Source organism: Streptopelia decaocto (genome assembly GCF_964273445.1).
Source record: "Streptopelia decaocto genome assembly, chromosome: 2".
Lineage (NCBI taxonomy): Eukaryota > Metazoa > Chordata > Aves > Columbiformes > Columbidae > Streptopelia > Streptopelia decaocto.
This window is the reverse complement of record NC_138655.1, coordinates 93,669,267-93,788,724: the sequence shown is the minus strand read 5'-3', so window position 1 is coordinate 93,788,724 and position 119,458 is coordinate 93,669,267. Positions and strand designations below refer to the sequence as shown.

Sequence of the window (119,458 nt, the reverse complement as noted above, 5' to 3'; positions counted from 1 at the left end):
GTGCCCAACATTATTAGCCGAATGCTTTCATGGAACTATGGCATTGTGGAACTTCAGCGAAAACGTCGGTCCAGCTGACCAAACTGATGGTCTTACTAAGTTAACAGAAAAATTACTTTCATTTTCAGCCCTACCTAAAAAACATGGAGTTTCAGGCCCTAGGCATTCTAATAATAGTGTCAGCAAATAAAATATGTGTGTGTGTGTATGGATATAACATATAGAGAAATTCTGACTGTGTTTAATTGATGGCATACTGAATGTTTTGAAGATCACTACTATTTACTGAAATAAAGAACTAGCAAGAATGAATGCTGTGCAACATAATCAGGGGTCTTTGTTGTTTTCAGAGATGTAATGAATGAACACATGACATCCACGGGATTCTGACATGACAGGCATATGGTGCTCATAAATAAATAAAAAGCATGATGATACAGTTACGCTGATACCAGTGAGTAGTAACATTTGGGAAGCTGGCAAGTGGTCTACTCTATCTTACCTTGACAGCAAAACCACAAAATATCTGAGTAAAAACAATTAATTGTAACCAATAGCTTCTGAGGCTTCCTCCAGTTAAGTCACGCTACTAAGAAACATTAGACCAGTTTTTAACATATAGCTTCAGATACATATTTTTTAAACCATTAAAATTATACAGAAGGTAATTGTCAGCTACTACAGCCTTTAGCAACAATATTGACCTACCTGGGAGAGACTCAGAGAGATACAAGAGTGAAGCAGGACATAGGTGCCTCATTATATTTTGATTCAAAACTGAGATCCTGAAAATGCCAAAATAGCCACCTATGAGACTGATACTCCTCTCAGGTTTTTCAGTGGTCTACAGTTTGTGGTACTTACCAGGACATGTCTGACCCAGGTTCAATTTCCAAATCACTTTACGAGTTTAGGAATCCCAGTTTCACATCTTTCCCAGGAATGCCCTACCTATACACCCCTCTTTCCACATGTTCTTGCTGCTTGCCGGAACTGTCACACTTTCACCAGTGGCATCACTACTGCAAAATTTGCAGGCTATAGGAATAAATGTCTTTCCTCTACACTTGCATTCCAAAGCCACAACCAGTTTCCTTGCAGTAAGTCATCTCGGTGGCTCATCCCAAAACACAAAATACACATTATCTCAAGCAATTGGGACAATGACACTGCTGAAGTTGCCCACCAACCTTCCTGCAGCACAACAGATGCTGTACAGTCCGTGCCTTTAAACCATCAAACCCATTAGTCTGCCTGCAAACTTAGACATCCAGCATAGCCAGGTAAACACCATCCAACCAACAGCTAACTCTAGGCTCATCCTCATCTCAAAATTCATCCAGCTTCATCAGTTTCCCGTGGTACCTACAAGTTCCATAGATGAACCTCACTCTTCAGGCTTCACTGGACTGAACCCTAACCCTAGTACAAAGACACAAGCCCTAGTAAGGCCAGAATATATGCCAAATGGGTATAATCTGAAAGAACTACCCTTCTAGGGTGTTTGTGGTCACCTCCTTTGGGTTAAGGCTAGACTAAAATTTGAAGCTAACATACAGTTTAGGAAAGAAGTATATGCACAATATATTGCTGAACACTAAAGTGTTCAAATGGTCTCTAATTTATTTCCAGATGACAGAGCTCACCTCTCTTTAGATAAACCTAAAGTGATGAGTAAGACTGAGAAACAGTTGGGAAATATTTTTATTTCTGAGGGATGCTGAAGTAAGATACAGACTGGTACTGGTAGCACCAAATCAGCACTAATTTGGTCCTGAGATAGTAAAGATCATACATCCAAGAACAGGAGGCCTGTGTTTGTTTTTCATAGCGTATGCCATGCAAAAATAAAGGCTTGTGTCAACAATGGACTGAATGGACTAGAGTTAATTGCAGAATGGCAAGGTGTCACCTCTCTGGAATTTAAGTTAGAATACCTGAGGAATCCTAAGGCTGGAAAATCACATCCTAGATTCTGTCAGGACCATCAAAGTAGGAAGAGGTCTGATACTGGCAGGAATGAAAGGGTCAAACTGAGTTTTGTGGGGTTTGCCCTCAATAGCAGGGGTTGTCTTCTTGTGATAGTGTTATTGGTTGGGTTAGAAGAGAGAATGGGTTGGAGAACTGTATTTATTCCTGAATTTTATTGGGATTGCCATCTTAATTTGAGAAAGCTAATACAGTAGTAGAATGGTTGCATTAATAATAGCATAGCTTAGAGGACATATTTTGATCTCTTAATGGCCAGGGTCACTTCTAGTTTTAGAAAAGAGGATGTGCTAGCCTGCCAGAGTAAGATGAAAACTGGGCTGTAAATGCTTTAGATCATGGCAGGAACAGTTCTTGAGCTAAGGTTACAGTTAGTGTTTGATTTAGGGACAGAACTAAGGTCTGAGAACTAGATGGAGGATTGTGGGACCATCTTAATCCTCTATGGAATATCGAACAAAATGTATACATGTGTGCACATCTGTTTTCCCCAATCTTTAACCTTCCTCCTGTCCCTTCTCTCTCCTTGTGGGTCTCCCGCCCAACTCCCACAGTCCTCTGCCTGTCCATGCCACACAGACATTCTTTTCTCTCTGTTCCTCTGCACCCTTCCAGGTCCCAGCACAGAGCAGAGGCAGCAAGAGAAAAAAAAGAGAAGCAGCTTTACCATTTTTTTTTCTCATTCTGTGTCCAAGCCAATAACAAGAACCACAACCACCATCACCACCACAATAATAATAATGGAAGTGCTGCGGTACCGCAGCTTGGCTAGACTGGGGGGAGACGTAAGTGTGGGTGGCAGGGGTTTCCCCACAAGCCTTCAGGGCGGGATCGGAACATTCGAGGACTGCCAGCTCCCAGTGACCCGGCTCTTCCCTGGGGCTCTCCGGCTGGCGGAGCAGCGGTGACCCCATCGGACCCAGCCTCCCGGCGCTTCCCAATTGCACAAGCCCGGGGTAATACTGCCCGGGAGGGCACCGAGCCTCCCCGCGGGGCACTTCTGAGGCAGCCCCTTCGTCTGGCGGCTCCAAGGGCCGGCTCCCGCCGCACGGAGGGGCATCCAGCTGTTGCCAACAGCTGTGTGACAGCCCCCGCTGGGCCGCGGCCGAGCGCGGGGTCCGCCCCGCCGCCGTCCCCGCCCCTGCGAGTAGGAAGAGGGGGAGGAACCGAGAGTGCCCGACCCGGTGGCTTTTAGGAGGGGGAGGCCACTCAGTTGTTAGCGCTCAGGCCCTGTGCTCCTCTTCCAGCTGCTGCTTCTGCTCGTATCCAGCGCTACGGCCGCCAGGCTGGCTGCTGCCCGGCCTCCCCTTTTCTTTTTGACGGTACCTACCTCAAAACCTCCGGAGGCTGCGGGGCTCCGCTCTTGAAAGAGGAGGAAGCTGGGTTTGCAAAGGCACAGGGGAATTGCATTGTAACTGGGTGGCGGGGGGAGACGGGAGGGAAAGAGAGGAGAAAAAAAAAATCAAGTAGCAAAAGAGAGCGGGGCTGACTCTGGAAGCGGGTCTCGCCGCCCAGGACCCGCACGCCCCGGCGGCCACGCGTGGGTGCAGAGCGCGGCGCGGCGCTCAGGGCCGGGCGGAAGATGCACACGACGCAGAAGGACACCACTTACACCAAGATCTTCGTCGGGGGCTTGCCCTACCACACCACCGACTCCAGCCTGCGCAAGTACTTCGAGGTCTTCGGGGACATCGAGGAGGCGGTGGTCATCACCGACCGGCAGACGGGCAAGTCCCGGGGATACGGCTTTGTAAGTGCGCGGGGCGGGGGGAGCCGCGGGGGGCCAGGGAGGGAGGCCGGCGAGGGGGCAGGTGGACGGCTCCGGGGGCGTCCCGGGGAAGCTTCGGCGGGGGCCGCCGTCAGGAGTCGGGCAACCCCAGGCTCGGAGGACGGGACGGGGTGTCGGGCGTTTGACTTTTTGCCTTTTCTCCTTTTTTTTTTTCCTCTCCCTGCTGGTGAGTTTGGAGAGAGGCGGGAGGGGGGGATGCTGAAAAAGGAGATTGAGGGGGGAATTGTCCAGTTTCTCGCCAGCGCGCCTGTTGCTGCCTGATACGGCCGCGCCGGAGGTTTATCTGGCGGCGGCGGAGCTCGGCCCGCGCCCTCCGCCCAGCGCCGGCCGCGGCTCCCGGCTGCGCTCCGCTCCGCTCGGCGAGCGGGGGTCAGAGTGGGGGCCCCCTCGCCGCCCAGGTTGTCCCCCCTACCAGGGGGGCAGCCGGGTCGCTGCCGTGGGCGAGAGGCTTCTCCTTGGCCGCGGGAAGGGATCTAATGCGCCGCATTGCCCGTTAAGGTCACCATGGCTGACAGAGCTGCTGCTGAAAGGGCTTGTAAAGACCCCAACCCCATCATCGATGGCAGGAAAGCCAACGTGAACCTGGCGTACCTGGGTGCCAAGCCGCGGATAATGCAGCCAGGTGAGGAAGGGGCCCTGAACAGCTCTTCTCTCTGTACGTTAGGCTTCTGAAGAGAGTAAAACTTTGGAAAAGGTAGTGCTGTCCTGCACTTGCCCACAGTACACTCACTGTTTGGGTGTGCTTTGGGTTTGATTTTTTTAAACGCAGTATGTAGTAACTTTATGACTATTTTGTACACATGCCTTATTTAAAAACCAAAAGCAGTCAGGAATAAAATACATTAAGTTCCCCAGGAAAACTTCCACAGTTCAGACACTTCATTGGTTATTCCCACTGCTGGGAACGTGGTGGCGCTGACCATTTACAGTATCATTGCAGGGAAAGACCGGACTAGGAATTAATCGCTTCCAATGTGTGCGGTCTTATTAATACAAACAGTATCGTAATGCAAACTCCTCAAACAGATGGGAGCGATTATGCAGACTTTAAAATGAAATGGCTCTTCCTAAGACCACATCTGAGCCAATCTGATGTCCCAGCCACTTCCCAAACTCCTGCTTTGTAGCAAGAGAGACAGGAGGACAGTATGTGCACATTTGTGCTCTGAAGGAGGCTGCTCTGAATTCCCATGTCCTTGGCCTGAGGAATATTTGTGCAAGTAATTAAGAGCCCACCAAGGAAAGAACTTATATTTGGGTGCTTGAGGAACAGAAGCGAGTTAGGATTTGACCTCCATGCTAAGTCCTTGTGAGTAGAGATGGCTCAAATTTAAGTACGCAGAAAGTAGACAGATACACTGAATAGAAAATACTATATAATCCTTCAGAGGCTATAGTTAGAGAACCAGAACGGAGCACAAAATAAAATGTGAACGAAAACTTTGTGCTAGATGTTTAGAAAAAGTCGTTCTTCTAAACATCTCTAGAAAAGTGTGTGCTTAAGTCTTCAGTTCTGTGTGCATGTAGGGGGGCGTGTGTGTATATATGGATTGATACATTTTGCTTTCCAGTTTGTGGTTCTGCAGCCTTTCAGACACTGTCACTGGAGGCTGTTGGTGAAGGCTGTTACTCTGCATTTGTGTGCATGTGTATACATAGTGTAAATAAGTGGCCAAAAGAACACCCATACAGAGAATGTGATGTGTTTTTGTTGGTAGGTTTTGCCTTTGGTGTCCAGCAGCTTCATCCAGCTCTCATACAGAGGCCTTTTGGGTAAGTCTGTTCAATGGGACCTCAAACAGGGGAGGAAAAATCTTCTTTTTTTTAAAAAAAAAAAGGAAAGAAAAAGCATGATCCTTGAAGGCCTCGTGCAGTAGCAGCCTTATAAACTCATAAAGTTCTGAGACTTATAAATATATACCTGTAAATCCGCTCACCTTGTTGGTCATGTTCTAAATGCCGCAGCTGAGTCAAGTTGTGTGGGACGTGTCCCTTCCACCTAAGCAGCCCAGTCCCGTATGACCCTATGATAAAACAAGGAGGTATGACTTGATGCAAGATTGCTGTGCCCCATTTCTCTTTTTTCAGCTTGACTCAATGTTATTTATCTCTTTCTAATCTGACAGGGATCGTTTACAGTTAAGATAACTGATCAGAAGGATATGATGATAAGAGGTGGAATAGTTCTGTTTGGAATTAAACTGTAACCAGTAGACTCAAACACAAACAAGCTAAAATGGTGATTAACGATGCATGTATGTTTTTTTCATATAGTCAATAGACCTCCGTGTGCTTTTTTTTATTTATTTATTACAGTAATGAAGTGGTGTTTATAGCTAAACTGTGTGCTTTTATTTAATTGAAAAAGCTGTAGTGAAAGTTTTTTGGGGTGGTCTTTTTGATTTTGTTTCTTGTTGTTGAGGAGTGACTTTGCCATGGGGAGCAAAGGGCCTTTTTTTTTTCCTTGCTTTAAAGCTGTAGCCTGTGACTTTTTTAACCATATTTTGTAGTGAGTGCTAAATTGTGTGACTTCTTGATTTTTAAGTAAATCAATGTATTGCTTGCATGTTCATAATTTTGGGGGGGGGTTTGTTCTTGGGAGGGGTGTGGAGCTCCTTATTAACAATGTGCGTCCATTTGGGCTTTCTAATTTGAGATATTTTTTTCTTCAAGCTGTCTTTAATATGTAGCGCGTTTCTCCTTTACTTGAGTATACTGTTCCTAAGTAGATCTAACTGTTGCTTCTTATAGGCGTATAATTAGGAGGTGAAGTCTGCTTTAAACTTTCCATACAGTGTCACTTCACTAATGCACCCTGACTGAGAAACTCATTGCAAAATAATGCATTTTGCTAATTAATGAGTAAGCTAACAATAAAGTAGGGAAAATGTGTCACAAATGTATTCTGTTTATTCGCCTAGAATAGCTTTAGAATATATTCATTAAGCAATGGTAGCTTCTCAGTAGTTTGATTTGTCAAAGCAGTAGGAAACAGGTCCTGTCCTCAAAATTGCAGGAGAAAGTCTTCCTAGAAACTTTATGTACTTCTAAAAAAGAGAATGTTGATTCTTCTGAGACCTGTGGGGAGGTTGCGGAAAACTTTTTGTCTTTTTTTTTCCTTTCTTATGATTATCCTCTACTGTGTTTTTTTCTTCAATTTCTTTGAAGTGTGAGGAGAGGACAGTGTATCTGCAGTGATCAGTTTATGATGCCTGTGCTAGGGTAGGCAGGAGGAGGAGCGCGTTGTCTCCAGAGCTGCTGTAGCACTTGTTGCAGAGAGGAACCAGTGAACTGCCTGGGAATCAGCCCTGGAGAGACCGAGCATTTGCTGAGCGCTACAGAAAAGGAGAACCTGTGGCAATTGGTTGCTAAAAGGACTGTGCAGATGTAGGGCTCTTTCTTGCTTTTCTTACCTGGAGCCAACAATAGATGATGTGAATCGTGTTTAGGTCAGGGAAATTCTTGCAGCAGGCTGAATAAGGTTTATTTCTATTCCAATGTATAGAAATCTGAAGTAAAGGAATGCTGGTTGCAGGGCCATGTGTACATGAAATTAGTCATTTCTAATCCTTTGCCTTTCTTTTGCTAGCTGCAAAGGAGTTACTAATCCTCCAAATTCCTGGTGACCTGTACCTTTTCTAAAGAATGTAGTTAAGATTAAGAATAGCATACACTAGCATGAATGAACATCTTCATTCACTGTATTCCTTTACAATAAGGGGGGTTGTTTCAGTGCTTACTTGAATCTGTTTTTATTTGAGGGTTCACTCTTAGAGTATGTAACATGGATAGCTCTGAAATACATTGTCACCTTAAAGCCTTTCTTTCTCCTGTGCAGTTGCACTTTTAAAAAGCACACTTTACTAATATTCTATATAAAATGGGTTGTAGTGGTGATTCACTATCAATACTCTACTAATCCATACACAAAACATCTAAATGTTTTGTATTGTTCTTTTGGTTTTGTTTTTTTCTACCAGAATGCAAATTAGTGAGGTGCTGTCATATTCTGGTATGGTCAGCAGTGTTTGGGTATGGTTCCTCACCTATCAAACAAGAAACTGAAAACTATTTGATCATGCTACATTACTTCTACTGAGAAGATGCAGAAGTACAATGTTCTGAATTATGTACAACATTATTGTGGTGGAGGGAGCCAGAAACTAGATTAGCTTCAAAGCATGTAGCATTTAAAATGCTGGGAATTCTTCTTTATTCAGTGCCGCAGAGATCAATTCATCCACCAAATAACATTTCTCCCTGTTCTTTACATTCCGCATCTATCTTACTGTGGGTGTGTTTTGTAGAAAGCTGTTTGATCACAGGACTGGTTATGTATACAGCCCTGTTTTCAGGATTGTTTATTAAAATACTGTCTCTGAATTCAATAGGAATTTATGGAGGGTGAAGATTACTTTGCCTCCTAAGATAGATTTTCTTGTTTTGTTTATGCCATTTTTACTTTAATATTGATGGGAAAATATGGGGTTCTACAGAGGCACTGGTGCAGAATATGACTCAGTTCTGTTGGAGAGATATTTTTTTTTTCCTTTGTTTTCTGAACTTGTACCTGATCAAAATGAGAACAGACCCCCTGTTTTCAGTAAGACCTGAGTTAAATCCAAAGCCATTAAGTTCATTATCAAATGGTTAGCTGATACAACCTGCGTGGTATTATCTTCCAAGAATTAGGCAATTCTGTCTCTCTTAAGAGAGAAGGCACAAATTTAAAAGGAAGCATTTTAAGGGTTTCGTTTGATGTTTATGTAATCTATTGCTGCTATAAGGAAAGCTGTGCATTGGTGAAAATGTACTCTTTACTCTTACAAAACCAGATGATGCCATGCAAGGGCCAAAGCAAAACATTTAGTTCAAAGTCAGATATCTGCTTTCACAAGAATTTAATGTTGAGAGTCAGTGATGTGCTACTACCGCTGAATTTCTATACGCCACAGCTCTCCGCATTAGCCCACAAAATTATTTCCTTTGAAACAATGAGTTTTCACTTTATTACTGCTTATAGGATTATTTTGGGGGTCTTAGTTAAACACAAGCCTTCTGTTACAACAACAGTGAAGGTCTTATGGCACATGGCAGGAGTGTCTGTCATTCAATTTTGAATATCCCAAAGCTACAGTTACTGCTGAAGTTAAATGTGGCTTCCCTTTTTCGTTATTGCAGAAGTGTAAAACAATAAATACATGTTCCAAAATAAAAACTACTGCCAGGAAAGAAAGCATAAACTATCTATAATTATCACACTCTTACTCTCAAAAGTAAAGCAGCAGCTTTTATTTAAAATTAAGGATATGCAGCATAACTGGGAACTGATTTTTCAGCTTTTGACCTGCCAGAGCATTAAAAGCACTTGGGTTCTGAATGGCTGAGACCTGCATGTGCTGGCCTCTGCAGTAGGTAGAAATTCACTTTGGCCATATAAAGCCATTTTACTCAACTCAAAACAGTTGTAGCATGACAGATGATCAAAAATAGCCCCACTGCAGCTTATGCTGTCAATCATTATGTGAGAAATGGCATGGCGGTGAAGAGCCTGCAGAGGCTTTATGTTTATTGTAGGGTAAGATGTGGAAAACAGATAATGTTTCATAACTTCACCACCTGTTAGTTTCTTGGCTTAAATAAAACAAGTCACAAGAGTCTAAGTGGGAGCACATGTATCTTTCTGTCTTGTTCAAGGATATGGCCAAATGTCCTAATGTCTTCAGAAAATCTTAGTAACATCAGTTCAAGTCAACAAAAGCATCTAGATAAGCTTGCTTGCTGTCTCTTGTGTTAGAATGACCCTCCTTCACAAATGCTGTATGTAAAGATTCCTTCGATGTCGTGTTAAATGGACTCTTAGTGATGCAGAAGAAGCTCTCTTGGTTTTATACCTCTTTCTTTACACTTAAAAATTGTGATATATTTATTAGGATTGTACTTGATTGTTTATGCTCATCCATTTTGTATGGAGAGCTCAGGTAATGATGTGTATTTAAATGCACAGAGCCAGGTTAAGTATGCTTCAAATGCACTTCTGGCTAATCACTTCGTAAACTAGGTGAGTGTTTAAAAACCCAACTTACAGTTTTGTTTTATGTTTTCTTTCCCTTCCCAATCCCTATTTGTCACTTTTTTTTTTCTTATTTCTTCTTTTATACAGTAGGAAATGTATTTCATTGACATGTTGGGTTTTTATGATTGTGGTGTTCACGTCTTAAACATGGCAACTGAACATTTCTCTCTGCTAATATTCCTATTCAATCAACTGAGCTCTTTTTTTCTTAAAAAGAAACCTAGGCTGTTCCAAAGCCTGACTATCACTTATTTTAAACTATGTTTTGCTATTAATCTAGTTGACAGTGTCCCTTCTGATTGAAATGTTTACTTGTTGACCACTTAAGTAAATCTTGAAGTTATTTTAAAAACGAAACAAACAAAAAAAGTCCCCTTTCCATTAAATCTTGAATTTGGAGAGAAGAGACCGTTTTTACCGTTGCAATTTGCATCTGTGCTTACAGTGCGCTGAAACGTTGGCCTGCGCCTCTTTAGAGCTGTCTGTAAAAGTAAAGTTCAGTATGAAATAGTAGAAAATCTGCATGAGCAGTTTTTTCTGGATTTATAAAGACTGACTGACCGGAAAAGAGTTGCGGATGTAAAGGACTTCTCTGAGAAATCCAGATGAAAGACAAGGTTATGAAACAATAATTATATTGAGTATATTATTTTAAAAATAATATTATATGATAAAATACGAGATGAACTTGTGTGTACACTTGTGTGCTAAGACAATGATATGACCAATTTTCAAAACTGAAGGACTAAGTAAAAAAGCCAAGGAGGCAAGTTTGGTGACTTGTAGAAGATGGGAAAGCGTGTACTGATCTGTTCAGAATGGTTATTTCTTAAGCTGTAAATTTGCTTTTTTGCTTTTGTTCAGCACCAGATCTGTTTAGACTTAATCCTATGCCCATCTCCCAAAAAACTCTATGCTGTATGTCTTGCATAGAAATAAACAAGCTGGCACAAAACAAGACATCAGTGGCCTCATAATCAAACAGGTTTGACCCTTGTGTCCTTACAAACTTTACAAAAGTGTGATGCACATGTACTTAGGAGTCACTGTTATGGATTTTAATAGCATCTATGTAGCTTCCCCTCAATGGCCTCTTGTGACGGAGTGAGCTGCACTATCGTTCGTTTGGAAAGTGTGATTCTTGCTGTGTTTACCACACTTGTGAACTTTATTTAAACTTCTTTGTCGCCTGTGTTGGTTTTTTTTTCCTTATTTTTAATAAGGGTGACTGAGGTTGCAGAGAAATTAATGTGTGCTGAGTCTGCATAGCAACTTAAGTAGGGTTGCCACAATACACACTTTCCCTCCCTGGCCCAAGAAGACTTTACATGAAGTCAGGGTTCAACCATTTTGTTACCTTATTGGCTATTGTCAAACTCATTATAGTGGTGCTGTCAAACTGCTCAGTTACTAATAATAGAAGTATTGCAGGAAATAATTTTACTAAGAGTCGAGTAGTTGAGCGAGAAGCGGAGTAATAAAAATTGCTTACAGGTGTTTTGAAAAACAGACACCGCGGCTTTCCAGATGGAATAATCAAGTTTACTCCTTTAGAGTTGTCTTAAAACTGACATCAGTAATCCTGGTCCTTCTGAAGATTTTAATAGCATTAAACGTAATATCTTCAAGCAACATTAAGCACTCCAATTTAACTCGGCTATAACGCTGTGCTTTGGAGTGATGCTTCTCTTTGGGCCAGCGAGCTGACTAATTGGTGTGTTCAGCCTAGTTATTGTGGCAACCCTATGCACATAACAACAACTAAATTCGTTTTAGTTTGGAGTATGAATATGACGCTTAGGCGCCCGACTCGTGTCCCGACTGTAACTCCCTCTCCCATCTTTCAACAGGATACCCGCTCACTATGTCTATCCACAGGCTTTTGTCCAGCCCGGAGTGGTCATTCCCCACGTTCAGCCCGCAGCAGCCGCTGCTTCCACCACTCCCTACATTGATTACACCGGAGCTGCCTACGCCCAATACTCGGCCGCTGCCGCCGCCGCCGCCTACGAGCAGTACCCGTACGCCGCCTCACCGGCTGCCGCTGCCGGCTACGTGGCGGCAGGGGGCTACGGCTATGCGGTGCAGCAGCCCATTGCCGCAGCCGCCCCGGGGACGGCCGCCGCCGCTGCCGCCGCCGCCGCCTTCGGCCAGTACCAGCCCCAGCAGCTGCAGACGGACCGAATGCAATAGCAGATGGACGGACTCCCGAGGGAAGAAGCCCTTTCTTCCTCTTCCTCTTTTCAGCCTTCCAGTTATAAGTAGTTGATCAGAGACAATTGATATTCACTAAGGAGCTTTAAGGAAAGCGATGCTATTGCAAAACTAAAGATTTTTTTTGTTTTATTCCACTGTCTTCATACAGTATGCATCCAAATCGTGTCAGTAGAGGGGAGGGGTAGTGCAGCATGTCTAGTTTCAAGTATCAAGCCAGAAGAAAATGGGTTAAAAAATACTGTACTGTCATGAAAGAGTGGCAGCAGCAGCAATGGGACTTCATATTTTCAAGCAAGCAAACAAGAACCAAAAAAAGCAAAGGTGTCCTTTTTACAGTATCAGGGAAGCAAAACTGCCTTTTATAAGTAAGAAAATGGTATTTTGAAAAGTTTGAACCAGGGAAAAAAACTGAGTGAGCAATATGTAATCTTGATCCATGTTAAGAGGAAACAAGCTTAAAGCACTGATTGTCCTTTCTAGCTCTCAGAAGTTGTCTCTGTGAGATAGTACCTTCTCACTGTCTCGCTGACGGGCATCGAACAACCCAAGGAAGATGGTCGGCTAGTAAGATGGCGGACAGGCACCAAAGTTATTTTCTTCTCTGTCCTCTGGATGAGTGGAACTATGGAGCAAGTGATGTGGAAGTAAGGGGTGCAACAGCTGTAGAGACAATAACACAGACAGTTCTGGACAGAACACATCACTCGTGCTCATGTGATGAGCTTGTCACATCCTAATCCCTCGCCCCATCCTGTTTCACTTTTGGGAAACTTTAACTGCTGGTGTCAGCTATTCTGATTCTAAAATAGGATCAGCCCTTTACTACAACAGCCTTCTCTTTCTATTTATTGCATCTATTCGTAACTTGTGAATAAAGGCAGGAAGAAGCTTAATGAATTAAAACCTTTAAGAACTGTTTTAAGGGAATTTTCTTTTCTGAAAGCATTTGTACAATTTTAATATCTATTTCAGGATTGTATTTAAAATATTTATTAGCAAACATACAGTACATGAGGCGACTTTTGTTACCAAGACTGCAGTTCTTGAAGGGTTAATGGTCTGTGATTTATACTGTGCCTTAATTGTTATGCTATTTAAAAAGAAATATTTATTTTGAAAGTTTTACTATGCTGCGCTCTAAAGAAAGCGACTTTAGATGTGACACTGTAAAATTATGTATTCATCTCATGGCATAAATTATTTAGTAGGCTTAGATGTAGCATATTAAATATTAACCTAATTAACTAAGGATGTTGACTTGGATTTATTTAAATTCAGTATGTGCACTGTATGAGGGTACTCTTAAATTAACACTTTTTTAGGTTTTTACATAAAATATTGCTAGTTCATTCTTTTTCCCTCTACTAGTTTTTCCTATAGAGCTCTCAAATACATTAGTGCCGTTTTCTCACTCTTCTGTATGCAGACTGACTATTTTTCCCTTTGCTAGAAAATGCTGCTTTACATTGTCCTGTGAAACTACAATACTTGCAATTTTTATTCTTGACCGAAATGGAATTTAATATTTTACACTGTATTGGATTTTTTTATACTTGAACAATTTCATACAAGGGAAGACAGGATAGCATTTTTATGGACTTTATCTAATGTCACTGGATTTATTTTAAGTATTCGGAATACTAGCCAGTGTTATAATGTAGACATGACTCTCCTGTGCATATTATTTATTCAGTATGTATATTGCTTTACAACATTTCAGATCTCCTAATCTATTCACTTGTATTAAAACAATAAAAAATATTGTCTCATCGTGTCTACTGATGTTCTTGCTCAAATTGTGTTAGATCTTGTTTAGATAAAACTAGGGGGGCAACTTCTTTTGGGATTTTCTTTGTCTGTGGGGTGAATAGCAGCATATGCACTGACTTTAAATACATAGACTGATATGAACTGTATTACACGGAGGAACATCTTAAAATCCTCCATGTACAGGTTGCACAACCCCTCTGAGTAATCCACTCCACTAACTAATTATACCCATAGTGTCTTTTCCCGTCCCCCCCGCCCCCATTCAGCCAGAGCCTCCACTGTTCATTTATCACCTTCGTTTCTCATTGTTTGGCAAAAAGCCCAGCCCTATCTTCTCACTAACCTCCTCTTAAGAACTGGAAAGTTGCTGTTCTCTTCCATAGGCTCAACAAACCCAGTGCCTCAGTCTCTCCTCACAAGTCTTGTGCTTCAACCTCCAGCCATGCTGCTGGCCCTCCAGTGCAGACATCCAAGTTTATAAACAGCTTTCATGCACTGGGAGACTCCAGACTGGATCCACTATGCCAGCTGTGGTCTAATGAGTGCTGAGTGAAAGGGAATAATCAGTTCCCTTGATCTGCCATCTGTACTTCTGTTGATACAGTCTGATGGACTTCAACTGCTGCCAGAGTTCACCACTGACTCCTCTTCAGCCCCAGACCTCCCCATGTCCTTTTCAGCAGAGCTGCTACCAAGCCACTCATGTATGAAGGGGGTTAGTTCATCTCAGATGAAGCACTCTCTATTTGTCCTCACTGCTTTTCATGAGGTTCCTGTTGGCCTAGTCCTCCAGCAAGTGTAAATCTCTCAGAGTGGCAGGCCTTATCTCAAGCACATAAACTACACCACCTGTTTAGAATCATCAGTCCACAGACCTGATAGTACTGCATCCTCTCTCTTCCTCCAGGTCATTGATAAAGGTATCAGACAGGACAGACTCCCAAGGGACTCCACTGTAAGCAGCCTCCAAACAGAGCAGGAACCCTTTTGACCAATGATCCAGTCATTTTTTTGCTTATCTAGACTGGACCATCTGAAATTGCATACAAGGATTCTGTGGGAGATGACATGGAAAGCCTTGCTAAACTCAAGGTAGACAGCATTCCCTGCTTTCCTGTCACCAACAGATGAAGTCATCTCAGCACAGGAGACAATTAGGTTGATCCGGCGCGATTTACCCTTGAAAATCCATTCTGGCTCTTCCAAATCACCACCTTCTCTTTCTTGTGCCTAGAAATTACTTCCAAGATTGTTCACTCCATGATTGTCTGTATTTCCCTAGACTACCCTTCTTGCCCTTTCTGAAGATGAGTGTACCATCTGCCTTTTTCCAGTCATGGAAGACCTCCCCTATGTCCATTACCTTTCAAAGATGATAGTGAGCAGCCTCACAATGACAACAGCCAGCTCTCTTGGTACTCTTGGATGCAGCCCATCTGGTCCCATGGACTTACGTGGACTGATATTCCTCAAGAGCTCCCTGAATCAATTGCCTTCCACATCTGGGGTCTTCTTTTGTCCTTGAGCCCTTCCTATAAGTACAAAGTATTGTTATAAAAAACCTAAAGGCCAGGGCACCTTTTTGCATACAGTACTTGAACTGGGAAGCATTGATGTAGCTGTTCAGATCTAGCTGATGATGGATTTGCAATCTTTAGAAATACTCAACATTTCAATATCAGTCCAAGCCACTAATGACCAAAACCAGTTGCTGCCTGATGCCTGAAAGAAACTGGTGTGAAAGGCATCACAGTCTTGGCCAGTTCTTTGAGGAATGGGGAGAATGTTCATATAAGCTTCATATTGAAAGTCATTACTGCAGCTGTCACTCTTACAGTGACTTCGGCAGAAGCACAGGCTTGACTGCAGAATTTGAGCTGTTCTTTCATCCACAAAAGTGGTCTTTTTCATCTGCAAGAGGAAAGAAGTGAAACTCGAGCGATAGAAAAGACTCTTCCTGGTCTTGGGGTCAGACTTCATTTCACCATGGAGGATTATGAGCCTCAGTTTTCCAGAAATGGTACACTCACTCACATCCTGATCTAGTTGAAGATGTCCCTGCTTGCTGCAGGGGGGGTTGGACTAGATGACCTTTGAAGGTCCCTTCCAACCCAAACTATTCTATGATTCTGTGTTCCTGGGCTGATGCTGCCATGTTCTGTTCTCAACAAGTGCTTGCAGCCTGGCTGCTGAGAAGTGTTGCCAAACTGCCTTTTGCAATCTGACCTTAAGATCTGCGACCTTGGAGAGCGCAATGGAGTGTTCATTCTGCTCAGAAGCACGTGAACACCCTCCAGGAAAGTGAGTAGAAAACAGTAAGTGCCATTTTCTACTCTGTTCTCTCATTTCCCCACCCTGGTATTCCCCCAAGAGGGTCTGCCTACGAGACAGGGTATCAAGCAGGAATTAAACCAAAAGTCCCTCTGAGTGGAAAATGGAGGATGCTGATGGCTCAAGAAACCGTGTGGCACAGTAACCTATTATTTGATATAGGATGAAGAAAGCATCTTACCCCTGACAATGTCCTTGGGCCTTCCCCAGCTTCCATTTGTGGGTGATGGACACCCCAGGGTGGGACATGAAGGGGAATGCTTGCTGCCCTGGAGGGGGACTGTGTTGTGGGAAGCCACACGAGGAATAGAGGAAAAGTTTGAGATTCATTTTATAAAGGTCAACCACATGCTGGCTCTGTGACTTGACCAATTAAATAACCTCAGCAAAAATGTAAATGTTCAATTTCCACTAGCAAGCCTAGCTTTGAGCATGCAACATGAACACTAACTCTTCTTTTTGCTAAGTAATTATCTGAACGGACCTTTGTACATAAAATACACCTCAATGACATCTCCTATACTTGAAACACCAAGAGTGCATATTACCAGGACCAAAATAAAATAACTGAGAAATAGCTGCACTTAATTGTGAAATATGTGAATACTCGGCAGAAATGTTAGCATCTTACTTGAGAGATGGCATATACGTAAGCGGCAAGGAATTGCACACAATACAATTTCCAGTTGTGTTTCCAAAACCTTCAAAAGGTATTTTACACTGAGAAATGATCAGTGCCAAGTTCCTTGCAGAGGGAAGGGAGAAGGGAGAAGCTGAAACCAAGAACCATTGCTAAGGAATGTGTAGAATAAAAAAGGTGTAACACCTGGAAGGGTTACACTGATGACCTGGCTGCTAGAATTGTAATTTTTCCTAATATTTGTATTTTCCTATTAAATAATGAGCATAACTTGGTATGGCTAGAGTTCATTGTCTCTAATTTTTATTAGATCTTCAAACACATGAAACGACTACGTTAGGATTAAAATAACAATGCAATCATTCACAGCACCTCTTAGTCTTCTTCGTCAGATGCTGAGCCATTTCAAACTGAGCAATTCCCTCGTTATGCTCAAAAATTCATGAGAAAACGCATTCTAGTCTGAACCTACATTTCACTTCCAAAGAGCCTACACACGTTTTCAATTGGCTGTTATTTGTATATCCCTGAAAACAATGAGGGAATGCTCTTTTAAGCTAGTTCATGCCTTCATGCCTTCATAAGCCTCCATGCCTTCATGCCACCATATTATTGGCCATAAGGATCCCAAGGAATGGATTCATTATATTGTTATATACTACATTTAACAAAACCAATAAAACACCTGACAGTAGCAGCAACTAAAGATTTTTAAGGACTTTGAAAATAGCATGGTTATGTCTGAATTTACAAAATGCTTACTATGACCAATGATTTTTTCCTCCAAAACCCAGTCTAAAATTAGGAGAAAAAATAAGCTTGACAGAGCATCAAAGAACAAGTAGAACACTACAACTATGACTATGTTCAAACATGCAGATATGCACAGAAAAACAATTACCAGCTTTTCTCAACATGAAGAAAATTAGCTCTGGAACGTTTCTGAGTTCCATGTGCCAACTTTACTGAGATAAGCCATGAATTTGGGCTAGCTTACACTATCATTATTTTTGACCTAAACAGTCTGGGAATAGGGAGGAACCCACAGTAGCCTGTTCCATCACCAAGCACCTGAAAGTCAAAAGATGCTATCCAAATTAATTGGTGAGAGGTCTCTTGAGATGTGTATACTTTTTAGCTCAGTACCCTCTTGTACTTGAATCAATCTCTACCACATACTTGAACAGAACACTTTTTTTACCAGCACTGCAAATAAGGGCTTTTGCCACCCTCTGAAAAACTTTTACTGTTTTTTTTGTTTGGTTGGTTGTGGGGCTTTTGGTTTGGTTTGGTTTGGTTTTTCATTTGTTTGGTGGTTTTGTTTGTTTGTTTTGTCTGGATTTGTAGCAATGACAAAAATTAGCAGATAAAATTTAAAACACTGTATTAAACAAAACTCCCTCCCAGAAAAATAAAGGTATATTTTTTAACATTTTGTGTTTTGATCATTTTAAAAAAATCATAAATGGTTTAAAAACAAAATACCTCTGCATTCAAAAAGTACCAGAGTAGAATGTTCTGACTTTTTCCTGACACAAATAACTACGATTGAATGGTTTTCAACAGAAACACATCAGCATATTTTCCAGCTGCTTCAAAGGGAGGACTGATTACTTGCTCAAGGCTGTGGATACCATACTGTTGCCAAAAAATTGGGGTTCCCTGGCTATTTGTTCTAACCGCTGGAATTCATCTCCTAATTTGTTCGCTAGTAATATTTCTGAATGACGAAAGAAATAAAGAAAGGCGAGAAGCAAATTTTGTTTTCACTGAAGATAGTTGGACAATTTTGGAATGTTTTATGCAGACAAGTAAACATGGCCAATATGAACAACCCAAGCATAACCAAGTTGAAGCACAAGCTTTTTTTCAAGGTATGTCCAGAGCATGGTCAGTTTCAATTATAATGAAATTTCTTCATCACACTAGGGACAAAGGACCTTAAAAGTGGGCTGCTGTCTTTGTCTGGTATGATCTCTTCCACAAGGATCATTGAGTCCAACTCCTGTCCCTGCACAGGACAACCCCACAGGTCACACCATGTGTCTAAGGGCATTGTCCAGTCTCTTCTTGAACACTGTCAGGCTTGGGGCCATGACACCTCCCTGGGGAGCCTGTTCCAGTGCTCCACCACCCTCTGGGAGAAGAACCTAATGTCCAACCTGAACCTCCCTGGCACATCTTCCTGACATTCCCTCGGGTTCTGTCATTGCTCACCTGAGAGAAGAGACCAGTGCCTGCCCCTCTTCCTCCCCTTGTGAGGAAGCTGTAGCCCCATGAGGTCTCCCCTCAGTCTCCTCTTCTCCAGGCTGAACAAACCCAGTGACTTTAGCCGCTCCTCATACGGCTTCCCCTCCAAAACCCTTCACCAACTCCATGTCCCTCCTCTGGACACTCTCCAGTAGCTTTATACCCTTTTTATCCTGTGGCACCAGAACTGCATACAGTGCTCCAGGTGAGGCCACACCAGCACAGAGTAGAGTGGGATTACAGTATGCAAGTTTATGCATTGTTCTTTCCTGATTTTCATCAATATTGGCTTTTTTTCTATTAGCGAACTTATTTATCAAGGAAACTCTTTTTCCCATTTTCTGTAAAGTGCATCCTTTCGCTAACCTGAGTGCCACCATAATTTATACTGTTTTTCATGTGAGAGAGATTACAAAGATCTCCAGGCTTTATTCTGCTGCAAATGTCACCAGTTCCACATACACTACTGTATCTTGAAACTGGTCTTCCTCTGACCTTATCAAGAACAGTGATTTTCCCGCCTGCTCTAACAACACCTGGGATCTTGCCAAAAGAAATCAGAATCCAACGTAAAGCTCCGAGAGCAGCAGCTGAGTGTGAAAACAGAAGTGTGCCCATCAGCCTTCAGAGAGTTTCTGTCAGAAGGGAGCTGCCCTGGTGTGGCTGCAGCAGCTCAGCTGATTGAGCTCCTGAGAAGGCCACACCGCCATTGAAAGGCTTTCTTGTGTGAATGCATCCGTTTAGCTCCATAAAGATTGGCCAAAGTGCAAACCAAGCAGCAACATAGTGTCTTCCTGGGCAAGAAAGTCTTAGTCTGGAACTTCAAAGAATGAAGCTGTCTTCAAAGATCTAGTATATTGTCTTCAGTATAATGCAAACTGTTCGGAGTGCCTTGGCCTGATCCCGACAATGGCAGCGGTGCTTGCCAGCAGTTCTCAAAGAACACAATTCGGCAAAGATACAAACGGTGAGTGGAGAAGCCTCAAGGAATCTGGGTTTCCTAAACTCAGGGAATGGCGGTGTTAGGGAGAACTGGGCACTGCCTGTACTCTCCCTTCTGGGACAGAGTCTAGTTGGAGACTTGTATCTAGTGGAGTTCCTCAAGGGTCGGTACTGGGACCAGTACTATATATATACAATATACTATACAGTACTATACTATATACAATATATTCATCAACTAATTAGATGAGGGAATAGAGTGCACTGTCAGCAAGTTTGCTGATGCCACGAAGCTGGCAGGAGTGGCTGACACGCCAGAAGGCTGTGCTGCCATCCAGCGAGACCTGGACAGGCAGGAGAGTTGGGCGGGGAAAAATTTAATGAAATATAACAAGGGCAAGTGTAGAGTCTTGCATCTGGGCAGGAACAACCCCAGGTTCCAGTATAAGTTGGGGAATGACCTGTTGGAGACCAGTGTAGGGGAAAGGGACCTGGGGGTCCTGGTGGACAGCAGGATGGCCATGAGCCAGCACTGTGCCCTTGTGGCCAGGAAGGCCAATGGCATCCTGGGGTGTATTAGAAGGGGGGTGGTTAGTAGGTCGAGAGAGGTCCTCCTTCCCCTCTACTCTGCCCTGGTGAGACCACATCTGGAATATTGTGTCCAGTTCTGGGCCCCTCAGTTCAAGAAGGACAGGGAACTGCTGGAGAGGGTTCAGTGCAGAGCCACCAAGATGATTAAGGGAGTGGAGCATCACCCGTATGAGGAAAGGCTGAGGGAGATGGGGCTCTTTAGCGTGGAGGAGACTGAGGGGTGACCTTATTAATGTTTACAAATATATAAAAGGTGAGTGTCATGAGGATGGAGCCAGGCTCTTCTCAGTGACAAACAATGGTAGGACAAGGAGCAATTGGTACAAACTGGAACACAGGAGGTTCCACTTAAATATGGGAAGAAACTTCTTCACAGTGAGGGTGACAGAGCACTGGAACAGGCTGCCCAGGGAAGTTGTGGAGTCTCCTTCTCCGGAGACATTCAAAACCTGCCTGGACACCTTCCTGTGTAACCTCATCTAGGCGTTCCTGCTCCGGCAGGGGGATTGGACTAGATGATCTTTTGAGGTCCCTTCCAATCCCTAACATTCTGTGATTCTATGATTCCATTGCTCTTAAGATATGGTTCATTTGAAATGCGGCTGCACTGTATTAATGATATTCCATTTCAGTAGGACAGCTTGGTTGCTGACTGTCACAGCCCTTGCTGCAGGGAAAACTGAACAGCAAAGCTTTGGGCACAACTGAGATGAGCTTGATACCCAGGGCAAGGGGATTGGACTAGATGATCTTTTGAGGTCCCTTCCAATCCCTAACGTTGTGTGATTCTGTGATTCTGTGATTCTGTGATTCTGTGACTGGAGCCAGGGCACAGACTGAAAACAGAAGATAGGCATGAACATAACCTGACAGAACTGCTGGAGGTCAGAGAGGTCTGCTCCAAAGGGGTCAGAAGTGCAGTCTGCTCAGTGGTGGTGAAAGTGCTATTACTTGCAAACATCAAAAGATTTTCATGGATTCTTGACATTTACTGTGGTATTTAATGTGCTTAGGATGGTAGGATTGTTTGGAGTTTAAAAACTAAGAGCAGATCTTCCAGGTCTTAACTGGCTGACAACAAGGGGAATTATTGCCCATTTGATGACTCCTGAAGACAAAGTCATAAATATGCCAACAAGAAAACAAATTGCTTCTCAGTGGGGTGTTATTAAATCTAGGCAGGGTTACCTGCAAAGTCTCAGGTTCTGTCAGTCATACAGGTAGAAGTTTTAATGATACTAACTGGTTTTTAATTCCTAAATCAGCAAAGATCTCAACAAAATATCTATTTTACTGCACTATTCACAGATCCTGGTATTTAGAGGGTTACCTGTGTTTGCAAAACAATGGCTATCCCATTGAACAACTCATGAAGGCCTTGCTGTTGAGCAGAGCAAGCTGCCTGCAGACCTTCCAAACGGTACTTTGCCCTACCTTGCCCTACCGTCTTGCTCCGAAATTTGTGGTATGGGAACACACTCCAACACCTGTGTGTGTTTAGTGGAAAGATAATTCTGCTGTTCAGTGTGATGTGCTAGAAAGAAGATAAGTGTAGGTACATGTTAATATTTGTGATGAACTTCGGCTCCTCTTCTGATAATGGCTTGGTGTTGAGGAGAGGAAAAAGAAATACCAAAGTGATGCTCTGCTTACTCCCCAGAGTCTGGAAAAATTATCAGTGGTGAAATCTCTCATGGTGTTCTCATTCTTGAGAAGTGGCAGAAAGCGCCCCACCTTGGGATTTTTTGAGAAACAATATGGAGTAATATCATTCAAAGAGCTGCATGTGGGGGAACCATGCCAACTCTGAAACTGAATTATTGCACTCCATTTAAATGAAGCCACCTGGGCGCATCTCTAGTTTGTAGACTTCATAACAGCTTGACTTGATTTACAGGTTCACGCTCCGGCAAATTCAGTCTCTCTACCACTGCCTCATTTTAATTAAAAACATAACTGACCAAACCGTACTTCCTTCTGCAACTGAAATCCTCTTTTCTTGAGGGCTAAGACATGAACCCAGACAGCCTTCTTGGGGGGGAGAACTCTCCTAAGTCACAAGGTGGTGCAAAGCCAGTGGCAAAGATCTTCTTATCCTACAGGCTGGGAAGCAGGACATGTAGCAGGCAGGGAGGGCTCTTTCAACTATCAAAGGCAATGCATTGAAAAAACGGTTGGTCAGGGCCTTCCCCATTTTTTCTCAAATCCACTATCTCACTTCTTTTCAGATAAGTGCACCTGCACTCATTTCTTACAAACTCATTTTTTCATAAAACAGAGGCCATCTATATTTACAGTAGAATGTAGAATAATAAATTGCCTAGTCTGCTGCTAATCATGGACAAAACGAGGAAGCTGAAATTCCAAGAGAGAAATTTACTTAAGCATAAGAAGTGCAAAACTAGGTCTTACATGTAAAATTTCTTGTTAGTTTATGCTTCTGGTTAATTGTTCCTGTTAGGGGAATATAGTGTCAAGGGCTTCCAAAACAAAAGATCTTCTTTTAAAATACACAGTCAAAGGCTTTCAGGTATCTGAAAACTTAAAGTACACGCTTTCTTTAAAAACAATTAATCTGCATCATGAACATTTCTTCTCACTGATTCCACGTATTTTTCCCTATGCCAAACATGCATAACGTTGCCTGGCAAACGTTCTAGCTCTCTGTTTCATTTCACATTTTATCAGACTGGACTGTAAATCTTTTGACCTGGCCCTATTATTTTATTTATTTAAAATATTTAGTATATGCTACATAATGAGTTACATTTTACCAATAATAACTGGTAATCATTCAGATGTCTTTCAGAAAATGCTCAGTCTAATATATTTTAATCTGCATTTTTATACCTTCTCGTCCTTTACATTCGCTCTATTCTTTATTATTCTGTAAGTCTGCTTTCCTGTCCTCCAGAACTGCTTCTGCTTTTCTTGTTGGCCTGGAATTAATGGTGTAGGTCAGGTAGCAATCAAAAATTTGCTGCCTGATTAGGGTTTTGTTGTTGTTGAAAAATAATGATTTACTATCTCCATTCTCTCTTTCACTTTCTTTGCATGCTTTTCTCTGCCTGCTGTTTTTTCTCCTGTCAGGCTTCAAGCTGAGACTATGCTCTCTAACATTTTCTAGTTCATTGGAGGTCATTAGCAAACAGCTTCAGAGGAGCTAGACAGCATGTTTGCTCTTTGCATGTTGCTGTATTTCAGTTTCTGATGGGACAGAATCTATTAAGATCTTATAGTGTACTCTTCTTTTCACATAAGTTCTTTGTTCCTTATGATCTATGGAAAAAAAAAAAGTCCACACATACTGTCTCACGCTTTCACAGCTGAAAAGCAGCAGAGCCACAATTTCAAAGGTAAAGAACATGCTACTATATGCAGATATTGGCATATGTCTTCACATCATTGATGAGCACACCCAGACTAGAGTCAAATTTGTGATCAGATGCAAGTAAATTATAAGCTCTACGTATAATAAAATACATGCAAAAATACAGGTGCAATTGTAATGCATAAAGCCTAGAAAATCTGCCCCACTGTGTGTTTTTATAGTTTACCTTCCCAAGTCACCACGTTCTTATTACAAGCTTGTTTTAGGCCCTACCAAATTCTAGAGACTGTTCATCAGGTCCTTCAAGCCTGCCAGCTCCTCCAGCTAGGCCTCTGGAATACAAAGCCATCTAAGTCTTATAGATCCAACACAGAATGAGATGTGGAACTTTTAAAAAGAACTGCTACAAGTGCATTTTCTTCACAGAGAATGGCATTCCACTGAGGGGTTTTCACATTTGGAATGATAAGCAGGGAAAATCTTGATAAGGTCAGGAAATAGAAAAATAAACTATTAAAATATTGGCTTAAGAGACTATTAACAAGTGAACAGTATTGTTCAGAGACAGGTGTTTTCTGTGGAGGAAACAACCAAAGCCCAAAAGATCAAGAGAAGGAGGCGGCAGCAGCAAAGGACTCTTGCAGATTCTGGAGAAAGAGGTCATTTGTGAAAACAAGAGTAACTTACGAAAGCATACAGAAGAAAAAAACCCAAACTATTTCATTCACTCTTTCAATAGTGTTAGCAGAATTTACATATCCATCCCTGTTTCACAGACTTTGAAATTTTGTTTTTCTCCAGCTGTTTTTCTTATCATTTTGGCATGTTTTCTCATCACACACAGCCCTCAGATGCTCTTGCTAGCAGACTGCTGGCATCTTTCAGCTGCTCTCAGGCCTGCCCTTTTAAATCTCCCAGCTGCCTCTCTTACCCCTCATAACATTACTGGCCTACCCATCTTGTGTATTTTTTTAAATAATTTCCAGCTGTCACATTTGGTGCTCTAGATACTTTCCATTCTCTCCCACTGAATATGGTATTTTGGAGTGTTTCTGTGGGCTGATGGGATGACAGCAGATTTCCAAAGCCTTTTTCTGCCCTAACAGGAATATAATCCAAGTCCTTTCAAGATTTTCATGCACCCAACTGAAAAGTTCTTTTGGCTATTGGTGAATGCTGGGAAGCTGAGAGAAGGAGGGGAACATGGTGCTAAATCACCAAGGTGGTAAAAATACAATGATCCGTGATCAGATGATCAAATCTCACCTCTTGTTGTTTCACAGATTTCATGCATCTTGTTCTCTGTTCTCTTAAGTACTGCTGATCTCCCACATTGTGTCCAAAACCTCTGAAATTAAGAAGAAATTTCAGCTAATTTCAGCTCACAATCTAGAATCACTAGCCCAACAGTATCCCTGATCCTTACACCACTCTTGCAGACTGCTGCCTCTGGAACTGACATAAAAAAGGCTCTATGTATGTTTAAGAAACATACTTTAGTATATGTGAATTCTTTGACTTCCATGCTCAAGAAGAAAACTTCATACACAAATTCCTCTTAAATGTGTGACAGTTTAGACACACACACTCATGTGTTCTTACACACTTTAAGAAGCAGGTAATGCTTTCATGGTATCTTGTCTTTGTAAAATTTTAACCCAAACCTGTATAGTTACAGGAAAATCTAATTGCCATCCAATTAAATGGACTCAAAAATAAATTTCAAAGCTATTTGCTCTCCTTTTTTCCATATTTCAGCAAAAGTAAAATGAAATCTGGCCATGTGAAGCACTTAAATGTTATGGAATCCTAACCGGGTTTTCAACAAGCTCCCTTTTAACAATGTCAATTGAATAAATGTGCTTGAGGTTCAGAAAAGAATAATAATTAAAACAAAACAAACAAACAAAACCCAAAGATCTTATCTGCATATCTAATTTTCTATCTGATTCACCCAGGGCTGTTCCTTTTGAATCAAGACCTTTTCTTATCCAGGTGGAAGCTTAGATTTATCTGCTGGAGAGGCCTGGGTGAGGAATCTCTCTGCAACAGGTGCCCACTGTCCACAGATGAGCCACGAAAACATGTGTTGGCATCCAGCACTTGCTTTGAAATAGGTAATGAACTCATAAAATCCATTTATAAATATCACGCCAGGCTGCAGAATGGGGCACATGTTTGGAAGGGCCTGAGACAGGAACCCTCCTTTACCACTGTGGAGGAAGGCTCCTCTGCTCATCCTCTTCCCTTTTCTTCTTTGAAACTCCTGGTGCTGGGAGAGGAAAAAGGACTTCTGGATTTGCCCGCTTATTCTCAAATTGTGAGAAGGAGAAAGGAACTGTATCCTGAGGCTTTGAAAAACACCAAGAGGAGCCTGCAGTTTTAAGAACAAGTTTGATCACTGCAGTGATCAGGACAGAAGCAAGCACAGAATCAGCAGGACAAAGCAGAGCCTGGAAAAGAGGTTTCAAACAGAATCACAGATGTTTTCATACTGACTGAAAACTGTTTTCCTCTCAAAGGGTCTAGTGGTCTTCTCCACAGCCCAGTGAAGTAATTGAAAGCTATCCAGATACCATCAGAGAACTTTGGATCAAGCCTTGTGGTCTTGTCTTCAGACTAGATGGTTTTAATAAAGTACATTAACAGATGTTTTCAAACACTTCTAAAGTCAGGACAGCTGTGATATATTTGCAACACACAAGATTGTTATCAGACCTGAGAAAAAAATCCCGTGTTCCTTTTCAGTTTAGTTTCTGGTGCTTGCAAAAATCTTCTCTGATAAAAAGAGAAAGAATTTGCAAGTCAGCCCACGAAATAAAGGAGAATCAAATTCCAAAATTAACTAGGCCATCATCTAGCACATGCAATTCTCCATACCTTCCAAGCACTACCAATACTCTAAAAAGAACCTTATTAATAAGAAATGTTGTTATTTGGAATACACTAAGCTGGGGTTGCCTAGTTCCAAAGAAACCAAATATGCCGACCGTGACACAGCACTCTGAACTTTCCACATGAGATCACCAGATATCTTTGACAGTGAGAAATGAGAATGGGATTATATATTCTGTATACAAAATACAGAATCACTTTCTGTATCTAGGGTTACATCAAGTTAAATGGCAAGAACGGGCTCAAGTACTTTCTCTCGTTGGGGGAGGGAAGACAATAAGATATATGTACTTCCCTTCCTACAATGAATTAGACAAGTATTCTCTGATGATGCTAAACACTATCATTCTGTATCTTACATTTTCCAGCGGTGAATACTGTAGTTCACTGCAAAGCAGAACTTGTTTCTAATAGAGAAAACTGTTAGTCATTTCCACAGGCCTAACTTTAGGAGAGTTAATCTCCCCAGTCTTGCTCTGTGATAAAGAGGCACATAGATCCTCTGAATTACTGTCAGAGGAGCCTCTTTCTGCTAATTGTAAAAGGATGCAAGGGAGACTAGCTCACCTAAGTTAAAGCTTGCTTCTGTAGATTCTTCACCCAGTTTTATTTTTATCATCCATGTAAAATATTTTCTGCAGATTTTCTGTTTTTCAAATAGAAATATAAGACAGGGATTGCCTAGCTCTGCCTCTCAGATTAGAACTGAACTAAATTCTAAAGACAGTTCATAGAGACAATCATAAAAGCAATACTGCAACACAATGAATTACGAATGTGTCGTATCAACGGCAATGATACTCTGCTGCTAACTCACAGAACAATCACTAGCAGCTTTAAGGATACAACTTTCACTATGATATCAAATATTGGCAGTAAGAAATAATAGCAAACACAGCCTGTGTTTAGATAGACCATTCGAAACCATTGGAGGAAAATGTTCACAATATATTTCAAGTAGTTTCCATTTCAGAAAAATCAAGATGATTTTGTGAAAACTGGCATTTGAAATTATCAAAATGTCTATTGTAAAAAGTGGCACCTCCAGTAAATAGCTTATTAAAGAATAAAAATTTGTCTAAGAAGAAAAGAAAAATGGAAGGAACATCTTCCACCACATTTTTCATTGTTTGAAACTAAGTTTTCTATGGAAAAAATCATTAAACCAAAATTCCGTAAGTACATATGTCATTTAAATGTTCTTTTATGAGGGTGAATGGAGGTGCACAAGGACCTCTAAGTGCCTGGAGAGAAGGACAATATTTTTGTTTTGGTTAATTTTCAAGTCTCACTTTTCAATAAATCTGGTGTCAGCATCTAGTTAATGGAGCTGACGCAGCATGGATGCTGTACAATGTTTATATTACATGTGATACATATTTCCACATAGCTTTTGCAAATGAACATTTGTAACTCTCTAAAAGCCACAGACTGTAAGTCAAGAACAGATGTCAGTATTGAATCCCTATAATCAAACAGTAAGGTATGAAAGAACAGAAACAATTAACCAAATATAATAAACAATTTCACATAATTGCATATCAAATTTTATCTCACGAGTGCTATGGAATACCAAACACATACGTAACACATTCATTTTATGCACTCAACATGCATTTTTTTGCATATTGGTTATCTTATTTTCATCAACACATTACTTTAGTGTTGAGACAAAGTTGCCTGTTTTCACTTACACACATGTAGATGAACACAGCTGCTTAAGTCTTTTCCACATAGCCTTTTCCTCAACATTTCTATTGGTTCTGGCTTATTACCTTTGCTCACTGTGGTGTGAATATCTGTGCATGCATCCGCATGTGGACTGAGAGCCAGACAACGCATGGAATGTAAAAGATGCGCAGGCCAGTTAACTAACACAGGTGTGGTAGCGCAAAGCTGCAAACGCCTCAGATGACTGTGTGCAGGAGGGGAATTTCAGATAAACTTGGTATCAGTGGGCCAGGTTTTATCCTTGTGTGGCTTTCACTGACTTTGTCCTGTGACATGCTGTTGTGGCTGTTCTTTGAAAAGGAAAAAAACTGCTGGAAAAACACACACTCTTTTTTTTTTTTTTTCCCCACATTAAAAAGAGAGGAGCAGATTATATAAGTTCTTTCAAAATACTTGAGCTGGAATTGTTGCAGTTTTAATGGCCACTTTTACCTTACCAAGACAGTGGATCAATACAGACTGCCTGTTTGCTAAATAACTTCTCTTTAGACAAAAGAAGGCAGCAGGCTTTTTCTGAATGAGTAGTCACAGCAAATCCATAACCTTGAAAGACAGAGTATTTTGGAAGTTGTGAAAAGGCAGAAAAAGCTCTTGCATATAGGTGAAATGATTGCTGGAAAGTTTCGGTTCCTCATAAAGCTGCCCTGGAATTTCACAGCTGACCAGGCATCATGCTGTAAAATCCAACATTCCCTCAATTACTGAAAGACAGCAATTGTATAAATTTAAACATCATGTTACGCATCACCACGAATCTCCCTCCTCTTTTTTGGACAGCACTACAAGTGTCCTGTCAGGAGATACAACCCACAGAGACAACCCAGTGTTTACAGCTACAACACACACGTGGAGCTGGTAACGGCGAATCCCATTTCATCCCGCACAACATGAGCCAAAATAGCCAGCAGTGCTGCCAGACTCAAAATACCTCACTATGCCCTTCTGATCATACCAAATGACAGTAATTCCACAAATTCCACTCCGTCACCCTTCTGAAACAGATGGAACTTTATGGGGAAAGTATCATAAAACAACTGAAGAGCCAGTTGTATCACAAAACTTGATTTGAGCCGAATGAGCCATCTAAACAGCAAACTGATGTATATTCCCCTGCTTTTTTTGCCATGGATGAGAACAATCCAACTTTATTCACTACATATATAGTTACTGATACACAGGTTTGATGACAAGTTATTCCTTAGAGCACATAACAAATTCTAGGTGAATGTGTTTGTGCTGAGCTGCGACGCTGCACAGGTATCTGAACATGGAACCTGCAGCAGCCACAGGTATCACTGGGACTCTCAAGTGCAAGTTATTGCTATAAAGACCACTGCAAAGTTCAGCCACTGAGCTTTTGATCCACAGCATTTAGTCTGTGACTCACATAGGAATTTGACATATTCATACCTTACTCTGCTGTAAGTACCTTGATTGAGGCTTCTGAGGTTAATAAAAAATTAAAAGAGTAACATATTTTATTCAGAGCAGCCCATCATTCATCGATCCTTGTCAGTGCAACCTCGGAGCTCCCACTTTCCAATGCCATATCTGTGTCCAGCCTCTGAATTCCAGGTTTATTAGGAGGTATGTATGAGCATGACTGCACAGTTACTGACAATATTCAATATAGAAGCCACTGTTGATTGGCACGTATTTTTGCTAGTCACATAAATAAAGTTTGAAGTCATTAGCAGCATACACATTCCTAGTTTCAGATTATATTTCAGTGAAATAACTGCATGAATTCTGGGTCAGATGTGCAGTGGCTATAAATCAATAGATTCCTGCAGCTTTCAGTATAGGTCTGGAAACCTAGAAGAAATGAGAATCTGATCCAAAACATTTAATGGGTAAAAAGAACTGTTACAGGTAAGAGTCTACTTCTAAAATAATAACAGAAAAATTCACATACTTATCTCCAAAGATACATTAGCTGATGAACACTACCCAAAGACACAGTTCTTGCCCTAAACAGGTACCCTAATCTAAGATGCAAATAAACAGAAATGAAGAAAAGTAGGGGAAAATATGATAACAGAGAGGTTTAGTACAATAAAATATTCAGCTTCTGCAGTCTTTTCAGTATTAATGTCCATTTATCTCACAAAGAGAAGTTTGAAGGAAGAGGATGGGAAGACCACGTATTTTTTCTGGCCCAAATTTAATCTTCAGTTAGACTCAAGAAGCCCCAAGCCACTGCCAAAGTCAAATGGGCACCCCAAGCCACCCGCAACTGTCAAAACATTTCTATGAATGTGTTTAAAGTAAGTGGTAATGGCCTATCCAGAATTTGTACCCCAAAAATGCTCCCCTAAAATAAAAGCAATAAACCCCTGTTTAAAAGCTTAAAAGCTCTATGGCACAGGAAATAATGAGGTAGCAATAATGAGGTGTCAGTAACGTGGATATTTTTTGATCCCAAGCTAATTCAAACCATTGAAAGATCGTTCCCTACTGTAACAAATAAGTCCCATCTTGCCTCAACTTCGAGCCAACAAAAGAACAAGCATGAAAATGGCAGAGAGACTTGTACAGAACCAAATCCTATGAATGCATCTAGGAAATGTGCATTAAAATTGTAAAAAAATGGAGATAATGTAGAGGGAGCCACAGAATGAATTTTAAGCACTTTCAATGCTGAGTTTACTTCCATTGTACTGAAATCACTCTCACTTTATGAAACTCCATTCAACACACAAACTGTGCCTGAAACAACAAAAAGCAGTAGCTTGGCCAAGTTTCCTAAGAGATCTGCGAATAAGACCACAAAGCTTTAGTCTACAGGGAAAAGCAGTTGACTTGGCAAGTCTGTTTGTGGCATGCTGACCTTTTTTTCAGAAAAGGTCACTGTGGAGTCAGGTTCCTGAACTTCCCAGGGATTCTGCAGCTCTAAAGCCAGGGATCTTTTTAGACTGTAGCATCATGATGGCCTAAAGCAACATGAATTAGGAAGCCATTTTATTTTTCTTCCCACAAAACCTTTTCAGAAGTGCAGGAGTGATCAGAGGTGGTACCAATCCAGTTCTCGGTGATCTGCAATCGTGACCATTGCTGAAAACCTCAGCAAGAGCACATAAAACCAGCTGCACGTAGGTGAAAGGCTGAAAGTTTCAGTGTTTACACAAGGAGGCCTGATTGTCTGTTGTGCACTCTGAGCACAATTATGAGAGTTTAGCTTACGGTGCTATCAAGCTGGCTCTTTTTGTTACATTCAATGCGCTTGGGAAAAAAGGGCCAGTGAATTTTTTTTCCCAATTATTTTTAGTGGAAGAAAAGCGCATTATACACCTCAGACTGCAGGAATCAGGTTCTAAACCATGGCAGATTATAATATATTGGTTTGCTAAACAGGCAAATAGAAAGAAACCCTGGAGATTTTTTTAAGCAAGAGACTGACAGACTGAAACACGTTTAACACTGATACTACATTAAATCTTAAATTAGGTGTGCAAAGCATTTCGTTTTTTCAGGGTGTGGCTCCAACATGGAATGATCAAACCAGTTTCTAAAGAGGTAAAAACCCCATGATTAGAATGATTGTATTAAAGAAACATAGAATAACTCAGACACAGATTTGTAGATGCTATAAATCACATTATTATTAATTCCAAAGGAGCGCTGCAATTATTGAAAATTTTCTAAAAAGTGCATTTATTTTATATACTTTACATAATGTTTATATTTATCTTTGATTTATTTTTTTTAGGGTACATCATATAAAGAGTTTAAATAAGGCAGAAGAAACTGCATGAAAGGACCCCCTTGCTAAAATGAAAAATAATTTTGGACAAAAAAAACTTAGGGGCAGGTGGAGTAGATAATCTCAAGAGGTCCCTTCCAACATGAACAATTCTGTGATTCTCTGATAGATATTTATATATATCCTATGTTATAGACCTTATGCTATATAACATATATAACATATATTACACATTATATAGTAGTTATACACTATATTTTACATATTCTACATAGTGTGCAAATAAAAGTAAAGAAAAGCTAATGTGGTTTTCTTTAAAAAAAATTGCAAACTAAAAAAGTATTAGCAAAGAGAAACAGAGAGAAAAAGGGATATTTCTGTGTTCTTTACTAGGTATTTTAGCAGCACACCCTCCAATTCAATGTGTGTAATGACAACAGAGAAACTACTATGACTATCAGTACCGCAATTCCTTATCCAAAATAGATCACTTGTGTGTACATACATACGCACATCCATATACACGACAAACCAGTCCTAATATAATACTGGCTCATTTGTATTTCTCATCCTGCGTGCAGTCACACCTTTCCAGCTATTCTGAAGCTCGTGAATATTGCATAAGGAGGGCTGGAAAAACATCTCTAGCATTCAAGGATTTTCAAAAAGAGAGACTGCAACTGCTTTTCAGCCAAGCGTGAGCACCAGGCTGAACCTACCGCTGCTGCACAGAAACTGAGTAATGGTGCCCTGTGCAGGTGGAGCGTGGGAGGTGGAATCCACAGCCAGTGAATGAGGTTGCTGGGCAAGACACGCACCCCCTGCCACCCACACAGCAGCTGCTGCCCCTGCTCCTGTCAATAGCCCCAGTATCTGAAGGGGACAAGCTTTCTTCAAAGGTGAGCTGGTTCAGCTGCACAAAGGTTTAAGGACATTTTTTACTGATATTTTTGCTAATTATTTGCTGAATTACAGCGCCTGCCTATTAAATAAAGGTAGCGACTCAGCTGAGTTCAGCTGGAACAGGAGCGGACCCCTAAGGACTGCCACCTGCTCTTCCAGATCAATGTGCTGACTTCAGTCATCCTGGATCAAACCTGGGGCTCTCTCTCAAACAAAACTGGACTAAAATCAGCAGGTGTTTTGCTCAGAAAGGCTCCTGTATGACCTTCCAATTGCTAAAAACGGCCCCAGGACACATACAGATGCATACTGGCAGTGCCCATCTTCTATTTAGTGTCTGTACTGAAATGTATATTTGAAAGAGGCCTAAACACTTCTGAGGATCTGAGCCTTTGCTCATTATCCTCTTTCAGGTCAGTATTAGGAAACATAAATATATATGCGCATTTTTACTTCTACATGAAACTAACTGTTCTAATGCTTGTCATGTGTTGGCATCCAGCCAACAGTCAGAAATGTGATACGGAAACTTCAAATCTAGGTTTGGGTTGTACTCCTGAATACGACTATTTGCATTTCAGAAAATGAAGACATTACAAAGGTTGTGAATAGTATCAAAATAAAGCAAATAAATCATAGTCCCTTCTGTTTTGCTTTTATTAACTGAACAGTAAATGACCATACAAAACACACAACCTTTTGGCTGTGACCTGTATAACACAAAGATCAGGACACCAATCAACAAGTCAACCTTGAACAACTCCCATATGTGGAGCACATCAGCTTCTCTACCACATATGTTCAATAACATTAATAAGGGGTTTAGGGAAGATCTGTTCTGAATACCATGAGAATTCCTGAGGAAGATACACTTCAGAAGTATTTCAACTTCTTAAACATTATTACATTGGCACTGGTGAAACATTATAAATACTGACGGATGACTCAGGAAGAGGGGATTATATATGTTGCTCACCACAATTGATGATGGAGATCTGCCAATGGTTCCAAGACTGTTAATGTGGGGACCCTCTTCTCTTTCGTTTTCCCAAAAGATTTCAGTCCATTGCTTCTCTAACACATCTTATTTCCCTTTTATTAAGTGCTATACAAAAGAACTCTCAACAATTCATTCCTTGCTCCCTGATGTAGCCCCTAATGTTGCTTATGGCTAAGGTATGCACACAGGAGATCAGAGAAGCCAGAGACAAACCACTCAACCATGCTGAGGCAACCAGCCACAGGTAAACACCACCATTTTGGCTGACTGTTACAGGCTGAATGAAGCCAGCGGCTGGAAGAGGGTGTCATTTCAGGATTGCTCACCTCAGCTACAAGCAACAACCTTTTATATGCTGTGGCATAAATGTGCGCCTTTAATACTGGTTTGACTTTGTAAATACATTCTTCATGGTGATACGCAACTATTTTGGTTATTACCATTTAATGTTTTAAAGAAATAAAGCTTTGAAATGACACTTTATAGGAGCTGCAATGCCTGAGTCTATCTTATACTGGGAAAATGAGATGGAGCTGCTTACAGCAAAGACTTGGAGATATCCCAGCTCAGCAGCTGGGCTGTAGAGGCAGATCATAGAATCATAGGATCATTTGAGTTGGAAAATACCTTTAAGATCATCGAGTCCATCTGCTAACCTAGCACTGACAAGTCCACCGCTAAACCATGTCCCTAAGTGCCACATCTACACATCTTTTAAACACCTCCAGGGATGCTGACTACACCACTTCCCTGGGCAGCCTGTTCCAATGCCTGACAACCCCTTCCATGAATGAATTTTTCCTAATATCCAATCTGAACCTCCCCTGGCACAATTTGAAGCAATGATGAAAGGTCTCTCGCTAATCCGACATGTACATCAAATGTATAACAGTAACCTACTGAAAGTCCTTAAGAAGTGCTTGTAGGCCACAGACTATCTACAAAGGTGCTTCTGGGTTCTTTCCTTTCCATCTAAAATATTTACATTTTAACCTAGTAGGATATACAAGAATTTACATAAAAAGTTCTTTTATCAACTATTAGTCGGTTGTTTCACAAATACTATAAACTGCATTGTATTTACTGTTGAATATTTGTTGTACTCTATGCATTTATGTTCCCCTTCAAATCCTACATACACTGTCAGTTATACTAGCGCAAGACTAAATATAAAATCTTCATTATATTTCTCTCTTATGCTCCTTTTTTCATATTATGTGATAAGTCAGTTACCTTAAAAGAAATCTATACACAACCAAGAGTGTTTTTTCAGAGGTACCAATATAACTGAACGAGAATCTAAACTGAAGTTCTTATTTATCCCAAGGCTTTATATATTTTTAATGTTCATGGTCTAATTCATAAATCAGCCTTAGAATGTTGTTTTCCTTTCTTTTCCTTTATGAAGACACAAGAATGGCACATTTGATGGGGGATTAAAAGAGAATTCTAAGATGAATTATTCAGGACAGCAAACAATATTCTTTTCCAAATAAAATGATCAATTTTAGAAATATGGTGCAGTAAGTACAGAGCCTGTTTAAGTAGAGGAATGCAAGAAAATAAGAATGAAACAAACAAATCGTTTTGAAACAAAAATATTATTTCTGATACTTAAATAATTTGCCTACATTTATTCAAGTGAAACATGAACCCAGAAATATAGGGTGAAGTGCTGACCCTGTTCATCAGTGACAAAACACTCATTGACTTGAGGGGAACCACACCCCCTCAGTGTGAAATATTTATAGTTCCTTCTAATCCATTTTAGGCATTAAATTTAAATATGTTTTGTTCCTTTTCTTTGTTCCTCCTTCCCCTTTTGGAAAAAAAAAAAATAAAAGGAAGATAATCAGGCTGCTCCAGTACTTGGATTGATTTATCCTAAAACATTTTTTTGCTTTATACTTAGAAGGTTCTTATGAAAGAACAAACCTTTCTTTACTGAGCAGATAAAATGGTTCTGCCACAGCTCTATGGGAAAAACATGTACTGAGAAGGACAGATTTCAGAAAAGGGGGCTGGTCTTGAAAAGCTCTCAGAATATTGCAGAAAGATGCAACTCCACTTGCCATGGAGAATATGAAAGATGGAGTGAACGGCTGTACTAGGCTTTGTGCTGCTGTGCCTGATCAGCTCTTTGTACCTAATCTATATAGTCATAATTTGTAAAATAATAATTTAGGCTGACAAAACTGCATATTAATTTAAGCAATATACTGTACCTAGGGATCCTTACCAGCAGTCTCATTTCGCAGGAGGATATAAAACTGAGAGATCCTCACTCTTCAAGTCCTCAGCTGAAGGAGAGGTTGAAGGAGCAGAAGAAAATTCACACTGCTGTCGCCTCTGGCATTCCAGTTCTGTATTGGAAAAGCATAAATCACCTCAGTATTTTTCAAGGACTAGGTAAAAGATTTCAAAGACTCACATCCAAAAGTCGTGGTCTTTCCACCTCTATTCTATTCTATTCTATTCTATTCTATTCTATTCTATTCTATTCTATTCTATTCTATTCTATTCTATTCTATTCTATTCTATTCTATTCTATTCTATTCTATTCTATTCTATTCTATTCTATTCTCTCTCCTATCCTATCCTATCCTATCCTATCCTATCCTATCCTATCCTATCCTATCCTATCCTATTATCAACAGCTAAATGGGTCCTCACAGGACGAGCCCAAGCATGGTGTATATGGCAAGGTAAAGGTCTTTATTTTCTGCCTGAGTGAACTGATCTAACAGGCACTGAGCACTTATCTCACTTTCCCCTCACCCATCTCGTGTAAAGGAGCTTGGAGATGGAAGACAAAACCAGGAAGGTATGGCATTGCTAGAAAGCGTTAGCAAATGCCACCCAGTAGCTAATTAACCATTGTGGAAGAACAGAGGAATTCTGTCCCTTTGACTTACTTGGCCTGCAAGGACTGCAGTTGGGGTTATGCTATTTAGGAACCACTGTCTGAATAAGAACACTGTCTAGTTAAGTGCTTGGAAAAACACTAAAATGTAACTGTCAGAATACACACTGGTCATCTGCCCAGATTGCTCTTTGATTATATCCTACTAAATGTTCTCTCAGTAAAAAAAATTAGTTCACAAAGTCATCAATTTATGTGATTTTACCACAAGTTTTACATAATTTGGTGTTTTCCTTAAAGCACCATTTCCTAGAATCGAGTGATTGTGTAATTATTTTAAACAAAAATTAAGTTTCTAGCCCAGTGGATTGTACAGTAAACCTTGAATTCTTTACTTGATCATTGCCCAACAGCTCAAAAATAGCAACAAAAGGAATCTCAGACATCCCCAGCTTTTTAGGAAAAAAAGTTCTGCATGTCTGGATGTTTCAGTACTTCTGCTGCACCAGCTGTCTGGGCTTTCCTACACAACAAGAACATTGATCTCAGGGAATCATTAGTAAATCATCCCAAGAAAAAGTTTAGAACTGGCTCTGTGCTTTCTGCCTCGAGGGGCTGAAAAAACGTATTTGCAATCTGAATTTACAGGGACAAAGGTAAGCCATGGCAGAACCTCCTCAGCAATAAGTAAAAATGGCTCTTACTGAACATCAGATAAGGGATTTTAACCCTTGGTACATGGAGGGGACTGATGCATTTTACTGATGGTGTAGATGCAGCAAGTCTTGACAGGCTCTGGTCATGACATTGATGCCATCGCAGACACAGTGATGAAACAAACAAAGCAGCAGACAACAATGAAAAGAATGTCACCTGGTAAAAGAAAACTGCAGCCACAAGAAAACACAGATTAAAAAAAGAGACTCTCACGCCTGACCCATTTGTGCATTCTGAAAGTCACTGAAGCTCCTAAGGATGCTGCGTCAGACTGAATGAGGCAAAGAAGCTGTGGCATGAAGAAGACCACAAAACATTTTTCGTAGTTTTTTACTTTCAGCAGTATTTGGGTATGCTTGCCTTTTCCCCAGCACTGCTTCCATAGGCTTAACAAATCGCAAAAGAGTAGCTCAAGGTGACATGGTAACATTACACTCACATGCTTGAAAATTTTGCCTTCCTCTGATTCTCAGGTAAATCATCCTCACTAAAAGTTCCTTTCAAATTTCTGCCTGTAATTAAATGAAAACCATGAAACTTAACTCAAAATCAGTATCAAAACCCAGTACTGTATAAACCAGGATATTTACAAAAAATACAACAGAAGCCTGTATCTCATGATAATAAATAGATCGGGCAATGTGAATACTTAGCAGAACTGGGGCCCAAGCCTACAACTTTCACTGAGTAACCTTCCCAAAAGAACAGCTCTACGGAACTGAATTAAATGGCAAAGCTACCATTAGTAAAAGTAGTCACAAAGATGAGTATTTGTGAGATCAGGACATATTCCCCTTGGATTCAGCAAAGCCCTTAAACATATACTGAATTATAAACAAGTGAGTAATTCCATCCCTATGTGACAAGCTGCTTAAATACAACTGGAATGCCTAAGTGCTCTGCTACACAGGGATGCCATTACTGACATACTTAATGATAAGCACGTGCTTATTATTTAACTTTTTATGTTGCCATGCCTAAAGAGAAGCATACAACTAATTAATGTACAATTATGAAGTAAGAGTCCACACTCCCAGAGCTTACTGCATAAAAGAGAATAAAAAGAAGATATAAAAAAAAAAAAAGGCAGTAGAGTGATGTCTATGAAACTAAATGTAATTTGAATCTGCCATAATCTTATTTTACAGGTGATCAGATTGAATGATGACCGATTCAGCCTTGTTTCACACTAGTTTGAAAGAGGAGAAAGAGTCCACTTCTTTGGCAGAATCTTTCATTTTTTCCTGTGTGTCTTGACACTTGATCCATACAAGATACCCACAAAGTGCTCTTCAAAGATCCATTGAGTTAATTAGCTATATGCTGTTTTTCAAATTCTGTAGACTAAACAGCAGATTTGGAAAGCAAAAGGCATCTTGACATGTCCTGAATGCACTCCAATATGATTTAAGCAGATCTAGCAAGTCACACTACCAAGATTTTCACATGACGTTCTAAGTTATTTTCGTGTCAGTAAGTACCTGTGAAATTTTAATTCATATTATTAATAATATTTTCTGCAGTGCCCCATCAAAGATAGACTTCATTAAATCAAAGAAATGAGGGACAATATTTGCGGTATGCTCCAAACTCATCTATGAATCAGATAGATGCAACTTGTATCAACAAGGACATTTTACAATCATATACACTGAAAGTCCATTTTCAACAAATACCGAGAAGATAAGCATTAACATTTTCAACAGTTTTCTTCTGTGAGAAAACATGTATGCAAATAAAAGATGCACCATTTTCTTCTAATTGGAAAAACACTAAAACGTAACTGTCAGAATACACATTGGTCATCTGCCCAGATTGCTCTTTGATTATATCCTACTAAATGTTCTCTCTGTAAAAAAAATTAGTTCACAAAATCTAAAAGATGCATTTTCTTCTAAGTAGGTTACAATGCTGCCAATCTATAGAGATTTTGATAGCCTATCTCTGAAGCCTCTGACGTGTACTTTGGGATCCCTGCACAACTTCAGAAATACATCCTTCAATAAAAGGGAATAAAACATGCCAGCCTTGGCATAGATTGTCTGCAGCAGCAAAGGCAAAAAGTAGAATGAAAAAGAATTATACAGCTATATTAAATGCCATACGCTGCGCTCCATGAGCTACTATTTTTTAATTGGGTAACTACCCACAAGAGGGCTATTACTGCACTTCTTGCATAATTTCATAAGGACTCATAATTTCAGAAGGACTATAGCATAAATTAGAATTGTAAGGGGTTTTTGAATGTTTTGATCCTGAAGTTGGTGATCCTGCCCCCACCAAAGAAAGTGCACAAATAAAAACTTTTAACTTTTAATGTCGCAATTACTGGCATCAATGTACTTTCTGCTTATAAAATTAAGCAAATATATGAATGCATTGTTAGACTGAGGGCAAAGTACTCAGCCCAGAAGTCTGATCTTGCAGCCATTTCTTGCTCAGTGTTTCACTTGATGTCAATGCCAAGCAGTTTGGAAACATATTTTTTATTGCTGCCCAAGGCTTCTTCTTCCTTGATGGGATGAAACAATAGCATGTCATCTAGTAAATATTTTTGCACAAACAGTATTTTGCGAAGTCCAAATTTTGCACATCTCTCATTCAGTTTTTCTCTTTAGGGGTCTGTTGCTCAACCTGAGTTAATAACTATGAAGTTCTTTATAGAGCTGCCCATTAAGCTCACTTTCATTTATATGGAAACTGCAAAGCTCTCTAATGTTTTCAGGTGCTATGTCTCACATATTTGCATCCCACCGGGTTTTCTCTGTATTGTGAGCTCACTTTACAGTTACTGAATCTTCCTCTTTTCCCTTCTTACCAAACGTATTACTTCATGTTGTTCCCTTCACCTTAGCCTTTTAAGTTTGCCAACATTCTCCTGGGGAAGAGAAAAAATAACTTGTTTTGTGATGAAAGCACTAGAAGTTGGGCGCAAACATGTGTTAGAGGGAACTTGTTTTAGGCATGTGTGGCATCTGCCAGTGTGGTACTCTCATAAGACTTTCCATGGAGATGAAACGCCCAATGATTTTTCCTTTTTTTCTGTGTGCTTGTGATGTAAATGGATGATGTGCAGTGCTTGACAGTGCTCTTACAGTAAGAGCTTGTAAAACTTTTCTTAACTACATTACATTTTCCTCAAATTAAACTGATATTCTACAAAATTCAATTGCATTTATCATCCTAAACTTTCCACTCATCATGCTGAAACTGCACAGATGTAGGGATTATTTTTTCTCTCCAAGTTATATGGAATATGGACCTTGATTGAGCCTTAATCTAAATGTAGTAGCTTCACAGTTTCTTAATCCTTTTGGTTTTTGGAAGATAACTTCTGGGCTTGTTTCTTGCTTCTCTTAAGTAGTTTCTGTGCTCTGTGCATTTTTGCAATCAGGTCTTCAATTCCATACTGCTCTTTTCCCTTTGGGAAAGCTTGGCAAGACCCTCTGGTTTAAAACCTGTGCTGTTCTGCTGATTTTATCTGGCTGTTTATAAATGCCAAGGAGAAGTAGTTCTTTTCACTTTGTACAGAAAGCTGCAGCACTGATTTTTTTTTTTTTGCCATTTCCAAGGTCATTTACATCGACTGCACTAGTGAGTTTGGATCCCAGACAGATCCTTGTAGTTACTTTTCTTTTGCTTAATGTTGTCTTTAGGCAAGTGAGGTCTGTGAGCTTCTGTTAACTATGGCATCCTTGTTAAAATATGACTTTCCTCAGCCCTCATTTAACTGCTGCACAATTAAAACAAATCTTTATGTTCCATATTTTATAGTGGTGTTGTTAAATGATTAGAAATGAAACACAAAGTCTTCAAAAATAAGCTATATATTTGACAGAGAAGAGTGCTACCGATTTTCACACCACCACATGGTTGACTTGAAAAATACATGTGTTCATTTTTATTATCACTAACTAATGAATCATTTTTCTATTCAAGAGCAAACTGTTCCTTTAAAGGCTGTGAATTTATGGTCTTCTCCCAAGACTCCTGTGCAGAAAGCCAGCTCATTTGACACTTGGAGGCGAAGCAGATTTCAGGTGGATGATCAGATGGCCCTTGGGACCTTGTGGTGATGAGCACTGCGTTAATTGCAAAACACCTGGGCTAAGGACTAGCGTGAAGGCCACAAGCCTGACAAACAAGGCCTAGGCATGAGCGTTTGCCTGCTGGGAGAAGTCCCGATTTGCTGGGTGCACTGAATGAAGGCCCCACTGTGGGCCAAGTTGGTACGGTTTAGTCCAGCTCTGCATAGACAATAAACTTGGTGTACGTGAGCCTGCCCTTAGCCTCCGCTGCCATGCGAGGGGTCTGTTGGTTTCCACACCAACCCCGCTCTCCTTTCCCAGCGTGGGCTGGGGTGCTCGCATTCCCCTCACCCCAGCGGTGCCCGATGGGCGAGTGGGGCCACCATGGCTGTGGCCCTGGCTGCCCCTGCCCTGGCTGCCCCTGCCCTGGCTGCCCCTGGCCAGGTGCCTGCGCTATCCCCGGCTCCTCGGCGATGCTCCACCACTGCCATTTCCCCTCCGGCTCCCAGCCGCCGCCGACAGCCACCTCTCCCTCTCTCTCCATTTTCACACTCCACCCACTTTTTGCTTTTCTTTCTCCATCTCTGCCACCGTCTCTCTCTCTTTCTGGACTTGTCTTTATTTGGCACTCCCGGAAGCCGCCGGGCATTTCTCTCCCTGCCTGCCCGGGCAGCTGATGTGACTGACTGACACCGGCTCCCGCTGGGGAGGAGGAGGAGAAGGAGGAGGAGGAGGAAGGAAAGCAGAGGCGAGGGAGGGGGGAGCGAGTGACCGGCCACGGATTTTCATTGCAGAGAGGAGGGGGAAAAAAAAAAAAAAAGCTACACGGGTCATCAAAACAGGTAACTCAAGAGCAGGCTGCGGCGGGAGGGGCGGGATGCGGGGAGCGGCCCGACCTCCCCCCCGGCCCCGGGCAGGCTGGGGCGGGCCTGGCTCGGCGCGGCCGGGGACGTGGGTGCGCTCCCGCCGGCGACAGCGGACATCTTGGGGAGGGGGGGATAGGGATAGGGGGGTTGTCTTCGGGATGCAGCCGGGGCCGAGGCCTGCGGGGCGGCGGCGTCAGTGCGTGGAGCGGGCATTGCCCTGGGCGCGATCTGGGTCAGGGCCCCGCGGGCGCGGCCCCGCTGCCCGCCCGGAGCCCCGCTCTGCCCCTCATCCTCCCTCCTGTCACCTGCGCCCGGAAAGCCTCCCCCACCCCCCGGGGGAGAAATGCAAAGAGACGCGGGGGACACGTAATGGTAGCGGGGGAAAAAAAAAAAAAAAAAAAGAGCAAAATACCACAGCAGCTGAGGGATCTGCTTTGGGGCTGAAGCCGGACCTGCTCCGCCGAGCCCCTGGTCAGCGCCGGCGGCCGCCCTGACGGACTGACGGACTGACTGCCGGGGGGCTTTCGGCTGTGCCGGGCAGCACGGCTTCGCGACAGGTTACTAAAAATGCCCTCCGCTCGTTTATGCAGACCTGTCAAGCGATGCCGATCTTGACCTCTCTTAATCAGCGTAAGATGATCTGATGTTGAGGGAAACAGCTGCGGTGCGGTGGGGAGCTGGGCTGGAGCCCCCGGTTCCCCCCGCGCCTGGAGCCAGAGGTGGGGATGAGGTGGAGGTGGCTGCACGGCCGGCAGGTTTAGCCCAGAGCAAAGACTTAAACAGCATCTTATGATTAGAGATCTGAAGACAGAACATATACCTTTATATAAAAATGTATAAGAGATTCTCTGAATAGAAGATGGTATTCAGAGGGGGCAGCAGGAAGGCGCAGATGAAGAACTGTGAAGCTTGAGATGCTGCGTTTTGCAATAACTTGACATCTGAAAGGAGTAACCCCCCTGAGACGCAGCCGGCACAAAGCCGAGGAGAACTTGTCATGACCCCACCTAAAAATGGAAAATCTGTCCTTTGCTTTGAGGATGGCTCTGGGTCTGTATTTCAGCATTACAGAATCAACACTGAGGATTTATATCAAGTAAAATTCAGGTTTCATAAGATATAGAGGTAGTCTTAAAAAGACCGTCTGGGGAAGAAAGCTTTATTTATATGCATTACTTAAATGTGGTTGTTTACCAATGATGGACAATGTTTTCAGAAAAAAAAAAAACAACTACATAGAGGTCAGTCTATTAGGAAATAGTTGGAAGGAGTCTGTGGAGCAGAGGGGCTGGGTGGGATCAATACTGCACATTTTTATTAATTGATTTCTGAGCCAGGCGAAAGTGGCAGTGGTTCATGGACTACCATGTTTCATTGTTCAGTGAAACTGTAATCAGGAAACTAGTCCTACTTCAGAAATGTAACTTTAAAAAATATTTAGAATAGCAAAGTGGTAGATAGAAGAGTTGAAACTCAATATAGTACTCTCAGAGCTGGCCTTTTAAGACATTACTGTGAGCTGGATATCCTAATTTTATGCAAATTTTATCTTAACATTTCCTTTTAATTGCTTATTATGCAAATGATAATAAACTTTTTTCTGATTCTGTACATTTGCAACACAAGGCTTTCATAACACTGATTCTATTTTGAGCAAGTTAGCACAAGAACAAAGGCAACTCACCTTCTGTAGCAAAGGCAGGCTCATAACAACAATATGGCCCTTTTTGGTCTTGGGCACAACAAAAATGCTAGTCTTCGGAATATTCCTATGATTCATTTGTGTCTTCCCCTTCAAATGAATGCTGCTCAGATGTAGAAGGTGGACAGGCACAATTCCAAATGTAATGAATAAAATATGTTTTCTCAATTTAAAAAAAAATGAAGAGGATGTGCATTGCTTCCTATGACAGTAGAACCAACCTATGACATGTTTTCATTATTCTTTGTCAGGTGTGGTACTCACTTTAGTGGAGAAAAAGTGCTTCTTGATATACCATAAGGAGCAAGGGTACTAAGATTACATGTATTAAAACACCCCCCATTAGATTTTCTAATCGCAGTGTATAATTGTTATTAACCATGTAAAATACATTGGGGACTCTAAGTTAGGGAAAGAAAAATTCCCCCAGGACTAAAACTCATGGGAATCTGAATTAGCAGGTATTGGAAAAGAAGCAGAGTGCAGCAAGGAGGGCTGGAAACCAGTTGGATTGTATTCAGCTTCCAGCCTGGACATTGACTTGTGACATTACCTGGAGCAAGTCAGATCATCTTCCCGTGTTTCAGCCTGTGGATTGTCAGTGACAATAACGCTGCAAGAGGTTCGAACTCTAGAGAGAAAAATGGTGAACTGCCAAATACGTTAAAGAAATGCACGAGTTTTAATACCATGTGCAACAGCAGCAAACCAAGTAGTTGCAGTTGTTGCCTATTAGAACATCTGACTACTTGAAAGAGAACATTCTTTACTTATCATGATTATTGGGGCAAAACCAAAGAAACATGTACAACAAATCAGGTATAAATTATTGCAGTTATTAAAACAGATGTTCTATTATTAACTGGTTAAAAGATTTTGTTTGATTAAGCACCCCTAGTATATTTAAATAATTTTAATTCCTTTCTCTAAACTTTTATGTGCTTCTTTCATAATAGTAGGAGCAATTGGGAACTTGTAGTTTTCCTGAGGTACAGAGTCAGCTCCAGTTGCTCACATATTTTTGAAAAACAAGTAATTTTGGCAGAAATGGTTTATTGGCTCTTCAAATAAGAAATGTGGTGAACTCTAAAGACTTGGCTATTCTTCAAGAGTGTCACCGCTAGAGCTGTACCAGAATATCAGCACCTTTACTGAGCAGTGTACACTGAGATGACAAAAGCACACATAAGCACAGCTGCAGCTATGGCAGAGATTCTGCTGATTCAGCTAGTTCAGCAGGAGTATGGGTTTTGGGGTCACCTCTGTGATCTTTGTCACCATGTTAGCAAGACTTCATGGCATAGACATGGCCTTAGTCCATACACATACTGGCTACTATTGTCTTCATTTCACCTGTGTCTGGAAGGTATCCTGACTATGTCAATTTTCGGGGACTTTTTGTTACCAAGAAAGGTCCCAGTGAGACTACTTTCCTGAGTATTTGCTAATAGAAATCGCTCTGTCTGACCCACAATTTTTCAGGGAATAGCAGGCTAAAGAAACACTTGTAAAATCCAAAACACCAGTAGTACTATGCTGAGAATCAAAGGCTTAATGCTTTTGTAGCATACATTTAAAAAAACCCCAAACAGGTATATGCTCAAGTACATAATTGAATTGTGTCGTATTTTTCCAAGAAGATATGCTGAGATCCTATGCGTTAAAGTTATGTTTTGTATTAGTTTATTTAATTAATTGCTTTTTGGAAGGAATGCAAAGAATGATTTACATTTCCATGTGTAATTCGTCATTGTTTAGAGAGAAGAAACAGCATAATAATTCACCTAACAGCTCTGGGTCCTCTAAAACAACCATCATAGAAAAGCCTAACTTTACAAGCATCTAAGATGGGTCCAGTTTGATCTTTCTGAGCTTCATGATAGCTCACACTGAAACAGAGGAAGGATAAATAGCCAAATGTCTCAGATCTTGTAAGTGAGCAAGGTTGCATGGATTGTCATTAAAACTCAGGGCCTCTAAGTAGTAACCAGGTTATAGCAGGAAATAGAAAGGTCTTTTTTAGTAGCAGGTGGCCCATTTCATCCCGAATCAGAAGGAAAGGCACAACCCATTGCAGTGCTGGCAATGTTGTAGAATCAGCGGGCTGAATTTCAGAAGGGGAGATGGCGAAGGCCTTGAGTTTTTGTGATGAGCATAGATCACAAGCAAGCGGCAGAGCAAAGGGAGTGCTCAAAGGGCAAAAAGTTTGCTTCAGCCCCTCCTGGCTGCTGCCATGCTGGAAGAAGGGCCACAGGCTGCAGGCTGAGCAGGACAGCCACGATGAGTCTGAGACCAGCCGGCAACATGCACTGAGATCATAATTGCCCCAGGATGTTCTGGTAAGAGCAAGAACACTCGCTAACCCGTGCCCGAGGATTGGAGGAAAGCAAATGTCACTCCAGTCTTCAAAAAGGGCAAGAAGGAGGACCCGGGTAATTATAGACCGGTCAGCCTCACCTCTGTCCCTGGGAAAGTAATGGAACGGCTTGTCCTTGGTGCCATCTCAAGGCATATCAAGGATAAGAGGGTTATTAGGGGCAGTCAGCATGGCTTTACCAAGGGTAGGTCATGCTTGACCAACCTCATAGCCTTTTATGAGAATGTAACAAGGTGGATGGATGATGGCAGAGCGGTGGATGTGGTCTACCTTGACTTCAGTAAAGCCTTTGACACAGTCTCCCACAGCATCCTCACAGCTAAGTTGAGGAGGTGTGGTCTAGACAATAGAGTAGTGAGGTGGGTTGCAAACTGGCTTAGGGAGAGAAGCCAGAGAGTGGTAGTCAATGGTGCGGAGTCTAGTTGGAGGCCAGTATCTAGTGGAGTGCCCCAGGGGTCAGTGCTGGGGCCAATATTATTCAATATATTCATTAACGACTTGGACGAGGGAATAGAGTGTACTATCAGCAAGTTTGCTGATGACACTAAGCTGGGAGGAGTGGCTGACACGCCGGAGGGCTGTGCTGCCATCCAGTGGGACCTGGACAGGCTGGAGAGTTGGGCGGGGAATAACCTAATGAAATTTAACAAGGGCAAGTGTAGAGTCCTGCATCTGGGCAGGAACAACCCCAGGTTCCAGTATAGGTTGGGAGATTACATATTAGAGAGCAGTGTAGGGGAAAGGGACCTGGGGGTCCTGGTGGACAACAGGATGACCATGAGCCAGCACTGTGCCCTTGTGGCCAGGAAGGCCAATGGCATCCTGGGGTGTATTAGAAGGGGGGTGGTTAGTAGATCGAGAGAGGTCCTCCTTCCCCTCTACTCCGCCCTGGTGAGACCACATCTGGAATATTGTGTCCAGTTCTGGGCCCCTCAGTTCAAGAAGGACAGGGAACTGCTGGAGAGGGTCCAGCGTAGGGCAACGAAGATGATTAAGGGAGTGGAGCACCTCCCTTATGAAGAAAGGCTGAGGGAGCTGGGTCTCTTTAGTTTGGAGAAGAGGAGACTAAGGGGGGACCTTATTAATGTTTATAAATATATAAAGGGTGAGTGCCATGGGGATGGAGCCAGGCTCTTCTCAGTGGCAAACAATGATAGGACAAGGGGTAATGGGATCAAGCTGGAACACAAGAGGTTCCACTTAAATTTGAGAAGAAACTTCTTCTCAGTGAGGGTGACAGAGCACTGGAACAGGCTGCCCAGGGAAGTTGTGGAGTCTCCTTCTCTGGAGACATTCAAAACCCGCCTGGACATGTTCCTGTGCGACCTCACCTAGGTGTTCCTGCTCCAGCAGGGGGATTGGACTAGATGATCTTTTGAGGTCCCTTCCAATCCCAAACATACTGTGATACTGTGATACTGTGTAACTTGGCTCAAGTCAAGCCCAGCTGTTCATGCTTTGGAGTAATATGAATACACAGGAGAAGCAGAGTGTGGAAGTGTTGTGAAGAGGGTTACAAAGTTGGTGAAGGGTTTGGAGAGGAAGCTGTACGAGGAGCAGCTAAAGTCACTGGGTTTGTTCAACCTGGAGAAGTGGAGACTGAGGGGAGACGTCATGGGGCTACAGATTCCTCACAAGGGGAGGAAGAGGGGCAGGCACTGATCTCTTCTTTCAGGTGACCAACGACAGAACCCGAGGGAATGTCAGGAAGATGTGCCAGGGGAGGTTTAGGTTGGACATGAGGAAAAGGTTCTTCCCCCAGAGGGTGGTGGAGCACTGGAACAGGCTCCCCAGGGAGGTGTCACGGCCCCAAGCCTGACAGTGTTCAAGAAGAAACTGGACAACGCCCTCAGACACATGGTGTGACCTGTGGGGTTGTCCTGTGCAGGGACAGGAGCTGGACTCCATGATCCTTGTGGGTCCTTCCCAACTCAGGACATTCTATGATTCTGTGAAAGGCCACCCTCTCAGCAAACAAAACCGTTACTAACCTTGGTACTGAATAACTCTAATCTAATCTTTTCTGCAGAAGTAATTTCATAGTTTGTGTTTTTTACAGCTTGCAACACTATCTGCTTAATTTTGAGTTTCCCCGTTTGCTTTTTTCCTTTCACATCCCAGAAGTACTGAAACATGCCATAAGGGTGTGTACTTTGTGGAGTTTCCCCTTGCAGACAGTGCAAATTCAATTTGTCTGGAACCGTAGCATAAAGAATCTTACTGTTCAGTTATTATGAACTGAAATGAAGCACTTAAATAAAATCAATGCCTTGCATGCAGTATTTTCTTGGTTCAGCGAGGCAGCCTGCTTACATACAGTAATTGGACTTGTGACAGGTAATTAAATGGCTGGTAAGGCCTTTAGGATGCTTGATTACATGAAGAGCACCACACTAATATGTAGTAAATGAGGTGGCTAAGAACATTGTGTTTCTGTTGATTGGAGAGACACTAAAACTCTTACACTTCATTGGAGGGAGAGAATAAAATAAACCAAGACAAAAGACCATGAGCAGTGGTGACATAAAAAGGGAGCATAAAAAGAATAGGAGAATGTACTTAGAAACTGGGTTGCCTTGGTTATTTTGAGTCAATCATGCTTACACAGACTGTCAAGTCTTGACTGCTTCAGTATATCATTAAATAATGAACTTTTTCTTTGTGATCACAAAATTGATAAGACAGTCAAAATTATTCAGCAAAGGATAGGAGCTCTTCACAGAATTTCCATATAATTAGAAAGTGAACTGATATTGCAGGAGATACTAAGCACATACATTAAAACATGACATATTTTAAATAATTCATATTAAATTATCTGAGGCCTAACCACAGTCCGTGCTATTATTACACTGACTTGTAGACACACAGCTTGATGTGTGCAGTTGCTCACCCATAATTATGGGACTAAACAGGGATGAGATAAGAAATCTAAAATGTGTCAACAGTCTTAGGTGTACTTATGAAAATAGAGATTGTTTTACAAAGCAGTTTTGTAATATTTTTTAAATAGTGGGATACAAAAATGCCTCTATTCCTTTCCTGCATGTTTTTGTAGACAGCAGCCTGATCACTGAGAGAGGCAGAGAAGCAGAGGAAGAGCCAGAATGCAAACAGAAAAGCCTGCTTTTTGGTACCAACAGCATAAAGCCAGACAAAGGAAAAATACATAGGTTAAATGGGAGAGGTTCAACACGAACCTGCTTTTTCCTCTTCTACACAAAAATATTTTTTGCTAATTAAAAATAACCCTTTAAAAACATAGAGGGTATGCCAAAGAGAGAAGTCTACAGATGAGAGAATTTAGGTAGCACACTTTTGTGCACAGCAGTAGAGGATTCATTCATAGCACTGCAGTGGTTTTAACACATTCATTGAGCTATAGACAGAAATATTTTCTTGTGAGTACACTAGAGCCAGCCAAGACTTCAAACTAACTTATCTGTCAGGATGGCACACCCATCTACAAAAAGCAGAAGTCACACAGACATTTTTGTCTTTTTGCTATTCCGGGTGCAACACTTGTCCACTATAACAAAACAATACAAAGCAAACCAAAAATTGTCAAAATTCTAATACTGTTAGATATACAAGATTCTATCTTTTCCTATGATTAAAAAAATAATAGTAATTCTTTATACTCAAGCATTGCTTCTAAAGGAGCTTGTACCAGATCTAGGGACAAAACAAGGAAAAAAAGGGTCACCAAAGGCTCTGATTTGAACCCTGAATCATTCTCCTCACACAGGGCTATACTGAGAGGTCTTCTGGTTCAATCCAATTTGACGATCAGTTTGACAAGCCTCTGTTTACATTCCTCCAATACAGCTAATGGGAAACAAAACACAAACCATACAAGGTCATGTTTCTGTCTGTCTACCAACACACACTTTCTTCTAACCAATACTCCCTTGCTTTGCAATCTCCACCCAAAATCTTTTATAGTAGTAACCCAAACAGTTTCAGGGGCTCCTTGTTACCACTCAGGCAGCACCAGGCTGCTTTGGAGCTCTGCCTGGGAATGAGAAACCCCAAGACCCCAGGCCAGTGGGTTTTCACTGTCTGGACCAGAATGGGCTGCAGCAGGAATTTGCATCTGATGCCAGAGGTGGCAAAATGACCAACCACTCAACACAGCCTGGAATTGGTCCATGTGTTTGAATGGTATGTAGGGAAGTGAGACATTTCAGGCTCAAGGCGACTGTTTTTTGCAGAAATGAAGTGCCAGAAGCTGCTTTTGTAATTTGAGGGGATGATCAGGAACGTGTATGCACTTCCCCTCCCTTGATATATATTGTACAGAAAAACTGTTAGAGGACACAGTACTTTGGATCTATAAAATATTCAAGACTGGTGCTCTGATAGTGCCAGTTGGCAATCTAGGTCTTTGTGTATTTTATTTCAGATCTCAGTAGCAATTTATTAAAAGACTATGAGAGAAAGCACATGTGCAGGCTGCTATACAGTCAGTAAGACTGACATTTTCCAAGCAGTGCAGAAATGTCAAGTACAGTTAAAATGCCACATTCCTGCCTGTATTCTGTTCTAGGCACCTGCCCTTTTTTTGCCATAGAGAGGATAAGCAAAATCTGACCTGTAGCATCTCAGATGATGAGCACAAGTGAGACCTGACTTAATTTTTCACATGCTAAGTGGATTTAGAAGGACTGGTACTTAGGGGGAAAAAAAACCAAACCAAACCAAAACCAACAAACAAAACAACCCAACAATAACAACAAAACAGGGCACTTCTTTTTCTTCTAAATTAAAAGAGTGCTAGGAAGTAAAAGCACCTGTGGAACTTCATAGTATCTCTTGCTCGTGTTTGTCATAATAATTAAATACTTTACAGGGTGGCACCATTTCTGTGTTCAAAACTGCCATTTTTACATGACTGATAAGTCATCATATGTTTATTTTTTCCCGTTATGCTACTACGGGGTGTTTAAAAAAGATGGACCCAATTTCAAAGCAAATAGATATCAAATTGGGTCCATCTTTTTGAAACACCCTGTATACTGCTTTTCCCACTGGGCTTGTTACAGCTTGTTTCTTCTTGAGATAGAGCAATATGGTCCTCTGTTGTAAGTCACATACGATAACAGGAATAGTAGTTGTGTATTTTGGCTTCCAGTGTGACTGCTATTTGGGATGAGTATGTCAGGGATTTTTCGTCTACAGGCAAGTTTTTTTCCCTTGATAATAGATAAGTGGTGCCTTGAGACAGCTGTAAAAGTGGGGAGAAAAGCAGTGATATTCTCCCAAGGCCTGCCTATAAAAAGATATCTGCTTTTTGCTCTTCAGCATGCCTTGTTCTACCTGGTTTTGGCTTCACTTCTTTTGGGGAAGAAACGGCAGATGGTAGTATTACCACATACCTTTAGCACTCCCCCCAAAAATATCACTAACAGTAAACAGGGCAGATCTGTGGATCCTCCATCTTATTTTTTGTGCACAAGAGACAGTTAACAGTTAACATTTAAATGATTGTCAGCAGATGTGGGTTAACACCTTTCCTGGCTCTTGGTTGACCTTACAGAATCACAGAATCACAGAATCGACTGGGTTGGAAAAGACCTCAGAGATCATCGAGTCCAACCCTTGGTCCAACTCTAGTCCGTTTATTAGATCATGGCACTAAGTGCCATGTCCAATCTCAGTTTAAAACCTCCAGGGACGGCGAGTCCACCACCTCCCTGGGCAGGCCATTCCAATGCCTGACCACTCTCTCTGTAAAGAATTTCTTTCTAATATCCAGCCTAAATTTCCCCTGGCAGAGTTTAAGCCCATGCCCCCTTGTCCTATTGCTAACTGCCTGGGAGAAGACCTTATTTTCCATGAAGGACAGTGTACTTCTCCACCAAGAGAGGAACTGGATACAGGATTACATGGAAGTCGAAGCACTGTTGCTTTTAACTCCTTATAGGTGGTCATCATGAACTCCAGGAAAAGATATATGATTAACCCCAATAATCCACTTGAAGATCAAAGCTTTAATGAAAATCTTAGTAGAGGTGAGATAGACAATCTGTCTTGATATAAAAATTTGCTTTATGGGAGTGGAAGCACCCCATAGAGGTATTTACATCCTCTTTACTTTTCATTAACATGCAAATATTTTATTTGGCACTGTAAGTAGACCAGTCTTATTGTTTATTTATAATGTAAGCTCTGATGCTATATTGTACAGATGGTATCTTCACAGATTCAAGCTGTACCATTTGTGTTCTGACTCCTTTTGAGCTGCGGCTTTGCGATGTCGGTTTGACCACGCAGGGTGCAGTGCAGAATGATAAGTAATCAGATGAACAGCTGAATATAGGCCAAGAAAAATGCTGAAGGTTGTCATAGTATGAGCTAAGTACATGAATCCCTAAATATAGGCAAAGATATCAATGTGTAGACTGAGAATGGATGAAGAGTTGTTATGCTATTGCTTGGTGGAGTCTTCAGAACAGTAACATTAATTCCAGCCTTGTTTGTAAGATAGATACCTAGTCCACTGATGGTGAAATGTAGTGTAAATGTAAGGTTATTACATATACAACTGATTTGTTCTTGTAGTGTAATGGCAAAGTATACTTGCACTTTATTCATACATGATGCATCCCTGTGTATATACTATGTGCACACACATATCTAAATATAGATACAAATACTATGTAGGCATTAATATATAAGTACACAGATTAACAGGTAGGTTCAGTGTAAAGATAATGGATGAGGAGTTCTTAAGTGTAACATTCCTTATAAAACCAATGAAAACCTGGCATCCCTAATTTTATGGTTAAGAGTTCCTACATCTTGTGGCCAGGAAGGCCAACGGCATCCTGGGGTGTATTAGAAGGGGGGTGGTTAGTAGATCGAGAGAGGTTCTCCTTCCCCTCTACTCCGCCCTGGTGAGACCCCATCTGGAGTATTGTGTCCAGTTCTAGGCCCCTCAGTTCAAGAAGGACAGGGAACTGCTGGAGAGGGTTCAGCGCAGGGCAACAAAGATGATTAAGGGAGTGGAGCATCTCCCGTGTGAGGAAAGGCTGAGGGAGCTGGGTCTCTTTAGTTTGGAGGAGACTAAGGAGGGACCTTATTAATGTCTGTAAGTATATGAAAGGTGAGTGCCATGAGGATGGAGCCAGGCTCTTCTCGGTGGCAAACAATGATAGGACAAGGGGTAATGGGATCAAGCTGGAACACAAGAGGTTCCACTTAAATTTGAGAAGAAACTTCTTCTCAGTGAAGGTGACAGAGCACTGGAACAGGCTGCCCAGGGGGGTTGTGGAGTCTCCTTCCCTGGAGACATTCAAAACCCACCTGGACATGTTCCTGTGTGACCTCACCTAGGTGTTCCTGCTCTGGCAGGGGGATTGGACTAGATGATCTTCTGAGGTCCCTTCCAATCCCAAACATACTGTGATACTGTGTGATACTGTGATCTGTCTAACAAGACTATAACAATGTGTTATTCTGTGATAGCCTCACTGGTGATAGCTGCTTTTGGAAGAATAACATTGTAGTTCTCTAGCTAACAGGAACAGAATAAAGCCATGAAGAATATAGTGAGCAAAAGACTGTGTTGCAGTTGGAAAATGTTGCATTAAAATATTTGTAGAGTTATTGAGTTGGGTTGTTCCCTTGATAACACTGTAATCCATATTCTTAGCATCTTACAGAGGGCAATTTGTTAGGTAGAACATCACAAGTCTTAGCACCGCTGTTCATTTGTGAGGTTCCTCAGACCTCCAAGTGTGTGCAGTCAGACACACCTGGTTTGTAGTCAAACAATTGGGTCCTTCCACAGGCAAAATCAGGCTGAAGAGATCAAAAAGCAATGGGTCTTCAAAAGAAATCTGTATGTGTCATCAAGGAAGATTTTAAGGCAAATGAAAAAAACCCCAAACCTACCAGACTGTATCTTCAAATAAAGACAAACAGTAACTATACTGGAAATACACTTTAAAATACTGATTAACTGAGTTGACTGTTAGTATGCTGTATTAGACCAGCCTAACTTCAGACTCGTTTAAAACATAACTTTTAAAACAGACACCATTTTAGGCTTTTATGTAGCAGGGTAAAATGTGAAAAGAATATGTCCATGATATTTTTGAGGATTAACAGTGCTTTGTTTTAAGAAAATGTTTAATATTCTTACAAATATTTGCAGATTTCAGAAGCTCTCCTGATACCTTGATCTCATGGCTGCCAAGATACTTGTAACCTTACAAAAAGTTAAGCTTTTTTTTTTGTTTAATTCATTGATTCTTCAAACAGAATAGTGTGCATTTTCAGCATAGGCAGGGAGCCCCTCTGAATTTTGACAGTCTTTATATGCACACTGTCCAATGTCATATCTGTTGGGGGTTTGCTTTTTTATTTAATGTAAATAGGAAAAGCCCATAAACTCCAGACAAGACTTTCTCATGAGAATGGTTCTCCCCAGTGTTTCTCACTGTAAAATCTTCTGCTTCACTTTTAGGCTAAACACAAACCTCATTATATTTATAGGGTAAAGTCTGAAGGTCCCACCTTGTTTGACAGGCAGGATGACTCAGCACAAGACCTCTGCGTGTGTTTCCACTGTCCTAGTAGACAATCTGCTCTCGCACTTAAATTTTAAGAATAAAAACCACTTACTATTTTTATTCATAAGAAATATTCATAATAATTTGTAAATCAAACCTTCTTTCCATGTTACTTTACTTTCTAATGATAACATTTAGACATTCTCCGACGGGTAGGGGACACCGAAGCAGGGTTGTTTGTTTTGGTTGCCCACGTTGCACAGTATTACGGAGTTTATTGGAATCTCCTGTTGCACTTTGGTATCTCTGAAATACCAGTGGTTTTAGCAGGCTGTTCATTGGGAACTAATACACATATATTCCAGGTATGCCTAACCTTTCTGGTCTACAAGCAAGTTATCCCCTCACCCCTACTCCTGCACAGCCCGGTGCTGGGCAGGGGATGTAGCCCTAGTGGGGAAGCTGAGCTGAAGGATCACGTCAATCAAGAGCCATAGGTCACCCCCCCCCCCTTACTGTATGTCGCTTAGCAGAATAAAACACTCACAACCTTTAAGTGAGGAAAGTGTACATTAAACTTGTTATATTGATAGGGGACTTAAACATAGCTTTGTCTTTGCTTATATTTTCTCAGTATGAGGTGTGTATAGCACCATGTTCCCTGAAACATTGGCCAGTATTCAAAAATGTCAATGCCTGCACTTCCTCACATGTAGGGAAGCAGATAATCACATTGTGGGGAAAGAAGGTAATGTCCGAGTTGTTAAAAATTTAACCTAATTGCTATTTCATTTTAAATTCAAAGCACTGTAGCAATACTGCACAAGTGGGCCCCTACATTTTTTTTTCCTTCCAAAGGTTAATTATTGCTTGATTTAAAAAGCTTGGGAAACCCTGATTCACATCAGGTGCTTTTGTAAGAAAAAAAAAAAAAAAGTAATGGGAAATCAAATCATATCTTGTGTAGTCTTCAATAAAGTGGCTCAGTCTTACTACAAAGTATAAAAGGCTAAGGCAAATTTCAGAATGTACCTTTTCAAAAATCAGGAAGTATACATTTAAAGTCTGGCTTTCAGTCAAGTATTAATTGGGTCCGTACTTTTGCCTCTGTAAATGGCTGATGCAAATCATTGTAGGCATAAGTTTCTACCAATTACATTTATAAATATTTCAGTCTTCTCAATATCTGATTGGGAGCATACGCATACACTTGTCATAAATTGTCTGCATATAGTCTGTCCAAAGCCATGCTAGCAGTGATTTGAATCTGCTGTTTACAAGGAAAAACCAGGGCTGAGTGCTGATCATATTCCCTGTTTGACAAAGCAGCAAGTTACCGTATGTCAGCTGCTTCACTGCAACTGCTTATATGCCAGAAAGACAATACCTAAATACACAAGTTTTACCATAAAAGCTGATAAAAGGTAAAGGCATGAGATGAACAGAAGATGAACATGAACACGAGATGAACATGAAGTGAAGTATGGGCTTTACTCAGAGGGGTCTAACACTGTTTCTGTCCTTGATGACTCTTTTTTCAGAATGGCAGAGACTCATGGTTTGATGGAGAGACTGGAGAAAGCAGTGACTCGACTTGAATCATTATTTTCAGATTCACACAGATCTGGTGGAATGGAGTGTGATGCCATCAATGGAGTCAATGGAAGTAAGTGGGTTTTTTTAAGTACCATCTTTGTTATTAAAAAAAAATTCAAGTAGCACACGTGTTCATCTTCTAAGAGGGAGTGCAATCCCACCACTTATGAATTCTGTTTCAAGAGAAAGTAGGATTTTAAAAAATGAATTGAGAAATGTCGTGTGACAAACTTAGTCGTAAGCATAATTCTAAATCAATATAGCCTAGAAAAATCAAGATTTGACTAGTCTCTTAAATACACTGTCCATATTTCAAGCTGTATCACTCTTTCCATTTCAGCATTTATATTGTTGTAGATAACTCACCAGATGAAAATGTCTGCTTGAGCCCAACTAGCAGAAGAACTGAGACATATCCAAAATTTACAGCATAAATACTCCTGAAGAAGTCAGCAATATAAACATTGAGTTTATTTGCCAGGTCTCTGAATTTCACAGTGTGGACCTACTTCATTCACTTGTTTAATATCCTTAATCAAATTTGTTCATAAGCATTTGCTCACTAAAGGCGGCCACACATCCATGGCCTTACGTTGTTATCTCTTGAGCTCTCCCTTCTCAAGTGGATCTCCAAAGCACCACATTGGAGAATACACAAAAAAAGCCTGTCTTCACTTATTCACATAAATCGACCAAATCTTATTTTTTCACTCCTTAATTTTCCTGTTGTTCCTGAAATGTACAGGGTACATAACCTTATAAATGTGGCAGTTCTAATATTGATTGAATAGAGGTGCCCTTTCCTTTCTCCAGAGCTTGTTTTTTCACCCAGAACCCTGACAAATATCTCTTTATTCACTTCATGTCCTTTGCTTTCTGTATTCCATGGCCCTTTTCCTGCACATCCCAGCACGGACTCAGTTGCTGCACGAAAGCTTCAGAACCAGCAGAAAGCTGCAGGCAGCCTCCTCACTGCCACAGGAGCAAGTCAGCGTATGTCAGCTGCTTTATTGTCCCTGTGTGCCAGCCCTTCTCCACAACGCATCTGAGGGACCTTCCCCATAGCCATGGATGCCGTGGGCCCCCACGCTGGCAGCTGCTGTGCAGCAGCTGACTGAGAGAGCGTGTTTTTATGGCAGGAAGGGAGCGTCTTCCAGCAGGCTCCCATGGCAGATGAGTTTGCCAGTCACAGGGATCTTCAGGAATAAAATGCTTACAGTCCAGAGAAAACTTAGACAGCTAGCACTGTAGGAAATTCATGCAGAAACACGATCCATGTACACATTGACAAATAAATTACTACCGGGGAATCTACATTTTTAAAAAATACAGGCTTCAATCCTTTAATAAAACAGTTTAGGTGGATCTCTGTATTAATCCAGATCTCAGTATGGCAGAACCAGGGCTGCTTTCAGAAGGGGAGACAAACCCACCATGTGAGGTACTTCCATGACAACTGCTGTACCCTTGGCCTGACCTCAGAGCTCAGGCAGGTGAAAAGATTCACCCCCCAGGGAAGCAGAGCCTTAAAACCTCAACAGATCCCTAGAAGAAACCAGCTGACAGACCTGGTCGGAGCGAGATGATAAAACATACCCGCAGGGAGGCTGCAGCAAGAAGCTGAGCTGAGCGGCGCCATGGGGCACTTTGCCAGCCTGCGCCACATCTCCTGGTGGAGCTGTCTCACACGGGGACTCAGGAATTTGCTTTTGCCTGATGCAGTTAGGAAAGACTGTACTAGATCTTCATTTTGGGCGACTGATATGCCTATAGTGCCACAAGCATCGTTCTATGTGCCTCTGGTTTTGTGCTCCTGCAGAGGTTCACTTAACCTTCACACTCAGCCAGAGTGTCACCTTTTTAAAGTCTCTAGTGGAAATGGACTTCTATTGCTTTCTTCTATCATGACCCCTTCCCCTGGAAGACCATTCCATAATTAGAGTTATTACAAAAAAATAGCCTTGGCTTTTCAATTAATACTTTTTCAGAACCAACAAAATATTTAGGAAGATGGGAGAACTGTACCTTTACTGTTTTCCTAAATGGCATTACAACAGCAGGATTACAAACAAAACATTCAATTGCTCTGCAGAGCCCACGGCAAAATCTAGTCAATGTTCCTGGGTGTTAGATGTATTGAATAGCGAAAAATAGCGTAGTTGCCTTCTAGTTTTGCATAAGACAATTGCCATTTGGTGAACTGCTATTTAAAACTCTGATCTAAAGTAAAAGGTTACAATGATTCTCTTGGAGACATACACAGATTTTTACAAAGAACATAAATGGGCTTTGGAAAGCATCTCCCCAACTAAAACCTTTTGTACACGAGGTCATTTAGGGGTTTACACACAAACACTCAATATGGAAGAAAGCCCAGAAATTCCTCAGAATTAAAGGTGAGTGACATCAAGAGCACAAAAGAGGCCTTGAAATCCTGCCTAGCTGGCCAACTACTTTTTTTTTTTTCACACAGGCCATTGCAAACTCCCATTGCTGGGGCCTTTCTTTTTTTCTGTCAAGGAGCCAGATGACTCTTATGGAATAAAAAGGGCTTTCAAGATTATGAATTTCGACACAATTGTCATATAGTGCTAAAAGGTTAAAGCAAACTCAGGGGAAAGCCTGGTACCTCTTCAAGAGAAATCTTCAGGCTTCATTAATGAGGGAGCGAGGCTGGGAAGAATTTTAACCTTGGTCTCTCAGATCCTACAGATGCCATAAATTCACACGTGTGTTGCTCATGTTTGGACCTGGCAAAGGTTCTGAGGCATAGATGAACCATGAGGATATGTCAGGGAGTAAAGGGAGGGCTGGAAAGCATCCAAGGAAAGATTACTTTTGCTGTTTTAAAAGGTGCCACATAGAGCCATTTTAGAAGCCAGGTGCATAAGAACCTGAGTCTAATCTGCACTTTGTGATTGTCCACTTTATCAGGAAACTGCTCTGTATACCATATAGAGAATAGCATTTTTATTCCTCTTTTAGAATGTGTAGCATATATATATATAGTCAACGGGATGTGTCATCTAGAAGGCTCGTTTGAGCTTTCTTTATCCAGTGGCAGTTTTGCAAGGTCAGACAACAAAATAAGGAGATTACAAAGCTACATCTCACTGCATTAATCCACTGCCAACAGATTCTAAGACTGTATCTTACTGGAAATGAAATTGCTTGTTATTAAAAGTCACCAAACAATACTAAGATCTTCAGGAATGGGTAGGTTGTATAAAAATAGTTGTCCAGTACAGTGCAGATTCTTTTTAGGAGATAATATTTGTTATATGAACAACAGTAGAATTTTATTAAGACAATAATGCTTATCAGGCCACTAGGCCTTTGAAGGGCCGAGAAATGTTTATTTTAGCACCTGTTATTTTAAGACAAAGGAGGCTTCCCGCTACTTTCTAGAGTAAATTCTCTTCATGTTCCTAGCCAAGTTCCACCAGATCAGGTTTTTTGTTTTGGTTTGGCTTGGTTTGTTGTTATTGTTGTTGTTGTTTTTCTTTCTTTCTAGAAAAACTAGAAAAATATCATTATACATCCTTTTTCACTGATTTCACAAATCAATGAGTACGGGAGAAACTGAGTTACAGCAATTTCCCCTGTTTCTATGGTATTTCTTCTCCATCTGCTACAAAGAAATGTCCTATGCATTATGTACTTTATGAACCCATTATAATGGAATGCTCTTCTTCTATAGGCATAGCACCATATGTTGAAGCCTTTGACAGGCTGCTGAATGGAAGTGTTGCTGAGTTTCTCAGGTACAGCAAGATTCTTGAAGGTGACGTGAAGACGCATGTGAGTATTTACACAGATTTTCTCCTTATGTTATAAGCGCACAAGTCTTGGAATCTGTATGATCAGCCTTGACTGCTGAGTAGAGGAGAATCTTAATAGCAGTACTCTGAATTATTAGTTCTTGTACTGGCAATAACCTGGCATAATACACTGAGGACAGTTGGTTCAGGAAGGGCAGAAGGCTGTACGAATTCAAGAGAAGAGACTGCTCCTCTTCTACAGCACCAAAGACTGAAGACCATAGTAGGCAAAATATATAAAGATTCTCAGTCACAAGCAATTTGAATTGTCCTGTTGGCTGCTGAGCCCTTTGCATGACAGGAACGCAACGAAGAACAAGCAGCAACAAATGAGTAGCAAACAGTAGCAAACAGCAGCGATAACTTCTTGTGGTTGTCTTCTAAACACATATATCATCATTGCAGTTAATGTAGAGAATGCGTTCTTTTGATTGTTTTTATTACTCACATCTCTTTCGTTTGGAACACCATAGCAAACTAAAAAATGAGGAAGTCAGACAGTTAAATGACCCTTTTTTACCACATGTCATAGCAAGTAAATACTACGCTATCATTTTCATTATGAAATTATTTTGTAACTTTAATATCTTGTGATCAGAGCTTGTTTGTTTCATTTTATTTTCCAAGCTTGTCTTCTCTAAAACTGGTGGTGATAAAATGACAAAATATGGACTCATTGACAGCTTACCAATACAGATTTTGGAAAACAAACAAACAAAAAAAAAACACACATGAAAGAGCCAGGATCAGTTTGAGCTGGATGTGCAGGAGTGTGAAGCCTTTGGCTTTTCTAGGAGATCCATTCCATCAGGCCTTTCTCCATATGTTTCCCAATTCACTGCAGCAGCTGCTCCACATAACAAACAGTGTAGCCAGAAAAACATGCAGTCCTGCAGGCTACTGGGATTTATGCTGCAAGGCCAGCATAAATATTTTGCAAGACAACCAGAGTAACTAGTCTACTAACAGGGCAGGAACTCTGGGATTATTCTGTGAGCTGTGTTTTCTCTGTGGTGTTATATGTTCTTGTTGTTAGGGTAGGGCTTCTGACCTAGATAAGCCTAGAAAACTGGAAGGAGTAAGGAGATGGGGCAGTTCTAGATGATCTTTGTGTTTCTGAGAAAATGCTGCACTTCCTTTTTATTTGAAAAAGCCTTTTCATCTGAACTTTTATACTGTAAGCTACTAAATATGTATTTTGTTCTTAAAAGAAATTAGGGAAAAATCAATAGAGTGAGGGGTTAGGGGGAATTATCCACCTGACTAAGCAGAGAATTGCTCCCTGGAAAGGATCTGTTCTAGCTTGGGTCATTACATTCATTAGACACCTTTATTTTGAAATTGATTTCACAACAGTCTAGATCTGAGAGATACAGAATTAGCCTTACTACCAACACTAAGCAGAGAAAAAAATGGCATTTAACAGCCTAAATGACTAAAATGTTTTTAATATACACTCTCTGTAAATGTTTAAATCAGTAAGTGTATTAATTTATACATTTATCATTATTTGATACTCATAACTGAATCTATATAAAAGATTATTAATAATGTATCTGCCAAGTCTGTGGATAGTCCCTAGCATATTGTTGATTATAGTGTAATGCAAACTGTGATAAAGAGTATTTGTTAGGACTGTGAGATTAGACATAAACAACTTTCCTTTACATAAAGAAACCAGTGATCCTGATTGCAGCCTATTAAATATTCTGAAATCTTAGATTCTGAATTTACAACATGAAGCAGACTGTGGTTGCCTTATGCTCATGCTTATCACTGAAGCAACATCTGTGCTTTACCTTAACAAGTGGAACAAGGAGTATTTTTCTTCTGGGTGTCTTATAGACCATGTGTCCTCAGCATTATACTTGCAGCTGCTGTGTCTTTCACATAATAACTGAAGGGAAGGTTGTATTTTATTTCAAAAAACACCTGTTGCCTAGAAAAACCTCACATACCTGACTGACCAGAATGGTAATATGAGAGAAACTTCATATTATGCTAAAGAAATGAGGGATTTAACATGATGTGTTTTGTGCTGATTGCTCTAAGGATTGTGTGGCTTGTGTTTCTGGCAAAAGGAAGAATACAGACATAACTATTATCTGTTGGGGAGCCTCACTCCTAGTTTTTCAGCATGCTGTACTCTAAATAGTCTATTGAAAGAGAACAAAAGAAGGAAAGAAAAAAAAAGAACCAATCGCTGGCTCCTGGCTCTGTTAAACACAGCAGCACGGTGGATTTTACAAAGATTAGTTTATCAAATAGGAGTTCTGCTTAGACTCAATCTTGAGAGCAGCAAATTTCTCATTCAAATCACAGTACATGCAGTGGTGAATCTCTGAGGTCAACTGCATCAAAGAAGCTAACCACGTTTTAAAAGACAGACAGAGAGAATGGCTAGGGTTTTTACTTAGTCTGTTTGAAACAAATTCTCCTAAACAGCTGAAATTAAATCCTTTTCCTGTCCTGTCACTGCAGAATAAAAATCTGGTGATTATATGGATATTTCTATGAAATACAAAGTCCCATACAGGCACAGATTTTATGAAACCACTTTTCACTGTCCATGTCATAACTGTAGAACACGTGAAGTCAGTGAAAGAGTAAGTATGGCCAGGACTGCTGCCAACCATGTCTTTGGACTGACATACCAGTGTCTTGGAGGCTGTCAGCAGCTGTTACAGGTTATAACAGCCCTGAAGCTGGCTCACCATGTGTGCCAACACTGAACCATTCTTCTGTCAGAATGAGGGAAATTCAAAAGCAGTATAAAACAGACTGTGGGTCTATAGCACGGGCAGTTCTCTGACACCCAGCCCATAGGACAGCACTGTCTGACTGATGGGTCACTGAGACGTGATGTGAGTCCCATCACTTTGCCCAGGTGCACCCACCACTGCAGAAAGCGTGCCGAGGATGAGAAAGAGCTGCTTGTGGAAGACACGGTCTGCCTTCAGATTGTGCCTCTGGGAGGAAGCTGGTCGGGCAGGTTTGATGTGCTCTTCGGCCTGTCAAAGCAAAGCAAGCAAAGTTTTAGAAGGCCAAGAAGCAGGTTTTTGGGATGTGTTTATTATGAGCTTCTTCACATTGTTTTTGTTTATGCAGTATCTCAAGTGGTGGAATACTTTGGCTTGAGCTTGAATAACGTACCAGATGAGACATCATGATAAGAAGAGAATGTACTAGTTCTACAAGAGAAGGACAGATAACATAAAATTTCCGTATTTTAGTATTTTCTGTGGTACAGAGCAGAGCAGAATTACAGCCTTCCTGTCAAACACATAAACTAATACTTGCCTTTTTTTTTAATTGTTTATTTGTAAAAATCTTTTCACCTCCCAACCCCACCAGCTGAAAGAACAGATTGTCTGAGTGATTCAGTTATGTTCCCTCTTCTCTCATCCAAGCTATTTAGCTTGGAAAGGAAAACTATAGAAATACAGATGCCTTTTCCCACCTTTCTTCCCTCCACTTCCAGCTGCTGAAATGCAGAGCTCAGACAGACAACCAACTACATTGTGGGTTTGGAGCACTCAGAAATAAAAAGGCTTTTGGTTAGCTTTCCACTTATTGAGAGAGAGTTTAGATACAATTCATTACATGTATGACTACTCGAACAAGCTGGCACAAAGAAGCAATTCACATTATCCAGTCTGCAGGGGTTCTCTGTGTCCTGGCACTGATTTGTTACCATCTAGAGCAGGGGAAGGAACATTCACCCCACAGACATTGTTCGTATGTACATATACCCACAGAGTTTCTTTTCACTATCTATTACATGAAAGCAATGTCATTCTCCTCCTCCAAGCATAGTCCATGTAAATATAGACAGACAACTGAAAGCAGGAGTTACCTTTTATGAGGTATATAGGCCCTTTGCAAAGCGCAGCTCTGGTTTGGCCTGTCAGTGAAGTTAAAAAATCCTAGCTTCCTCATTTTTTTCCAAAGGGCAGTTATTACACATGAAATAGCTGTATCTTGTATTTCCTTGTGAGCGATGTTGAAGAATTAGTCAATGACTTCCATGGCCCTGAACTTTGAACAGGATGTGCTGCTGTCTGCAATACACCAAAACCCACTTTTGCACTTTATCTTACCTAATCTAAACACAGACTATCAAACCCATTATTTGACTGATTCCTCATGAACAAGGCAATTTGCTTACAGGGCAACAGAATGCACAAGTATATTCTCGTGTTCATCTTTTGTGCTCAGAGGCTGTGCGGTTTTAGGCATTGTGTTGAAAGTTGAATTAGAGCTCAGAAAGGAGGATGATGTCAACATGCCCAAAGAGAAGCTTGCTGTCAGGCTGCCTTTGCATTTCTATGATAGGTATTTTCTGCTACATGAAATAAACACCAAACCAAGTAGCTACCACAGGACTGGGAAAAACAGAATACATAGAAAAGAATAAAAAGACAAACATATTTATAGCATACAAAATGCACTCAGCTGAAAGAAAGCGACTAAGTGTAGAAAACAGTACTGCTATCCACCAAAAGTAAAAAAAGAGCAAGTAACCATGATCCAAAAAAAGCAGCCTTTGAAATCTATCAATATTAAAGTTGATTTTGTAATGCTAACTCAGCTATATTTCTCACCCTCTATGTGCACTACAAGATATTTCATAACATAAACAATAAAGAACGTTCACTTTAGTATGACAAGAAAGATGGAAATGCAATATACACAATGTAGCCAAGTGCCTAATCCAGAAAAAAAAATATCATTTTTAGGAGCTTTACAACTTTGGATTGCTCTGTTCCAAAGGACGACTACACTCGTGGCCTAGGCATTGAGTCTGACTTTCAAAACAAGCAGGATTTATTGGGTCATCTATTGGTGTGCAGACATGGTTGCACCTAACCATTAAAACACCTGGTTTGGAATAGAGATGGCTCCTGAGCATGAAGAACCTGCTTATTGTGAGTCTAGACCAACACCCCCTGAAAGAATGGGAGCTTTTCCCGTTAATTTTGGTGGGAGCTGGATCAGGCTGTTAGTTTCTTGACACCAACACTGCAGTAAATACCACTTGCTTTTCTTCTTATTTAAGAAGGCAAGGAAGAGACAAAAGTCGAACAGATTCTATTGAAAAATACAGGCCATGGTGGCCAATACAGAGTATTTATTTAGTTGTGTATTGCTGGCACAAGAAATATGCACCTGTAAATTTAGGGTGGTGGCGATAGGAATATATGATGAGAACGTTCCATATGGCATTCCCTCAGTCAGAAGCATAACAAATCAGAAACACAAACAGTCAAGGCTGTCAGCCATTCTTCATAACCTGTTTTCGTGGGGCTTCTTTGCATATAGAGTAGTTCCTGACTGAACCCAGAAGTAGCTCTGTTGATTTCAAAGTAGTGCAGTTGATCAGGGACCATTTTTTGGGTAAGGGTCTAAAACTGTTGTCCCGTAAAAACACAGATAATATCTGAATGTTGTTACATATTACAATGGGATTTTCTGATCTCCAAAGGATGCCAGGAAAAATGCATCTGAATGATTTGAGTGGGAAACCTTATTGCAATGGGAATCCAAACAAAACTCTATTGTGTTTGCCCAAGAAAATGTTAAAAGATAACTTGTTCATATGAAAAAAATTAACAATCGTGAAGGGCTGTTTAACCGACCGGATGAATTCAGAATACTATCCAGAATAATATCCAGTGTTCAGACTAGCTTTAAGGTCTATGTTTTACCAATTCACTTAATTAATGATTGGCACAAGTAATTAAGGCCTACATTATCTTTTCAACCATTTGAAGTCCAAATCAGAACTCCTTAGCTCATGCTAATTTTGCTACCCTCTAAAATATTTTCACTGAAGCCCTTTAAGAGCAAATTTGAATCTGCTGACAGGAAACCTGTTTTTCTTGGTGGCTTTCCAGGAGAAGTACTGTATAGACCTAGAGTGTCCCACAGGTTGAAAACCACTGCATCAGCTTAACCAAAAATCATCAGGTGATAAAACTACATGGCTAAATTAGCTAGCTAAATGACGAATAGCTTTAGTGTGTGGATCAGCTGCGCTCACAGCCACCAAGACAGTGTGAGAGTGTCTCAAAGAGCCTGTTGCAAAGTCGTGGCGTAGGACACTTGCCAGCATAAAGCAGGGAGAAACTTAGGAAGGAGATTTGGAGACGTGGAGTTGGCACAGATCCAAGGTCCATGGGGAAGTCTTGAGAAGGTAATCTGACTTTTTTACTTTGCCTTCTGATTCAGAACAGTCCAGGTTTGGGAGGCCATGGGTGGTGGGTCATTTCAGGCACTCAGCCTTGGATCAGTGAGGTCTGTGATTCTTACAGCAGTAATTTCCAGTGAACCACTGCCAAATTAAACTATCTTGATCCATCAGGAAAACCAAGACAGAGGAGCAGAGAGACGGTGTCCCTGCTTCTCTCATCAGCCTCAACCTCTTGTGACTAAAAACTTTCTTTACTTGCATCATTGCTCATGGTTCCTATTTCTCTTGTGAATAATTATGATTTTTCAAGTTGCAGTGGTAACATTATTTAAGCCCATTTATTTCAAGCTGAGAAACACACATCCATGATTATTTTTTCTTTTTTCCTGTTTTTGGACACACATCTCCCATGCTTGATTGATGTCATTTGTTGCTACAGGCTATAAGCAAGTCTTTTATTAATTTTCAGTCTCATTCTTTCTGAAAAGCACATGCACACTCTTTTCACTCATCCTGCCTCCCCATCCCTGACCTGCTTTTATTTTGCTAGTTGGTGGTTGCAACTGTTTTGAGTGTATAGAAATGCTGGGCTTGGAAACTGAGAAGGCTGTTCATTATAGTCAGCAAAAATCCAAACAATGAGCTCAGAATCTGGCTCTTCAGTCAGTTTCTAGTAAAAAGGAGTTCAGTGAATAATGAGAATTAAGCCACAAGGGAACCCGACGTGCGGTTTGAATGTTGTTTTAAATAAGCTAGGAATGCTGTCAGGAGTGATGAGGGTAGAATGTGGCCACAAATGGGTATTGCCTCTTTTTATCCAGTATGAATTGCATGATCAATATGGCCAGATTAATTAATATTGAAGAGTCCATTAGGATAGATTAAACCATGTCACTGTCACTGCTAACTTCTGTTAGTCTACTAACATCCATAAACAGAACTACATATTTCCCTAATAAATCTGAACTGCAAACCAATTTAATTTTTGCTGTTTTGTTTCGTAAGTTGAATTGCATGTTTTATTCTAAGTCTCAGAGCTATAATAAAAAGATTGGTTTGAGGTCTTGAAGTAGATCTTTGAGGCTGAAATATTTCTTTTGTGTTGTTTTAATACATATTCTGTTTAAAAAAAAAAAAAAAAAAAAACACCTTAGGTCCAATCTGCTTTTGAAGCACATCACTGTGCATGTAGATAACCACCTTGCCTTTGAGAGAGTCTGAGGCTCCCTGTCCAAGTAAATGTGTGCTTTTGGTATTTAGCACTTCTGAAAAGGAAAGCCTGGCTTGGGTAGGAAGAAACTTTAAATATCATTATGGATGTGTCAGCTTTAAGCTTTGAACTTTCTTCCGTGTTAGCTCATTATGGCCAGGGTCTGGGATTCTTCCAAGGTGATAAAAACGGAAGCGAAGTTACAAGGAGGCAGATCCTGGCACTTTCAGCCTTTGAGATGCTTTCAGGGAGCTCAACGGGACTGGTTGCAGCATGAGGTGGGCAACATCACCAGTTGTCCTCAAGTACGTGAGAGGCAAAACACACACAAAACCATTTTAGTATAAGAACCTATTTATGCAAGCTCTCTCTCTAAAGACAGTGCAATTTCTTACAAATGGATGGTTCTCCAGACTTTATAGTATGGAATCTGGCATCTGTCAGACACAGAAAGTCCAGAAATCAGCTCCTCAGTAGGGTGCCCAGTGAACACTCCTAGAAGAATATTCATGAAGTGATACCTCAACAAGTGCTGTAACCTTTTTTATTTACAGAGGTAAGCATCTGAGACACACAAAAGACATCCTAAAGCCTGGGAAATCCCAGCGCCTTTTCTGAAATTTCCTCAGCGTGGATTTGGACCTTCACTAAGAAGTGCTGCTGAGGGAATAGCTGGGGTAGAGAGTGGGACTGCTTAGTAGCAGATCTCTGGGGCAAAGCAGCCCATCAGAGAGGGAGCTGGAGTGCCTGCAGCCAGCGCAGGCAAAACTGTGGTTGTACAGCTGACAATGAGACCTGCAGGCCCCTGAGATCTCTCTGGTTGTCTGATGTGCTGGTGTACAGGGTCTGTTCCATGTAGGTTTGCCTTCCTCAGGGTATGAGGTCTCTCCACAAATAATTCCTCGACACGGGCAGCCAGGCTCTCCAAAGAATTCTGCACTCAGTTGTCCATGGGAAGAAAAAAAAATCAACCTCCATTTAAAAAATGTTTGATCTTGATAAGAGCTGAAAATGGACTTCATCTATTCAGTGCATTATATGTGGTTCCTATTTATTTAAGGAAGTGATGCCTTCAGAGACGAAGAATGTAGCTCCAATAGTAGAAACTAGCAGCTTTGGAAGCCTGTGAAGCTTTAATGTACCGTAGTTTCTGTTCTTTAATGAAATCCTTGAAGTGGGCTGGTTATCTTTTCTTGTCTCTCTTTGAGAACCTGCTTGCTTTTGCAGGCTAGTCAGGATGAAGAGCTATAAGAGGTTTCTCAGCAAGATTGTGGGTAACTTCGTAAATGCTTGTGCAGGTTGGGGTGCTTTCTATCTCCTCTCCCTGATACTGATTGAAAAAAAATTACAATTTGTCAATGGCATAAGCTTTGACATGTTACACAAATGATATTTCCATACTGTCATTGGTTCAATTAATTCCTGTGGAAAACTGCATACTTTTCTGAGATGTCATTCTTTTACAGTGTTAGCCTTTCACCTCAGGACTCCTGGGGACAAACTGGAGGCAGGTCAAGACCAACTGACCACTATTTGCTGTTCCTCATACTCTAAAACTCATAAAATATACTGTGACAGTCTTTGATTATTAGATGCTCCAACCAACAATGGTAGCCAATATGGATTTCAGTGGTATATACTCTGTGCTGTAGAGAAGCCATTTGTTCTTAAAATGTTTCCCTGTTTTTATCAGCTGTTTCTATAATTATCACTAATTATATACCATGAAGGCAAAACATGACAGCACAAATTCTGCACAGCTGACAATCAATTTTGGGGATGTCCAGTCTATAGATAAGCACCAGGGACTGGAAGATCAGGTGTTGCAATGTGCCAATAGCATCTTTTACTTCTATTAATGCGGAGACCTTTAAATGTAAATCCATGACTGTCTGCTGTGCAATGAAATGGCTTTGAAATCTCCAGCAGGTGACCGACTCTTTGCAGAAGACAGCAGTCTGCAATGTAAATGGCAAACTTGAATTCTTGAACATTTTCAATAGACCACATCTTCTGTAATGTGTGGACTATTTATTTTTGCACACAATTCTATGCTGAATCTTCTGGAATCCGTAATTAGCATCACACTACATCACTTTTTTGAACTTCCATGTAGAAGTTAAAATGAACAGAGGTCAAGAGAGCTGCAGATTTTTGGCTGTTGTAAAAGAGATTAATGAAGAATTTGTGAATCTGGAAGACACAGAATCAGCCTGAGCTTCAGGAAAGCATTAACTAGTCAAGAGCTTTGGTCTGGACTTGCTCTGCTTCTCAGGTGGGTGGAGGTTATTAGAGATGTTTTGGGAGAATATGATCTCCTACTGCTTCACTTGGCAGTAATCAGTAGATGCAATGGTCCTGCAGCCAAATATTTATATCTGTTTGAAACAGTGACAGATGAACAAAATAACTGACTGCTTCTGTTACCAAGATTAATAATTAATTATTTATCAAAGCTGACATTTAAATAGTATTCATTAGGTTTTAAGGCTAATAATCCCTTGAGAGCAATCTCAACAATTCATGTCATTCAAACCTGGGAGAACTTAAGAGGAAATTCTGGAATATTGGGGCAAATGTTATTGGTGCAAAAGAGGCAGAACCTATACATTCTTTATCCAAGGCAATAATTTTGTAATTAATGTAAAAACTACTATCATGGCTTTTACTCCAGAACATATGTACAGTTTGTGTTTCAGGTGGAGAAATAAAATGGCAGCAACAATTTACCCCAAACAATTCTATCCATCTGTCTTATATCATTAGCACTGAAAGATCTTTAAGAGGTATGAGCTCTGAGTGGTTTAAGTCACGGTCAAGCTTACTAAAAGGTAAAGTTAATTAACCTAGATACAAATGCTACTCTGAGGCAACATATCAGTAATACTGGCTAGCACTGTGCACAGTTACATGACACAGTGTTTAATACACTGGCAGATATAAACAACTAGAGAGAACAGCACTGATATAACTTTACATTGGTACTGGACAGGCAGTAGCAATGCTGAGAAATTTTAGCAAAAATTCCCTAATATAGACATAGCCATGAAGGCTGAGAAACACACACAAAAATCCCCAGTAATAGAGGACAGCTGATTGGTGGTAGTCAAATACATCTGTCTGAAAATAGAAAATATCTGGGGTGGTGTCTGGCTCCATCAAAATCAATGGCAGATCTCCCATTTACTTCAATTTTGACTAGAATTTCAACCCTGTTTTCTGCATGGACCAGTGGGATAAAGGTGACAGGGTTTTTTAAATTTCTTTCTTTCCTTTTCCTTTTCTAGTATAAAAAGTTTGGAGAACTGCCACTGGCTCTTCAGCATTTGGCCCAGTTTAAAAAAAATCTCTATCAGCCATTTAGCTGTACAAAATAAATACTGTCTCTTCGGCCGGCCTGGATAGTTTCTATGGCAGCCCCATACTTAATCTAAACTCCATTCTTTTTCCATTTCTTGCTTCTCCCTTCAAGCCACCAGCCACTTCACCACTTCACTTTGAAGAGGCTCTTGAAAGCAGAATGTAAAAGGCAAACTATTTCTTTTCCTCGGGCAGTACTGTCCCTTTTAGAGAAAGACTGAGGTTTCTGCTCATAAAGGTGCAGCTCCACCTGTAGTTATCATTTGCTGTCAGGCAGTGTGTCTTTTGCTAGACCCAAAGGACCCAGAATTTTTTCTGCTGAAACTACGATCAGAACTCTGGATCACTAAATTCCAGTTATTTCCCTCATGTCCTCTTTACTATTTTGTTTCAGAATAAAGTCATTAAGTATATTTAGAAATATTTTAGAGATATGTATTTTGATTTGCAAATTATCTCTGTTTATGTTAGCATGTATATATATGCAGATAGATATTATCCTCCAGCAACAGAAGTCCAGTGGATTCTGATCTTTACATTATGCTTTTCAGTGCTATGACTCTGAGGAAATACATTATTAATTATAATAGTATTTGACAAATTTAATATTATCAGGTGAACATGGTAATTTTCTTGACTAAATTTCATTAGGAAATCCTTTGTTTGTTTCTCTTGTATTTAGGTTTGTTGTTTTTTTTTTTTTTCAAAGACTGAATTTATTTGCAACTCAAGATTTGAATGCATGTGCCTGTTTCTTCTTGTTGTCTGTTGTCACATAAATAATATTTATATTTATTAGTGCTTGGATACCAGAATGATGGGCAACTTAGCTTGAATTAAAACATTCAAAATGAGAGAGAGACAGATCCTAAAACCACATCTGCTCTGAACAACTGAACTTTGCCAAAGCAAACTGGTAGTTTAAGCTCCAGGTTCAGTGCATCTACTTCTACTCAGTCTGAAAGAGTGCAAGTTCGGGTGGAATCCACACTCAACACTACTTCAAACAGGTCAGAAGCACTGTCACCATTACATGTTTCTCACAGAGCCTCTGGCAAATATTTCAAGCAGTGTCTTCTGGGAAGGATCAAAAGTTGGCATTGTATCATGAGACAGAAGGTTAAACCAGTTGTTATTAAAAAGGTGATTTCTAAACACGGATGATTCCTCCATTAAGTTCTGCAGGCTTCACTGTAAAGAGGCCTGTCTGTGCCGTGACTGCGATGGCGACAGACTGGTCACTCGCTGTAGTCATCCACAGGTTTCAACCGGTGTCAGACTTGGCAGATGTTGCATATGTGTCAGACTTTGGCTCTTCCAACCATATCGGTGACCTCACTCAGCTGTCAAACACACCTGAGGTAAAGGAATAAGACATTTATTCTGCATTTCACTGATGGGGAAACAGAGGCGGTGAATGGAACGCCACACGGTCCTGGTGTTCAGGCTCACAGTCACAGCCGTCTCCTCCAGCTCCCAGAACAAACTGCTAAAAGCCAAGTAGGAAATGCTTTGAGGAACTGGCTTTCTTCAAAATATTCCCCTCAGCTGAGGAAGCTGTCTGATGATTGCTGTGTCCATGCATGATCCCAGGAGTACCAGAAGGATTACCCAGAGTTTTTAGATGTCAGTTATCTGTTGCTCCAAAATACACCCATTTCTTTCTGCAGACAGATGTGTGCGAATTTGTGGTCTAGTCTACTTTGAAAAATGTTCTTATGATTCTCATGCATTTTTGACACTCAGGCTTCATTACTATTATTTATTATAACTGAAAGAGTTTCAGCTGATTTGTCCTGTGGCAATCTTTGGGCTGAGCCTCACAAGCTGTCTCATTAGTCTTCACTGGATATGAGGGTCTAAAGAAAAGCGTCAACTTTCTATAAAAAGTAGTGCTAGCTGCTTAGTTACACAGCCGTCCTGCTAAATAGGAGACAGTCATGAAGTGTCACATTTCAAAGACTAAGAAAGAACTGGAAGGGTGATAGACTGAACTAATACATTCTTAATGAGAAGTTCTTCTGTTCTTTTGTTGGGATGCATGGAAAGAACTACCGCATGCTTGGCAAGAGTAAAACTCAGAAAGGCATTTTTGATGCTGTTGGAGAAAGAAGGAAGTAACTGTGGCAGAAGTCCTACCAAAATTCTGCTTGAAAATTGCAAGAACTGTGTCAGCACGATCCTTTAAGACTGAAATTCAAAGGTGAGGGAGTGAGTGCTCTGATCCCTACACAACTAAAAGCTTTTGGGGCTGGATAAATTCTAGGCATACAGCACAGGCCTTACAATCAGTGTCGAGTCCACTGACCACTGAATGTTCCCAACAACCTATAATAAAGTTGGAATAATAAGAAAATGCAAAAAGCCAGAGTTTTCATGCACCAGAGGTAACTCAGTGAGTTACCAATGGCTTGGGTGCCCTCAAAGACAGCTCCCAGGTGTTTTGAGAAAATGGCCTTGGCAACACTCTGCAGTAAAGGAGGAGGAGGAGTAATGAACATTAAAGAGTAACACTTGTCTGGAGGAGAAGTACATCTTATTCCACACCCAAAAATAGTTTTAACACCGGTCAGATGAGCAAGACACATGTATGAGGCATACTCAAGGAATGTCAGTCTTTTAGGAACATCAGTGTACATCATCCAACAATCTGTTCCAGCTCTGATCAAATCCCAGTGCTTCATCGGAAAACACACCAGTTGTTACTTTGAGGGGAGAAAAAAATCCTCTTCAGCCTCTGTGAGTGACCAGTGGGAACCCAAAAGCATGGATTTAATGCATTGTAAACAAAGTACCAAACAGACACATTTTTCAAACCTCATTGATGCTACCAGCTCAGTAGATGTTCAGGAACTTACAAAACAGTCTTAATTTTCTGTATCTAAGAACACTTTGCTCTTGTTTTATGAGCTGTTTCATCAGCATTTAAAGCTCTGTCTTAAAATAATGCTGATTCTTTGTAGGAATTTGGAAGATCACTTCTGAACTTCACTTTCTGGATAGCTGGAAATCTTTTAAATTTGAGACTATGATTATTCATGACCCAGCTGACAGCCCTGTCATCTTCCTTCTCTGTTATTTACATTCTGAATGAGAATCATCATATTCCTCAGCCACTGTATTGCTAAGCAAAAGAAGTGAAACTTTAACATTTATTGTATGGCTGATACTTAGTGCTCTAAACATTCCAATAGGTTTTCTCTGCATCAGTTCTGAATTAAACTCATCTTTATTTAACACAGATGACTAGTGTTCTACACAGAATTCCAGAGGAGGTTCTCTCCAATGCTACTGACACTTCCATAGCTCTACTAAAAGTATTTTGCCATCTCCATTACAGAACTGCATAAGCTCTTTTCACAAAGCCACCTTCCTGGCTTTCATACTTGTATTTTCCAGTCTTCAGCATTTCCAATTAATCACTTCCTTGTTTACACACAAAATTATGCGTTGTTTTAAAGGGGTGGAGCGGAGGACTGCTAAACTTTATCCTTTTCATATTACCTGTGCCAACAAAGTTGTCTTACTCTTCTTAAGTGATGAGTCCTTCTTGACTTCGTGTGGCCCACAAATTTTATGAGTGCACAGCTAATTCTTGCTCTTAGGACACTAATAAAGATATTGCTAGTTCCTAAAACTAGTCCCTGAGAAACACAACTAGCAACTTTCCTCCTCTCAAGTAATACCACCTGTAGTATACCCTATTGTTGTATCCATGTATCCAGCTTCTTATCCAACTTAGGAGTTTTTATACTAATTTGCATCATTTCCACTTAAAGCAGGAGTTTCCTATGAGGACCCATGATAAGCTTTTTATATAATATCTAAATGTACTGGATCTGACACATTATCCTTGCCTAAAAAACTCAAAACAATCCCCAAAAGTAATGATTTTAACTGCAGATGATCCTATTGTAATTTCTCCCATTTTTTAAATTTTCATGTGTGTTTTTAATCTCTCTTTTCAAATCCATTCTTAATGTGCATGGTGCCAAAGTCAAACTAACAGCCATGAAACCACTTGACATACTTTGCGCCCCTCTTCTTGGGCATATTTGCCTAGTCCATCATTGCATACTTCTGTCATCTGGTACTATCTTCAAGTGATACACATTTAAAATAGTTTCTGCTTGTGCTTCCATCTTCCAGTGTCTTCAGTACTCTAGAAGGAAGATACTATGGACCCAATGATTTTGTCACACATATATTTGACTTCCCTTTCAAATTATGTAATTCCCATTGATTTATCATCATTCTCCTTAGCTATCCTTTCAGTATCTTCATGTACACCAACTTCCTTGAAATTGGAGAAAAGCATTTATTCAACCACAGGTAAGCTATACATCAAGAATAATGCAGATATGCCCTGCTTACCCTGCAGGTCACTGCCACGGCCTCACTTCATTGCTTTATTTCTTTATTGTTCCAGCACCTAAAAACAATAAAGCTTTCTTTCATTTTTCTGTGCAAGGTACAGTCCAACAAGGCCTTTCTCCATCATTCCTTTGCTTCTATGTTTTATAATGCCTGAAAAAAGTTCTCCTTGATAATCAAGGCCTCTTCTCATTTTTTGGATGTTTTGTACCTATTCTTATTATCTTGCTTTAGTTATTTACTCATTCAGAGACTAGCCCTTTCCTACAATTTCTCCCTCCTGCCCAGCATGCATAGATTATTTCTATTCTTAATGTAAATCTGTCCTTTCCTGCATTCAAATCATTAGGGTCCTCAGGCCAGTCATCTTCATTCACTGATCTGTTTTCTAGAAGTTTGCTATTCTAATTCTTTGCTATAAATTTATTTTTGCCCATCTTGCAATTTAAGAAGAACCAAATCCATTCATTATCACTTCCTCCTATAACATTAGTTTTTGGTCAGCTGTTCTGCAAGATCCTCCTCGCACAAAAAACTAAGCTTAAAATAGCACACATTTTGTTGTTGTACGAATTTCTGTATCAAAAAGTCAGTCTTCTGAAATGTCTAAGAATATCTAAACCTTGTTATTATTGATGGTATTTATGTCTATGCCTGGAAAATTTAACTCTCCTATGCTCACACAAATTCCCTTATTATTTATTTCTTTATCTATTTATAGACATGGTTACCCTCTTTCAAATCTCAGCCTGCCAGACCATAATATCCCCTTGTCCCCAAACACTGTCCAAGTTGGGTCTCTTTTACCATCTTCCTTGCAGTGACTTTCATCCTAACAGATTATGTTTTATTTATGCCATCACATTTTAAGATGAATAAACATAATTTGGCTGTTTTACTTTGCTACAACTTCGACTTTCCTGACTTTTATGTATTTTAAGTTGCATCCACATAGGTCCGTATATAAAATTTCCTTGTTTCCTTTTTAGATTGAAGAAAGCCCAAGGAAAAACAGCATGAGCTTCCCCACCCTTTCACAAAGTGATTATAAATGTACCTATTCATATTAGATTAACTTAACAGAATTTGGTTTGCTTTGGTTTCTACTTAGCAATAAACACTAGCTATGAATAGTTCTTTTCTATACCAATATTGCTTTCTCCTAGTCCCTGCTCATCCATTTGAATGAGGTGTAGGTGATACTGAAATAGCAATAATCAATGTACGTCACCCATAATGTACAAAAAGTGTGGAGTGTTCAAAAACAAAAAGACCAGAAATTTGAACAGTAGAGTCCATCCGGGGTTGTAGAGATTTACCTCCCATCCACACTGTTACCATGTCAACATGCTGTCAGATGCAGCTTTAAGCCAAATTCTAGAGTTCTGTGGGGGAAAATTGCCCCAAAGTCTTCAGCCACCATCTCTCATAGACATTGATCTTAGGGTCTGTTCCCAGAGGACAGGCAAGGAATGAATTGCAGCAGAGTCCCTCAGCAAATATGCCAAACTCAACTGCTCAAGTATGACTCAACAGCACTACAACCTAAGTCACAGTTCAACAGAATGTTTGCAGTTTCGTGTTCTCGGCAGTAATAAGTTGTTATCATGTATTCAAGGATAAACATCACCATTAAAATGCCTAAACATCCTCTGAAGTGTTAAAATTAAGTCCTCCTGTGACTAATCTTATAAATGATAACCAAAAGATTGCATATCAACTTGTTTTACTTCCTATCTGAAGAAGACAGGGAACTTAACCTTAGATTTCAAAAAATTTATAGCTAAGCCAGTACTGTAATACATTTCTTCCAGTCAGCCTTGCTGTGATTTAGATGAGAAGCTGCAAGCAAGATTTGAGCTGTCACACTTGACTTTGAGCTGCCAAGAAGAGGTATTGGAGGTTACAGGCTAAGGTTTAATTTATATTCCTCCTTTTGTTACAGGCAGAGATGGTGCGTGCTGCTTTCCAAGCGCAGAGATCTTTCCTGGTGTTAGCATCTCAATGTCAAGAGCCTCAAGAGGTAAGAAAAGTGACCTAGAGTTTCGAGAGGAAAGTATATTAAAAAGGCTATGTTCCCATGTGTCATCAGTCCCTGCATTTGCTTTTATTTGTTGCTTTATTTTTACAGTGCACTTAGACTTGCTTTCAGTTTTATTAGCATGGTGCTGCAATAATCAGAAAGCCACAGTTCAGAGTTAAAAACCTTTTCTGTACCAGTACATATAAAATCATTGAAGAAATCAAAGGAGGTGTCCACTTTACAGCTGTAAGTGGGATCAGTGTTTCTCTAGAAGGTGGAAATGCCATGGAATAGACTGGCTTTTTGCTGGCTGTCCAGGGATGCTGTAGGACAGGCTCTGAAATCAAGGGATAAGCTAGTGACAGAAAAATCAATACTGGCCCATATACTCAGTATTCTCCAAGATGAGGTCCAGGCTAGCCCAATTCTGGAGGGAAGGCAAAGCATTTTGTCATGAAAAAAAAGAAAAACAAGTTGATTTATATACTTATTTTAGCGGCAACTATTTAAATCCTTCCCTCACAACTAGAAAGCGCAGGGAGGCTGTGGAGTTGTTATGAAATCTGATTTGTAGTTTCTGCAGGGCACAGAGTTTTGGTGAATAGCGCCGTATCCTTCCTGGGAACAACCACATAGCGCTTCTGTGGGGCCACCCTCGAACCTTCCCTCTTGGAGCGTGCAGAAACTAAAGTCTTCTCTTGCATAGTGCCCCACAGACTTCAGTTCTTTTCCACCAGCTCCCTGCTCCATAGTTCACTAAATTACATATTTTCAAATCAGAGCTCTCTGCCATGGACATAAATTATTGAAATTTTGCTGTCACTATCATTCTTAGAGACACAAATTAGAAGTTTTTCTAATCAGTATGTTTTAATGGCAAGGGTAGTCAAGAAAAAAAAAGCAGAGATCTTCCAGGCGAGGCTTTAGATTTATAGAGTTGCAAGCAAGAAGGGATCAGTTGTTTTTCCAGCTGTCCCTGATCTCAGAGAGTAAAAGTGGGTCATGACTCACAGAGAACAGGCAAAATTCCCACTGGTGCAGACCTCAAGCAGTCATTTATATTGGCTGTGAATACAATTGCACCTAGTGGCCCACAAAACTCTTCAGGCTCCTAGGTAAAATATTCCCCGATGAACAGTTTCTGATGGCCCACAACAAAATGCAATGTGCTGAAGCGCTGGTATTATCTCGGGTCTGGTGAGAGCAGAAGCTCTGGCTCGCTGTTTGGCCTCATGTTCTGATGTGCCACCGGTTTGATTTCCTCTGCTTGTCAAGTGGGAATGCCACAGCTTCTCCCCACTTTTAGCCTTACAACTTTCAGACCTGAAGTCAAGGCTTTGAGATTTTTTTCAACTGTAAAGTTTAGAAACTTTCATTTTTAAAATGGCAATAAACAAGGAAAAAAAGAACAAAAACAGATGTAAAAAGAGATTATCCAGCAATCCAGAATGACAGTTACAGAAGCATGAAGAAAAGCAACAAATAATTAAAACCTTACTATAAACATTACCAGAGCTGGCCATGTGTATCCATATGTCTTAGTTGCATGTTATCAGGCTTGCATAGATTTCTGCAACTTGCTGAAGGCAAGAAAGTATACTTTTATCATTTAACTGTCTTTTAGCACCAAGGAAATGCCGTATGTGTGTACACATCATTCCAAAGTTAAAACACCAGGAATATTACAGACTGAATTTCCTTTCACTCTTTTTTGCACATACTTTTTGCACAGATAATTCAGCTATATTATAGACAGCCCTGAAAATAATTAAAGGCTGCCTATTCTGTGCAACTTGAACGGTATTTTCCACTGCAAAGCGTGATGGTTCCAGGCACCAGGCTTTTTATATCTCCATCTCAACAGGGAAAATAATCCCGTTGTAAAGCCATATAGGTTAACCATTTTGAAAAATCTGGTTATCACTGGCTAACATGGGAGAAGGAAAGCAGCAGGGGTCCTCCCCCCCACATCCCCAGTACCTTATTCATGTGATATCATCTAGGCTCTGGTTGTATTTATAGCCTAGAGCCACGGAGACAGCCTGGAATCCAAACAGGAAAGCTAATCATTAGTGTATCAGAATGCACAGAGCAGAGAAAAGCAAATGAAGATGACAGCATATCTACAAATGCAAGAGAAAAGAGAGTAATTCTGTCATTCAGCTGTCTAGACTGTTTGCTTTATAATGTAAAGCTGTGAATGAGCCAGCGAGTTGCGATTATGGCATAGTAGCTTTGTAGACATTCAGAGACAGCAGTGTGGAGACTGAGGGGATTTACTGAGTTCCTGTCATGTTGGGATGTCATACATGGTGCCTTTAAAAAAAAAAAAAGAGGGAGGGGGAAATGCCCTGGAAAAATAAATTAGCTCAGCTCTTGCAGCTTACAAACTAATGAAGAAGGAATTCAAACAAAAAGAAAGCTCCTATATGTATAATGGTCCTTAGATTTTTTTGTGCTCAGCGGAGAGAAATGTATATCTTACAAAAAGCAATATTTTTCCCCCCTATGAAAATCCTGAAGCTCTAGTATTCATTTAGCTCTTTAACTCCTGCTATGAGTCGCTAGCAAGCATTTTCAAACAGTTGAGCTTGCTGAAGTTGCTTTTGCAGAGTTTTGCTTCTTGTTAATAAATGTTGATATTTTTTCATTTGGAATCTGTTGCAGTGCACTGCCTTTATTATCTGTATATGTGAAAATAGTAGGAGTCGAGAAGGTAATTCCAGCTGGCATACCAATCTAGCATCAACTGCAATAAATTACTTTGCAGAGTGCATGTTCTGTTACTTTTTATGGTCATGTTCTATATTTGTAAGTGCAGTGGAAGAGATCACATGATGAAGCCACCGGTTGATATTCCTGTTTGTGTATGTCCCAGCTTATGGCTGCTGGATACAGGCTCATTCAGGAAGATGGGATTCTGCAGCTTATCCACTTATTAGAAACTATTTTCTGACGCCAAACTTCAAATAGTAAAGAAAAAAGATTCTATTATAAATTGTTGACTATATATTAAATAGTACAGAGAAGATGGAGAAGGGAAATTAAATTAGAATATTGCTATATTCTGTTTAAAAAGGTATTTTGAGACCATACATTTACATGTTGCTTGGGCAATCCAGAAGATAGATTTTAACATAAACCTTCACAAAATACTCTGAAACAGTTTGGATCTGAATTTTCTATTCCCCATAATCTAATTCAAATACAATTCTGATTGAAACGTTATTATTTTATTGTATAGTAATTTTAAAAGTTATCAGTGTTCCTGAGCAAGTTTATATTTTTAACATTTTTTTTTAACTTTATGGTCATGAATACTAATGTACAAGATCACTACTCAAAGGCACTGCACTGAATTCACTGTGAATGGGGACTTATATGCTGCCTTCTTTTTATGAGTGGTTTCATTTCGCTTTAAAAGTTCAAACAATCTTAAGAGTTGCTCTGAGGGCATGAATGATCCGTTGTTCCCATAATGGAAACTAGGTAACGAGGTAAGTTTTTCTGTGAATCTATATAAACATATCCAGGACAAGCATACTCATGGTAAGAAGTACTACAAACAGATTTAAATGACAGATGAAGTTCAGGCTATAACTGATTGCATAATTTCTCATTTAAAAAAATGCTGAGTTCATATGACTGCCAGAGCTTATGGATTTAATTACTAACATTGTGCAGACAAGCATTCCAATTAAATACCCAGCTTAAATATCCAGATTCGGCACACAAGTGGGAGGAGAGGGGTGGAAGGAAGTCAGAGATGAAGAACTTTCCCTTTTCTAACTAGAAAAGGGGGGGGGAAAAACCTGAAACCCAAGAAACTGTATTTGAAGTGAGACTTAGAGCCATAAGAACAAGTCGTGCGGTTTTTAATTTTTATAGTCAAGCAAAAAATCTATTGTAGGAGTAGAATAGTTGTGGCAATTTCTTTGAATAAAGAACTAATTCTTAGAATTTTTATATAGAAATCAAATATGAAGATTTACAGTTCCCTACTCTCTGACAGTGTAGGATTGCTCATTTTTTTCTCTCTTCTATTTTGAAGTACTTCAGTAACAGGACTCCTAGGACTTCTTATCCTGCATCCTAGCAGGATTTGTTTTCTAATTACCTTGATTTTCTTATGTCATTCAATTTCCCACTACTTTTCCTCATACTTACTGGGATCAGCCTTACTGTTTTCCAAAAATATGAAGAGTGAGATACCCCTCATCTCATTAGTTTATTACTTACTCATGCAAAAGAGTTGGAGACAAGTTTTGCTGCCATTCTACTCAGTTGACTGCTGCAAACCTGCACCTCTGTGTCTAGAAATAGCTCGAGGAAGAATTTAGTTCAGTCCTTTTAAGGTCCTGAGGTCCCAAATTTAGAGCAGGTGCCAAGAGTGACATGGAGAGAGCCTGAGAGTCCTGAGCTCTAAAGGGAACCCCTTCCCCCTCCTGTGCTCTGAAATCTTGCCAAGCTGTTGACATATTTCTGTTATCAGCAAGCCTACAAATGCATGCGACATGTCGTCACAGCCGCAGTGAGGGACCAACTGGCAGGTTTCAGTCGCCAGCCTGCTGCCTTACAGCATTCACAGGCACATTTTTGGATATTGTTGCAAACTCTTACTCAGTTTCAGGTCCAGATAGCCCCCTTGACACCTGTTATCTCATAATTTTGTCTCAAATGCGCTCAACTGCATTTAACCAGCCCCAAGCTCATTTTATTTTCTGATCATAGAATCATTTACATTGGAAAAGAACTTTAAGATCATCAAGTCTAACAGTAACGCTGCCAAGTCCACCACTAAACCATGTCCCTATGTGCCACATCTACACATCTTTTAAACACCTCCAGGGATGGTGACTCCACCACTTCCCTGGGCAGCCTGTTCCAATGCCTGACAACCCTTCATGTGAAGAAATGTTTCCTAATATCCAATCTGAACCTCCCCTAGCACAACCTGAGGACATTTCCTCTTGTCCTATCACTTGCTACTCGGGAGAAGAGACCAACACCCTCCATGCTACAACCTCCTTTCAGGTAGTTGTAGACAGCGATCAGGTCTCCCCTCAGCCTCCTTTTCTCCAGGATAAACAGCCCCAGTTCCCTCAGCTGCTCCTCATCAGACTTGGGCTCCAGACCCCTCACCAGCTTCATTGCTCTTCTTTGGACACAGTCCAGCACCTCAGCATCTTTCTTGTAGTTAACTTCTGCAGGTATCCTTGTACCATTTCTCTTTCCCCATGTGTGTTTGCCAAAACTACCAGGTTGATAGCCCCTGCCATGAAAAGATGGATGCATTTGAGATTCAGCCCTGCCCCAGGGGCAGAGCACTCAGCCAGAAGGCGGCCAAGAGACACCTGAGGATCCAGGGAGTACAGAAGGGCCACAATCAGCGCAACATCTCCCAGCCTGTTACAAAGAGAAACAGAGGCAGAGATTCCTGGACTGGCTCACATCAATGCCACAGACTCTCCAGCAGTTCACGTTCTGTGTGAGAACCAGACTCCAGTAAGCAAAGGATCCCTGCACTTGTTTACTCCAGTATGTCTGTACTTGGGCTAAGAACAGCATCACCCTGTAAGGAAGACATTGCAGAAGATAATACTCTCTATCTTGTCTAGCTCCTCATCTGACATATTTGCTAAGCAATTCTGGGGATCCTACAGACTCTCATTGGAATTCTGTTGTGTCCTGAAATACTGTCCTAAAATCACCAGGCTACTTTTCAATCCCTGTAGCAATGTTCATATTCAAACTGTGCTAAACCCAAATCCAAACCAGTATGCTCTTTTTTTCTGTGCTACCCAATTGTTTCCCCGGATTTCTGGACTATACATGATCTTCTAAAAGGGAAAGCACTGGAGATACAGCTGACTGAAAAGCAGGTCTTTTTGGTTCATGGGTTATTTAATTTTTTTCTAATTTTACTTTGGTTTAAATCAGACCACAACCAATGATTTTTGAATTCTGAAACTTATGCTGTTCGTCTTTCACATTCCTCTTCATTTGCCCTCCCTCAATGTTTCAAAACAAACCCACAAATGACCAAACTAGTAATTTGTCATGTGGGGTTATGGTTTGGTCTTCCCTTTCCCCCGCCCCAAAGCGCAAAATTGCTACAGCTAATATTGGCTGTTAGATTGAGAATTTATGTGTTATCTAAGAGGAATAAAAGCCAAATACCAATTAAGTCACTTTGGAAGCACACAAATGTGTCTAAGCATCTGTGCTGATGAAGCTGACCAGACATTTCTGCAGATTTGTCTCTCTGTGTCATAGTCCTGCTGTTGCACAGCAGTGAGTTAAAGTGGCAAAAACTGCACTATTGACAAACAAATGAAACGCTTCTTAGGCCGCTATGTTGAAGATTCACAATCTAAGAAAACAAGACCAGGATAAATGAATGTCTCTCTGTAATTAGTTAGGAGGAGACTTTTGAACCCTGAAAATACCAGAATACTAGAGGGACATTAATGTAATGATCATAGAGAAAGATCTCAGATGGTCTTCCAATCAGAAAATGCCTGCAAAGAAAGCATTGGCTTAAGGCGTAGTGAGTTATACTGCAATTTTAAAAGCAAAACTGTGGTAGCAAATGTGGAACACTTTCTGCAAGGAGAAATGGAGATAGGCAGTGCTAGAAGAACAGTCTGACAGCTGCCAAGAAAAGCTGGTAACATTTTGCTATGGAAGCAATAATGAAAAGTAAAAAAAAAAAAAAAAAAGTAAGCATTTGAGGAATCTGGATGCAGCATTGGGATGCTCCAAGTTAGCAACTAGCTTAGATTCACCTCTGGAAAAATAAAAAACTCTATATACTTGAAGAAAGAGGTTACTCCTCAGCCTAATCTGAACACTGATTCCATTCAGACTGTTGATACACAGCTACAACAGAAAAGACAGGCCTTTCTTAAACCACATATATATATAAAAAAACCCCCAAGCCCTAACTTAAATTTTAACATCTTCTTTACAGATTGCCTTTTACAAAATACAAAATATGGGAAATTACTGTTAATCTAAAACTTTTAGTTCTAGAATCATAGACACTCATAGCAGAAATGCATCTCACTGGTGACCACTGAGGCTCCCAGTAGCTTATTCCTATCGATACAAGATGGGATTCTGCTCATCAGGGTAGTCATGTTGTGTAAGGTGTCCTTCTAGGCTCTCTTTACAGTAAATGCCAGCACCTCTAGAATGCAGTCTTCACATCTATTAATGTCTTCTAATATATAGTCTTCTAACATCTATTAGTAGGTGGTAATAATTTCCCAGGGACACCCTGTTCTTCATTCACAATAGAGGGAATCAAGTCTCAGCTGAGGGCAGATGCTCACCTTTTGAATTGCTAGAACTGAGGGTGGTGGATGCTATCCATGACGTCTTTCATCTCTTGAAAGGATGAAATGTGGGATGGGACTGTACTAGGCTGTTTGCAGAGATAATGGCTGTGTATACATTAATGTTTTAGTTCACAGTAGGACTATATTTTTCCTTCAAATCAGTCCCATTTATTATGCTGTGATTCACGTTGTGAAGCAGTCTTAGGGTGTACAAAAATGGTATCTTTGTGATGAAGTTAAATGAAAGATACACTTCCAGACAGCACCTAAACCACGATTTACAGCTAGTCCAACATAACCCCCCCAACCACATATGATGTGAATGTCAGGGTGTCAGCACCAACTGTTAAGCACTACAGAACCATTCCTATTAGGCTGCACTGCTTGCCAACAGACACAAAGACAGCTGATTCAAATCACCTCCATGTTTCAAACCTGCCTGTGAAAAATACAGTGTAAGTATGGTGGAGATTTTGAACTGACAGATGAAAATAAAAGAACTGTAGACCATGGAAGAAAGGTTGCAGTCATGCTCTTCTGGTTGCAGCTGAGTAAAATGAAGGGGCTGCTGATCCCAAATGCTCTCAGCTTTTTCCTGCTGCTCCTATGCCAAAGGTTGCCACCCCCTCAGTTAGCCAAACTTAAAAGGGTATTTGTTCCCTTGCCATGTTTTTTCATAATAGGTCAGGTTGATGTAAACACTATAATAGTGAGGTCTGAATTTTGTTGCCTTCCATTAACATAAAAATTCTTCAGTAAACAGTCTCACCCCTCAAAACCATGTACGATTAGCTTAGAAATACATAAGATCTTTCAAAACTGTATTTTTATTTACCTGCTGGGTTTTGTGCCTTTGTGATTCATGCTGGCAGGTTTCTGGACAACAATGGTCCTGACAAAATATCCACTTTCTCAAATTAAAGCTGAGATTTTCAAGTAATCACTGGCTCAAGCAGCCAAAGCTTAAGCAAGCCCCTCAGTTTAGTGTGATTTCACAGGCAAATAGCAAAACCCGCAAAACACAAAAGCTTGGCCATTCTTCTGAATTAAATCCGTGTGCCCCAGTCCTGTTAAATGTGTCATCTGGGGAACTTCTTGTGAGAGTATTACAATAATGTGAAGGAGAAGAAAGTCTGTTTGGTGAGGTCTGTTGGAACACTGGTGTGCCAGGCCATTTTCTGAGACTGGGTTGAGACTGTGAAGTCTCTGAAGCCGAAGCCTAAGGCAGTTCTTGTTGCATGCTGTAACTGTTTTGGAGTGGTTTAGCTAATCACTGCAGTAGTCTTACTGCCCTTGATTTTCTCATATGAACTACAAGACATGGACGGAAGCTGGCTGGCTGTTTAGGTATTAATATTTTAAAAGACCATCTGGTTTTAATAATTATTTAAAAAGGACAAAGACATACTGGGAATTAGTTTTGATATTTCCACGTTGTGCCACTGTTGCATTTTTAAACATTTCAGCAAAACTGATATTATAATAGGAATGGTGTTTATACAAAGATTCTTAACTTTCTGTTAAACAACTGTTCTGTGTCTTAAATGACAAGAAATTTTATCTAGCACATGCCAAAGGCATGCTGAAGATTTTTCCAACGGCTCTGATTCATCTCCTTGAATTCATTTTTTCTTAGAGATACAGTATAGACAATAATTTTATTAACAACCAGCTGTTTTAATATTCATTGCAATAAAGAGATCATTCTTCTAGAACACTCAGCACAACTGGTTCTGCATTGTGGAGCCAAACAAGACTGATTACTGACAGGATTAACGAGCCTTTCTATACCCGTATGCCATACACTATAATTCATCTGCAGTTTAATCACTAAATAAAAATTTAGAACTGACTGCGTGGAGACAAGATTCAATTAAGTGATTCCTTGCAGGCCGGTGTTCCTTTGTGTCCAGCCCTTGCACAGAAACTTGGCTCACAAGGCGCTTGCACACACACAGAGCCAGCAGCCCTGGCAGGGTAGGACGGGGTCCCAGCGAAGGGAAGGCAGCCTGGTCTGCTGCCCTGTACATCTCACAAGTAACAGGGCTGGGCAAAACCTCAAGCCCTTTCTGGCTCCTTCTGGCGTCCCTCCAGTGCCAGATTACTTTGAGCTGCTTTCCTTAGCAATATATATTTCACCTTTACAATTCCCACAAGGCACTTTTTTAATGTGAAATTACATAAATCCACTATGTTTTTATGAACTGGACAGTTTAAGTCCTGTGTTCTGAGGGGCAGAAATTCTGTCTGTATCACTGACAGAAAACCCTCACAAAAGTGGTTGGGAGTTTTTCTGGCAGGAGTAGGAGGAGGTGTGGGTCTTATGGTACCATTCAGGAAAATGTTTGGCCCTCATTTTGACTTCTTACGTGTAAATATCAAGGTGTTCTACAAAACGAACCAGCTATATAGCATAATTTCATATATAGGAAGTTGAAGCACAGTAGGTAATGGAGCTTTCCTGAAACCTGATGGTAATTTGGTGGGAGAGCTGCAAAGAGAAACCCCATTTATGGACTCCCACTTCTGTGCCCCATCCACAGAAATGTGCTGCCTCCCAGTGCTGTCTAGATATACCAGGCATCTGCGGAGCTGTATTTTTAGCCCTGATATTCTCTTTGGCTGGAACTGGGCCATGAAGATTCGCAGTAAGCTAAGGACTGTAAATATCCCTTAGACTTTATGGGAGGAAAACTGGCATAATATCAAAGCAGAACAAGCACTTTCTTAAATTTCAGTTTTGCTAACTACTGTCATACTTGAAAGATTTCCCTGCAAAATAAGAAAGAACCTACCAGCTGCAGCATGTTGTAAACAAGCAAAAATTAGAAAGAAGAATTCCTGCAGACTTTATCATGTTATGGCAACAAAATCAGTTTCTAAGAACTACAAATCATGGAGGTTTCAGGGCTTTTTCAGACTTAATGACTTATGCTAGTCATTACACCGTCAACAAAAAATCTTTTCATCTCCCAGTAATACTGTAAATATTTGTTTTCTCCCAAAGAAAAAAAGACCAAATATCCCCATGCCTTTCAAATGCATAGGGCTTTCTCAAAATTACATTACCACTAAAATATTAAGGCTCCACAGTTGGATCAAAATTCTTTTAAAAATGCAGATCCACTTCTTTGTCATGTTTTTGGAGTGTCCTCTGACCTATGATCATCCATAGCAGACATGCTTATTTTAAGGTGACATAAAATTCTCTAAAGCTGAGGTCTTGTGGAAGGGTGAACAGAAATATCTTGCAGATGACAGAGATCAAGCAGGACATACGCACACATCGTCTTCTGCGTGTCATGACAGCATTAGTCCTCAGCAGTTGTTTTGCTTCTAACTATTGACGCCTTGTCCCTCAGTGTGCTGTTTCTGAGTGGAAGAATCTTTCCTGGTAAGTTAGTGCTCCACGTTAGTTTTTCCGAGACACTGGGCCAGTGTGATCAGCATTCACTTTGCACAGGAAAGAGCTTGGGTAGCTTCTACATTCATTCTGCTTTTCACTCAGACACTATTCCTTCCGCTCAACAGTCACTCCCCTGGATACCATTCATTTCTGATTAACACAAGAGAATCTCCCCAAACCACGGCTTGCAGGCAGTATGTTTCCCATGAAATCATCCCACATTACTTGCAGCCAAAGGAAATTAAAACATTAAAACTTAACAATAGGGAAAGCTAAAATTGATATTGCCTTACTTTCTTGGTCTTGTTGCCAGATGATAAGAGACCACTAACCTAACAAGCAGTTTGTGTTTCTTATAGAAAGAACAACTTGGTTAATAACTTCAAAAACTCAAGCTGTTATAAAGACTCTCAAAACGTTCCAGGAATGTCAGATGAAAAATACAAACATTCTGCAGACTCTGAACAATGGGGTCTCTATGGGTCTTAACCTGAGCAGCATGTGAAAATGCTGCCAGTGCTAAGAACAATTTTTGCTGCAACACATTATTAATCGTTAATGTCTGTGAATTTTGCTGCTGCAGCCAGAGGAGGGTAATTAAATTGTTACTTTAGTGTAGAGAATATGCTGACCTTTCTTTCCAACTGTTACATTAATGGGCAGGGAGGGCAATGTTAACCAACAGGTAGTTTTTAGATCACCCATTGTAACAGCAGCATCTTCTTTCTTTCTTTCTTTTTTTTCCTTTCAGAATGAGGTGGCTATGCTTCTCAAGCCAATATCAGAGAAAATTCAGGAAATCCAGAACTTCAGAGAGAGGAACAGAGGAAGTAAAATGTTCAACCACCTCTCAGCTGTCAGCGAGAGCATCCCTGCCCTTGGGTGGATAGCAGTGGTGAGTGACACAGGGTGGCTGGGAGGGCTGTACATGTGTTCTGGATGGCGTGGCCCAGAATAGTACAAAGTCTTGCATAACTCTGCAGTCTCATCTGCCTAGTTCTTCAGTCTGCTATACCCAAAGAAGGTGTTTCTTATTATACCTAATACATCGGGGAGGGTGTCTGACTAATGTTTTACTTCCTTTCTCCTTCTGTTGTTTCCTGCTACCATGGGTTGATGGTCCTAGTCTCCTAAACCAGGTCCTTATGTCAAGGAGATGAATGATGCCGCCACCTTTTATACTAACAGGGTATTAAAGGACTACAAGAACAGGTATGTTGCCAAGCACCAGTATCTACTAGCCAGAGAACAGAACATTACCCACACCAACAGGGTTCACAATGCCATCACAGAAAGCATTTTGTAAACTTAAAAGCATTTGGTAAAATCTGCTTGCAGTAGTATATTTTCCCCTCCTCATCTTTGACCTGCAGCGTGTTGCAGTGAGAGTGGCAGCAGCTCTGGCGGTGCTGGTTTTTAACTCTCTGCAAATTTTAGGATTACATTTCATTTTTTGTCATTCCAGCATCATAAGCTTCTATGCAAATGCATATTTACATATCAGCATGTGGCCAGCTAGCTGCTCCATGTCCTCATCTCACTTGTGCACTCATACTGTTGCTGTTCTCGCTCTTTGCTTGGAAATTTGCATTTGGGTGGTAGCTGTATATAACTGAGCATATAATTCTGTAGCTCCCAGTTTGATTTTTTTCTGTACCACTGGATTGTTCTTAAAGAGCACAAGGAATTAACAAAAAAAGGTCCATTAATGAGATCTGTGAGCTGACAGAGTAAGAGAAAAAAAATAAGGTCCTTCCTATGCCCTCTTTTAAAAGTCATGTATAAATCCTGTTGATCTGGTACTTTTGGAAGCCAGATTTTGGCAAAGAACTGTATTTGCTATTGAGTTTTTCCTCTTTAGTAAGGAAAACTTTATATACATATAAACCATTTGTATATATTTATATTTATTGCATATGTATAAATATATATTATATACTATCTATAATATTTTATGTTATATATATTACGTATTATTCCTGAAGCCTCAGTTTACTTACTGAAGGTAGTACCTACTGGGGTAACTGAAGATTTTTACAATATAGCTTTATTAATTATTCTGGAGAAGAAAATGTCTTACACGGCAGTTATTTAGGTATTTCATTCTTCCTCTGATATGGAATTCTTTTCCTGTTTTTCACTGAATCAGATCACAATGTCTTCCAAAGTAATGGAAGGCTCTCTCTTGACTTCAGTAGGCTGTGGATTAAACCTGTTGATCCAGATCCTCAGCAGTATTAAGCACCAGGCTCCAAAGGAAAAAAGCAGGAGGTAGACACTCAAATCCTTGTAAGCATCCAGTCCATAGCCATCACTGTTCAGTAATAATCCTTCATAATTAAGGACTCCATTTGACAAGCAGTTGCTCTCTCTCTCTCTGTACATATTTCTTGTTTTCACTTACTGTCCCATTGAAAGACTAAGTCTTCCAAACAATGATTCCAGAGTCAACTTGTGACTTGTACTTTAAAAATTCTTGATGTGTAAATATTTTAGTCTGATGACTGTAACATGATCCTGGCTACATATGAACTTGGAAGCTAGAACATCTTACAGAACCCACAGATATTTAATTTCCTAAAATTCAGCACCCTGAAACTGAGCCTGGGTAATGGCTGCACAACTCCATATGCCTTCAGTGCTTCTTCAGTTGGCTTTGAGCCTGAACAGGATGACGACTGGCCCTTGCAGCAGGAAGCACTCTGCCCTTGTTTGTCCTCTGGAAGGATCTAAAAGCTTTCCAGTGTAGTACACCTCAGGATTTTTGGCACTGGGCTGGCTGGCTGCCTGCTAACTTGATTTGTCCGTGGCTTTAAGGCAGACATTGGGGTTTACCTGCTTTAAGCAAGAGTAGCAATGCTTTCTGGTTTTAAGTACATTAACACATAGAAATAATGTCTGTTTTTGCAGTGACACACGCCATGTTGATTGGGTGAAGTCGTATCTGAACATCTGGTCTGAGCTTCAAGCTTATATCAAAGAGCATCACACCACAGGTCTCACCTGGAGTAAAACTGTAAGTACTCTTTACTTCTTCATGAAGAACCGTAAAATACCAGTAACCAATTTGTCTTTTAATGCGGGTCATTAGCTCAGGTAGAAATAAGTATCTAGACCAGGAACAGAAGTCAAGGTCCATGGACTTCCCAGCCAAGCCAACAAAAGTTTGAAAGACAGGTGGAAAAGATGTGTCAGGCCATTGTGATGAAGGCTTGGAGGAAGAGGGAAGAATTACATGGGATGGTTATAGCCATAAGCCTCAGCTGCAGATGGTGAGGGGACGCAGGTCTGCTACAGCAGGAGGTAGGAACAAAAACAAACCCACAAAATTTGAAGGACAAGTCAGACAAAAGGAAAATAGGGGGAACATGACAGGGAAAGGAGAAGAGTGGTGGAAAGAATCTGAACAAAGAGGGATATTTAATAACAGGAAAAACAAACTCAAGGGATACATACCAGCTTATTACTTCATAGATACCTATCTTTATAAAACTGTTATTTTACACATAGAGAAATAATTTCTGAAATACATATATATATAAAGTAAATATAACTGTATGCCTAACTATGTATGCTCTCTCTATATGTATTTACATAAACATCTGTGTGTTACATCTGAGATGCATAGAAAGATGATGGCTATGAATATGGTCCTCTAAAGAGAGGTATAAACACAAAGTATTAATCTTCTGTTGGACAGAAGAGTTTATGTCCACTGTCTACATTGATGCAATGTTCTCTATTATTCTAATAATGTGCTTATGTTTATTAGCAGGTTAGGAGAATCGCTGGAGTATATTACAAATTTAATCAGGCAGCTGTTATCATCTCCTAAACCTAACAGTACACTCACATGCTTGCACATGCAATTTTTCACACCAAGTTCATAATTTCTTCTGTATAGGCAAATATTAATATTTTTTTCAAAACTGAATGACTATTCAGAGGACTGATGTAGGCTACTGGATAATTTAATTCCCAGACCAGACCAGACCAAACCAAACCAAAGACTGACTTTAACAGGGCCTGTACTGACAGGAGAAGGGGTAACAGTTTCAAACTGAAAGACGGTAGTGAATATAAGGAAGAAATGTTTATGATTAGGGTGGTGAGACACAGGAACAGGTTGCCCAGAGAAGCTGTGGATGCCCCATCCATGGGTGGACAGGGCTTTGAGTAACCTGGTCTAGTGGAAGGTGTCCCTGCCCATGGCAGGGAGGTGGAACTAGATGATCTTTAAAGTTTGCTTCCAACCGAAACCATTCTGTGATTCTGTGGTACCAGGAAAAATTACTTTCTCTCCCCCTGTATGGAGGTGATAACCATGTAAGAGATTTTATCTTACTTGTGCTCAGCAACAGACTATGCAACTTTCTCTTCACACCCTTCATTAGACATTGTACAAGGCCGTACAGAACTCAGGTATTCAAGTGCAAGTTCAAACACAGGAGAGACCATGATCTATATGTACTTCTTAGCTTGAAGCAATGCAAAAATTTTTAAATATAATAAATTAGAAGACTGGAATGATCTGCTGCTTTGTAGGTTTTGTAGTAAAAATTTGAAATATTAAACATGATCCTCTTAATTTAGTACAAAATTTCACACTTGCTACATCCTACTCTATTCTAATCAATAAATATGAGAAGAGCTAATGATTTTTAAATTATTATTATTAGATAAGAAAAAGGAATTGTAGTACCCTGTAAGCAAAATTAGCCTGAGAATTTAGGACAAATTTAGTTTTGTTAATACAGAGAAGGAATCACCTTCAGCTTTAATGGAACTTTACAAGTACAGAAATAGTGTTAGAAGATAAAGATTTGTTATAGCCATTTGATCAGACAGGGGGAACTGTCAGTGCTGTTGAGTACTGGTGATCTTATTCAGAAGTGTAGCTGTTGCAGATTATATTTGACTGCACTTAAAACTAACATTTCAGCCATCACGTCTTCCTATTCCCCTCTCTTTAGTTGTGCAAGAAATTGCTCAATACAAATCTAGGTGTGACTTGTTCATTCATATTAAGTATAGTTTCCAGCCAACAGAGCTCATTCCATCATGAGTGATGAGCCCATTACTGCGCCTGAAGGACTGATTTCCCTCACTTTGGATATCACTCAGATCTGAAAGTTGTCTGGGAAGTATGGCTTATTTAAATTATCGTTCATGTAATGTATGTCAGAAAAAATAAATTACAAACACATTTTTAAGGATGTATAATTTTTTAAAGTTTTACTTCATGTGAGTGTAAGGAAATTGGAATCCAGTAAGTTAGCAGGTTGTTTAAATAGCTTGTTGTTTACACGTTGTTTAAGTATTTCTACAAAGCTTGGTAACAAACATTCAAGAAAGCAATGGGATAATTTCGTTTCTGTTATACATTTTAAAGTGAGAACACCACAAATTCATGCTGTGTGAAGTTAAGCATAAAGGTCTGCAGAATCAGGGCCTAGACAGACATATGATATATGTAAAAGCTGTAGATATATTCCAGACACAGTTGTTAATCATTGCATACAGCAGCTTCTACTTACATGCATAAAAGGAAAAAAGGAAAAAGCAGTAGTTTGGGAAGACATTAAGAAAGTGGCATGTTTATGAAAGGGAGATGTTGATGCAGAATTGCTATTTTATTATAGAGGGAGAGAGAAGGAAAGAAAGTTTTTGGCCTGTATAAATACAGATTTAGAAGTGGATTATACTGGTCATTTACCCTTCATAACTGCAGAAGTCAACAAAGCAATGCTTGAAGCTTTATATAAAAAGCTATTAAGTAACCTATTTGGATATTTCTGAAGAGACTGAAGAGTCAGGAAGAACATTAACTATCTTCTCATCGCTGGAGCTGCAATAAAACCCCAAGAGCATCAGCTTAGATCAGACTATGCTTGCGTTTCCCAAAAGGAAGGGACAGGATTTTTTAGTGGGCAGTTGGCCCCTTTACCTATAGGCTCTGTATATCACAGCGTGCACATTTCTGGCTGTGCTCCCTGGCCGTATCACAAAGTTGTGCCATTTCCAGCCCCCCCTGTACCCTTCCATCAAGCTGCACAGGGCAGCTGCAGCCAACCTTGGAACAGATCACTGGTGCATAAAGTCTTCCTGGTTCTGGCAGTGAGCACACAGGCAGGCACTTTTTAGGAAAGAGAAAGAAATGTCTTAATAAATTATAAGACAGACACTGAAACAGGTGCAAAAGGTTGAAATAATGGCTAAGCAGTTGGCTCTGACAATAACAGTTACCTCTATCAGCTTTACAATAAATTTGTGATAAAAACAGATGCTTACAGTCTTTTGGACCTGAGACAGTTCTCTCTTTATTCACTGTGGCTCTGTTTCTGCCAAGATGTGTGACAATATTTCACTCCGTGAGGGTATCCTATTGAAATGCATGGGACTGTATGAGGAGAAAGCCAAGAAATCAGTGGAGTTAAGGACTTTGAGACCTTCACATATCTGAGCCTATTCTGCTACCCATGTGGAGCAGTGGTACAAACTGGACCCTATGTAAATCACAGGCATTTCAAGACATGGTGGACAGGTTTAGCATATTTGTTGGTACTGTGCTCACAGAAGAAAACTACCTATTTAAAGTACATACGTTTGTGAGCAGTATTGTCCCAGAGAGTAAAATGTTCCATTCTGTATTTCCACCATGAACAGAAGTATTCATTTTCATTAAATTATTGTGGCTATGTCAGAGAAAATATGCTTGTCAGTGAAAGTCAGATGGATCTACAGTATTTCCTTTAAAGTGTAATTCTGTAGTTCATTATTTTGTATGTGAAGTGTGAGCCACCTTCTGCCACACATGTACGGTGTGGTGAGTAGCAGTTCTCTACACTCACAGAATCACACACAGAATCACAGAATGTCAGGGATTGGAAGGGACCTCAAAAGATCATCTAGTCCAATCCCCCTGCCGGAGCAGGAACACCTAGATGAGGTGACACAGGAAGGCGTCCAGGTAAGTCTTGAATGCCTCCAGAGTAGGAGACTCCACAACCTCCCTGGGCAGCCTGTTCCAGTGTTCTGTTACCCTCACTGAGAAGTTTCTTCTCAAATTTAAGTGGAACCTTTTGTGTTCCAGTTTGTACCCATTGCCCCTTGTCCTATCATTGGTTGTCACCAAGAAGAGCCTGACACTCACTACATCTCCATTTAGCCAACAGGAACAACAGCACTTACCAACCTCAGGGAGATTTGCAAGTTTTAATCCTCTACCAGATATGACATTCTCAGGTGTCAGTGAGTCTTATGCAAAAGCCATTATTATAACAAAATGTTTTAAATGCCCAGTGTGGAATTTTACTCATGCAGCAACTGTTATTTTTGCATGCTTTCTGACTTTAAGGTGAAATCTACAGCTGGAACAGTAACCTATGTCTTTTCTTCAGTTCTTACTGATAAGCAGCAAGTATTGAAGTACAGCTCTTTCTTCCCTTTCAACTTTTTTTTTTTTTGGTGGTGCAAAGAAGTGAACAGCTGTAATGTAAGTTCACAAGAACGCCTAATAAAAGTTTGTTTGCTACAAGGACCGCATGAGTAAGCTGGGGGAAGTGAAACTTGTGCTCCTATTTCTACAGGTTAACTTTGCAGCAAGAAAACCAGTAATAATGAGCGATTTCTGTAGTTTCCTGTATATCAAATAAGTGTTAAGAAACAAATCTTACTAAAGGATAATCGTCTTGAGTGTTTCTCTCAGTTGCAGGTAGATCTGCAGCTAAGTTTTTGTTCTTTGTATACAATAGTCATTTAGGACAAATTTTGCCAGCAGGATTATTTACAAACAGGAAATGTTTACAAACTAGCAGTGAATTTCATTATACTGTTTAGCTTCTAATACAGAATTTCATTCAAGTGATGAACGTTCCTCCTCCCTTTACAAATTAAAACAAATTCTTAAAAGGTAGTCTGCATCTTTACAAGCAGTTGAGATTTATTTCTATCCTGTTCCTATTGCACCCAATACAGTATATTCAAGTGTTTTTTTCCTGAAATACCATCTTAAAAAATGCTTACAACTCATTAGACTTTAAAAGTTGGAATTCTCCACAGGCTTCACACCAAGAACCACTGTAATTCCTACATTAGGCTGATTGAGTGCAATTATACTAGTCTCAGTACAGACTTTGGCCATTGGCTGAGCAAGCTGGGTCTCTTTAGCTTGGAGGAGACTGAGGGGTGACCTAATTTCTCATTAATGTTTATAAATATGAAAAGGGTGAGTGTCACGAGGATGGAGGCAGGCTCTTCTCGATGACAACCAATGGTAGGACAAAGGGTAATGGGTTCAAACTGGAACACAGGAGGTTCCACTTAAATATGAGAAGAAACTTCTTCTCAGCGAGGGTGACAGAGCACTGGCACAGGCTGCCCAGGGAGGTTGTGGAGTCTCCTTCTCTGGAGACATTCAAAACCTGCCTGGACACCTTCCTGTGTAACCTCATCTAGCTGTTCCTGCTCCGGCAGGGGGATTGGACTAGATGATCTTTTGAGGTCCCTTCCAATCCCTAACATTCTGTGATTCTGTGTGATTTCATTCTTGTCTAAAATAATAACCTCCAGACATTTTCTTATAAAATGGCCCTGCTTCTCTCCTGTACTATCAAAACATTTTCCTGTAATATATTGAGTCTTGACCTATTGAGGTGAACAAGCTGCAAAACACCAGCTTCTGCAGGCAAAAGCTTCCTTTTATCCTTCCAGTATCTCTTCTGTGCTGTGTCTAGTTTGACCCACTTATCAAGCAGCCATTGGCAGAGCCACTTCACTGACACTAAAGGTCAAGACTGTAGTGCCAAATTCCAGCTGCAACTTCCATCCCAGAGGCCTCATTCAGGTAGAAGGAAGGGCGGCATAGATATACTGATTTAAATGCTTGGATAAGACATAGACATTTTCAGAGTGCTGAATTTGTCTCAGCCATAGCCTTTCCTCTCCTTTTCTGTCTCCTTCTATTCCTTTCTCTTGCCTTCCCTTTCTCTATTTCCTTATACTTTTTTTTTTTTTTTTTTTTTTTTAAAGGCATCCTTTAATCTCAACTGTTTCTTCCTCAGAGAACAGGCAATGTTCAGTTTTTGGTACACTGTCGATTTAAAAACTGGCCATCCTGGCAACTCTACAATAGTTGCCTCTTTGGTGGAGACTGCCTCAATTACATCCACGTCCCTTCGAAAGAAAGCAGTTTTACTCCCTTATTCCAACAAAGGCTGACAATATTTGTCTTTACTGAGTATCAGCGCTGTCCTTTTAACATCACTCACCAAACACTATTCAGACAGTTTAAGGGAGAACCCAGGAGAGGCTTGTTTCACAACAGCTGTCAAACGCAACCTGACCTGTAACATAATGCAACCTAGTTCCAGTGGAAAAGGGAAAGGAAAATTGAAAGTATGTAAAATGGAGAGAAAAGGAAAGGGCACATCTACTAAAACTTTACTACCCTGTAAAAGGGATTGATCTTCTTTTTAACTGAATGTTTATATAAGTAAAAGGTAGTTTCATGTGCTTGTGGAAGCATATTACTTGTTGACAATTACGTTAGCATACAGTTCTCGAATTATTTAGAAGACCTTGGCTGTGTAAAACATTTCTGGCTGGGTAACTGTGAAGATGTAAGCACCATTTTAAATTCTGAACAGGTGATAAACAGCAGGAGTGTATCAAAAGGGGCTTCAAAGTTTGAACACTCAACAGATAAAATAATTCTGCTGAGATCTGGTAGCAAGAAAAGAGGCTGGCCTGGTTTTTGCTGTTTTGTGTTTTCACTCGCAAAGATTACACGCCCTGTCAGTCAGCTGTTCCATCTAGCAAATTGTGGATCTCAGGGCAGCAGAACCCCTTGCAGACAGGTGGCTTAAATACAGTAGGTAATAGAACTGTTGTGCTAAGCTACTTCTACACAAAAAAACACCTAAACAAGAGCTCTGTGCCCCTGAGTCACAGTCCACCTGTTCCCAGAGACTGATACATGATATTTTGAGCTTCGTGATTCTTGTCTTTGGCTGTGCATATGTATGGAAAGAACAATACCGAATGCTGAAATCATTTTAGATGTGAAACTAGGATTACTATAAAGGGGGAGGGGGAGAAAACAGAGATATCTCTTTTTTTTTGAGAAGAACATAGTCCCCGTTAGGTTTCCTCTTTATCTGCTGCCATGAAAAGAAGGCTTTTCAGTAAATTAAGGAAGGGATTTTATGCCTCTGCCTAAGCCACCTGTTGTCTCAGCTGCAAATAGATACCTCTTAATATGAATGACTAATAAAATAGGTACTATTATACACATGCATATATAATTTTTTATACGCATTCTACAGATGTTTATAATACGTCTGTCCGGAGTAAAAACAACCATTGCAGCTTCTAGAAATTTGTGTCCATTCAAATGCTCCACGGCAGGTTCCCACCATAAGAACTTTGTTCCCCACAGTTTCCATGCTGTGCTGTGTGGGCCTGAAGCTGGATCAACACAGAGGAACACCCCGGGTGTTCATAGAGGGCCTGCCACATAATCCCCTCGTATCCCCAAAGCTGCGAGCCTCTGATGAGGGCTCCTTGCTGCTACAATACTACAAATACAGCAACGGTGACGTGGAAGGCTAACCCAGGGAATTGTTCAGCAAGAATGGCTCAGGAAATAGTAACATCTGTGCTGAGACATAAAAAGAAATTCGTACTGTCTCTCAGTAGCTGGGTTTAACCTAAAGACATGTCAAGCTGCATATGGGCACCAAAAAGTACTGACAGTATGGCATCCAGAGCACTTGTGTTATGCATGAACAGCATTTTATTTCTCTAACGAGACTAGCTGTTGCCCTGTGATCCAGGGGAAGCCTTTAGGAGAAAAGTGCTGTAACAAGTCCCAGCTTCTCAGAAGCAAAGTGCTTCACTTGTATCTACTCTAATTTCAAGGGAATTAAATGAGATTAAACAGAGATGAATTTTAACCAGCCAGCTGCCTCAACATAAGCAGTCATTTCGTTTTTCCAGTGAGACAGCTAGGTAGTCAACAAAGAGAAAAAGAAAAGTACCTCACCCTTCTGCCAGTTCTACAAGATAAAGTAGAAATACAACATACTTTCAGACTGTATTGCAGTCCTGCAAACCCTTGCCCAGTGATAATACACGTTTATCAGACCCAGCCTCAAATACTGTCACTAAAGGAAGCTGCTGAGCCACAGTCAGTGAGAGGCCCTTGAGCTGCTCTGCAGATGGCTCTGGGCTATTCCAGCAAGGAGCAAACCCATACCCATTCCTGTCACCCCATTCAGAGCATGGTTTAGTTGGAAGCTGAAGACAATTTTTTTCCCTGGGAGGAAATTTCTGGCATGTTCCATCCCCTACAGAGCTGTAACTACATGGCCTCAGTGCACATATCTCCTGTTCTTGATAGGACCTCACTCAGAGAATTACATTTTCCCCCATTTCAGAAGGCTCCAGAAACAAGGTTTAAAGCACATCAAATTCACTATGATACAAAGCTAGCAGGTTGAAAGTTAATGGCTTCATTTTGTGTTAGATTTTCACAAAGTAAGGTTGAAGCTATCATCTGTTCCCATAATAATTCTTACAAGAGGTGTATTTGCAAACAATAAGAAAATGACCACAACAACACGTTAATAGGAGGAGTCGGCTCTCAATGTAACTTGACGTGATGTCTATAGACACCACAGTACTCAGAACAGCAGCTGTTACCAAGGCAAACAGCTGAAATAAAAGAGGAAGAAAGGCGGCTTGCAAATAACCGCCTTTGCTAGTCCAAATGGCTCTTAATACTCCTTGTGTAAAGATACACTGTTGTTAACATCTGCTTGAAGTTAATCTTAAGAGTTGTTTGCAAATAGCAAAGCTGGTAAGCACCTGCTGCTTTAGGATAGATGAACTTTTGCGGGCATATAACATGCTATTTTATTCCCAGCAGCTCTCACAAACACCACCCTATACAGAACAGAAATGAAGGGACTTCGTGAAGGGCACTTTAGTTGAAATTGGATAGGACTATACACGAGCATTGTCAGATACCAGAACAGTTTAATAGTCTGGTTCAGAAATATTCTAGAGCCTGAGGGCTTAAGTGGTCTTGGAAGGGACTAAGGAAAGCAAACCAATTGCCAGTGACGTAGATTGGGAACTTGGAGGTCAATGTATTAATAAAGGTCAAAAATAATCAAAAAAGAAAGTTCCTGGAACACTTTACTAGGCTGATTTTAAAACTGCCCTTTCTATCTGGATGTTTCAGTGCAACACAGGTCTCATCTTCCTGGCATGCAAGAAGTGCGTGTTTTCTGCCGTTTCCCCTTTGCTTTTGTGCTTTCTGTCCCCATAGCCACTCTTCACACAAATAATTTCGCTGCCCTTGAATGTTTGTTTTATTTGTGAGGTAAATCAAAATGGCAAAGAAGACAAAAACGAGAGTAAGACTGAACCCCTCTTTACAGCAAGTCTCTGCACGCCTCCTTGTCAGTGAGACTTGTCTGTCTTTTCCATGCTGTTCTGTTTCCGTGGGGGATTGTCCCACTGGATGTGTCCATGTCATAAGATGGTAGACCTACAATGGAGCAGTTAGTCCCTCCCTGTACTTTAGTGACCTTTTCCCCTTTGATTTGTCCTTCAATTTTGCCTGGCCTCATTTTTGATTTAAATTGTTTGCAGTTTCCAGGATAGCCATAGATGGCTGTCCAGACATAATTGAAAATATCATTATACAATATATGTTAGCTTGTGTAGCTGTAATTCAGTTGATAAACTAGACAAGAATTTGTCACACAGGAGAAAAGTTAACAACAAAGTTTCAGTCCGTCTCCTATTTCTGTGACTGCACAAAATTAAGAAGAAAAGTGGGAAGGGTGACTGAAGTCCAGTTGTCTTCCAAGACTTTGTGACAGCACCTGTGTTCTTAATTAGATCTAAGTCAGACTCTTTTGAGCTCAGTGGAAATAGCAACTGACTTTGATGGAGGGACCAGGCTTGTCAAGAAAAGAGGAGGCAGATGGACAACATGAGTGCAAAGGATAAATTTTTTTTCCCCACTCTTGAAACCCACTCAAAGGACTAGAATATCTTCACTCCTCGGGTTGGGATTTCTGACTAGACTTGTCTTTTCATCAGTACTGCCCTAGAAGGGAAAGATGCTCCTGGTTTCCCTGATTCTTTCCTACCTCTGCTCTTTCTTGAAAAGTAAATAAGACATTCTCCAGTCGTACAAAACCACGTCCAAACTCAATTGATGTATTTAAAATCCTTCTTTTTTGTGTGTACTTTCACAAGACAGTTCTTTCAGAGTTCTGGGAGAGACATCATCCACTTCCACAGATAAATCCCTCTGAGCTTTGCTTCCACCTCTGTTACACAGACATTCCCATACTTCTGTTGCTGTTTTGGAAACTGCCTCTGATGCAGTACTCGGCAGCATCATTTCAGCCTAGAGTCGCCTGCATGATCTGTGATGGCCTTCAGCTTGAGACTTTTAAGTAAAGAAACTGGCAGAGTGACCCACCACTCTGTGTTGTATGCAGAACACCCAGATAACTTCTACATCTTTTTTTCTCTAATGCATCTTTGCAGCCCTTGCAGAATTTAATTGGTGTCAATTCCAAATGAACATGTGAGTCTTACACACACAAGTTTCTGGAAAATCACAGCACTCTATTTATGCAGGTGGAAGCAATAAGGTATGTTTGGGAAATCAGATGCCAATCTGGAATTTGGGAAATCAGATTTTTATCTCAGACTACAAGTTATTAACTACTACCACTACTACTATTCATCTCTTTCCATAAAGCTTACATAATTCATATCTGCATGTCCACACTGGATTGTGAACAGTAAGCGCCATTTCTGGGTGTCTGAGTATTTTGAAAAGCCATGAAAATGGAAAGTTCATAATTCTGTATAACCAGGACATAGTGGATTCAGTTGCTATGGTTGCAGGCAACAGATAGGGAAGATCTCTACTGCACCTCAAGCAGCATCAACTGATTGTGCCACTAAATCCACTTACATTCAATTTTTTTTTAATTATAATAATTCACAATTGCGCTAACTCTGCTGCAGGTAACATTACTGGCATTAGCAGAGGCTGGAAGACAGGCAGTGTAAATTGAGGGCACAGTGAAGAAGTCGTCCTCAGCCTAAAACAATAACCTAAAACTACTAAGTATGTAAGCAGAAACACTCTGAGTTAAATGAATCCATGCAACAACGAAATGTCTCTAAAAGCAGTCCACACCAGTGCTGGTGTATCTTGACAATAAATGTGAACCAATTGAAAAAAGGGATTCTTCTCATTTGTTTACATTTGATCAAAAAGATTTAATAGCAGAGAGCTCATTCCCTGAAGAGACCTTAGATCTTTTCAGAAACAGTCAAACTGTACCACTACATCGGTTTCATTACTCACCCAAAGTACCAAGGATTGAACAGTCATTTTTGTGCAATGCAGTTTTAATGTCACTAAAGTGCCAAAGAATCCTGCTATGTACTCATCACTAAACATATTCCATTAACAGCTCCTTCAAATACAACAGTACTTAGATGCTGAAGACGCATGTGCCAATGGAGGGTATACATTACGAGGTTAACTAATATTATTCCCTTTTCCTGCTACCTTAATTAGGGTCATCATCACTAAGAGGTTTGAATGCAGTTGCTTACTCAAATGTGGCAGCTTTTTTTTTTTTTAAAAAAAAAGCATGTCTGAAGAGTGAAAAAAAAGAGCATGTGCACCTAAGCCCTTTTCCCATTATCAGTTTGGGATTACAGGCCAGAACAAGTTTACTTTTTAAAAAATAGCTACAGTGTTCACTCATGTGAGACACATGAACCAGATGGATACTTTGCTGTTTCAATTTAGTGGAAAGCAGCAGAAAGGAGTGGCATCATAAATGGCTTAAAATATCCTCTGAGTCCAGCTAAGTCATATCTATTTCCAGTATTGATTACCAAGGATGCACTTTTAACAACCTGTATCTCTTAACAAAAGGAGCCAATTAGAAGAGCTGTGATTCTGTAAGTCCCTGTCATTTTCCCACTGTATCTGCTCAGCTAATAACTACATGCTGGTGCAATGCACAATGTCTGTATAGCTAGCTAAAGTAATCAGAACCTATCTAATTTTTCACAACAGTCTCAGCTCTGCTGCACAGAGGTGGGATCAGAGTGACACGCAGTGGCAAGACAGAAAAAGTCACTCTCAGGTTCTCAGATTCTATCTAGTATCTATTATTAGGATGCATAAAATTTTAATTAGATCATTAGTAGTATTTTCTGCCTGTTTAATAATATTCTATGTACGTTATATTTCAGAACAAAACATGTACTGTTGCTTATGCAAACTGAAAGAAAGATTGGATTACTTACTTTAGCAAGGCCCACCTCACTCATAACTTGCATGTGGGATTTCCTGCAATTGAAAAAAAAAAAGGAAAGAATTCAAGAAATTGAACTAAAAAAATCAAATACTGAATTTCATAAATAACAAACTTGAATCACCATAGTTTTACATTCTGCTGTATTTGAATCTTTGCAGATTACTTCAACAGTGTGAAGAATAGCATTTTACCTCTTGCATACAATTTAGCATGTTGCATAACTGATAGTTTGTGACTCTTCCAGTTATTTATGTTAAATCAAAACATTTTCCATATGTTTCTGAATGCACAGCGACCTATGGCAAACTGAATTTGGTATCTGAAAAAAATGGGACATTTCCCATTTCATTTAAGTAAATGCTGGAATAAATTATGGAATCACTACTATTAAAGATTTTTAACATTAGTCTTGACATGCATTTAAGAGAATTATTTAAAGTGGAGTAGTTCTGCAGTAAGGCTGTGCTGTGGACTGCCAGTCTTTCCAGCCTTGCCTGCTTTGATGCAGGGAAAGATTCATAGTATTATGTTTGATTATGGTGCCAGCAATTATTCTGATGCTGCAGCTGCCCGGAGCTACTCAAGGTCCCAGCATTCAAGGATGATAATAAATAACAGTTATCATAATACAATGTTCCTTGAAATACCGTATGTAAAATAATTTCCATCTACCTCAAACAGGGTCCTGTTGCATCACCCATGTCTATGCGATCTGTTGTAACGAGCGGGTCATGCCTCTCCCCGCCGCCGCCGCCACCACCTGGACCTCCCCCCATCTTTGATACAGAACCCGTAAAGGATGAAGGAACTGCAGCTCGCTCAGCCCTGTTTGCACAGCTTAACCAGGGAGAGGCAATTACCAAAGGTCAGGAGAAAAGATATCAATTTTTGGCCCACGAGTCGAACTACATGTGCTATGTGTATTAACCCAACTTCCACTGCATTTTTAAGTTATGTTTAAGCAGCTCAGATATTTTTGAGGCTTGCACTAAGTCTGATGGATGTGACTGCATAACAAAACCGCCTTTAGAAGCAACAGCACCCAAATATGTTGAGCACACTCGGAATTCACACTTTATTTAGAGGTATCATTTTAACTTTAAGGCAGCCAAGCTGGACATCTTCAATCCCAAGTGGGCTGGTGAACCTCTTAAGTTGCAATTGCAATAAAAATTTGTCCCCCTTTCTGATTCACATTCAGTGTACCAACCTGGGTCAAAATGTGTTACATTAGGTGAAAAAGTATGGGTTACAGCTCAGTGTGGAATGCAATAATAAAGCTTTTTGTATTAATACTGGACAGTTGTGATTATGGATGGTTCTGAGTTTAAATACATGTGATTGATATATCTGCCTTTAGTGCTGCGGGGAAGGTCAAATATTGTCATAAATTAGAAAAATAATATCAGTTTTATGGATGGAAAAATATAAGAAGCTCTCAGAGCTCACTACAGACAGAGAGTGACAGAAGACATTGCAGCATTTCCTATTAAAGTTACTAAGATAGCCCATCCACAGCAAAAGAGGTTTTTTATGAGCTGCTGAAAATGTGTAGGCAGTTACACTTTAGGTTGTTACCCAAGCACACCTTGAGGAAATAAAAAATGTAAATAATTCACAGAATAATTTCACACAATTGAACCTTTCCTGCTTAAATTTTAACACCCTTAAGACTGGAAAACAGATTCTCTCATAAATGCCTTTTTTTTCTTTTTTTTTTTTTAGGGCTTCGCCATGTCTCTGATGACCAGAAGACTCACAAGAACCCCAGCCTACGTGCCCAGTGTCCCCCTGTTCGTTCTCCGACAAAAAGCCATACTCCGAGCCCCACCTCTCCCAAGAATTCCCCGCAGCAGAGCCATACCCCTGTCTTAGAGCTAGAGGGAAAGAAGTGGAGAGTGGTGAGTTCCAGTCACACCTCGGAACTGCACCCGACATATTGCAAACCAGGTTGAGCACTGAACATCTTGCAAAAAGGCTGTCCATGACCAGGGTGCAACAAATCACAGCTGCAAGTAAAACGGGCTGGTTCTTGCATTGCTCTGCCTTGCTGCAGTTTAGTTTTTACTGTTCTGTAGCATCTAAAGTTAATTAATTTGTCTCTGAGAATCATACTGATTCTTCTGAATGGGAGAATGTCAGAACGAGCATGTACATTTCTTGCAAAATTAGACAATCCCCAGAAACAAGTCCAGTGGAGGACTCCAATTAAAATTCCTTCTTGCAGGCCATTCATGTGAGAGAGAACAGTGTTATCACAGAGCACTTGCTCTGGCATTGTTAACCAATAGAATTATAAATTTATTTTTCATCACCATGCAAGCATGTCTCCCATGCTTTAAAAGCAGAGCAGTGTTTTCCTTTTGCTCAATCTACAGATGGAAAAGATAGATTTGTTTCAAGTTTGGGAGTTAATTTATGTAGGCACATACCACAGAATCTATGAGTGAAAATCCATGTGACTGTGTTGGTTAAAAGAGGGAAGAATCAAGATGTGGTTTAGTCATGCAGAAGGTTATCTACACAGTCGTTACTGTGGAGTTGAGTTTGCAGAAGGTGTAGTCACCGTTTGCCTGTGTTATGCTGCCTTAGGGTTACAGCCCCTGGAGCTTTCCTTGTGAATCCCTAGTCTTTCCTTGACACCCATGGAGTGTAAATGTCCCTTCATGCTTCATAATGAATGGAAATTTCTTCATCTGTTACTCCTTATTGTATATGGTAATGCCTGCACCAGATCATAGCACACTGTATAGACCATTATATGACATCAGGGGGAACAAAAACTTGCTCTGTTCTCCAAGGTGACAGTTTAAATTGGATGGGTGCCAAGCAACAGTTTTGTGAGTGCATTTTAAAATTGTTGTGAGCATAATGCCCTTGTTACAAAATCAATGGGTTTTGTCATGGTCTGTGCTAAGTTCTTTAGTTCTGCAGCTCTAAAATATACGTTACCTAAGGGTGAATTAGGTGAAATGTCTGATCACCAAGCAGATTAAATTTTTAAGCTACAGGAAGGATATTGCTCTGTTGTAACTGAAGATACGACTCGAGGATAAGTTGTACTAAACTCTGTCTGACTATTAGCTAGTTAAAGACAACCAATTAAATAAACTTTCTTTTGAAATAGGAATATCAAGAGGATAAGAATGACCTGGTCATTAACAACACCGAACTCAAGCAAGTGGCCTACATTTTTAAATGTAACAAATCTACACTTCAGATAAAAGGAAAAATCAATTCAATTACTATTGGTGAGTGGATAGCTCAGCTGAGCTTTTAATCCCAGTCTTGAAAACACTGACTTATGTGATTAATAATGCATCTGAATTGTTCTATTCACTTTAATGGATTGATCACATGAGTAAAGCCACTCAGCTATGCAGTGCAAGACTGGGAATTTTCATAGTTAATGTAGCAGGTGTGCGTATATTTGCTTTTATCTCACCTTGCTTATTTATGATTGCTTTTATTTTAGACAACTGTAAAAAGTTTGGTCTTGTGTTTGACAACGTTGTGGGAATCGTGGAAGTGATCAATTCCAGGGATATTCAGATTCAGGTAAACATCTATTTGAAAAACAAAGACAGAAACAGAATGGAGAACGAGTAGGGAAAAAGGCCGATGTGTAGCTACAAGAGATTGTAAAAACTCACAGAAGCACAACAAAAATAAGAGATTGATGCATCCATATGTATCTTTACAAGCACTGAATTCTGCTGATGTATTTAGAAAATGCCTCTATGAAAACTATTGAGTGTCACTGAACAAACCTCACTTAGCCCAGTCCTCCTGGTTCCAGTGAAGCTGAGACACCTATATGCTGTAAAAACTATTACTTCTGGCCCTAATGTTCTTGCTTTCATGGTACACAGCTGCTGGCACTTGAAAGTTCAGCGGTGCTTATGGAACAAATTCTGGCAGTTAGCTAATTGATTTCTAAGCTCAGAAGATGGTTCTTTCTTTTTTTCTTATTCTCTCAATGGAAATGTTCCAAGAGACTGTCAAAGGACAACTAAATGACATAAAGTGAAAGCAGACAATGGGATCTCTGAAATCTCTTGTGCCAGTGACATGACACATTACATGAGTAAGTCATGTAATCACTTGCCAACAAATGGGCTTTGAGCCTCTACTGATTTTGTCTTTGATAACTAGTAAGCAAACCTTCATCAGAGATCACTTTCCTTGTGGTTCTCTTTAAAATAAAATATATGTATTTTAAGTGCATATATTGCCCTCCCTGCTGGGGACACTTGCCCCATTCAAAATACAGACATTCTGCCTGACATTTACAGCACTTCTTTCATCCCATTCCAAAGAGGTAGAACTATACATGCTGTAGTACAGGGTTGTATCCAGCATCCACTGCCTAGTCTCTAGAAAGGACTTTAGGATGTATTATTTTAAGTGAAAAAGAAATTAAATGTTAATCAAATTATATCAAGCTGCCAGTATTCAAGCAAAGTGAGGTCTTTTGCTTAAAAGACTGTGTCTGCGGTGTGACATTGAATATAGACAATCCTGCTCCATCCTTCAGAAATGTTGGTCACAACCACCACAGGGAACAATAGCAAGATTTTTTTTATATTTTGAACCTCATGCAAGTGACTGATATTGCTACCAGCTGTGCATCATCTTCTGAATGTAGCGAGCATGATCACTATGTCTTCTTATGGCAGAGGCAGTTAGTTAAAGAAAAAGATCCTAGGCATTTATTTGAGTGGGTTTTTTTTAAATAACTACATGATTTTTATCATTACAACTATTCATGAAAGCTGAGGAATTCAGATGTAATGAATAACGAAACCACAGCTTGTTAATACTCAAATAAAGGGGGAATATATTTTCTAAGAATCAAAATTCTTTTGATTAAGCAAGTTCTATGAATATTGCATAAGGCTTCTATGCCACAGAGCAGAGTGGAGCTCCACTTAAAAATGGTAGAGTCTGGCTATATGCTATATGCTGCTTGAATCAGGCAGCTTCCACAGGCTTTGAGTATGCCAAGTGCTGAGCACCTCAACTTTTATTTTGAAGACCTGATCTTATATTTTGCCAATACATTGTATGTTAATGCAACAAACTTCAGTAAATTCATCCTAGAGATTTTGCTATTAAATAGTTACTTCAGTGCCATATTGCTTGGCTTTCCTTCCTGACGGTGTTTATATTTTTTTTTCTTGCCAGATGTTTGCAAAATGTATTAAACAAACCCTCCTTTTATTCTCTATGGCATGAGAACTCACTGAAGAAAAGAAAGATCAGTTTAAGATCCATTGATCACTATATAGATCAGACTACAGGATCAGGGTGGGATGCAAGATACACTTATTCTTTGCTGTCACATTTAAGGAACTGAAGCTGAAAATACATTCTTAACTTGAATGATGGGAGACATTCTTTCATTAACATGTAGATATGTATCACGTGCTGTTACTGTTTTATGGCTCAGAATAACCCCTGCCCTTTTCATGCATTGTCCAGAGTATATTGCTGTCCCTGCTAGAGGGCAGGAGAAGGAGGAATTTTTACTGACAACTAGCAAGTCAGCCAGGTAGCCATGAAGAAATATTTTAATCTGTGGAATTATAAACAAGAGAAGATTACCCTTCTCCCCTCAAGATGCTCTTGTGCTTGTTTTTAAAGTGACATAAGAAATACCTTTAGAGATTTAATTAAATTGATCTCAGTACTCTTTTGGAACTGTAGCTTGCCTGAAGGAGATAAAAACCCTTTCCTATTGTATGCTGTAAACCCTGGAAGAGCTTTGAAGTCTTCAGAACTTATTACAAATCACTTGTTGAGTACTACTATATGCTGGGATCTTTCACTTGCCCCTACTGGGTTGAAGTTGACATGTTTGATTTCTCAACCAGTTCTCAACGATGAACGAGGTGAACACCATCTAAATACCAGCTCAAAAGAGTCACTGAAATTAGAATCAGGGGCGCACTTTTATCAAACTGTATAAAAGCTTGCTGATATAAGTTTGCTGTTGTGTATAGATCTTTGTTACCACCACCACAAATTTTCACACGGTCCAACAAGTGGTTAGCTCTCTCTCAAATATGAGCATCATGCAGGCAGCTGACATACAGATCAGATGTTGGTGGCCAAAATTAGACCTGGCAGGCAAGAAGGATTTTATTAGCAGTATCTTTGTGTGCATTTTAAGATTTAATATTAAGTAGATTTTATTTTGCAGGTGATGGGGAAAGTGCCAACCATTTCTATTAACAAAACAGAAGGCTGCCACATCTACCTCAGTGAGGAATCATTAGATTGTGAGATTGTGAGCGCCAAGTCATCTGAGATGAACATACTCATCCCCCAAGATGGTGATTATGTGAGTGAGATATTTTTAAAGCTTTCCTTCCCCTTCCCCACTAGTTTGGTAGCTAACAGCACCTAAACTGCTAGGAAATAAACTAACATACTACATATATTATGTCTCAAAAAAATGATCCAAAACAATTGAATTTCTGTGTACCAATATCTCAGCTATCAGTGCAGGAAGAACTTGTTATTTTCTGGGGCACAAAGTAACTTCGAAGATCAGACATGACATCACTACTTTCCATTTTGATAGATAATGGCTTAATCTCTTGTCCATTTAATTTTCTTTTTTGATATCTAAAATAATCTCCCAAAGAAATTCACTTCACACAAGAGCACTCAAGGATGATGATGATGCTAAAACTAAGATAAATGCAATACTACTACAGATGTAATAATACAGCATAATATACTTGGTTTTTTCTAAACCTTTGGTACATGGGTAGAATCTGTAGTATTTTCCACATATGTGCTTAAAAGCCATGTCCTTAAACACATGTATTTTCCTGCCTCCTTTTCTGTTCTAGTAAGATTTTCATACCGTACCCACCAGCATTTCTGGTAGTCATGCTCTGTCACTTCACACACTAACAAGGGACTATGCAGGCAAAACATTCTCCTAATAGTTTCCTCAGCAGAGCAGTGTTGAAATTGCACTGCATGGCCACAGATAGAACTTAAATTTCTTGTAGATCTTTTGGGCTAGAATTTTGTATGGTAGAGAGGTTTAGGCTTTATAAAAGAAAATATGTAACAAGAGAATTCTCACACTCCATGTTTCCAAAAGTGACTGATTGATGCCTAGCTTCAGATCACTAAAAAGGGAATGATTTTCAGTGGGTCCATATTTCTTTTTTTTTTTTAATTTTAAAAAGGTCCTTTTAATCAGTCTTGCCCCAAAGCACTGTATCATCTGAAATTACTGGCTATCAAAACACCATTTTGCGGTCTGAACAAATAAACCCTTCTCTTCACAGCTTTTTTTGTTTATTGGGAGCAGAGAAAGACACAATGACATCTCCCATCCTTTCACTAAATACACAGAATGGAATGAGACTTTCTTTGATGTCCTGCTTCATTTTGTGTACCTCAGAAGGGATGCGGAGTCTTTTTAAGTGTATCACACTGAAAATGATAGTTGTGTGGGTTTTTTTTCCTTCCATATTGTAATATTGCTTTTATCCTTTAAAATTAGTCTCCTTGCTAAATCTCCACATCTAAATCCTTTCTACTGTCTTCCAACCCAGACACTGATGGAATCCAAAGTCTCTTCTGACATGAGGCTTATTTTCTCAGTTGTTCCAAATAATGGTGTGAGAGGGATTATTGCAAAGTAGTAACATACCAAGGCTATTTGAAACTGCGTAGTAATAAGGCTTTTTCCTGTGTGGCATTGTAAAATAGCTTCCTAGGGTAATGAAGAAGGCTTCTCTCTAATCCTGGTATGTCTGAGCTATCAATGCTTTCTCAGTCATGTAGCACTAATAGTATTCAACCAGTTTTCATTAGTTATCCCCTATTTATTTAACTGTCATTGCCGCTTTTGTTTCTTACCAGAAAGAATTTCCGGTTCCTGAACAGTTCAAGACAGCATGGGATGGATCTAAGTTGGTCACTGAACCTGCAGAAATTGTGGGTTAACTTCCCAACGCCATACAGCACTTGCTGACCGTGACCAGACCGCAGCCAGCACAAACAAAGCAGTAATGTACAGAACTAGGAGCAGTGGTAGTTCATACTGCTGTGACAGGCCTTCAAGCATTAGCTCTGCATGCTAGAAACAATAACACATCTGGCACGCTTTCGTTAGGCATCCCAGTATTTTTCACATTTCCACACAGTTTGCCTTCACGTACAATTTTAATTCTAAATGATATCATGTGAATGTAATGGATTAAAACCCTCACCCTCCAGTCACATCATTGGTTTGAAATACTATATACATTAAGCCAAAATACTGCATGATACACTTTGTTATCATCTTGCTTCAGTGCATTCCTTTTTACGTTTCTGCTAATCAAAAACAGCATCAAGACTTTATTTTTACCTATTAAGCAATTCCTGTACAATGCGGTAAAAATGTACCCCTAGAAAGCATATGTTTCCTTGCAGTTCTGTGGCAATCACTATGGGTTTGGTTTTAAACAAGCAAAAAAGGACAACTTCCAGCAATACATTTCACTAATGGAAGATTTTAAAAAATCTGATATTTTAATCAAACACTTTTCTAATATGTATGTTTAGAAGATCCCTAGGTTTTCTGTGAGGTAAGATTTTATTATGGTCCACAGATTTGCTGTTGCCCTCTCATTCATTGCAAATTAGTAATTCTTTCTAAGCTAAAGCCTCACCTAAAAACCTTGCAGCAAATCACTTGCAGGTTTTTTGCTCCTTGGATTTATTTTTTCCTTTTTGTTGTGAGACAATCTCTCATTCTTTAAAATTTCACATTGTATCTTGCATCCTATTCAGAAAAGGAGAAAGGCACGTATGTCAGATACCAGCTAGTTTTCTTATTAAGAATGTTCCTCTAAAATATTGCTATTGTACCTCATATTCATTAAAAATATCTCCCTCTTTCTTCCCCACGTTTGTAGGACTTACTCAATTTCAAATATGTCCACAAAGCAAAGCCATAGATTTATGTCATACTAATTCTGAGCCCAGATAACGGGGTAATTTCCTGTTTAGCCCTTTGATTCTACTTTATAGTCCTTATTGTACATGCTTTTTTAACAAAGGTATAGTGTTGTATACATTTGTACTATTTCAGCACATAGTACAAATAAAATTTTAAAAATTTTAAAAGTCAGTTTATGTTTTTGATCACTTGTAATACTTTGTAACAGTGAAATCACAGTGAGATGCTTGCAGAGCTAGTTATTATTCAAGCTAAACTTTGTGCCTAATTTACCTTGAAGTACATTCATTCTTTAGGGTTTTTAAGTATCTCTTTGATTGTAAACCCTGTACAATACAACCAGTAATGCTCATTCGTAAGGTTTTGCTATCTGATCTTTAATCTTTGTGTACAATGTGTTTGCTTTAATACATACCATTTTTTCAACAGTAAACTTCCTATGAAATAAAAAGGAAAATGTACTTGTTTAAATACAAAGTTATTCAGGGCTTGCTCCATTGCAGTGTTTGTCCTGTATGCTTCCTCCTTCTTAAATGCTGTTTCAAGAGTTTGAGAAAAAGTAGCTGCTCCTCCCATTTCCTTAAACATTATCACTTTTGCCACCATAATCCACCTGACAGTGAATAGCGGGTATTCTGCACGCCAGCAGACAAACCTGAAGTTTCATACATAGTTGCCAGACAGAGAATTGAACTTCTCATGATTCTCACTTCTAGGTACACCTGTGTCTTCCAGAGATTATTCCTAAGGAGATGATTATGACCTGCTAAAAGTTTATGTTTGCCTTCTATTTTTAGCTTTTCCCATTGTTTCCTTATAAGGCTTTGGATGTGTCCCTCCTGTGTTAACAAACTCCACAAGCAGTCTACTCCATATTTCACTTGGGTGTGCTTCATATATGAAAAATGGGCATCATGATACCAGTCATGATAAAAGCATTGTTGAAGGATTGTTTAATACTTACATCATAATTTGCTCCAGAAAATAATCTCATTCTGGAGCATTCTGAATCAAAATACAGACTCTTGTTTTCATCCAGCATCAAAAAGGGGTCAAGTCATTGTGCAGCAGCAACTGCAACCACTTAATCCTTTGCAGGTACAATACAAAACAAGTATCGAATGCTTGATGTTAAACAAAAAGCAGCAGGACAGCTCTGAATCGCTACACAGACAAATTATTTTAGTTCCTCCTAGGGATTTAACTCCCCCCTCAAAAACAAACTGTCTGAAGGGCGGACTGATTCTTCTTTTAGATGTTTGCAAGCAAATTCTGTTGTGTCTATACCTTCTCCCTAACACTCATGTTCCTGCAGCATGTTAGACCCAAGTACATTTTTTTGACTGGCTTCTTAACAAGAAGAAGTCTTATGCAGTAACAGTGTGTTCCTGAGAGTCTGAGCACACCTGAGAATTTTGTCAGAGGGCAGAGGTTTAAAGACAAGGAAGAAAGCCTTGCATGGACAGACCCAAGGTATAACTACTTCATCTGGAGAAAAGGCTAGTGAGCCTGTGTATTCTTGGACACAAGAAAACAGAACGGGTGAGAGACTTTTAAAATATGCAAACAGCTTTTATCCAGTACTCTCAGTCACCCACATGACGAAAATAATCTATAACCAGCTTTTGTCAGTTCTGGTCCTCATAAAAATACTTGTCATACATTTCAGGTAGGTTGGACTGTTTCCTGCAACCTGTTCTTAACTTCAAAAATATAAAGGAGTCCTAAATAAGCCAAATAAATGCACGGTTCTGATTTTACCCTACATGGATTTCTGTACAATTAAAGGTTAAAAACTCATCTTCTGAAAAATCAAGTATATCTTGAGATAGAACTAGTCAACAAGCTTCAGAATGACAATTTCATGAGCCATCCCACCCACGATCAGTTGTGTCCCACCAAGTCTTCAGCAGCAAGTTTGATCTGTATTTAATGTCTGACTCCAGCAAGGAACGAACTGCTAAATGCTGAGCATCCCTAAAGTCCTATTGATAGTTTCTTTTTACGGAATGTTGTCACACTAGATATGCCCCTTGATTTCAGCTCTGCCCTGCACTAATATTGTGGTTATCTAAATCAGCACAACGGTCAAAACAGAACACAGTCTATTTGGTGCATATAGTGATATAGAACAAATGTGTATGGCACAATAACCAGTTCATTTTTTTATAAACCTGCATGGGTCAAATATTCACCAGTATAGATGCTGTCCATCAGCCAGTAAAACACATGTAAAAGAGGAGTTTTTACTGTGTCCAAATGTAAAAGGTTTTTTCCTATTAAAAGTTTCAACAGATCTCATACTTTCTCAAAAAGAACCTCTGTAAAAGTACTCATGAGGTACTCTGTACAAGTGCCTCACGAAGTTCAACAAAGGGAACTGCAAAGTCCTGCATCTGGTTAACAACCACCCTGCACACCAATTTATGTTGGAGGCTGCCCAACTGGAGAGCAGCTTGGCAGAAAAGGACCTGGGAGTCCTGTTGGACACCAACTTGAATGTGAGCCAGCAAAGAAGGCTGATAGTATCCTGAGCTGCATAAGGAGCATTGCCAGCAGGTCAAGGGAGAGGATCCATCCCTTCTGCTCAGCTCTGGTGAGGCAACACCTGGCGTGCTGGGTCTAGTTCTGGGCTGCCCAGTACAAGAGAGACATGGACATACTGGAGAGAGACCAGAGAAGGGACATGAAGATGATTAAGGGACTGGAGCACCTCCCTTATGAGAACTGCTGAGAGAACTGGGACTGTTCAGCCTGGAGAAGGTTCAGGAGAGATCTGTAAATGTCTCTAAGTATTTGAATGCAGGGTGCAAAACAGACAGAGCCAGGCTCTTTTCAGTGCTGCCCAGAGACAGCACCAGAGACAACAGGCATAAACAGGAACACAGGAGGTTGCACTGGCACAGGTTGCCCAGAGAGGTTGTGGACTCTCCCTCCTTGGAAACATTCAAAAGCCATCTGGACATCGGCAACCAGCTGTAGGTGGCCCTGCTTGAGCAGGTGACCTCCAGAGGACTCTACCAACCTCAGCCTTTCTGTGATTCTGTGATACTTGCTTAGTTATTTAAAATACTGGTTACTACGCGTTAGTGGAAATTAGAAGTATTGAGGTAATGAGTCCATGTATCCACCAGATGGCAGGAACCAGCTGAGGCCCAGGCCTCTGCCAGCTCTGTTAATGAAAAATGTGGGACCACAGTGTTCACGAAGGATGTGTATACTGTTTGCCAAAGAACTGGGAAACTCTACTGTCTAAAAGTCACCGTAAAAACATTTAAAGATTACTCTGATTTTGGAATTCTCATTTTGGTAAAAGGAGAAGGTTTGATTGGGATGAATGAGGAAGAATAAAATACAACTACTTGTTACCAGTGATTAATTTGATCTTTTGGTTTTCTGAACACCGCTAAGCGTATATCCATTAAAAGCATATTTAAAAAAAAAATCCTGATTTAACTTAAAAGTAATATTTAACATGTTCACTCAATTACATGATATGCTAGCAAGCAGAGCAGTTATCACTAACATACAAGACAGGTTCAGTTCCCCTGCTGGAGGCAATTTGGGCCCATTGCTGTGAAAATATTGCCCAGAAGTAGCTACTCCTCTCAGAAGGTTCTTATAAACAGGGTCCTGACATATGAAACTGTCATTAGATAAAAATCATAAATAACACTCCCCAAAAAATGTTCTGGCTACTAGAAAACAAGAATGTGCCCCCTCTTTATAGTTGAAATAATCCTGAAAAATCTTATCAGGTGCCAAATTTTTGTAGAAGAACACAGAACGTTCCTTACTCCTCCACCCAAAAGCCAGTGGTCATCTCCTAGGCTTAACCCTGCTTCCCTAAGTGTTGCAGCATTCCAAGGACCCTACCTGATCACCACTGAACACCAAAGACTCTCCTCCAAATCCCTAGTTCCAGTGCTGCTTCAATGAAGGAACACTCATATTTCCTCTCTGGGAACATTAAGAAATGTGATAGGGAATTAGGTAACTGGTAGGGCTTCTGAGTGCCATGCTGCTGTGTAAAGCTGTTTTCTGGTGACTCTTCATTCAAACCAGATCAAAGTCAAAGGCAAATAAAGGTATTTACACACAGCTCCCAAAACAGACAGTACTAGTAAACAGGCAACCACACTAAAAATATACGTACCCTAAAATAAAAGTGGAAAAGTTCCTTTTTTCCTCCAGCTGATTTGCTCTGGCCTTTTATCAACTGTGACCATTTGGATTCTGTTTTCTGTCTGTATTACACTTGAAGTTGCATCTACTAGCATCTGTTATTCACTCATCTCTCGGTGAACTATGATAGCTTTTAATCTCTCCTTCAAAATCTTTGGATGAGACAAATCAGTTTCAGAGTGAAAGGCTACATTGATTTGAGAGACAGTTGTGCCATTTTCCTACACTGAAACATATAATGTTCTACATTATACTTACATAAATGTATAATTCATTTTTTTTTGGCTCAAGTTTTATATTCTGTACCTGCCTCCTTGCCCCAACAAGCAGTAATGTTCTCACTCTTTTGTGACTCAGTGTGTATGTTTGAGTAATGAACAATGTCTTTAACCAACACTTCCATTTAATTTCACTCTGTACATGAACATACATACTTGGTACAAATGTCTAAAGAGCATGAATATATGTAGGCTGCTGTGCACAACAATAATTAACCACTTCTGAATGACAAGAGGTTGGTGTTGATTAACGTCCAACAACTCTCATCCAAGTCTTTTAAAAGAGCTCCTATTATTAGAGCACTTCAACATGATGCAGGAGATGTGATCTGCCTCCTCCAAGCAAAGGAAGGAATTGAACTTCAGCTTCATACATCCTGATGAATGCTTCAGCAATTTATTGCGTTTTTAAAGGTTTTAAAGCCCTCCCTTGAAAACAAGATGCTAGAATGCATATAAAAATGGGGGAAAATACACCTCTGTAGCTCTGAACAGCTAGATTTACAGCAGACCAGTGCTCTATTACTTCACATTGATTACAAAATACTTCCCACTCAAGAGTGACAGACAAGGCTTTTCAGCATTACTTAAACAGCTTAACATGGGATTCCAGATTCATCTTAAACCTTAACTACTGCAATATCAGTTTTTAGGTTCTTAGTTCCTGCTTTTGATCCAGTTCAAAACAACTCTTCTTGCCTAAATCTCATTTCTAAAGAGGATTTTTAGCTGCCAAGGCATTCGGCCACTTATTTTCATCAACTGGTACAATGAACTACCCAAGATTATCAGCTTTCCTGACTCTGCTAACAAAAGAAAGCAAACTAAAGGAAGGGGAAATCAGTGCTGCAGAAGACTAGAAGTACTCCCATAACATGTGTGGCAATCTGATACAGCAGTGAAACAAGATCCTTTGTCAGCTTTGATCCTCAGCTGTGAGTTCCCCACCACTAGCAAGCCCTGTTGTTATAACATCTCTATTATATGCATCCCAGAATAGAATAATCTGAATGCCTGCAGAATTTGTAGATCTTTTTTGAATCATTTTTAAGGCAGAATAATGAAAAACTAATAACTGAAACATTTGGGAATGAGGAAATATTACGTTGTCACTGTTACCTGTTACTCTCCTTCTCTCTGCTGTCAGCCATTTCACCTTGAGTATCCAGCCTAATCACATATTGGGTTCTAACTTGGTATGCCTGTGCAATGTTGCTGGTGACCCTAAAACTTACATGTGACTGTCAGCATTATATGAAGCCTGTGAGATCTTGTAATTGTACCTTAGGATCTGATCTGGCTTGCAAAACCTGTGGCCACACACACACAAAAAGCCTGACACTGTATGGTCCTGAAGGGTTTGTGGTAAAAACCAATTTAAAAAAAAAATAGACTGTAACTGATGAAAGAAGTCGTGAATATTATAAAGGAAGAAGCTCTGTTATATTACTATCAGTTTCCCAAGCTAGTTTTTCTATTAGGAGTTAATAGCTGGTTTAAGATCATGGTTTTGTCTGTCTTCCTTTCATTCTTCATTGACCTTTCTCATCATGCTAAAACTTGCTGTTTCCCAAATGATTTATCCATATTGATTTCACCCAGGTCTATGTTACAAAACAGATGCCAGTGTAATTAGGACCATATCCTCATGAGTGCCAGCACCTAACACAACTGCATTTAATTAAGACAGAATGGGTTATTTGCTAAGCACTTTAATCAATTCACTTTATCTTACCTATATAAGGGACTCATACTGCAGAAATGATGTCAGTTTTTAAATGAGTTAGGGTTACATGGGAAAAAATAATGTATTTGTTTTAGTCTAACAGAGGGAGACACTTTTTTTATTTTCAGCTATGCTATTTACTGTGTTAAAATGGGAAATATTCAGTGTTTATAGTAGATATTACTAGTTAATTCAGTATGAAGCTATATTAACTTCTGTGTTATATGGAACTTGTGGTCTGTTTGAGAAGCTTAATAGTACACAGGAACCTTAAATATTAAAAAGCAATTTTGAGAACTGCATTTAAACTTGCTGTAGAGATCCAGCCTTTTTGCACAGGAAGAACATGAATGTGATAG

The 119,458-nt window shown here is 40.2% G+C and overlaps 2 protein-coding genes and 1 long non-coding RNA gene across 5 annotated transcripts; 2 read left to right on the top strand and 1 right to left on the bottom strand.

Annotated features, from left to right (window-relative positions):
- Positions 1 to 3,160: 3,160 nt before the first annotated feature.
- On the top strand, positions 3,161 to 13,845 carry RBM24 (RNA binding motif protein 24). 3 transcript variants are annotated; one of them, XM_082045070.1, is made up of 4 exons: positions 3,161 to 3,739; positions 4,277 to 4,400; positions 5,497 to 5,551; positions 11,733 to 13,845. In XM_082045070.1, the coding sequence occupies exons 1-4, from the start codon at positions 3,572 to 3,574 to the stop codon at positions 12,121 to 12,123; spliced, it is 738 nt and encodes a 245-aa protein (XP_081901196.1). In that variant the 5' UTR covers positions 3,161 to 3,571; the 3' UTR covers positions 12,124 to 13,845. The 3 variants fall into 3 exon arrangements, with proteins under 3 accessions (XP_081901196.1, XP_081901197.1, XP_081901198.1); XM_082045071.1 differs by having other exon boundaries at positions 3,164 to 3,739; positions 11,705 to 13,845; XM_082045072.1 differs by having other exon boundaries at positions 3,583 to 3,716.
- Positions 13,846 to 14,985: 1,140 nt separating this feature from the next.
- LOC309436334 lies at positions 14,986 to 43,280 on the bottom strand. Its single transcript, XR_014183326.1, has 4 exons — positions 43,045 to 43,280; positions 36,398 to 36,521; positions 25,193 to 25,274; positions 14,986 to 15,373 (listed from the first exon to the last, which is right to left on the bottom strand). It is a non-coding gene; the product is annotated as an uncharacterized lncRNA (long non-coding RNA).
- CAP2 (cyclase associated actin cytoskeleton regulatory protein 2) lies at positions 42,476 to 113,403 on the top strand. The gene is made up of 13 exons (XM_082045454.1): positions 42,476 to 42,608; positions 56,772 to 56,896; positions 60,527 to 60,627; positions 77,730 to 77,807; positions 89,308 to 89,451; positions 89,683 to 89,768; positions 91,467 to 91,572; positions 104,615 to 104,798; positions 105,659 to 105,834; positions 107,061 to 107,184; positions 107,409 to 107,491; positions 110,139 to 110,279; positions 111,827 to 113,403. The coding sequence occupies exons 2-13, from the start codon at positions 56,773 to 56,775 to the stop codon at positions 111,908 to 111,910; spliced, it is 1,431 nt and encodes a 476-aa protein (XP_081901580.1). The 5' UTR covers positions 42,476 to 42,608; position 56,772; the 3' UTR covers positions 111,911 to 113,403.
- Positions 113,404 to 119,458: the final 6,055 nt, after the last annotated feature.

Bases quoted from the DNA above. Each gene is read 5' to 3' on its own strand.
- CAP2 (XM_082045454.1), top strand. From the start codon at position 56,773: ATGGCAGAGACTCATGGTTTGATGGAGAGACTGGAGAAAGCAGTGACT. The intron at 77,808-89,307 runs GTAAGAAAAGTG...TTTTCCTTTCAG, and splicing joins AATGTCAAGAGCCTCAAGAG to AATGAGGTGGCTATGCTTCT. The intron at 110,280-111,826 runs GTGAGTGAGATA...GTTTCTTACCAG, and splicing joins TCCCCCAAGATGGTGATTAT to AAAGAATTTCCGGTTCCTGA.
- RBM24 (XM_082045070.1), top strand. From the start codon at position 3,572: ATGCACACGACGCAGAAGGACACCACTTACACCAAGATCTTCGTCGGG. The intron at 3,740-4,276 runs GTAAGTGCGCGG...TTGCCCGTTAAG, and splicing joins AGTCCCGGGGATACGGCTTT to GTCACCATGGCTGACAGAGC. The intron at 5,552-11,732 runs GTAAGTCTGTTC...GTCTATCCACAG, and splicing joins CTCATACAGAGGCCTTTTGG to GCTTTTGTCCAGCCCGGAGT.